This window comes from Rhinopithecus roxellana, chromosome 9, assembly GCF_007565055.1.
Source record: "Rhinopithecus roxellana isolate Shanxi Qingling chromosome 9, ASM756505v1, whole genome shotgun sequence".
NCBI lineage: Eukaryota > Metazoa > Chordata > Mammalia > Primates > Cercopithecidae > Rhinopithecus > Rhinopithecus roxellana.
Genome location: NC_044557.1, coordinates 94,550,788 through 94,694,966, shown reverse-complemented (window position 1 = coordinate 94,694,966; position 144,179 = coordinate 94,550,788).

The window sequence follows — 144,179 nt, the reverse complement described above, 5'->3', positions numbered from 1 at the left end:
AACTCCTGACCTCAAGTGATCCACCTGCCTTGGCCTCCCAAAGTGCTGGGATTACAGGCATGAGCCACTGCAACTGACCAGAATTTCCACTTTTAAAAAGCTGCATCAAATTGCTTGATATCTGGGGAAACCAGATACCCACAGCTGGTTTCCTTTCTTAATCATTTACTATATTATTGAACAAAGAGCTGTGAAGAACGGTGCTCTAATTTGTTATTCAATCCACCTGACTCCTAGATTAATGCAAAGTTAGTATATTTACCTGAAATGTGATAATTGTTCATATTTGACAACATGAACTTAGTACTTGCAAAACACTATCAGATTGAAGGGAAAGGAAGTTGTATTAGTCCATTCTCATGCTGCTGATAAAGACATACCTGAGACTGGGTTAATTTCTTTTCTTTTCTTTTCTTTTTTTTTTGAGGCGGAGTCTGGCTGTGTCGCCCAGGCTGGAATGCAGAGGCCAGATCTCGGCTCACTGCAATCTCTGCCTCCCGGGTTCAAGCGATTCTCCTGCCTCAGCCTCCCGGGCAGCTGCAACTACAGGCACCCGCCACCACGCCCGGCTAGTTTTTTGTGTTTTTAGTAGAGATGGGGTTTCACCGTGTTAGCCAGGGCAGTCTCGATCTCCTGACCTCGTGATCCGCCCGCCTCCGCCTCCCTAAGTGCTGGGATTACAGGTATGAGTCACCGAGGTTTAATGGACTCATGGTTCCATGTGGCTAGGGAGGCCTCAGGATCAAGGTGGAAGGCAAAAGGCATGTCTTACATGGCAGCAGGCAAGAGTGAAAATGAGAACCAAGTGAAAGGGGTTTGCCCTTATAAAACCATTGAAACGGGAAAAATTCCTTTATCCCCTTTGCAGGAGGTGCAACAGGGGTGCAGCTTGCTGTTTTAGTGCCCTGCAGCTCGAACCGCTAGGTGGAGCGCATGCCTCCAGGCAGGTCGTGGGGCTCCAACCCCACAGCAGCGCCTAGGGTTGAGTTTACAGCTCCTGGAGCCCTAGTGGGCATGTGTTACAGTGTACTCATTCAGTTTAGCTGTCCACAGGCAGCTTGTGTTAGTCACCTCAATTAGACCCTCTGCCTTATTGCAAGGATAGAGGACTTTCTGTATCCTAAGTTCTTGCCCTAATACTGGAAAAATCGGATCACGCGTGGGCTGGGAGGATGCGTGCAAGGCTTTATTGAGTGGAGGTAGCTCTCAGCAGATGTATGAGGTGCCAGAAAGGGAATGGAGTGGGAAGGTGGTCTTCTCCTGCTGTCGGGCCGCTCAGCCGCAGGGCTCTCCTCTAACCACCCTCGCCAGAATTCCATGTCATCCATGTGGTTCCACCGTCACTGCCGACAACTGTCAGTGTGTTCTTCTGCCAGTGTGTTTCTCTCAACGTCCAGCTACTTGTGTGTGTCCCCACTAGGGTCTCAGGGTTTTTATAGGCACAGGATGTGGGGACGTGGTGGTCCAAAGTGGTCTTGGAAATTACAACAGTTGGGTGTGTAAACAGTAATGCCTGTCCTCACATAGGTCTGTGGGCATAGGCCCTAGGGTAGAGCCCTCACCAGGGACCCCGCCCTTCTCTACCCAGCACTTCCCTGCCCCCCTCCCATATCACCATCAGATCTTGTGAGACTTAATCACTACCACAAGAACAGAATAGGGGAAACCATCCCCATGATTCAATTATCTCCCACCAGGTTCCTCCCACAACTCTGGGAATTATGGGAGCTACAATTCAAGATGAGATTTGGGTGGGGACACAGCCAACCATATCACAGGCTAAAGCTAATTTTGGCAAACACAGGTGCACAGCATAGGAAAGGGAAGGATGGTTCTGAGTCCCCTTAAGGGTATGGAGTGAGGAATGGAGGCTCTGGAGATGAAGGAATGGCAGGGACTACAGCCAATGGAATAACGCCATCTTTAGAATCTCGACTTTGGGATCGATTTGCAGGTCATCTAAGAAAGCAGCAGTACTGAGTGTTAGTCGTGTACAGGGTTTGGGAGTCACATAGCCTGCGTATACATCCAAGCTCCATCACTTACTAGCTGGGTGATCTTTGGACATAGATATGTGATGAGTTTCTACCTCGTATCTGCAGCCCAGATCTCTCTTTTACCCCAGCCATGTTTATCCTGCCTGTATATCTCACAGATAGATGGAATTGAGCATGACCAAAATGGAAGGGACCATTTTCATCTCTCCCCCAAATCTACAGTTCTGGTCACTGCAGATCAGATGTGTGTAAGAGAGGCTTGATGTTCCTTTCCTCCAGTCACCCAAGTTTAGCCCTCATTCTGGCTATTGCGTGTTGGGCTCTAATACCAATAGGAAGCCATTTTCCTCAATGAATCCCTAAATTTAAAAACCTCCAGTTGTGTGAAGATGAGGATGAAGAAGAGAAGAGTAACAGATGGAGCAAGGAGAAATGAAGAAAGACAACAGAGAAAGCAAAAGCCCAGTGAGGGAGAAGATGTGAAGAGAGCGGGTGCAGCCTGGTAACTTCTTTGTGTGCATTTTAATTCCAGATCCTGAAAACAGACTCCGGGTGCCCCAAGACATATTTTGTAGCTATTTCTGGCAGCATATTTACAAATTAGAAAATTATAAATGCAAACCTCAGCCCTAGAGGGCCAGCACAAATGAGGTAACCATTCATAATCTCCCAATGCTGATTTCTCCATTAGCCTGTGAGAAAGCAGAGGCTTGAGGCTCATCAGGGAATGTGAGCTGCAGCAAGAAAGCTATGGAAAGCCAAAAGAGGAGGGTAGGAAAAGGCAAATTCCTCTTGAGATCAGGAGGGACTACAATTCTTTGCAAATAAGCAGAGCATCTAGAGGAAATAGAAACTCCCACTGTTCTAAGACCACAAAGTTGGAAGAGCAATGATTAGCCTGGAAATAAATTATTTTAAAAGTTGTAGAAGTAGATACAGAGTTACTTTTTAAAAATAGAAACATGCAAAAAGCCAAAATAATATTCAATCATGATGACGAAATTAGATTTTGAAGTATATAATCAAGCAATAAAATCTGTCCCTATCTATCCTTTCCAATATGGAAGTTTGAGATCATACTATAAATATTACTAAGCTGTTTCCCTTTTTTCATAAAACTGTATATAGTAGATACTTTTCCATTTTGGTACTTTGTTATTAGCCCCACTTAAGTTTTTTTTAACTTTTATTTTAAGTTCAGGGGTACATGTGCTGGTTTGTTATATAGGTAAGCTTGTGTCATGGGAGTTTGTTGTATGGATTATTTCATCACCCAAGTATTAAGCCTAATACCCATTAGTTATTTTTGCCAATCCCTTCTCTCGTCCTACCCTCCACCCGCCAACAGGCCCCAATGTATATTGTTCCCCTCTCCATGTCCACGTGTTCTCAACATTTAGCTCCCATTTATAAGTGAGAACATGTGGTATCTGATTTTCTGTTCCCGTGTTAGTTTTCTAGATAATGGCCTGTAGCTCCATTTATGTCCCTGCAAAAGACATGACCTCATTCTTTTTTTATGGCTTCATAGTATTCCCTGGTGTATATGTATCACATTTTCTTTAATGGTTATTGAGCATCTTATTCTGTTATGTTTAATTTACATTCTTTCTTCTCTCATCAGAAGTCCTTTTGGTCATTTCTAATTTTTTTATTGTTATTACTAAACTTACCAGAATAAAATTATTATGCATATATAGCTTAAGACAATCTTCCTATTGCTTCTGTAATATAAAGTAAACTTCTATAGAACACAATTGTTTAAATGGAATTTCAGGGACATAGGTTATGCATATTTTAATATAAATTACAAAATTATCTTATAAAATAACAACAGCAATTTAAACTTTTGTATGTAACAGTGCAATTTTCATACACTCTTGTTTTACTTCAGATGCTTTAAATGTCTTAAATTCTAGTCAGTCTAATGTGGAAAAACCTATTTCTTTTTTTTTTTTTTTTTTTTTTTTTTTTTTTTTTTGAGATGGAGTCTCGCTCTGTCGCCCAGGCTGGAGTGCAGTGGCCGGATCTCAGCTCACTGCAAGCTCTGCCTCCCGGGTTTACGCCATTCTCCTGCCTCAGCCTCCCGAGTAGCTGGGACTACAGGCACCCGCCACCTCGCCCGGCTAGTTTTTTGCATTTTTTAGTAGAGACGGGGTTTCACCGTGTTAGCCAGGATGGTCTCGATCTCCTGACCTCGTGATCCGCCCGTCTCGGCCTCCCAAAGTGCTGGGATTACAGGCGTGAGCCACCGCGCCCGGCCGGAAAAACCTATTACTTCATTTCAGTTTTCATTTTAGAAAATATTAGATGAATATGTTTTTGTTTGAAACCATTCAATTTTTGTGAATTTCCTTTGACACTTTTTTCCTACTGCTTTCTAAAAACTAAATTTTTCATAGATTTGTGTGATATATATATATATTTAAAATTATGAACTTTGGCTCTCAAATCTCTCTCAAATGTGTTAGAACAATTATTATGACATACCAAGCAGAAGTTTTTAATGTTTAAAGTAGCTGTATCTCTTCATCTTTGCTCAATGGCTTTAGCAGTTTGTATATAGAAAAGCCTTGCCCAGTTCTATGATTATTATAGAAATACTATATTTTGTTTGTCTTATAATACTGTTTTTTTAATTTTTTTATTGTAGTAAAATGCATATAACATAAAATTTGCCATTTTAGCCATTCTAAAGTGCAAAATTCAATGGCATTTTAATACAGTCACAATGTGTGAAACTATTACCACTGTCTAGTTTCAGAACATTTTCATTAGTTTAAAAGGAAACCCTGGAGGGTGGTGGGTTTGAAAAACATTACATTTTTTAAAAAAGGAAACCCTATAACCATTAAGCAGTGACTCCCTCTTTCCACCTCCCCTGACAACCACTAATCTGATTTCTATAGTCTTTCCAGCTATGCATATTTCATGTAAACAAAATCAGAAACATGTGGACTTTTGCATCTGACTTCTTTCATTTGGCATAATGCTTTCAACACTAATCCATGTTGTAGCATGTACTGATATGTGTTCAGCCATTTGTGTTGCTATAAAGGAGTAACAAGGCTGGGTAATTTATAAAGAAAAGAAACTTAATTGGCTCACAGTTCAGTAGACCGTACAGAAAATGTGGTGCTGGTGTCTGCTGGACTGCTGGTGAGGCCTCAGGGAGCTTTTTCTTCATGGTGGAAGGCAAAACGAGAGCAGGCATGTCACATGGCAATAGCAGAAGCAAGACATGGGGGAGCTTCCACTCTCTTGTAAACAACCAGATCTCCCATGAACCCAGAAGAGAACTCACTCATTACCATGAGGATGACACCAAGCCAGGGATCCACCCCATGACCCAAACACTTCCCACCAGGCCTCACCTCCAACACTGAGGATTATATTTCAACATGAGATTTGGGGAGAGACAAATATCCAAACAATACCACTGTACTCTGTTCTTTTATGGCTGAATAGTAGTTCCTTTTCTGCATGAGTCACGTTTTATTTACCCATGCATCAACTGATGGTCATTTGGGTTGTTTCTATAATTTGGCTACCACGAATAGTGCACAAAGAAACTTCATTAGGAAAGTTATCCCTCTTATTTACTAGGGGAAATATCAACATTTAAAGGACTTTTCTGGACACTCCACTCCAGTGCAAGATGGTGCACAAATGCCAGTATCAGATGCAGGAAAATAAACAAACAAAGTTTAATGTAACACTCAAGACATCCAGCCTTTGAAGCAATCCATGAAGGCTTAGCTCTCTCCAACTCAAGTCTGAAGAAACCAGGTGCCATATTCTACGAGGCTACTGCAAAAGAGCACGTTTCCTAGATCCGGAACTTTAGTGATGAAAAGACTTTCACAAGACCACAAGAATTACCTGACTCCAGTCTCAGTAAAACATGCCTTCATTTCTCAGCTGAATCAAAAGGCTCCATTTCCCCAGTGGCTGAAGCTACTGGGGAAAGAAAACAGAATCAGTTGCTCCCTTTCATGAGCTGTGGACAAGAAAGGCTCTGAAATGCAAAGCTTAAACTTGTTTTACAGTCTAGGAACAAGGTGTTAGTACAGCTCTGCATTATTCCCAAGAGCTGTTTCCAAAGCAAGGTAATTGATTGCAGCATCCCACAAAGTAAGTAGGCAACCCCTCTTTGACCTGCTGGCATGGAAAAAGCCTGAGACACATACATGGGGGCTGTAATAAGAAAGATAATGCAGCCCTGGTATCCCAAACGTTGAGGAGCTCTCAGCAAAGGGTGAGAGGTGGCTAAAAGGGCCCTGGAGATGAGCCAGTCGCATGTTCCGCAAGAGAGATTCATGGCGAGCTGCCTCTTCATCTGCAGTTCATTCGTGTTTGGTGGGTCCCAGGGAAGGAGTTGGCAGTAGAGGCTGGAACAGCTTGAAAAACAAAGTCTGCTCATGTTTTAGGATCATTATCATTGGCTTGAATTCCCCATTTGGTATTTGGAACCAGTGGGGAAACATTCACTAACTTACCTGCAGACCCAGGAGGCATACAGAGAGTACAGGTTTCTGTTACAACAAACTTCAACGTTTTAACATGCTAGCCCATTTCAGTCAACAGCATCAGGGCTCACAGTGGCCAGAGGTTGTACTCACTTCTGTCCTATGTGCCAAAACATCCCTAAAGACAGATAATAAACCAAAGAAATCCAATAAACCCTTGCCTTTTCTCAGGGATCATAACCCATGTGGCCTCTCCCAAAATTAGACTTTAAGAATTTTAATATCTGAGTCTCCCTGATATCTGAAGAGTTAAGAAATGGAAAAACACGTTTGCCGGGCAAGATGGCCGAATAGGAATAGCTCCAGTCTCCAACTCCCAGCGCGAGCGACACAGAAGACCGGTAATTTCTGCATTTTCAACTGAGGTACTGGGGTCATCTCACTAGGGAGTGCCAGACAATCGGTGCTGGTCAGCTGCTGCAGCCCGACCAGTGAGAGCTGAAGCAGGGCGAGGCATCGCCTCACCTGGGAAGCGCAAGGGGGAAGGGAATCCCTTTTCCTAGCCAGGGGAACTGACACACACAACACCTGGAAAATCGGGTGACTCCCACCCCAATACTGCGCTTTAAGCAAACGGGCACACCAGGAGAATATATCCCACACCTGGCCGGGAGGGTCCCACGTCCACGGAGCCTCCCTCATTGCTAACACAGCAGTCAGCGATCTAACCGCAAGGCAGCAGCGAGGCTGGGGGAGGGGCGCCCACCATTGCTGAGGCTTAAGTAGGTAAACAAAGGCGCTGGGAAGCTTGAACTGGGTGGAGCTCACAGCAGCTCAAGGAAACCTGCCTGTCTCTGTAGACTCCACCTCTGGGGACAGGGCACAGTTAACAACAACAACAACAAAAGCAGCAGGAACCTCTGCAGACGCAAACGACTCTGACAGCTTTGAAGAGAGCAGTGGATCTCCCAACACGGAGGTTGAGATCTGAGAACGGACAGACTGCCTGCTCACGTGGGTCCCTAACCCCTGAGTAGCCTAACTGGGAGACATCCCCCACTAGGGGCAGTCTGACACCCCACACCTCACAGGGTGGAGTACACCCCTGAGAGGAAGCTTCCAAAGTAAGAATCAGACAGGAACACTCGCTGTTCAGCAATATTCTATCTTCTGCAGCCTCTGCTGCTGATACCCAGGCAAACAGGGTCTGGAGTGGACCTCAAGCAATCTCCAACAGACCTACAGCTGAGGGTCCTGACTGTCAGAAGGAAAACTATCAAACAGGAAGGACACCTATACCAAAACCCCATCAGTACGTCACCATCATCAAAGACCAGAGGCAGATAAAACCACAAAGATGGGGAAAAAGCAGGGCAGAAAAGCTGGAAATTCAAAAACTAAGAGTGCATCTCCTCCTGCAAAGGAGCACAGCCCATCGCCAGCAACGGATCGAAGCTGGTCAGAGAATGACTTTGACAAGATGAGAGAAGAAGGCTTCAGTCCATCAAACTTCTCAGAGCTAAAGGAGGAATTATGTATCCAGCGCAAAGAAACTAAAAATCTTGAAAAAGAGTGGAAGAATTGACAGCTAGAATAATTAATGCAGAGAAGGTCATAAACGAAATGACAAAGATGAAAACCATGACGCGAGAAATACGTGACAAATGCACAAGCTTCAGTAACCGACTCGATCAACTGGAAGAAAGAGTATCAGCGATTGAGGATCAAATGAATGAAATGAAGTGAGAAGAGAAACCAAAAGAAAAAAGAAGAAAAAGAAACAAACAAAGCCTGCAAGAAGTATGGGATTATGTAAAAAGACCAAATCTACGTCTGATTGGGGCGCCTGAAAGTGAGGGGGAAAATGGAACCAAGTTGGAAAACACTCTTCAGGATATCATCCAGGAGAACTTCCCCAACCTAGTAGGGCAGGCCAACATTCAAATTCAGGAAATACAGAGAACGCCACAAAGATACTCCTCCAGAAGAGCAACTCCAAGACATAATTGCCAGATTCACCAAAGTTGAAATGAAGGAAAGAATCTTAAGGGCAGCCAGAGAGAAAGGTCGGGTTACCCACAAAGGGAAGCCCATCAGACTAACAGCAGATATCTCAGCAGAAACTCTACAAGCCAGAAGAGAGTGGGGGCCAATATTCAACGTTCTTAAAGAAAAGAATTTTAAACCCAGAATTTCATATCCAGCCAAACTAAGTTTCATAAGTGAAGGAGAAATAAAATCCTTTACAGATAAGCAAATGCTTAGAGATTTTGTCATTACCAGGCCTGCCTTACAAGAGACCCTGAAGGAAGCCCTAAACATGGAAAGGAACAACCGGTACCAGCCATTGCAAAAACATGCCAAAATGTAAAGACCATCGAGGCTAGGAAGAAACTGCATCAACTAACGAGCAAAATAACCAGTTAATATCATAATGGCAGGATCAAGTCCACACATAACAACATTAACCTTAAATGTAAATGGACTAAATGCTCCAATTAAAAGACACAGACTGGCAAACTGGATCAAGAGTCAAGACCCATCAGTCTGCTGTATTCAGGAGACCCATCTCACATGCAGAGACATACATAGGCTCAAAATAAAGGGATGGAGGAAGATCTATCAAGCAAATGGAGAACAAAAACAAGCAGGGGTTGCAATCCTAGTCTCTGATAAAACAGACTTTAAACCATCAAAGATCAAAAGAGACAAAGAAGGCCATTACAAAATGGTAAAGGGATCCATTCAACAGGAAGAGCTAACTATCCTAAATATATATGCACCCAATACAGGAGCACCCAGATTCATAAAGCAAGTCCTTAGAGACTTACAAAGAGACTTAGACTCCCATACAATAATAATGGGAGACTTCAACACTCTACTGTCAACATTAGACAGATCAACGAGACAGAAAGTTTACAAGGATATCCAGGAATTGAACTCATCTCTGCACCAAGCGGACCTAATAGACATCTATAGAACTCTCCACCCCAAATCAACAGAATATACATTCTTCTCAGCACCACATCGCACTTATTCCAAAATTGACCACATAATTGGAAGTAAAGCACTCCTCAGCAAATGTAAAAGAACAGAAATTATAACAAACTGTCTCTCAGACCACAGTGCAATCAAACTAGAACTCAGGACTAAGAAATTCAATCAAAACCGCTCAACTACATGGAAACTGAACAACCTGCTCCTGAATGACTACTGGGTACATAACGAAATGAAGGCAGAAATAAAGATGTTCTTTGAAACCAATGAGAACAAAGATACAACAGAATCTCTGGGACACATTTAAAGCAGTGTGTACAGGGAAATTTATAGCACTAAAAGCCCACAAGAGAAAGCAGGAAAGATCTAAAATTGACACTCTAACATCACAATTAAAAGAACTAGAGAGGCAAGAGCAAACACATTCAAAAGCTAGCAGAAGGCAAGAAATAACTAAGATCAGAGCAGAACTGAAGGAGATAGAGACACAAAAAATCCTCCAAAAAATCAATGAATCCAGGAGTTGGTTTTTTGAAAAGATCAAGAAAACTGACAGACCACTAGCAAGACTAATAAAGAAGAAAAGAGAGAGGAATCAAATAGATGCAATAAAAAATGATAAAGGGGATATCACCACCAACCCCAGAGAAATACAATCTACCATCAGAGAATACTATAAACACCTCTACGCAAATAAACTAGAAAATCTAGAAGAAATGGATAATTTCCTGGACACTTACACTCTTCCAAAACTAAACCAGGAAGAAGTTGAATCCCTGAATAGACCAATAGCAGGCTCTGAAATTGAGGCAACAATTAATAGCCTACCCACCAAAAAAAGTCCAGGACCAGATGGATTCACAGCTGAATTCTACCAGAGGTACAAGGAGGAGCTGGTACTTTCCTTCTGAAACTATTCCAATCAATAGAAAAAGAGGGAATCCTCCCTAACTCATTTTATGAGGCCAACATCATCCTGATACCAAAGCCTGGCAGAGACACAACAAAAAAAGAGAATTTTAGACCAATATCCCTGATGAACATCGATGCAAAAATCCTTAATAAAATACTGGCAAACCGGATTCAGCAGCACATCAAAAAGCTTATCCACCATGATCAAGTGGGCTTCATCCCTGGGATGCAAGGCTGGTTCAACATTCGCAAATCAATAAACGTAATCCAGCATATAAACAGAACCAAAGACAAGAACCACATGATTATCTCAATAGATGCAGAAAAGGCTTTTGACAAAATTCAACAGCCCTTCATGCTAAAAACGCTCAATAAATTCGGTATTGATGGAACGTACCTCAAAATAATAAGAGCTATTTATGACAAACCCACAGCTAATATCATACTGAATGGGCAAAAACTGGAAAAATTCCCTTTGAAAACTGGCACAAGACAGGGATGCCCTCTCTCACCACTCCTATTCAACAGCGTGTTGGAAGTTCTGGCTAGGGCAATCAGGCAAGAGAAAGAAATCAAGGGTATTCAGTTAGGAAAAGAAGAAGTCAAATTGTCCCTGTTTGCAGATGACATGATTGTATATTTAGAAAACCCCATTGTCTCAGCCCAAAATCTCCTTAAGCTGATAAGCAACTTCAGCAAAGTCTCAGGATACAAAATTAATGTGCAAAAATCACAAGCATTCTTATACACCAGTAACAGACAAACAGAGAGCCAAATCATGAATGAACTTCCATTCACAATTGCTTCAAAGAGAATAAAATACCTAGGAATCCAACTTACAAGGGATGTCAAGGACCTCTTCAAGGAGAACTACAAACCACTGCTCAGTGAAATAAAAGAGGACACAAACAAATGGAAGAACATACCATGCTCATGGATAGGAAGAACCAATATCGTGAAAATGGCCATACTGCCCAAGGTTATTTCTAGATTCAATGCCATCCCCATCAAACTACCAATGAGTTTCTTCACAGAATTGGAAAAAACTGCTTTAAAGTTCATATGGAACCAAAAAAGAGCCCGCATTGCCAAGACAATCCTAAGTCAAAAGGACAAAGCTGGAGGCGTCACGCTACCTGACTTCAAACTATACTACAAGGCTACAGTAACCAAAACAGCATGGTACTGGTACCAAAACAGAGATATAGACCAATGGAACAGAACAGAGCCCTCAGAAATAATACCACACATCTACAGCCATCTGATCTTTGACAAACCTGAGAGAAACAAGAAATGGGGAAAGGATTTGCTATTTAATAAATGGTGCTGGGAAAATTGGCTAGTCATAAGTAGAAAGCTGAAACTGGATCCTTTCCTTACTCCTTATACGAAGATTAATTCAAGATCGATTAGAGACTTAAATGTTAGACGTAATACCATAAAAACCCTAGAAGCAAACCTAGGTAGTACCATTCAGGACATAGGCATGGGGAAGGACTTCATCTCTAAAACACCAAAAGCAACGGCAGCAAAAGCCAGAATTGACAAATGGGATCTAATTAAAGTAAAGAGCTTCTGCACAGCAAAAGAAACTACCATCAGAGTGAACAGGCAACCTATAGAATGGGAGAAAATTTTTGCAATCTACTCATCTGACAAAGGGCTAATATCCAGAATCTACAAAGAACTCAAACAAATTTACAAGAAAAAAACAAACAACCCCATCAAAAAGTGGGCAAAGGATATGAACAGACATTTCTCAAAAGAAGACATTCATACAGCCAACAGACACATGAAAAAATGCTCATCATCACTCGCCATCAGAGAAATGCAAATCAAAACCACAATGAGATACCATCTCACACCAGTTAGAAAGGCAATCATTAAAAAGTCAGGAAACAACAGGTGTTGGAGAGGATGTGGAGAAATAGGAACACTTTTACACTGTTGGTGGGATTGTAAACTAGTTCAACCATTATGGAAAACAGTATGGCGATTCCTCAAGGATCTAGAACTAGATGTACCATATGACCCAGCCATCCCACTACTGGGTATATACCCAAAGGATTATAAATTAGTCTACTACAAAGACACATGCACACGTATGTTTATTGCGGCACTATTCACAATAACAAAGACTTGGAATCAACCCAAATGTCCATCAGTGACAGACTGGATTAAGAAAATGTGGCACATATACACCATGGAATACTATGCAGCCATAAAAAAGGATGAGTTTGCGTCCTTTGTAGGGACATAGATGCAGCTGGAAACCATCATTCTTAGCAAACTATCACAAGAACAGAAAACCAAACACCGCATGTTCTCACTCATAGGTGGGAACTGAACAATGAGATCACTTGGACTCGGGAAGGGGAACATCACACACCGGGGCCTATCATGGGGAGGGGGGAGCGGGGAGGGATTGCATTGGGAGTTATACCTGATATAAATGATGAATTGATGGGTGCTGACGAGTTGATGGGTGCAGCACACCAACATGGCACAAGTATACATATGTAACAAACCTACATGTTATGCACATGTACCCTAGAACTTAAAGTATAATTAAAAAAAAAAAAAATAAAGAAATGGAAAAAGAAAGTCCAAAGGGATATTCTCTGCCCACATGGATGGAATGTGAGCCACATAGTTCTTGATTTTTAAGATCTTGATCTAGAAATTTTGCTCCTTTTAAAGTCAAGTACTTGTAAAAATATTTATTGGTGATTACCTGCAGACACCCTCAGTTCTATATGTGTCCCCATCTACTAATAAAATAAGAAAAGATAATAAATACAAATATGAGGGATTACCATATTCTGGAGAGGTGATAAACAAATCATGTGCTATTTACTGAGTTTTTCAGAGAGCAGTGTTTTAATTAATCCATTCAAAAATTATTTGTAAAGCACTTCATAAGAATTAATGATTACCAAAATTTGTTTCAGGCAATGAGGATTAAGCAGAGAATAAAACAGACAAAACCCTTGCTTTCTATTGATGAGGGAGCCAATATTTTGGAGTGAAGAATTTGGAGAATAGTTATTTTAAATAACTCTGACTGAAAGGAAGAAAAGTAAAATAGATACATCCTTAAAGGAAAAAGAATAAAATCTTACATCCTACAGAATGTCTTTCAATTTGAAAAAAAATGCCCCAAAGTATCTCAAGGTTTCATGCCATCTTTCAACAATTAGTAGCAAAAATAGTTGAGACACAAGCTATTTCGAGATACTGGTTTGTCTTTAGAGAAGACTAAAAGGAACTTTTTGGAGAAAGCAAGACTGAAGGTAGATCCTGATAAATCCCAGTGTTCCTTGGATCATAAGGATTAGCCAAAGTGGGGATGAACATGGAAATTGTCACCATCTGATTTTTCTCCTTGTGGGAATATGATGGATATGAGGTAAATTTTGTGAAGCTTATGTCGTGATTGCTAATCCATTAATGATGTAACTGTGTTATAAGATTAAGATCAGGGTAGCTTTGACCAAGCAGGAGAAAGCTCAAGAACAACAGGAATCTGTCTCATCAACCCAGGTTCTTCAACATTTAAAGAAATTAGTATTGAGCCATCCATTGACTGGGTACTCATTACTCTGCAAAAACTATTATCAGCCCCTGACTTAGCCTTAGCTGACCCTAGTAAGTCCCTCACTCTGCATACAAGAGTGAGCTTTGAAGGACTAGAGGTGAGCAAAGAGGAGGCATGCAGTTTTCAACAGCAGGAGAGTGTCAGAGCACTAGACAGAATACTCTACTCACAATTCAAAATCTTTGCCTCCAGATGGACAATCATAGATAGGTTTCAGGAATGTCTATACAGTGGCTTTCAGATTGTAGACTGGCAACATCCCCTGCATGCACTAGTGCCAAACAAAATACGAAGTGACAGTGGCAGGTGGACACAATTACTGTTTAAATGTATAGTCCAGCAGCTGACTGTGAAATGTAATTAAGAAAGAAAATTTTCTGCTAGATCCATTCTTAGATCCTGAAGCCATTCATAGTGATCTAGGATTTTCAAGGTATGGGTCAACTACCCATAAAAATATGGAAGAAAATGGGTCTGCTTCCCCAAGCTGTGCTGGGGACAACTGTTCAGCATGTAGTATTACACAAATCATCTCTACTTCAATCAGAAACAGATAAAGGGAAAGGGAAAAAAAATAAGGGCTGAACCTGAGCTTACAGATTGAAGACAGTAACCTAGGATAGAAGGCATGGAGTCTAAATTGCGATACCTGTGACCCCTGCACACAGGAGAAAATTATGTGGGAATCATGCCATTCAACAAGTCCCTTGTCCTTAGAAATAAACTTTGGAATGTTGAGAAAGTAGTAGTACCTGCTGATGCCCATGCCTGTTATCCCCAAGTGTATCACAGCTAGACAAAAGAGGTGTTCAGAATGTCCTGGATAAGGCATCCAGAATGTCCTGGATTGTAGGAAAGAAAATTTTCAAAGCATAGCTCATGGTATTGGTCCACTGAAGGTACCCTTTGAATTGAATGTTCTACTTATGGGGATTGCTCTGTAGGTGGAAAACCATAAAAATTAGTAAATTTACGCACTTTTCCATTCAAATTTGAATGGGCTAAAATGTCCCATTTAAAAAATAGGACCTCGGCCGAGTGCGGTGGTGCATGCCTATAATCGCAGCACTTTGGGAGGCTGAGGTGGACAGATCACCTGAGGTTAGGAGTTCAAGACCAACCTGGCCAACATAGTGAAACCTTGTCTCTACAAAAATACAAAAATTAGCTGGGCATGATGGAGGGTGACTGTAATCCCAGCTACTTGGGAGGCTGAGGCAGGAGAATCACTTGAACCAGGGAGGCAGAGGTCACAGTGAGCTGAGATTGAGTCACTGAACTCCAGCCTAGGGAACAGAGTGAGACTCACATCACTACTGGCTAATTTCTTTGTAGCTCAGACCACAGACGCACAACACTACTGGCTAATTTCTTTGTATTTTTAGTAGAGACTAGGTTTCACTATGAGCCTAGGGTGGTCTTGAACTTCTGAGTTCAAACGACCCACCTGCCTCAGCCTCCCAAAGTGTTGAGCTTACAGGTGTGAGCCACCCACTGTGCCCAGCCACATTATTTTCATTTATGTATAAATTTTTACAACAGTTATATCATGTATTAGAACACAAATAAAATAGAATAATTCTAGAAAGCAAAAAATTTACAGACTATATTCTCAGACTACCATACAATAAACCAAAAATTATTAACTAAAGAATGACAGCTTAAAATAAATATGCTTTTTCAAAGCAGACTATATTTTTGGAATAATTTTAGACTTGCAGGAAAAAACTGAAAAGATAGTATGGAAAGTTCCATATATTCTACATCCGGTTTCCCCTACTAATGACATCTTACATCAGTGTGGTATATTTGTGAAATTTGGTGAACTAATATTAATGAATTATTCAATGAAGCCCATTCCATATTCAGATTGCCTCAATTTTTACCCTGTGTCCTGTTTCTCTCCCAGGATCCTATCCTGAATACCATATTACATTCAGTTGTCATGTCTCCTTGGGTGCCTCTTGGTTGTGACAGTTTCTCAGACTTTTCTTGTTTTTGATGACCATGACAGTATTGAGGAGAACTGGTCAGGTACTTTATAAAACTCCCCTCTTTAGAAACTTGTCTAATGTTTGTCTCATGTTAGAGTAGGGCTATAGGTTTGGGGATGGAAGATCACAGAGGTAAGGTGCCATTTTCATCATATTCTATCAAGAGTACATATTATCAGCATGATTTAGCTGTGCTGATATTATCCTCAATTACCTTGCCAAGGTAGTGTTTACAAAGCTTTTCCACTGCAAAGACACCATTTCTTTTCTTTACTGTACTCTCAAAGGAAGTCACTATATGCAGCCTATACTTAGGGAGTAGGGAGTTCTGCTTTCCCTCCTTGAGGGAGACTTGTCTCTTCTCCCCATTAATTAATTTATTCAGCAATTTATTTATGACTCATGGTTATTTTATTGTTTGAGTTATGACTCAACCCATCTTTGTTTGTATGTTGCCCAAATTGCTCTCCCCTTCGCCACTGGGAGATCCTTGAAGTGGATCCTGTTCCACTTTAGCATACCTCATTAGTGTGGGCTACGTCTTTAATCACTTCCTTAGTTTCTGGCATGGGAGGATCTTCCAGACTTATCCTATGCATTTTCTGTCCTAGTCCTAGGATCAGCCATTTATTCAAGGAGTGCTGGTTCCTTTTACTAAAGACTAGCATTCCAAACCAAGATCTAGCTGCTTAGCCGTACTGGTTGCCACTGAGGTGCCATGGCTTCTAGGCCTCTCTGCCGACAGTGCAAGGAAATTAATGTGGTATAGTCTCAACTCTGATCCATTAACACTTAGGACATTCTAGCCTTCTCCCTCCTGTAAACTCACAGTCTATCAGGGACTGGCTCATGCCTCCTGCCATCCATTTACTTAATTGTTCAATTCTAGTGTACAGTTATAGAAGTATCAGATGGTTAACCCGTGCATATCATGGGAAAAGCTTTTTCAACTATAGTGCAGTGCTTCTGCGCAATTTCTTTTGCTCTTAGTCTTGTGGATTTCAATAATTTCCAAAAATACTTAGGTCAGTCCTTCCCCACTCTTACTTTCCTCACTGAAGTTGTTTTATAATGTGTAATACAGTTAGATTCTTTTTTTCATAGTCTGCATATGACTTGGGAAGCAGTAAACTCCTAAACGATTGTTTTTAAAGATCACTCTTTATGCTCGATGGGTTTTGACAAATGCACAGCACCATGTAGTTTCCATTACATTATTATACAGAATGGTTTCCGCAGCCCCCAAAAAGAAAAAAGAAATCTGCTATGCTTCTTGTATTCAATGTTTCTCTCCTACCCAGAACTTCTGGCAACCACTAAACATTTTACTGTCTAAGTTTTGCCTTTTCCAAAATGTTGGTGAATTGGAATCATACAGTATGTAGCCTTTTCAAACTGAATTTTTGCTTTAGAAATATGCATTTAAGTTTACTTTTTGTTTCTTCATGGTTTAATGGCTCATTTCTTTTTATCACTGAATAATCATCTATTGTGTGGATTACCATAGTTTGTTTATCCACTCATCTATTGAAGAACATTTTGTTTGCTTCCAGTTTTTACAACTATGAATAAAACTACTATAAACATTTACTTGCACATTTTTATGTGGACATAAATTTGCATAGCAGTTGGGTAAATACCTAAGATGCATTTGCTGGATTTTTTGGTAAGACTATGTTTAGCTTTGTAAGAAATTGCCAGACTGTTTTCCAAAGTAACCATCCCATTTTATACATTACCACGAGCAATGGATGAGAGTTCCTGTTGTTCCATATCCTTGCCAGCATTTGGTACTGTCATTGTTTTATGGATTTTAGCCATTTAACAGATATGTAATAGTATCTTATTTTTGTTTTAAATGCAAATCCCTAATCAAATGATGAAAATCTTTTCACATGCTTCTTGTTTGTCTGCATATATTTTTAGTGAATTGTTCAGATCTTTTTAAAATTTGTTTGCATGTTTTTTCCTGTTGATTTTGAAGTGTTTTTTGTATATTTTGGACACAAGAGCTTTATCAGATATTCGTTTTCCAAATTCTTTCTCCCAATCTGTGATTTCTCTTTTTATTCTCTTAACAGGGTCTTTTGCAGGGCAGAAGTTTGTAATTTTACTTAAGTTCAATGTCATTTTTTCTTGTATAGATAATACTTTTAGTGCTGTACCTAAAATTTCATTGCCAAATCCAAGAATATCTAGATTTTCTCCTATTTTCTTATAGAAAACCCATTTTGAGTTAATTTTTGTGGAAGGTGTTAGGAAGGTCTGTGATTAGATTTGTTTTTCTGCATTTGGATGTCTACTCGTTCAAGCAGCATTTCTTGCAAAGCCTACTTTTTACTCCCATTGAATTGCCTTTGCTCCCTTGTCAATGATCAGTTGTCTATATTTACGTGAGTCTATTTCTGGGCTCTCTATTCTGTTACAATGATCTATGTTTCTATTCTTTCACCAATACCATGCTCTCTTGATTAGTTTAGCTTTATAGTAAGTCTTCTGGTTTAGTAATGTGAGTCCTGCAACTTTGTTGTCCTTCTCTAATATTGTCTTGCCCATTCTAGGTATTTTACCCTTCTATATAAACTTTAGAATCCATTTTCAGATCTTCACAAGAAGAACTATAAGACATCATTGAAAGAAATCACTGATGATACAAAAAGATGACAAAATATTTCATGCTCATGGATTGGAAGAATCAATATCCTTAACACGGCCACACTACCCAAAGCAATCTACAGATTTAATGCTATTTCTATCAAACTATTAATGTCATTTTTCACGGAACTAGAAAAAACTATTCTAAAGTTCATATAGAACCAAAAAAGAGCCTGAAGAGACGAAGCAATTTTAAGCAAAAAAAGAAAACCAGAGGCATCACATTACCTAACTTTGCACTACACTGTGAGTCTACAGTAACCACAACAGCATGGTACTGATACAAAAAGAGATATATAGACCAATGGAACAGGGAACCCAGAAATAAAACCACACATCTACAGCTATCTGATCTTCAACAAGGTTGACAAAAATAAGCAATGGAGAAAGGACTCCCTATTCAATAAATGCTGCTGGTATAGCTGGCTAGCCACATATAGAAAAATGAAACTGGACCCCTACATTTCACCATATACAAAACTCAACTAAGGGTGAATTAAATATTTAAATATAAGATCTCAAACTCTAAGAATCCTAGAAGAAAACCTAGGCAATGCTATTCTGGACATTGGCCTTGGGAAAGAATTTGTGACTAAGTCCTAAAAAGCAATTGCAACAAGAACAAAAATTGATGAACGGAACCTAATTAAACTAAAGAGCTTCTGTACAACAAAAGAAGCTATTAACAAAGTAAACAAACAGTTTACAGAATGGGAGAAAATATTCACAAATGATTCATCTGAAAAAGGTCTAATATCCAGAATCTATAAGAAATTAAACAACTAGCAAAAAAACAAACAACCCCATTAAAAAATGGGCAAAAGACACTGAACAGACACTTCTCAAAAGAAGACATACAAGTGGGTAACTAATATGTGAAAAAAAAAAATGCTCATCATCACTAATCATTGGAGAAATGTATGCAAATCAAAAACACAATGTGGCATCTCATACCAGTTAGAATAACTATTATTAAAAAGTCAAAAAACAACAGGTGCTGGCAAGGCTGTGGAGAAGGGAACACTTATACAATGTTGATGAGAAAATAAAGTAGTTCAGCCACAGTGGAAAGTAGTTTGGAAATTTCTCAAAGAACTGAGAACCACCATTCAACCCAGAAACCCAATACTGGATATATTTCCAAAAGTAAATAAATAGTTGTACCAAAAAGACACATGCACTCAAATGTTCATCGCAGCACTACTGACAATAGCAAAGACACGGAATCAACCTAGGTGCTAATCAATGATAGATTGGATAAAGAAAATGTGGTATATATACAACATGGAATGCTATGCATCCCCCAAAAAGAACACATTCATATCTTTTGCAGCAACATGAATGCAGCTGAAAGCCATTATCCTAAGAGAATTAACTCAGGAACAAAAAATCAATGTTCTCACTTACAAGTATTGGGTACTCATGGACGTGAAGATGGCAACAGTAGATACTGAGGACTACTAGAGAAGGGAGGCAGAGAGGGAGGGAGACAGGCAAAGGCTGAAAAACTACTGGGTACTATGCTCAGTACCTGGGTGATAGGATCAATTGTACCCAAAACCTCAGCAACATGCTGTACACCCAGGTAACAAACCTGTACATGTACCTGCTGAATCTGTAATTAAAATTATAGAAAGAAAGAATCCCACTTTCAATACTGCAAAATAGACTGCTGAGATTTTGATTGAGATTGCGTTGAATCTATAAATCAGTTAGGAAGAATTAACATCTTAGTGATATTGAGTCTTGAAAACCATGCACACGGAATATCTCTTCATTTATTTAGTCCTCCTCTGAGCTTTTTATCAGATTTTAGTTTTCCAAGTATAAATTCTTTACATATTTTGTTAGATTTATACCTGAGTATTTCAATTTTTGGTGCTATTGTAAATTGTACTTTTTTTCAATGTCAAGTTTCAATTGTTCATTGCTGGTTTACATTAGAATATCAATTAATTTATGTGTATTACCTTGTATCATGCTACACTGAAATAATTGCTTATTACTTCTAGTCGTTTTTAAATTTATTTTTAAGTTTTTTAAAAAATAAACTATCATCTCATCTTCAAATAGAAACAGTTTTATTGACCGGGCACAGTGGCTCACACCTCTAAGCCCAGCACTTTGGGAGCTCGAGGTGGGTGGTTCACAAGGTCAGGAGTTAGAGACCAGCCTGGCCAATATGGTGAAACCCCATCTCTAATAAAAAATAGATAAATAAATACAAAAATTAGCTGGGCATGTTGGCAGGCGCCTATAGTCCCAGCTACTCAGAAGGCTGAAGCAGGAGAATTGCTTGAACCCAGGAGGCAGAGGTGGCAGTGAGCCAAGATCATGTCACTGCACTCCAGTATGGGCAACAGAGCAAGAGTTTGTCTCAAGAAAACAAAAAACCAAACACACAAAACAGTTTTATTTCTTCTTTCCAATCTCTATACCTTTAATTTTCTTTTTCTGTTTTATTACATTACATATGACTGTGGTACAATATTGAATAGGAGAGGAGAGAGGGGGTATCTTGCTTTATCATTAATCTTGGGAGAAAACATCTAGTTTCTTATCCTTATATATTATATTACATGTAGATTTTATGGAGATATGCTTTATCAAGTTGAGGGAGCTAATTCTATTCCAGATTTTCTGAGTAAGAGGTGTTGAATTTTGTCAAATGCGTTTTCTACATTAGTTGATAAATCATATGCTATCTCTTTTTATCCTGTTTATGTGGTGATTTTGTAAACTAACTTTTGAACGTTCAACTACTCTTGCATGCCTGGAATAAATACCACTTCGTCATGGTGTAAAATTTTTTATATATTGTTGAATTTAATGTGTTAATTTTTGAGGATTTTTGCACTTACACTATGGGAGATATAGGTTTGTGGTTTTTATTTCTTGTAACATCATTATCTGCTTTGGGTATCATTACAATGATGGCCTCCTATAATTATTTAGTAAATGTTCCCTCTCTATTTTTTGAAAGAGATTATAGATAAGCTTGTTAGAAAATTGCTAGTTTTTCTTATTTTAACGTTTGGTGGAATTTATCAATCAAATCAATGGTATTGTGTTTCAGTTTGAATGTTATTAATTATTGATTTAATTTTTAATTGGTATAGACCCACTCAGTTTATCTATTTTTTATTGTAAGAGCTTAAGTAGCTGTTTTTTTTTTTTTTTTTTTTTCCCCAGGGAATTTGCCTCTTTAATTTATGTTATCAAATCTGTGGGCATGAATTGTTCATAGTATTCTTTTATTAGCCTTTTAATATCCAGGGATCTGTGGTAATGCTACATCTTTCATTTCTGATATTAGTAATTTGCTTCTTCTTTTTCATTAATTAGCTTGGCTGGAGTTTCATCAATTTTATTAATCTATTCAAGGAACCAGCTTTTAGTTTCATTGATTTTCTCTAGTAATTTCATTAAAATGGATTTTTTTAAGAAATAAAACACACATATACACAAACAAAAACTTTCAAATGAGCCATCAGTTAAGGAAATAAACTTTTCAACTACAGACTCCTTAGAACAGCAGTGCATAACGAACCCTATGAGATGAGGCATAAGTGGCATTCACTCATTTGAACCTAAAATTATTTATGAGAATAGAAGCCAGGTTGGAAATAAAGAAGTCTTTTGAGGAAAGCGAAAAATGAATGAGAAAACCAATGTAAGAAAATTGAAGGTAAAGCTGATGTATAAGTTAGGAATTAAAAGACCAGTAGGGTCTTGAGAGATTACTGCGTTTAAACCTATAATTTTTACTGGAAGGCAAAGTGAAGTTCAGAAAAGGTCTTTGACCAATAATAACAATAAAATCAGTGTCAAAACCAGTTTGAATTCATATGTGAAATGTTCTGGGTCCTTAACTACATTTCTACTAGGAAAGGAGAAGAAATAAGTTTGACCCAAGAAGGAAAGTAATCTGCATATGTGAACCTTTGGTAGAGTTAGCCATTGGGAGTTGAAGGAGAGAAAGGGCAGAGGTGAAGAGTTGCTTGTAAGCCTAATACATAGCACCTAGAGACACGTAGTGAACTAAAATTTGCTACAAGTTGATGTCAATTTCCAAAAGGAGTCAGGAAGTTATTTTTAATAACAGTTGTACAAGTCCATGTTATCGGCATGATCTTACTAGAAAACGTAGAGGGAGTAGGACAGGATCCAACTTCTCTGAAGTATAAAAATGACTCCAGAATAAACTCACGTGATACATTCAGGGACCTGGCAGGAAATACATATAACTGAAGTTGGCTTATGTTAGTAATAGCGTCTAATGAGACATTAATAAACTGATGAGTTACATCCATTTGTAAGAATTCAGTTAATAATAACTGGGTGGTGAAAAGCTATAATCTGACATGCACTTCAATTCATGTCAGGTTCATTGGAAACCAAGCTTTCAGCAGTAGTGAGAGTGAAGTCCCAGACTTCACCCATCAATGGATGGGGGGGCTAGTGATGTACTGCTGTCTTGGCGAGAACTGCCTGGAAATTAGTTGGAACCAAATATGTAGAAAGGAAAAAATTATTGATTCCAATTGAAAGGGACTGGAGATGACGGGACTGACAGCTGATGCCTAGTTCCCCAATGCCAAGGCCAAATCAAATCTGGAAGATTGGAAGTTAATGTGAATCAGCCCAAGGTGGAATTGCAAGAGACCAGCTGTGATGTTGCTAGACATTGCCAGAGAAGCCAGAGCTGGTCCCAATCAAAAAGACAAAAACAGTGAGGGACATACTAAGATCATTAAATAAAAAATAGCATTGGTTGTTAGAGCCAAAAGACTTTTTAAGCTCATAGTCATAGGTTCAGGCAGGAAGTCAAAGACAGCAGACAATTTTAAGAAAAGAAGAGTTTTCAGAGAACTCAGACTGGCAAACACCTTAATTTTAGTGTTGTGATACCCTGAGCAGAGAACTCAGCCATTCTTTGCCAGACTTCTCACCTAACTGGTGAGTTAATGAATCAGTGTTGTATTAAGCCACTATGTTGCTGGTAATTTGCTATGCACCAGTTGAAAACTAGCACAAAGAGCATGCCCTTTAGTTCTGCCTCTGCCCTAGCTCTAGTAGGCTCTCAGAAAATTGCTCTGATTGGTGTATGCCTAAATCTGAACCAATCACTGCAGCCAGAGTAAAGGAGAATTTCCTGATTGGCCCAGACAGGTCATGAGCCCACCCCTTAATCAATGGAATTGGAGTAGGAAGAGCAATTTATAAATAGCAGTTCTCATGGAGCATTGTCAAAAATGTAGATGATGCAGAGGATGTGCAGGTGGGTGGATGCTGTTTACAGAAGATGGAAGGAATGTATGTTACAGCAAGAAACACTTTCAGCATCACAAGAAAAACAAAATTAAATTTTTTTTCTGGCTGAAAAGTGAAGAAAGGATTAGATATGGACAAGACTGTAGACAGGGGATTAATGCGAAGACACTTGCAGTAATCTCTTAGAGAGAAGACTGTTGCCTAAACACGAGTAGTAGCAATAGGAAGCAACACACCATCTAGCCCAGAGGCTGGCACAAACTAGGCATTAAATAGTTTTTTGAATAAATGAATGAATGAATGAGGGAGGATTGACAGAAATGTGAACAATTTCTAGAGGTATTTAAAAGATTTAACCAAAATTAGATCAAGGCACTAAGAAAAATCATTCTTTTGAAATGGTTCTTTAGCTATGCAAACTGTGTCTACAGGACCGTAGAACTAAAGGCTTCTTTAACAGAGCAGGCATTAAAATGCTCGATACTTTTATGCATCACTAGGACATGATTACATAACACCCTGGATGCCTTCAATCTGCCTTCGCAGACCTCTTGCTGTTATTTATGAATCACTGCAAGCTGACATAACTTTGCATTTCCTCCTTTGCCATATGTCTCCAGTCCCTTGTCATCATTGTTCATCACCAAGGTAACCCCCTTGCTTCCTTTCCATTAATTTGCATGACTAAGATGCCCTCCCAATCAAATGAAGCCCCTTGTCCTCTGATGCCCGCTGTGGCTGCCTTTGCTGAAAGCCCTTGCCTGGGCTGTGACCTTGTTTCATTCTGATGTTTTCCAATTCGTTAACTCTGAAAATGTCCTAAGATAGGTGAAGTTATTTCCCTCCATTAACTTTCAGCAATACAGCCTTGTGTTCAGATGTAGACCCTATTAAGTAGCCAGAAGTGGAGGTGAGAAGCCAGACCGTGGAATCAGGGCACCAATAACTCTAGATAAATCACTTGGCTTGTGCTGCTGAAGGTGATTAATCTCTGGCTTGGGTTTGTCTTTTTATTTTTACCTATCCTGTAGTTGCAGCATCTCATGAGGTCTGACCCACAGGACTATAAGTCTTGAGGGTGGGAATTATATGCAACAAACAGTTGAGGGCCTTCCATGCGTTTGGCTCCATGTCAACGGCTGGGCATATAATGGTTTGGAAAATAGGCGTGGTCCCATCTTTCATGGAACATAGAGCTGAGTGGGGAGATGAGCATTAGTCATATAATCAAAGGTAATAATCAGCTGTAGGAATACACTAAAAGTATAACAGTAAAGAAAACCTTACTGGAAAGAAATGACATTGACCTAGTATGTGAAGGATAAGTAGAAGTTAAGGAGCTAAAAATGACAGAGTAAATAATCCCTCTTCTATCTTCTAGAGCTATTATAAATAAATGTTCTCTCCTTTATATATAAGAGCCCTCAAATCATATAGTTTATTATATCCATGTTTGTTTGCTTGTTTCTTCTTAACAAAACAAAAAGATCATGCTATTTTTAGCCCCTGTTCTTACTACCTAAGTCTTTTTCCTCTCAGTAGCTCCTTGTTTGTTGGTTGATGTCCTGATTGAATTTGCTCAGTGTCACTTCAGGGATGATATTAATGCAGAAAAAAATTAACATTTCTTGGCCACTAATATGTGAGGCACTATATGAGGCACTTTACAGATGTTCATATTAAGCTTTAAGGGAGTGAGCAATTATCACTAGCTTTATTTTATAAATGATTAAACTGAGGCTACAGAATGCATTGAAGACCACACAGCTGTAGGTGGTACAGTGAGTCTTTTTGATTCCTACAGCATTGTAACTCTTTCTGCATTACACTATATCCATGGATTTGGCCACCACCTATCTGAGTAGCCTGAGACAGCATTAGCTTTTTCAGCAGCCATGTCATATATCTGGCTCCTTTTAATTTTGTGGACAAAGGAAACATTAGATCTTCCTAGACATGTGTGCATGTCTGTGTTTCTATATAGACCAATGCTTCATCACTTTTTTGCTGCAATTGACTTCGATTCCAATTCTGTGAGATTTTTTGTTTATCCCTATTAGAGTTCATCTTGCTGAGCTTCAAAAATCTTTCCAGTCTGATAAGTGACTTTAGGTATTGATTCCTTTACCCAGCATGTAGTTCTTCTTTTTAGCTCCAGGCAATGTAGACTGTATGCTTTCTATGGTCTCCTTTAAGCCTTTTCAGTTAAAAGTGATCAATAAGATTATATCTCATGTTTGGAATCTGAGATCCTGTGTTTTCTGTACCAAAACTTCTAACCTCCTTTCTTGTCTCTTCATTCTTACAGATTCAAATCTATGGCCCCATTGAACTACCCAAAGTTGCCTCAAATGCTCAGTGCCTGTTTTCCTGGATTGCAATAATTCATATTCTTAAGATATCTGCAACTACAAAGAGTGATCTGTAGAGTCAATGTAATCCCTACCAAAATTTCAATGGCATTTCTCACAGAAATAGTGTAAATGATCTTAAAATCCATGTGGAACTACCAAATAACCTCTATAGCCAAAACAATTTTGAATAAGAAGAACTAAGCTGGAAGCATCACACGTCCTTATTTTAAACCATATTGCAAAGCTACAGTAATCAAAACAGTGTGATGTCGGCATAACAGCAGACACATAAACTGATGAAACACCATATACAGCCCAGAAATAAACCCAAACATATATAGTCAAGTAGTTGTTAAAAGGGGCATCAAAAATGCACAATAATGAAAGGATAGTCTCTTCAACAAATGGTATTGAGAAAACTGAGTATCTACATGAAAAAAAAACCGGACCATTATCTTACACCATACACAAAAATCAACTTGATGTAAATTAAATGCTCAAATGTAAGATCTGAAATCATGATCTTACACGTTTCCTAGATGTAAACGTTGTGGAAGAAAACCCCTTGAAATTCGTCTTGGCAATGGATTTTTGAATATGCCCCAAAAGCAGAGGCTATAAAAGCAGAAATAAACAAACACTATCGCATCAAGCTGAAAAGCTTCTTAACAGCAAGGGAACAATTGACAAAGTAAAGAGACAACCCACAGATTGGAAGAAAATATTTGCAACTCATATATCAAAGAGGAAGCTAATATCTAAAATATATAAGGAACTCCTACAACTTTGATATTGATTAACAGGTCAAGAAGACCTAAATAGACATTTCTCAAAAGAAGGCACACATATGACCTCCAGGTATATGAAAAAGTGCTCAACATCACCAATAAGCATGAAAATGCAAATCAAAGTGCAATGAGGTATCACCTCACACCCATCAGGATGGCTATTACCAAAAATACAAAAAATCAAATGTTGATGAGAGTGTGGAAAAAAAGGAACCCTTGGATACCATTAGTGGGAATGAAAATTGATGCGGCCATTATGAAAAACAATATAACGATTCCTTAGAAAATTAAAAATAGAACTAGCCTATGATTTTAGCAATCTCATTTCTAGGTACATATGCCAAGGAAATGAAATATTTATGTCAAAGAGATATTTGCACTCCCATGTTCATTGCAGCATTATTCACAATACCCAAGGTATGGGACCAACCTAAGTGTATGTTGACAGATGACTGGATAAGGAAATTGTGGCACACACACAAACAACAGCATATTATTCAGCCATAACAAAGAAGGAAATTCTGCCATATGTGACAACATGGATGAAACTGAAGGACAGTATGCTAAGTGAAATAAGCTGCACACAGAAAGATAAGCACTGTATGATCTCGCTTATGGATGTAATCTAAAAATATCAAACTCATAGAAGCAGAGAGTGAAAGAGATCAAATGAAAAAAAAACTAAAAGGCAGAAATGAAGTCCACAGGCAAACAGCCCGGGCGGCGCCCTGACAGCCCGGGCAGCACCCTGAGCCTAGTTAAAGATCGACCCCGGACCTAACCGATTAGGTTATCTATAGACTCCAGACATTGTAAGGACAAACGTTGTGAAAGTCTCTGTCCTGCTCTAATTACCGGTGTCTGCCACATATCTTAGTCCTGGGCCCAGTACAAACACAATCCTCTATTTTGTCCCAACTTCCTGAGCCCAACACAAACACATCCCCCCCCTCACACATCTCAGAAACACCACCTAGAGAGCCCCTGATAAGGTCACAACTGTTTGTAGTTTTACTAAATGCGTGGGAACAAATAGAAAACTGTTAATTGTATTAACCATTTACCAGTTGTAATGCTGCAACCAAAAGAATTCCTTTGTACCTCTATAACCTTACATATCCTGTATGCATCGGGCTATAAAAAGCGGGCACATGCATCATTCGGGGCCCTCTTGTATGTTGTAGAATGGAGGGACCAAGTTCGAACTTGCATTAAAGATCCTTGCCGCTTGGCTTTGACTCTGGACTCTGGTGGTCTTCTTCGGGGAACAAACGGTCTGGGCATAACAAGAGTAGAATGATGGTTGCCAGAGGCTGGCATGGAGGAACAGAAAGAAGAGATGTTGGTCAAAGTTACAAGATAAACATGTTCTGAGGCTCTAACTACAACACGGTGACTATAGTTAATTATACTATATCATATACCTGAAATCTGCTGAGAGAGTAGATGTTAAGTATTCTCACTGCCCCCTAGCTCAACCAATGGAACTATGTGAGGTGATGGGTGTGTTAATTAGCTTGATTGTGGTAATTATTTTTACCACTGGCACATAAAACATGTCTAAGAAATACTAATTTTTACCTACTTTCCATGTTCCTTCCTTCCTTTGCAGTATGGTTATCACATAGTACAATGTGATCAAATCATCACATTGTACATCTTGAATATATACAATTTTTATGTGTCAAATATATCTCAAACACCTGGAAATAAATAGAGTTAATAAAAAAGAACAAAACAAAAGAATAGTATATTCCCAAAGCCCCTGCCATCAGTCTGAATTAAATGTCCTTGCTGTTTCTTAAGCCCAGAATGTATTCCTATCATGTTACTTTTATACTGTATAGTAATCTGATTTTTTCCTTGCAAGACTAAAAGGGGTATTATCTTTCCTGTCCATGAGACCCAATGAAACACATGACACATTTTATTTGTTTTTTGGGTTTTTTTGTTTGCTTGTTTTGGTTGCTGTTGTTGTTGTTGTTGTTGTTGTTGTTTTTGAGATGGCGTCTTGCTCTGTAGCCCAGGCAGGAGTGCAGTGGCGTGATCTCAGCTCACTGCAACCTCCACCTCCCGGGTTCAAGCGATTCTCTTGCCTCAGCCTCCCAAGTAGCTGGGATGACTTACAGGCACCTGTCACCATGCCTGGCTAGCTTTTATATTTTTAGTAGAGACGGGGTTTTGCCATGTTGGCCAGACTGGTTTCAAACTCCTGACCTCAGATGATCCAGCCGCCTCAGCCCCACAAAGTGCTGGGATTACAGGCGTGAGTCACTGCGCCCAGCCCACATGACACATTTTAAAAGCTCAATGTGTATGAGTTGCATATAAGATGCCTTTAACTGAATCAGGTAGGGTGCATTGGGCTCTTTTGTGCCTTCTGCATAATAATAAAGCAAGAAACAAGAAATGATATCCTAAAGACTGTCCTTTTTTTTTTTTTTTTTTTTTTTGATATTGATTAACAGGTCAAGAAGTGCAATGCTGTTCTTTGTATTTGCCATGTGCCAATTTCTGGAGAAGTCTGCCCTTCATGCTTTCCAAACATTCTCCTCAATCCATATTTAGTGCCCCAGGGAATAGTGACACTAGCTGCTTAAGGCTGCCACTCTACCAGCACAGAGAGCACCACAAAAATCAACTGTGTCTTTCCCAGTCTTGAAGAAGCACTAATGTGGCTTCCTACAACTGCAAATCACTGACCCTCGAAACTGACTGACCATTGAGTAACACCAGGAGAACAGAAAATAATGAGTCTTGAAAATGATGTCACCCATTCCTAGACCTTCCAAACACCATGGCCATGATCAGATTTAGATTCAACCCAGATCATTTGAGTGCCTAAAGTGCCCTTTTTCTCAATGTTATACTTTGTTATGGTCTAGCATTATTATGCCCATTTCAGAAATAAAATAAGTTTCAGAAAGAAAGCCACTGCCAGGCCAACAACAATGTGTCTAGGGAATAGGTACAGATTCCTCAGGGTCACTTTGCTCTCACCTGTAGATAGCAGGAGACACAATGAGAGCCTTCTTTTGCCTTGTCCACTGGAGCGATGACTTGGATAATGATTTTCCCTCTCACTGGGATGTGACATCTAATCTATACCTGTACTTAGAGATCCATCTATAGTAATTTGTTGACCTTATCTGCCAGTCACTTTGCATACTTTATTTTAGTTTATCTTTATTAATACCTACAAGGTCTATATCATTAGCCCCATTTTCTAGTTGAGGAAACTGAGATGTAAAAAAATTAAATAACTTGTTCTAAAAATATAGTTAATAAAGAGCAGGGTTGGGATTCAAATCTGGACAGTGCATTCCAGCTTTTAATCACTAAGCTATACTGCTTTACTCTCTGAGCTACTGCTTATCCACAAAGCCTTCTTTAAGCCAGTAGTCAACAGAACTCTCCCCTTCGGAATAGGATCTTTTATGAAGAGGGAAAGCTCTGGAGTTATAATGCTGAGGTTCAGTTCCCTGATCTGTCAGTTGCTGTGTGTTCTCTAGCAAGTTATTTAACTTTTTTCTATTTTCCATATGTATACAATTTTAATGTTAACAATACCTACTGAAAGAGATGATTGTAAGTGCTAAATTAGTGAATACAAGTAAAGCATTTAGAAGACTATTCAGTGCCTGTTAAGTACTTACAGGAGTTAATAACATTTCTATCTCCGTTAATGGCACAGTGTACTCCCTGCTGTGTGGTGTATCTTCCCTGTAATACAATAAGGTCTCTGAGAAGCACCTTATTCTACTAATTGTTACATCCCCATATACACAAAGGCACAGAGTAGGAGTTTAATAGATGTTCGTTGAATGATTGATGAAAGACCAGAAGAATTCACTTCTGCACCTCATTCAGACCTGCATTCCCCTACATCACACTTCTAGGTCACTTTCCCTAAGTTTAGCAATTTGATAAATTAATTTAGGCTAAGAATTAACTGATAGCAATGAATTATTAAACCATCCTAAGGTGCTTTCCGCCTCAGTCCTCAGAGTATCTTAATTTTGGAAGACAATTCCATATTCCATTCTTACAACTAACATTTACTGAGTACTTACTATATGCTAGGTATTGATAGAAACACTAAAGGGTTATACAAAGGTAAATAAGCTATGACATATATGTTCAAAGAAATAATGTTTTTGCAAGAGAAGATCATCACTAATAACCATACTACAAAGGAAGGAACAAACATGGAAAGTCAGTGAAAATGAGTATTTCTTAGACATGTTTTATGTGCCAGGCATTTTACATGTTAACGCCTCAGTTAATACTTAGAATAGTTATAATTAGGTAGTGTAATTATCATTGTTTTACAAATAGGAAAACAGAGGCTCCAGGAAGTTAAATAAATTGCCAAGAGAAACACAGCTGGGAAGTGATAGGGCTAGGGTTTGAATCCATGACCATGCTAAAGCTGGTAAGTATCATGGCATAAATGAAGTAGTTCAAAACACCATAGGGAAACTGGATATAGAAATCCACTCAAGTCTTTAAACTCTGCTTGGCCTTATTTTCTTATCCACAAAGTGTAGTTTATAGAAATGATTTTAGAGACTTCACATCTAATTTGAGACCTTAAAGATGATCTAAAGCAAAGTTCTTCAAATACATTAGACAGTTTTTAAGGTTCTAAATGCCCTCCCCAAAACCTTTCCCAAAGCCTTCCAAGGAATGTTCAGGTGCTAATAAAGTTAGAAATCTGTTTCTAGGAATTAATCATCGTTCACACTTCACTTTATAGCATCATGCAATATCTCCTTTTCCACCTCACTTCACAATAGCCCCTCTCCCACTCTACTTATGGAAGTCATAATCCTCAGCTATCCAGAATCTCATCATGGAGAATTGCTCCAGATATGAATATCTTCAGAGCATAAAATAAAACAATAGTTTTAGATAGCATTTTCTAGAAGACTCTTTAATGAACCATTATAGCACCAAAATTTCACATTCATCATGGAGTTCTATTTTTTCCTGTAAAGATCAAAGCATGGCTTTGGAAATGGTGTGCTTTGGCCCTTTTTGACAGATTCTGAAGGCAAGAAGAATTTCGGTGGTAGGCATGATGATGATTTTCCTTGTATGATCTGGATTTTATCCCCAAATTGTTGTTACAAAAATTCATGGTTTGTGGGTAGAGTCCTAAGAAAGCATGTCAAAGGGCATAGGTAGCATATTGAAGAAATATCAAACCCTGTAAATGTCATTTATTTACTTCTTTAAATATAAGCAATTATTTTTAACTCCTAAGGACTTTTCATCACCTAAAAGAAAAAAAAAAAAAAACAACACACTACTTAAAAACAGAATAGATTAGTGATGTTGATTATTTCAAATATAACTGAGATGTGTTCTGGAACTAAAAAATTTCAGGTTATATTGGATGAAACCACCAAGTAACAATTGTATGTGACTTAAAAAAAAGTGTGTGTATTATGCAGTTAGGTAGTTAAAACGTATTCAATCAAATCATAATATGAAAAATAATTCCGATTATAATCAATTTCCTTTCATTATATCTTACAAAATGTTTGTTATTTTCTGTCTCCTATTCAAAAAAGTAAAATTTAATGCAACTGGACCAATTAGTTTTTAGCAGTATGATCATATGTCCAGAAAATTTAATCGAGCCACTTTTGAATTTGTATTTATTATTCTGATTTAATTATTCCTAGAGACCCAAATACTACAGCTCAGCAAAGGACTACACATATGTTTCCTGAAGAAATATCATAACTTTCATTGTATGACTTGCTCACAACTTCAACTACATTAAATTGCACTATTACAACATAGTTATATGCAATATATGGATTCATTCTTATGCTTATTGTTAATCTGGATGAATTGATTATGTTAGCTCTCAATTGTGTTGATAATGATAATTTTTAATTATCTTTGAAGATGCATCCTGTTATTCAGTTTGAATGGTTTTTATTGTATAAATGTATATAAACATCTTTATTTAAATTTTAAAATTAAGACACATTTCTCAAGAAAAATATCTGATTTGATTGATTTATTCTGTAAGGTGGCTGGTCTGTTATTAAATTATGTGATAAATATTTTGAATATAATCTAATTCTGCAGCTCCAATGTTTTAACAAATAGATGTTTTCCAGAGTATGTGGAATAATATTTTTTAAACCTCTAAATTAAAAAATAATAGGTCATCTAATAAACATTGATTAAGAACTTTTTATATACTTGCCAGAAATTTTAAAAATGAGTGTCTCTAATGCCTAGGTAACAAATCCTTTGGCAAATCAGGTTTTTTCTAATTCAGCACTTCCAACAAAATTGGAGGAAGACCTAAGAGAATTGTCAACTGATATATTGCTAAAAAACACACATTATAGATCAATATTAGTCTTTTATGGCATATAACTCAAAATAATTTCAAAGAATTGAATGACATTGTCATAAAGCTCTTTTTGTTCTTCTCTCAATACAAGATTTCTCAGAATTATAAACTGTGAAAAAATTAAAATAAATTAAATAAAAGCAATTCTAATCTGCTTCATTCTGACAATATGTAACATTCACCTACAGATACATTGCTCCCTGCCATTTTTTTTTTTTTAATGTTTTCTCATTTATTTGACAATTATTTTTGCAGGCTATTTCTGGTGTTTACAATGTTTAAAATAAATGGAAATAAATGGTATAATCAAATTTTTTTTTAATCTTCTTTTTTTTTTTATTATACTTTAAGTTCTAGGGTACATGTGCATAACGTGCAGGTTTGTTACATATGTATACTTATGCCATGTTGGTGTGCTGCACCCATCAACTCGTCAGCACCCATCAATTCATCATTTATATCATGTATAACTCCCCAATGCAATCCCTCCCTCCTCCCCATGATAGGCCCCAGTGCGTGATGTTCCCCTTCCCGAGTCCAAGTGATCTCATTGTTCAGTTCCCACCTATGAGTGAGAACATGCGGTGTTTGGTTTTCTGTTCTTGTGATAGTTTGCTAAGAATGATGGTTTCCAGCTGCATCCATGTCCCTACAAAGGATGCAAACTCATCCTTTTTTTTTTTTTTTTTTTTTTTTTTTTATGGCTGCACAGTATTCCATGGTGTATATGTGCCACATTTTCTTAATCCAGTCTGTCACAGATGGACATTTGGGTTGATTCCAAGTCTTTGCTATTGTGAATAGTGCCGCAATAAACATACGTGTACATGTGTCTTTGTAGTAGAATAATTTATAATCCTTTGGGTATATACCCAGTAGTGGGATTGCTGGGTCATATGGTACATCTAGTTCTAGATCCTTGAGGAATTGCCATACTGTTTTCCATAATGGTTGAACTAGTTTACAATCCCACCAACAGTGTACTTTCATTTGCCTAAACACCTGCTTCCTAGAGTGTTTGAGCCAGAAACTAAAGAAGTAAAGGGCACACTCACCTCTAGACAGCTTCAGTATCCCTGACCAATCGCCCTCACTGACCTAGACACAGGCTTCTGCCATGAGCCCACTGCTGTGCTTTGGACTCCGTTCCCTGGGAGAGACTCACAGATCCCTCCCAACCATCCCAGCCCCTACAGAGAGGTACATGTTTGACTTTTGAAGGGTAAAGTGACCATATGTCATCACTTTGGTCTGAGTTTAGGTCTGTTGCTCAGTGCAATTATTAATAATATCTCCTTTTACTCTCAAGGTTTTGATGATAAATGAAAGAGCCAACCTACTAATGAGAAGACTCACAGATCTCAGACATCTAGGATAGAAATACTGGCCAAGATGGACATATACTGAGCAATGTGATGATCCAAGTCTCCCTTGCCATTTGAGAACCTTTAGAGTATAATGCTTTCTCTTTGTCTCTCTCCTTCAATCTCACTCTTGCTCAACATGTATTAAACACCTACCATATGCAAGGCTCTGCTCAGGTCTAATGAAATAGAGATGATAAAGTCAGAGTTACCTTCAAGGAGCCCAGCTTAAGGGCATGTTTCCAAGCCTCTCTGGCTGCTCCCTCTTGCCTCCCTACCTCCCAAACATACCTTTTCTAGGCACATGCTACACAAAAGTTCCATGCTCTTATATTTTCCTTTGACTTTGTCTTTCCCATTCCCCACCTCACTGATTTTACTCTGTTAATATCTCAGCCTTACATAGAATCCCACAGATCTGGCCTAGTTATCTATTCATTTGAAACTAGCAGGCAGCTTCAACTCCCCAAGGTTGTTTCATCTTTGATAGAATGGAAATAATCACATGATGGTTAATATTGAGTATCGACTTGATTGAATTGAAGGATGCAAAGTACTGATCCTGGGTGTGTCTGTGAGGGTTAATGGCCAAAGGTGATTAACATTTGAGTCAGTGGACTGGGAAAGGCAGACCCGTCCTTAATCTGGGTGGGCACAATCTAATCAGCTGCCAGTGAGACCAGAAAAAAAAAAGCAGGCAGAAGAGCATGAAAAGACTGAACTGGCTTAGTCTCCCAGCCTACATCTTTCTCCCATGCTGAATGCTTCCTGCCCTTGAACATTGGATTCCTAAGCTTTTCAGCTTTGGGACTCAGAATGGCTTCCTTACTCCTCAGCATGCAGATGGCCTACTGTGGGACCTCACCTTGTGATCATGTGAGTCAATACTCCTTAATAAACTCCCCTTTATATATGTATCTATCCTATTAGTTCTGTCCCTCTAGAGAACCCTAACAAAAATCATAATATGTCACAAAAATAATCTAAAAATGTAAAGAAACAAATTGGAAGAACATATAGTAAAATGTTAATGGTTATCTTTGACAATGGGATTATAAATAATTTATTGTTGTTGTTCCTGTTGCTGCTGCTGCTGTTGTTATTACTAATATCACCATTGTTTCTTCCTTTATATTCTTTTCATTTTTTCTAAAGTCTCTAGGAAAGAACTATATACAGTCAGGGTCCCAGCAGAAAACAGATAGAACACTGGAATAGGATAATGGAAGATGATTTAATGCAGGTACCAATTAAAAGTGAGGGCAAGAGTAAAGGAACTAAGGAGAGACAATGATACATCCATGACAACCCTTTGGCCTGTGATCCAACAAGTGGAAAGTGGCAGGTCTGCCTAACAAAAATTTTCCATTTTTTAATTTTTGGATGGAACAGAACATGTTGAAGTCATTCCAAGAAAATTTAACATGTACACTTCATTCCTTTCTCCCTTACATCCTTCCTCCCTTTTCTCCTTTTTTTCCCTCTACAGGCATGGTTGTATTATGGAAAGTGTATGAGCATCAGTGTTAGACAGATTTCAGTTCAATTCTCATCTCTTTTATGAGAACTAAACATGTTACCACTCTGTAAGGCCCATCTTTCTCCCCTATAAATTGGATACACCAACACATATTCCATAGAACTAGTATGAAAATCAGATGAGAGACTGTGCTGTTAAAGCAAATAAAATAGATGTAATGAGTACAAACATGCATTCTAGAGGTAGCATTCTTGAGTTCAAAGCCTGGCTCTGCCCCTTTACTTATTAACGTGTCTATACCTCAATTTCATCATCTTTAAAAAGGCTGTAATCTTATTTCATAGGGCTATAGTGATAATCAAATGAATTAATATATGCAAAGGATTTAGAATTGGGCCTAGTTTATTTTTAACAAGCACTATATAAGTGTTTTAATAGTCATAATACATGCTAGTTGTCACAGTATTATCATTCTTGGACACTTACAATATGCCAGAAAGTAGTGAATCATGTAAATGGTGAGGTAACTGCCACCCTCTTCTCCATTTCCATCCTTTGTGTTCACACTGATGCACACTTTCCCCTGTTTGTTCCCAGCCAAGGACTGAGCACAGTAGGGGTACTAACTCTGGGTGATTTCTACCTGATAAGGGACTCTTCTAACAGGCAACCTCTGCTCAAAGACTGCCCATTGACCTGGCCAAGGCTTTTTCAGAACTGCACTGCTGTCTGAGGCTCATCTGGTTTAGGTTTCAGAGAATGTGTCAGTTTGTATACTCTGAGAAGCCAATGGAAAGAGCAGATTAGATGTGCAGAAGATTTATTAGGGAAACGGTTCTGAAGAATACAAGGGAAAGATGTAAAAGTAGGTGAGACTCTTTAGATTGTGATGGGGGTCTGATACTTACGAAAGGAGAGAGGGAAGGAAGAAGGATTAGGTAGAAGTAGCCTCAGACTGCAGTGGACATCTAGTTTTAAAAATATATATATATAGTACTTTTCATTTTTTAGTCCCAGAATAGAGCAGAGTAAAAGTCCAAGGACCCAGATATATGCCCTCAGGCCAGTCCAGCTGTCACCCAGTGTTACTACGGTGTCATCTGCTAGCTTTGCTGGGGAAGGACGGAATGCTTCCAAGCTCCCTCCTGTGGTTGCCAGCAGGTCTTCATCTTTTGCCACCTGAATCCTTCTACTGGGCTATTTCAAAAGCTGGAAACAAGTTTCCCTCAGGGCAGACAATCAGAAACAGTGAGAGAGAATACACACCCAGAACAAAAAACACAGTTTTTTTGTAATCTAATCTAAGTGAAAAATCATCACTTCTGTTGGATTCTTTTCATTAGAGTCAGTAAGTCCAGTTCACACTTAATGAGAGGAGATTATCCAAGGAGGTGCATACCATGAGGAGGAGATTATTGGAGACCATCCTAAAAGGCTTCCTTCCCCTAAACTAAGTGCCCCTCCAGTGATTTTCAGAGCCTCTTGTATCTCTTCAGTTAGAGACCTCAGCATGCCATATTCTCATTGCTTATTTACTTCTCTTAATATCCCTTCTAGCTATAAACTTTAGAAGAGCAGGCACCTTATATCTTTAAATCACATTTGTATTCTCAATGTCTAGCACAGAACCAGCGATCTAAATATTTGTTAAATAAATTAATTTGGAAGAAATTAATCTCAAACATATTGCACACTTATCTATCTTCTTAAATAGAAAAGAACCCCATTTCACTTGACTTTTCTTGACAGTTACACATTATCATTAAAAACACCAATTGTACCAGATTGTACGACTTTTATCAAATCATATTACAAATAATAAATGTGTTGATTGTAATGGTTCCTATTTTAATTAATACCTAAATGATAAATACATTTATAAATAAATTATTAGTTAATAAATAAATTAAAAATCTATGCTTTGAGATGCAACAAACTCTTGGATACAGAAAATGCTTTCCAAGAGTTTGTCCAATCTTGACGCATGGATTTTTGCACTACAGGAATAAACAAACTTATCTATCATTGGCAAAAATGTGTTGATTGTAATGGTTCCTATTTTAATTAATAAAGATGTGCTTGGGCCTAGTTATAATGACATAAAAATTTATGGTCTGAAACCACAATTACTTAAATACTTATGCAATTGTGGCTTAAAACGAAGAAGAAATAGGAGGAGAACAGGGGAGTTAGTGTTGCCTTGAATCAAGAAATACCAGCTTCTGTTGAGAAATCTCAATCCTATTAAAGATGGCATGAGTTTTAAAATATGGTTACTGGGAACTGCTGTGTTACACCTCTAAAAGTCTGTCTTCAGTGCAAACCAAAATCACAATGAGATACATCTCACATCAGTCGAATGGCAATTATTAATAAGTTAGAAAACGTGTTGGCAAGGTTGTGTAGAAAAAGGGAACATTTATAGACTGCTGGTCAAAATATAAATTATTTCAGCCACTGTGAAAGCAGTTTGGAGATTTCACAAAGAACTTAAAACAGGACTTCTATTTGACCCAGCAATCCCATTACTGGGTATATACAGAAAGAATAGAAATCATTTTACCAAAAACACATATGTGCTCATATGTTCATCACAGTGCTTTTCACAATAGAAAAGACCGTCAATCAACCTTGATGCATGCCAACGGTGTACTGGATAAAGAAAACACAGTATATATACACCGTGGAATACTATGCAGCTGTGAAAAAGAACAAAATCATGTCCTTTGCAACAATATGGATGCAGCTGGGGCCATTATCCTAAGAAAATAAATGCAAAAACAGAAAAACACATGCTGCATGTTCTCTCTTATAAGTGGAAGGTAAATGTTGAGCACACATTTAGTTTCAAAGAGGTGAACAATGGACGCCAGGACCTATGTTACAGTGAAGGGTGGGAGGAGGATAAAGGTCAGAAAAATATCTATTAGTTACTGTTCTCACTACTGGAGTGACCAAACCATTTGTACACCAAACCACAGCAACACACAATTTACCCATGTAACAAACTATCCCATGTACTCCCTGAACCTAAAATAAAAGTTGAAAAGGAAAAAAATAAATGACTAAAATAAAAGTCTGTCTTTAATACTTTTAATTCTCGAAAGTCATTTACTGGGCTGCTTTTATCCTCAGACTGTTTCTCTTAAATTGCTCGGGCTGTTTGTTCCACTTGATACTGAATCCCTCTGACACTGTCTTCCCTTTGGAATAAATGCTCCATTTGAAATTCTCCATTTCCATAGCCCTTTCCCCTCATGCACCACAATGCTACAGGGACACAGCTATATGCTTACTTAAGTCTTGTACACCTCTCTTTCTCCTCCTCTTTCTTCTTATTTTTCAGCAATTAAATAAATCAGACATTAATTCATCTTACCATGAGGGCCCTAACTAGTGTGTGGCTTTGAGTTACAGAGAAAAGCAGTGGCCAGGCAGGGTGCAGTGTCTCACGCCTGTAATCCCAGCACTTTGGGAGGCCGAGGTGGGCAGATCACAAGGTTAGGAGTTTGAGACCAGCCTGGCCAACATGGTGAAACTCCATCTCTACCAAAAGTGCAAAAATTAACTGTGGTGGTGGGCACTTGTAATCCCAGCTACTCGGGAGGCTGAGGCAGGAGAATCATTTGAACCTGGATTGCAGAGGTTGCAGTGAGCTGAGATCGTGCTACTGCACTCCAATCTGGGCAACAGAGCAAGACTCCATCTAAAAACAAAAAGAAATTAAAAAAAAAGACAAGCAAAGCAGTGGCCTGTTGGAGGGCAGGTACCTCTGGTCGTCTCACTCGTCACTGAATCTCTGTGAGGTCAGTGACTGTTAGTGCTCAGGACTCTGAGCAGTCAGTTGTGCTGGGCAAGGAGCAGGGGTGTGGACACTAATTAACAAGGTTCCCTTAACTGAGAGTTCTGAAGATTTTGCATAATTGTATGCACAGCTTCTCTGATAATATACACTGCGGGGTGGTTGACTTTTCTTTTTTTTTTTTTCTTTTTTTTGCAATGACCCAAGAAGGCTGTCACCCACTTTGTTCCACCTCCCAAATATGGGTAGGACTAACATCAATCTTGCCCCTGCATCATGTTTTCATCAATATTTCTCCATACTAAAACTGAAATCTAGGCCGGGCGCGGTGGCTCAAGCCTGTAATCCCAGCACTTTGGGAGGCCGAGACGGGCGGATCACGAGGTCAGGAGATCGAGACCATCCCGGCTAACGCGGTGAAACCCCGTCTCTACTAAAAAAATACAAAAAACTAGCCGGGCGAGGTGGCAGGCGCCTGTAGTCCCAGTTACTCGGGAGGCTGAGGCAGGAGAATGGCGTGGGCCCAGGAGGCGGAGCTTGCAGTGAGCTGAGATCCGGCCACTGCACTCCAGCCTGGGCGACAGAGTGAGACTCCGTCTCAAAAAAAAAAAAAAAAAAACAAAACTGAAATCTATTAATTGTGTGACCTGCGAAAGTAAGTAAATTCTTTTGTTGTCTTGGTTATTTCATGAAAAATTCTATGAAATAACATATGTGAAGTACCCAGCAAACATTGTGTTTTCTGTCCTCCCTTTCTTTTCTCCTTTCTATCTCTTTTATTCCACTGTCTTTTATTCTCTCTATAGTTGATACGGAGGATTGATCTACCGATCTATGATTCTCTATAGTTGATCCAGAGCATTGCCACACAGCCAGTAAACAGTGGAACCAAGATTCAAATTCTGATATTCTGTATACATCATTTCAAAAAAGATTTTCTTTGTTAGTAAAGATGATAATATAATAACATGGAAATCAAAAAGAAAAAATATGCAAGTTATTCTTGATAAATTAAATATTGTCATTGTCTCTAATTAAATCATTTATCCTTATGCTAAATATTTCTATAGTGATTTCCATCTAAGCATGTACATTACATCCTTACGTCTTCACAACCATCTAATGTTAATGTGCATTTTACATATGAGATACTCGTGGCTTACAGAGAGTTCAGATGTCTATTCTAAGGGTATACAGCTAGAAAGGGGCATGTTGTAATGACAGACTGGTAAAGATTACTAACCTTTCTAAGAAGTCATGGAGAAAGGCGAGATAGATGGCAATTTATGTGATATGGGAAGATAGGAAGGTGGAAAGGAAGGCAGGAAGGCGGGAAGGCAGGAAGGAAGGCAAAAAGGAAGGAAGACAGAAAAGAAGGCAGGGAGGGACATTATCGAGGTGACTATTTTCCTATAAGGAAATAATTTTACCATGTTTTAATCTGACATCTGGTACATATTGGTTATCAAAAATTGGGTAATGATGCAGAAAGCTTCCAAAGAAACTCAGTCCTCGAAGGCCAGTTCCATGGCATATGCCATGCACCTTTAGTCAAGTTATTTAGCCTTTTCAACTTTGGTTTCAACATCTACAAAATAAGATAGTAGTAATAGCTAACTCTTAGAGACAATGGGAAGATTAAATAAGATAAATACGTAAAGCACCTAACAATACATTCTAGCTTCTGTGGTGGCTGTCGTTGTCATCATTGTTTTTATTCTTCATGGTCTGAGGTCTTAGAACCTTTAAATTAAGAGTTAGAGTAACTGAGATAGCTGAGACAAGTATGTGATTGTTCCTCTACATATGTCATTTGAATTAGTTCTCCCAATGATATAGTACATTTGAAATAATAATCCCTTCATGCAGAAGAAAAATGTTGGAGCATATACATGTTAAGTAACTCATCAAAATATACCACTCAAAAAGGGGCAAAGATGAAATTTGAATTCAGTTTTCTCTGGCTACAAAGTCTATTCCTTTTTCTATATGATCACATTCATATTTTTTAAGGTTAATTGAGAATCTCTTTATTAGTACAATTTTAGATGTTAAGAAATTTCTCTCTCAGTTTAAACACCTCATGAGATTTGGGTATGGAGGTACAGTGGAATTTATTTAAGTTGCTTTGTGACTTTGCTTTTAAAACTTAGTAATTTAGCTTGATTTTATTGGAAAGAGTATTTGAAAAACTTTGCCCCAGTTTTAGTTTCAGTGAGACTATATAAAGCTCTTGCAAAAATTATCACCCTGTAACTTGGCTTCTTAGAAGAGTGTCTTCTAGCATTTCTCATCATGCCCACCTCTTTGCACTCTTTTTTTCTGTCTCTCACTCTAGGTCAGGCACTTCCAGGCGTCTGTTTCCTCTTGGGGACTCAGGACTAGTTTCTGCCTGACTCTGATGTAGAAAATGCCTAGAAGAAGAGTAACTTCCAGCAGGTGAGCCTGCCTTCTGATTATTGATTGCGTGGAAAACCCATATTTCAACCTCCCATCCACTAGCCCCCAGGATCAGCTATTCTATTTTCTAAAGTAAACCAAGGTGGTGGCCAGTTAGCTCAGTTGGTTAGAGTGTTGCTGAAGAAGTAAACCAAGCCTGTAGCCTTATAGTATATATGGTTACAGAACATGTCTCTGATCATGACTGTAGAGCCTGAGAATTAAATCCAATGCCCCTCCTTATCTCAGGTTCCTCAGGGCTCCACGATGGTCTACTTTGGCCTCAGCTAAACTGACAGGGACCACCATACCCCAAAAATTTGAAGTGTCCTCCTTACGGAGACTTGTTTTACCTGAACTTCTGGTTATCTGATATATTTGAGTAAGATCTTGCACTAATTGTCTCAGCTCTGTGAGCCCCAGTTATGTCCTCTGTATACTGAGGCTAAGCACAACCTAGATCACAGTCTTACTGTGAGGATGGAGTACAATGGTATTTATTTCTGGGATGTGGCAACTTCTAGGTCACTGATCCTTTCTCCAACACAGTCTTATCTTAGATTTGAATATCCACTAAAATAATGCTCCCCTTGCCCTCGCTTCTCACTTTCTTGACTGTCCCTCCTCGAATGATCTTGTCTTTCATCGCCGTTCAACCATTCATGTCACCAGTCGTATCCCAAATTTGTACCCTTTCCATAAGTCAATTTCCAGATCATTTTTCTAGCCACACAACTCCAGTAATTCTTTGACACGATTATGTTCTATAACCTTTGATGCTACCATTTTCTCACTCTCTCTCACCTCTGTCACCCCATCCTCACTTCTTTTCTTTCAGCTTAGACTCCATGGTCCATTGTTAAAATCATCATCAGTATCACCTCGACTGCTTTGCTTCTCCGCTCCTTTGTCAAATTCACTTGCAAAACACCACCTTGGTTAAGTGACTCTCCATTCATTTAGTTCCTCAACCTGGCAAACTGAGAATGACTGGAGGAAAGTACATAAATATGCAGATACAAAAATCACTTAGAAATTCTAAAGTCATTCTCCTCAAGTGGGCTCTCAGTCTTAATGTTACAGGGAAGGGGTCCCGAACCAGACCCCAAGAGAGGGTTCTTGAATCTCATACTAGAAAGAATTCAGGGCAAGTCTGCAATGTAAAGTAAATGCAAGCTTATTAAGAAAGTAAAGTGGTGAAAGGACAGCTACTCCATAGACAGAGTAGGATGTTCCAGAAAGTAGGAGAAGGAACGCGTCCACCCTGGGTACAGTGTTTGCATATATGGGGAGATATACTCTGCTACAAGGGTTTGTGATAAAGGATTAATTTTTAATTACTATATTTTGGGAGAATTGATATTATTATCGTTAAAGCAAAATTAGGAATGCCTTTGTTATCCAGATATCGAGATATCTGGACACTCCCAAGTCTGGGTCTGTGTAGTAAATATCATTAATTTGTTCCCCTAACTGTAAACATCCAGAGACTAGGAATGCCCAATTTTCTGAGAATGCAGCCCAACAAGCCTCAGCCTCATTTTCCAGCCCTCACTCAAAATGGAGTCGCTCTGGTTCGAATGCCTCTGACACTAATGGCAATCTTATTACTTCTCCCTGTAGATGCTTCACTTTCTCATTAATCTTCATGACTATTTCATGCCTTCTCTATCCTCAGATTGGAAAGCTCTCCTCTCTCATAGTCACCTTCATCAGATGGCCTTGCTTTTTATTTCCCTGAGAAAATAAAAACAAACAAAAGATAATTTCTCCTTGTTCCCCTCACCTCACCTACAACTTGGCTGCAGCTGTACCTATATACTCTCCTTTCCCTTCAGTTATTATGAATGTACTGGGGTCTCATCAAGACATTCAAATTCTCTTATTACAAGAAACAGCTCCTCAAAAGGCAGAGGATACCTTTAAGATACTGCCCAGTGGTAAGGACCTAGGTCAATAAAGACCAATCCATTATAAGAAATAATACAGAGAAATATCCTATAACCTTCTTGCTCAATTCTCTCTAATGTTAAAACAGCTATAGTTCACTATCGTAATAGGGAAACTAACATTTATGCAGTCCACAAATATTATTCAGATTTTACCAATTTTATATGCACTCATGCTTGTGTGTGCACATGCGCATGTGTGTGGGTAGTGTATTGAGTTGAACGCAGTTTTATCACAGGTGTAAATTTCTATGACCACCGCCACAGTAAAGACACAGGACAGCTTCACCACAAGAATTCTTCATGCTACTCCTTATAGACATAGTCATCTCTCTCCCTTCCCTAATCCCTATTATGTTCTTCATTTCTATAATGTAGTAATTTCAAGAGTGCTACATAAATGGAATCATATAGTATGTAACTATTTGGAATTGGCTTTTTGTACTCGAAATAAATCCTTTGAGACCCATCCAAATTGTTGCATGAGCAATGTGTTCCTTTTTACATTGCAGATTAGTATTCCACGATATGAATGATTCAGTTTGTTTAACCATTCACCCATTGGATGACATTTTAATTGTTTGCAGTTCAGAGTTATTACAAACACAACTGCTATAAACATTCATGTATAGGCTTTTGTGTGAGCATAAATTTTCATTTTTGTGAGACAAATGTAAGGATACTATTGCCAAGACTTATGGTAAACCCATGTTCAGCTTTACAAATAAACTTCTGTTTTTGACTCAAATTTGTTTACACCAATATTAAGGGAATACCTATTTAATGTCAGGAACTAAGCTAATACCTAAGAAAAAGTAGAACATAACAGATACTGTTCTTGTTCTTACAAACTAGAGGAGAAGATTGGAAAAAACCAAATAAATGTAATAACATTTTTTATGAAGGATTATCTGTGTGTGGGTGGGAGAGGACTTATGAAATCTAAGGGTCAGGGAAAGATTTCAAGAGGCACTTAAGCCTGTGCATAGACTATCATCTTGCTTCTTCTCTAGAATTGCTTTGAAATATCCCTTCTGAGAGGTTCTATGTAGATTTCATTACCCAACTCAACTCTGGTTTCTAATGTGACCACTGTGTCTAACTCTGGTTTAATTCATATGAAAAATGAGGATGGAAATAGAACATCTTCTCAAGGTTTCCATAAGAATTAAATAAAGAGTAGATTTGAAAATCTTTATCAAGTACCTGGTTTATAGAAATGTAATTCTTATTACTATTATATAGCTTCTCATTAACACACCTCCCGTAAAGAATTATTTCTGCCAAAGATAGCCTTGTGGGATGATGTTTAGATTTCATTAAGAGATCTTCCACGTTTTTTCTCTGGTGATAGCAGAAGTGGGTTTTCTGTGTTATCTTCCAAAGCAAAGGCTAATAACAGTGAAAAAGAACCCAGGGCACAAGGCCCAGCAACACACCACCATGTATAGGTGTCCATAGTTTCCAACATCAGAAGACAAGCACTTAGTTTATTGAAAGAGAATATATTATACCTCCCTACTTTTTCTTTCCCAGACACAATCCAAAATTTTATATTTCTTCTTAAAATGTTATCTATCTACCATAGCAAGTTTAGTTGTTGCATCATTAAGGTTTCCCTTAAAGATGATCCTACATTGCTCTACAATAAACTGCAGAAATGACTGACTTCTCCATTAAATAATAAGCTCCTGAGAAGCATAGGTCTGCGCTCATGTGCACTCTCTCTCTCTCTCTCTCTCTCTCTAATATCTCTCCATTGAATCTGCTGTGCCAATTGATTTTCTTTATCAATTAATCTCCCATATCGATTAGTGTACAGGGCCTGCCATTAAATAGATGACCGAGCAATGTTTGCTGAGTTGATGTGACAGCACAGGGACACCTATATGCTTCCAATGTGATCTTCCTAAACACAAATTTTAAAACCTGGAGTGATTTTGTCCACAGAACTCAGAAGAGAGCAGAATATATGCTAAAGATAAACCTGAGTTCCAAATCATACGTAACCAGTTATTTGTTTGAGCTAACCATCTTGAAAAAGTCACTTTACATCTCTGAGCTTTAGGTTCCCAACTTTAATTTTTTTTAAAAATAAAGGTAACAATATTAATATTAGCTCATGGTTATTCCTCTCCTACTCTATGCCAAGATTTATATGCATTACTTTGTTTAATTTCCTTAACAACTCTGTGAGGTAACTATTTTTAAAACTGTCATTTCCCAGTTGAGGGTAATGAGGTTTAGAGATGATAAATGGGTTTTCCAGTGTTATACTCTCTATGATGGGAAGAGGAGTGGTTGAGCCCATCCGTTTTCAATCCAGAGCACATACTCATCTCATAGGATTATGGTGAGGACTAAGCGGGACATGTCATGTAAAATCCATGACCTGAAAAATGCTTTAAAATTTTGTTTTTATTCAGTGCACAGATCTAAACTAACATCAATTACACGATATTCAAATTTTCCACTTATTTCTCTGTTTTGTTAAGCAGTATATTCGTATGTTTATTTGTATGAACTGGAATATGATGGATGCTCTATTAAGGTAAGTTATTTTTCTCCCCCATTTAACTCTGGTTCTCTTAATACAACATGTGCTGCAGCAAGAATCTGATTGTGCATAGAGGAGCCAAGCACATGGGAAGCAGTCCTTTGTTACTTGACGTATTAGTCTGTTATTAGTTATTCAGGGAAAGGGCTAACTGGCTTCAAGAGAAATCTTTCAGGTGGTTCTTCCCTCAGATTCTCACATAATACAACTTAGTAAAAGATCTATTGAAAAAACTCATTATAGTCAAAAAGCACTGTTATTTAGGCACTATCATAGTTGCTGATGGAAACAGAAATTGGTACAACTTTTTGGGAGAAAACTGGCACAAACAGGAAGGGTTGGCTAAGGTGGAGTTGTAAACTGCCTGGCTGAGTGTTGGAGATATACTCCAACAAACATATACAGACGATCTGCAAAGAATGGGAGACTTATTAATTGCAGGCATTGAAATAAATATCAATTCAATAATTAGCTGACCAGTAAGCTAATTAAGCAGACACATCAATGACCATACATGACAAAGAACAGATTTTGCAGAATTAGTAAGAAAAGTTACTAAAGAGAAAACAACAACAAACTGTGATAATAACAAACCATGGGGAGGTGGAGGAATCTGAATTCCAGAGTTGTCTCATTATATTGTCGATAGAAACTGTCCCTGAGGAAGCTCAGATAGTAAACTTACTAGAAAAATACTTTAAATAGTTATTTAAAGTGTGTCCAAGAACTATAGTAAAGTCATGTCCAAAAAACTAAAAAGGTTTGTGAGAACAATGATTCCCAGAGACTTTCAATGGAGAAACAGAAAACTTTAAAAAATAATTGTAGAGTTGAAAATTACAATAACTGAAATTAAAAAATTCACTAGAGGGACTCATAAAAGCAGATATGAGAAGGCAGAAGAAATAACAAACTTGAAAATAGGTCGGTTGAGATTATGTAGTGTGAGGAAATAAACAAAAAATAAAGAAAATTGAACAAAATCTCAGAGACCTGGGGGGACACCATCAAGTGCATCAACATATGAATAATGGAGGTTCTAGCAGGAGAGGAGAGATGGAAAAGGGCAGAGAGAATATTTGAAGAAATAAGGTCAGAAACTTCCAAAATTTGATTTCTAAAAGTATTAACCTACACATCCAAGAAACTTATGGGACTCCAAGTAGAATGAAATCAAAGAGGACCACACCTAGACACATCATAATCACTAAAAGACAAGGACAAAGAAGGCATCTTGAAAGCAGAAAAAGAGAAGTAAGTCATCATGTACAAGACATCCTCAATTAGATGAACAGATAATTTCACATCCGAAAACACAAATGCCAGTGGAAAAGAAATATTACTCAAAATCCAGAAAGAGACATCAGCCAAGAATTCTACATTCAGCAAAACTATCCTTCAAAAATGAAGGAGAGGGTTGCCTCAGTGGCTCACGCCTATAATCTCAGCACTTTGGGATGCCAAGGCGGGAAAATTGCTTGAGTTCAGGAGTTTGAGATGAGCCTGGGCATATACATAGTGAGACCCCATCTCTATGAAAAATAAAAATAAAAAATTAGCCTGACATGGTGGCAGTTACTCTGTAACCATAGTGTCAGTTACTCTGAAAAATTGAGGTGGGAGGATCGCTTGAGACCAGTTGTTCAAGCCTTCAGTAAGCTATGATCACACCAGTGTACTCTAGCCTGGGCTACAGAAAAAACTCTGTCTCAGGAAAAAAAAAAAAAAAAAAAAAAAAAAAGAGGAAGAAATTTAACGCAGCCCCACAAAAGCAAAAACTGATGAAATTAATTGCTAACATGCCTCTCCTACAAAAATACTGAAGCAATTCATTCAGGCTGAAAAGAAAAGACAAGACAATAGAGAAATTAGAACTCTCGTATCTTATAAGTGGGTAGGTAAAATGGTGCTGCTACTTTTGAAAAAATGTTTGGCAGTGCTTCAGTAAGTTAAACATAGAATTATCGTGTAACCCAGGAATTCCACTCTTGTGTGAATAACCGAAATAATTAAAAATAAGTGTTTTTAAATATATGTATATACAAATGTTTATAGTAATACTATTCTAAATAGTCAAAGGTATAAAGAACCCAAATGTCCACTGACTGATAATTTTAAAGGATAAAACAAACCAAAACATATATATATACACATTACATATTTTACATATAAATGGTTACAGAAACTATTTTGCTTCACTGAAATATTTATTAATATATATTTTATATATATTTGAAGATTATGTTAGCAATGTGACTTACTTTCCAAATAGTAGAATTTTACCACTGATTACATTTATATATCATATATCTATACAATGGAATATTATTCAGCCATAGAAAGAAATGAAATACTGATTCATGCTGTACCATGAATTAACCTTGGAAATATTATGCTATATGAAAGATCCCAGATACATATTGTATGATACCATTTATATGTCCAGATTAGGCAAATCCATAGAAACAAAAAGTAGATTAGTGGTTTCCCTGGCGTGGGTGCAAGGGGAAATAAGGAGTGACTGCTAATGGGTACATTTTTACTTTATTTTATTTTAATTTTTACCCCATAAATACATACACCTACCAGGTATCCCCTGCTTGTTTTGATATAGGCATGCAATGTAAAATAAGCACATCATGGAGAAGTATGTGGTTTCTTTTGAGGGTAATGAAAATCACCATATAAGTGGTGATGATTGCACAACTATTAAGATACTGAATTGTACACTCGAAAAGAGTGAATTTTATGATATATAATTATATCTCAGATTTTAAAAATGATAGTTTTCATCACAAAGGGAAAGAGGCAGTTAGTTTAATAAATCATGTTCCCATTCTATAATGGAATACTATATAGCCCCTTAGGGGCTAGAGAGAACTTGAATATAAGACCATAAGAGAAAAGTTCATTCTAAGCAGAAGAAACAGTTTAAACAAAGGCACAAGAGCTAGGAAGCCCAAGGTAGGCTCGGAGAATGTTCTGAATGCCATACTAAAAAGTTACAAAATAGTCTGAGTGCTTGGTTCAGAGAAGCGTTGTGTTACTCCATTCTTACACTGCTGTAAAGAAATACCTGGGATTGGGTAATTCACAAGGAAAAGAGTTTTAATTGGCTTATGGTTCTGCAGGTTGTACAGGAAGCACGGCCCTGGCATTTGCTCAGCTCCTGAGGAGGCCTCAGGGAGCTTCTACTCGTGGTGGAAGGTGAAGCAGGAGCAGGCATGTCACAGGGCAAAAGCAGGAGCAAGAGAGAAGGAGGCGGTGGGGGTGCCACACTTTACCACAACCAGATCTCAAGACCACACATTCACTACCCTGAGGATAACACCAAGCCATGAAGGATCCATCCCCATGACCTAAACTCCTCCTACGAGGCCCCATCTCCCACACTGGTGATTGCAATTCAACATGAAATTTGGTGGGAACACATATTCAAATCATACCAAGTGGTATACTCAGGGCTAATTAAGCAATCTGGCATAAGTGAAATGTGAAGCTTAAACTCTTCATTCTCCTTCCACCAGATCACTGTGTTTAACCATGCTTTGTTGAAAATTCATTTTTTTCCAACTAACTTTTCAGTCACTGTGGTTAACTTATAAACTCCTAAGTGCAGTTGAAAACTCTAGTCTCACATTGGATTCAGGTCTTCACCCCTTCCTATTCTCAGTCATATTTTGCCTAGTGGACTTGAAGTAGCGGGCAAGGCATACAGGTTCTATTCTTTCCATCCTTCTGTCACCTCTTCCAATTTGGTACAGACAGAAACAGCAGGAGAGATGAAAGGAGTGTTGGTTTGGGAATATTTTCTCCTCTTGTTTCCTCTTCTATATCTGTCTCTGGTGTTGGGGAAATAAGAGAATAATGGAAAATATAGTAGAGGTTGAATTACCACACTGTCTGATGTTGTTTATACCCTAGTGTCATTCCAGCCTCTGGTGGTCAATAATTTGATGATCTCCATCTAGATTGTGCGCCTGACTTGCTTGGGATGGTACTTATGAATTGTCCTAGCCAGTAAATCACACCTAATGGCCTCTTTAGGGAAGGGGGCACTCTTTCCCTTAGCAGCCACCTGGGCTATTACCAGGGTCCTGCCACTTCCTCATCCTCCCTGTTCCTTTGTGTGGACCCAAAGGAATCACCAAGTTCCTCTTCTAATGGCATCTATAGCCATGTAAATGAGATCAGGTGATATGTAAACCAGATCAGGGGATATGTAAGCCCACTTCTTCAAAAGCACCCTATTTCATGGTCCTTTCTCACTCTGCTGGTGCCCAGAGGCTCTGCAACCATCACTTCCACCTTCAGAAATCTCTAGTCTCTGAGTTAACATATGTGCCCATACTCCAGGCTCCCCACAGAACAGTGCTAACTGCAGTTGAGAGCAATGGGATGGGGATGCAACTCTTTGCAGATTAACCAACAGCCATACAGAAAGCAAGGTGCCCATCTTTCCTTCTTGCAGAAAGCTCTGAGGAATCCTTTTGGAGGATCCTTTCTCTCTACTTTAGAGTGGGAGTAAAGCACCTCTGCTGATGAGAGGAAAAGAAACAACACTACGCCTCCCTACCTCAAAGCCAGTATCTCAGGACACTGAGTCACTCCAGACCCCATAAGTGGGCTGGGAAGGAGCAGGGGATAATGTTGAGATTGTGGCTGGCATTAGCAGTGCTGCTAATATCATATCTTAGCAAACCTGCAGGAGATACTTTATTCCTCCTAACTTAGAATCTTAGTCATAAATCCCAGGGTAACATAATATCCCATTACACTAGGATCTAGATTTTAAGAAGATAATTTTGGTGACTTTAAAATGAAATATTTAAAATGAAATATTTTTAAAATACAGCTACAGCAGTGAAGCATGTAGTGCAGGTAAGATGTTCTTGAACGACTACAGCAAGAACAGTAGAGATGGATGTGCTGAGTTACACACATCTCTCTGGATCTTCCACTACAGAGCAAGTGATCTGATTCAGATGGCTTCAAAAACTCTAAAACATGCTCTTAAATTATGGGGCTGACTGAGTAGGTTCATTTGCTGTCTTCATATGGAATGCCTAAACAGCATATTTTCTGTAGTTTTCAAAATATTGGGGAAATCAGTATTCATTATTTTAAGATGATAGTTCTATCTTTAATTTTTGAGGAGGTTTTATTCTTTTTCATAATGGCTGTACCATTTTACATTCCCACCAACAGTGTACAGTGGTTCTCTTTTCTCCATACCCTCATCAACACGCTATCTCTTGTAATTTTGATAATAGCCAACCCAAAACGTGTGAAGTGATACCTAATTGTGGCTTGGATTTGCATTTCTATGAATATTAGTGATGTTAAGCACATTTTAATATACCTCTTGGTCGTTGTACATCTTCTTTGAAGAAATGTCTTTTCAGGTCTTTCACCCAGTTGTTAAATAAGGTTATTTGTTTTCTCATTGTTCAGTTGCTCAATTGTTTGAATTCCTTACATATTTTGGATATAAACTATTTATCAAATGCATGGTTTACAGATATTTTCTCCCATTCTATAAGTTGCCTCTTCACTCTACTTTTTCTTTACTATGTAGAAACCTTTTAGTTTGATGATAACCTATTTGTCTATCATTGCTGTTTTGCCTGTGCTTTAGGGATCATATCCAAATAGTAATAATTGCCCATACCGATGTCTTGAAGAATTTCCCTATGTTTTCTTCTAGTAGTTCTATAGTTTTAGGTCTTACATTAAAATCTTTAATACGTTTTGGGGCTGTGTGTGTGTGTGTGTGTGTGTGTGTGTGTGTGTGTGGATATCCAGTTTTCCCATCAACATTTATTGAAAAATCTATCCTATAGCTTTCCTCATTGTGTGTTCTTGGCATCTTTGTCAAAGACCGATTGACTACAAATGTATAAATGTATTTCTAGACTCTCTTTTTGTTCCATTTGGTCTACATAGCTGCAGTTTTCTCTGCAGTTTCTTCTATCAATGCACTCTTTATTGTCATCCAAAACAGTGTTATTTCTCACATGGTAAAATTTTCACCTTCATCCATTCTCTTAACTGGTTTATTTTATACATTGCATACATTTTCTTTATATTTTGATATACTTTATTTATTTTTTCTATGCTTCCAGATTTTTTATCTTAAAATATATTAGGAAGAATAGGAAATGAATATATTTTTCAGATCTGCCATCTTGAACCAGCAGCAGTTTTTGATGTTTTGATTGGTTGATTGATTGGGTTTTTTGTTTGTTTGTTTGTTTGTTTGGGGCTCTTAAAAATTCTTTCTCTTCTTTATTTCTAATTGATTAATAATAAAATAGGGCTCTAAAAATCGAAACTAATGACAAAATCCATCACATTTCTCCATGCACTAAAAATGTTCCTCTACCTATGTGTCCTTTGTATCTATCCCTCAGTGGTTCTTATCCTGGATAATCTTAAAAATATTTGGAGAGAGAAAAAACACCTAGAAATGCAATGTAGTAGTACTGTGATTGAGATTATACCCAGGGTTAGGGACTCACAATAGCAGATAGAGATAAGAGTCAGCTTTCAGAAGGAAAGGGCTGGAGCACAGTCTGAATAGAGCCCAGAGCTGAGACTAACAAACATGGGGGCAGAGGGTCTCAGCAGAGAGGGGCATAAAACAGTGTTGTATGGCTGTTGATTCACCCATCGTTATGTCCTGTTGTTTCTCCTTCCATCATGCCTTTTCAGTCCTTTTGTTCTCCATTCACAGTACCAATGTGGGGTAGGCTGATAGACCTCATCTACTAAAAAAGAACATTCAGACATGCTGACTTGGGCCAGTGGTCCTAGCTACTTGGGAGGCTTAGACAGGAGGACCACATGAGCCCAAGAGTTCAAGACTACAGTGAGCTGTAATGGGACCACTGTACTCCAGCCTGGGTGACAGAGCAAGACTGTCTCAAATAAATAAATATAATTTTTAAAAAGAGAAGATGTGTGGTAAAGATAACACTTGAATAAAATCTTGAAAGATACATTGAGGTCATACCAGCAATATTAATACTAGCACTCATTTCTAGTGCTGATTGTGGGCCAAAAATAGTTCTAAAATCTCCGCATGGCCTAACTCATTTATTCCTCACAAACCCTATGAGGTAGATAATACCATTATATCCAACTCACAGATGGAGAAATGGAGGAACAGAAAGGCTAACTCATGCCCCATAATTACTAAGCAGTAGATCTGGGATACAAACCCTGCACAATAGCTCCAGCATCCACATGTTTACACATCATACAGGCTGTGGTATGATCAGAGAGGAATAACTAACCAGAATGGATGACAGAGAAGAATGGTTGAAATCAAGAAAAGGTGTAATAGGAGATATGTAAACAGTGTAGGACCAGGTCATTCATACTCTTGACTATATGTACTTGTATGTATGCTTCTATGCATAATGACATCAGGTCATTAACATATTTGCTTAAGTGCTAGTTGCCTTATTGAATTGCAGGTTTAGGGCAGGCAAAGATTATGTCTCATTCACATCATTATTTCCCATCACATTTGTCACACTGCATTTTATGTAACATTGTATGTCACATTGCATTGTATGTAACAAACAAAAAACAAGTACATGTTCCATCAACTAACCACAGTGAATGTACTCAACTAAGGTACAATATGTATACCTTTATTCCCATATATAAGCATCTTGCCTGCTAACTTTTATCTGTTTTCTCAATCAAATTATAAACCTCTGCATCTCAGCATTCTGAAAAGCTGACCTAGTAAGTGCTCTATAATCAGTCCTCAATATATTGTTTTCAACTTTTTTTTTTTTTTTTTTTTTTAGATGGAGTCTTGCTCTGTCGCCCAGGCTGGAGTGCAGTGGCTGGATCTCAGCTCACTGCAAGCTCCGCCTCCAGGGTTCACGCCATTCTCCTGCCTCAGCCTTCCGAGTAGCTGGGACCATAGGCGCCTACCACCTCGCCCGGCTAATTTTTTTTGTATTTTTTTAGTAGAGCTGGGTTTTCACCGTGTTAGCCAGGATGGTCTCGATCTCCTGACCTCGTGATCCGCCCGTCTCGGCCTCCCAAAGTGCTGGGATTACAGGCTTGAGCCACCGCGCCCGGCCTCAACTATTGTAAATTAATCATAATGCAACAAAACTTCAAAACAAATGAGCAGAGAGAGGAAAACCAAATGATGGCTAAAGAATTCCCAAGTAGGGCTACGTGACCTTGCAAAAATCGCTTTGCTTCTCTGGGACTCAGTTTCTCATCTAATAAAATGAGATTGTTCTAACATGAATCTCAATCTTAAGATCCTATCATTAAAGATCACAAGTTTATTTTTTAAACTTTAAAATTTTAGAAAAAGAATAAGAGTCCAAGAAGGAAGCAGGACTAGCTTTATCAAAAATATAAACCATCATATTATTAGTATGCATATATCAAAAGACAAAACTGGTTTCCATGAGAAACCACCCTCTCTTGCCACTGCTTAGTAAAGACACAAGAGTACTGGAGTGCCAGAGGCAGCTATTACAGGTTATTAACTTCTTTCCAGTTAGGGGCATACATTTAATTTGCATTTCTGAATATGCATGAGCAGCTTTCAGCTGAAAAATAATTTTGCCAGTTGTGACAAGGCCTTCACCAAAACTATGACATGAGTGTTAAGTGATGAGGAAGTAGAGTTGTCTCTTTCAACAGGAAGGTTGAAGATCTGGCAAGCTTTCCTGTTGGCTCTGTGGGCGAGTGTCTCACTTTCTAACAACCACGTAAAACAAAATCAGTTCAGACTAGCTTCTGCTGGCATAGGACTCACGGGGACATGGCTAACAACTTCTGCTGCTTCATATGGCAGTGGAAAGAACACCGAATTGAAGGCTGAAGACCAGGGTTCAGATCACAGATTGGCCGTTAATCATCTGACTCATTGAGCAAGCCACTGAGCATTTGAGAGCCAGAATTTCACAGTATGAAATAAGGACAATGATGTCAACTCAGTGTTGTTTGAGAAAAAGATGATACCATAATTATGACAGCACTTTGAAAGCTCTGAGGGATTATCAAATCTAATGAATTTTTACCCATATACAAATATGAGATTGTATTATTACTCACCTCCAGAATATACTGGAATGAAAACAATGTTATTTATTACACATGAAAAAAAATGAGTTAGATTGGTATGCAAAGTAAAATGTGACCCACTATAAACACTTTGCAAGTGTTAAGGCAGCACACATTCCATACCAGCTGCAGGTAAGAATGCAGACCATTCCCAGTCTTTGAAATGCCAAAGCATGTCACAAAGCATGTCTGCAAAGCCAACCATGGTTTCTTGTTAATATCACTAAACATTAAGACTCTCAAAACCATCCTCAGCCACACATGGCATCCTATTCACTTGTAATGACATAAGAAAGGAATCAGAGTTTGTTATCAGTATAGCACCAGGCATTTTTTTTTTTTTTTTTTTTCTGCACAGGGAGCTATCTCTTCGACACCCTCACCTTATCCAGATGATGATACAAATGCCAAGAGACAAGATGCACATGAAGTAGGTATAGGGGCTTTGGTTTAAACATTTTATGTCTCATGGGAGCCAGTATTAGACAACAATTCCATAGACATGGCTTCCTGGGTCATCACAGAGATGTGCCCAGTTACAAGAAGCACTGCACTCAGGGAAGATCCAAGCCATGGAATGTTGATCAGATGTGTGCAGATTACCATTCATGGGGTTATGATGAGAAATATTGCTTAATAACATGGCTGACATTCTTATTCTTATTGAATACTGGGTAACTCAACAAGATAACTAGATGGAGATCAAATTCTCATGCAGTAAGGGAAAGTCTTTTGGTAACCTTTTATCCACAGTTATTTAGGACAGCAGTGCTTATTAGCAGCAATGTATTGTTCAAGTCCACATCACTTCATCCTTGAATGACTGTCAAGCCTTGGCATGTGTCTTACTCTTTCACTCATACCCCATTCTCCAAAAGCCGGCAGAGTGATTAGACCAAAACAAAGTCAATTATGTCATTCCTCTGGTTAAAACTCTTCAAAGGTAGCTAAACTTTTTGTACACAGAAGCACTTTCAGAATGGCAGAATAAGGACATCTGAAAATACATTCCTTCATACAGGCAATAATAGCACTAACAAAAAAAGGTCAAAATCAACGTTTGCAGAAGCCTAGAAATTGACCAAAGCCTTGCAACAATTCGACGAATGTTTATTCATGAAAAACTGCTGAATCCTGTTAAGAATAGAGAGCTTTATAAATTTTAACTTGCCCTATTTTCATCACTTTCTTCCAAGTTCCACAGTAACCTTGAAAACTAAGAGACTCACACCATTGGAGCTGTGAAAACCAACAGATTAGGAGCCACTAGAGGAGGCAAAATTGGCTTGAAGCTTGAGATAAAGCCCTGTTCCCAGAAAATTGTCACTATTTGAAGTATCTGGGAAAGATCTGGAAAAGCCTCATTCACAGGGCTTATCTTTATTTGAACTGACTCAGAGCTCACCCAGTAGAAAAGAACATACTCTCATGGTATTTGTTGAAAATAATCAGAGGCAATCGTTTAACATTACAGCTTCCTGAAGCAGCATAACCAGTTGGAGCAAGCATGAGAATGGACAAAATCCTTAAAATAAAAATCTGGAAACTGAAAACTTCATAGGGCCTTTGAAAAGCTCCAATATATTTCTGGCACCTTCCATATGCAGATTCCTAATCTTGTTAAGGGTAGTTAGACAGGCATGAGCAGCGCAGGCGCAGGCTCTTCTGCTCCACCAACTAGGACTGTGAGGTGATGGTTTGACAATGATCACACTGCCTCTCTAAAAATGATAATTCAGCAGCAGGAGCCAGGGCACCATGGAGAGACAAGCTCCTGACGATTCACAGCTGTTCACATTAAAGTGTTAATTGAATGAAGATGCCAGGGAGAAACAACTTCCTGGACATGCACTTCAAGAGACAAAATGGCAAAGTATGACCTTTCAAGGGCACTCTCCCAGAAATGGGAAGAAAGTCTTAGATGGACACGCATACTACTTTCTAAACACACCATGTGCTCTCCTCCCAAGGGTAAGGAGGGCACTGCACCTACAGGCAACCCACCCTAAGGGAAGGATCATGGGAAAGATGTCAGCCTATAAAGTCCTAACATCACGGTTAAACATGACACTTAACCTTCAGGTGCCCACTTGGATCTCTTCCAAGTGAATTTTCCTTTCTTTCCTTTTGTAAAGCCTTTTTAAATGACTTTCACTCCTGCTCTGAAACTCACTTTGGTCTCTTCTGTCTTATGCCCCTCAGTTAAATTCTTTCTTCTGAGGAGGCAATAAATGAGGTTAATGCAGACCTGTATGGATTTGCCACCAGTAACTCAGATACCTGCCACTGGTAACAATCTGTCACCTCTAGTTGACCTTAAAGGCTATTTGCAAGCAGGTAGTGTTGTCAACTGCCAGGGCTTATAAGCCACCTGCCAATAAAAACACAGAACCTTTTAGTTAAGAGGCTATTTATTGATTTAAGGCATTTAAGGTAATCTCTTTCAAATCATTAGCTGACCATGAAGCTAATCAAATAGATTTCCATGACTGCACACAACAAAGAATATGGACTTTGTGGAATTAGTACAGGAAATTTACTAAACAAGCAGCAACAGCAAAAATAACTACTATAAATAGAACCAATAATAATAAACTGTGAGGAAATTTTATTACCAAAGTTACTATGCTTTATTATGTCAATCTAGTTTTCAACCAAAATTAAGTTCATGAAAAGAAAGAACAAAATATGGCTCATACCCAGGATAAACAGACAGGCAATAGCAACTGTTCTGAGGAAGCCCTGATGTTGACCTTACTAGACAAAGACTTTAAATCATTTATTTTAAATATGTTTAAATAACTAAACAAAAACATATCTAAAGAAATAAAGGAAAGCATAAGAAGAATAATGGCTCACCAAATAGAGACAACCAAAGGGAAAATATATAAAAAATGACCAAGTAGAAATTCTGAAGTTGAAAAGCAGACTGACTGAAATAAAAAATGTACTAGGAAGACTCAAGACAATATTTGAGCTCTCAGAAGAAATAACCAGTTAACTTGAAGATAAATTACTTGAGATTGTCCTGCGTGAGGAAAAGAAAAAAATGTAATGAAGAAATGTGAACAGAGATTAATGGATCTGTAGGACATCATCGAGCATATTAACATCTCTATAATGGGAGTCCCAAAAGGATAATAGACAATGGAGAAGAAAAATTTGAAGAAAAAATGACTGAAAACTTTTCAAGTTGAAAGAAAAATACTACACACCCAAGGATCTCAACAAATCACAAATAGGATAAATTCAAAAGGATACACATTTTGACACATCATAGTCAAACTGTTAAAAGATAAAACAAATAGAAATTCTTGCAAGTGTCAAAAGAAAAACATCTCATCACATGCAAGGATCTTCAATAAGATTAAAAGTGGATTTCTTATCAGAAAACATGGTGGCAAAAAGTCAGCAGGATGATATAATCACTGTGCTGGAAGAAAAAGAATGTCCACTAAGAATTCTATTTTCCCAAAATTGTGTTTCAAAAAATAAAGTAAAATTAAGACATTCCTAAATAAACAAAACCATACAGAACACCACCCTGGAAGCCCTGCTTTATAAGAAATATTATACCCAGGCCACATCTTGAATGCATTGATTCTTAGAAATTTCTTCCACTAAATACCATAAATCATCACTGTCAAGTTTCAAGTTCCACAGATTTCTAAAGAAGGGGCAAAATGAAGCCAAGTTCTTTTCTAAAGCATAACAAAAGTGACCTTTACTGCAGTTCCCAATAAGTTCCTCATCTTCATCTGAGAGGTCATCAGCCTGGCTATCTCCATCCATATCACTATCAGCATTTTGGTCACAATTACTCAACAAGTTTCTAGAAAGTTCTAAATTTTCCTTCATCTTCCTATCTTCTTCTGGGCCCTCCACATTCTTCCAACCTCTGCCTGTCACCCAGTCCCAAAGCTGCTTCCACATTTTCAGATGCCTTTATTGCAATGTCCCATTCCTCAGTGCCAATCTGTATTAGTCCATTCTCGCACTGCTATAAAGAAATAGCTGAGACTAGGTAAACTTTAAAAAAAAAAAAAAAAAGTTTAATTGGCTCACAATTCCCCCATCCTTCTAAAGAAATCACGAGGCTGGCATTCTGCTCAGCTTCTGGGAGGCCTCAGGAAACTTAAAATCATGAAGGAATGTTAAGGGGGAGCACACACATCATATGACTGGAGTAGGAGCAAGAGAGAGGGTGGAGGTGCTACACACTTTTAAACAACCAGATCTCACAAGAACTCACTATCAGAAGAGCAGCACTAAGGAGGTGGTACCAAAGCACTCATGAGAAATACACCACCATGATCCAGTCATCTCCTCCAAGCCCCACTTCCAAAAGTGGGGATTACAATTCAACATGAGAGTTGGGCAGGGACACAGATCCAAACCATATCAGTCATGTACAAAAATTAACTCATGATGGAATAAAGATTTAAACATAAGACTGCAAACTATAAAATCCTCGAAGAAAATCTAGGAAATGCCCTTCTCAACACTGGCTTGGCAAATAATTTATGGCTGAGTCCCCAAAAACAATTGCAATAAAAACAAGAGCTGCCAAGTGAGACCTAACTAACGTCCTCCTGCACAGTGAAATAACTTATCAACAGAATAAAAAGACAACCACAGAATGGGAGAAAATATTCACCAACTATGCATCTGACAAAATCTAATATCCAGAAAATGCAAGGAATTTAAATCATCTGACAAAATCTAATGTCCAGAAAATAAAAGAAATTTAAATCATCTGAAAAAATCTAATATATAGAAAATACAAGGAATTTAAATCAACATTATGTGTGTATATATATAATGTATATATAAATATATAATAGATATGTTATGTATATCTAACAATGTATATATGTAATTATATATTTTATATATATATATATTCACCTAACAATGAAGCTCCAAAATACATGAAGAAAAATATCTCTAAAGGTACATTTTAAATCAACAAGGAATTTAAATCAAGCAAAGAAAAAAATAAACTCACTTAAAAAAATGAGCAAAGGGCATGAACAGACACTTTTCAAAAGAAGACATACAAGTAGCCCAAAAAATATGAAAAAAGTGTTCATCTTCTCTAATCATTAGGTAAATGAAAATCAAAACCAAAATAAGATATCATCTTACACTAGTCAGAATGTCAATTATTTAAAAGTTAAAAAAATAACAGATGCTGGTGAGGTTGTAGTAAAGGGAAATGCTTTATACACCGTTGGCAGGAATATAAACTAGTACAGCCATTGTGGAAAGCAGTTTGGCAGTTTTTCAAAGAACTTAAAACAGAGCTACCATTCAAGCCAGCAATACCATTACTGGGTATATTGCCAAAAATAAATAAATAAATAAATGGTTCTATTGAAAAGACATGCACACTCATATGTTTATCACAGTGCTGTTCACAGTAGCAAAGACATGGAATCAACCTGGGTGCCCATCAGTGGTGTTTTGGATAAAGAAAATGTAGCACATATACATCATCCAATACTATGCACCCATAAAAAAGAATGGAATCATATCCTTTGCAGCAAGATGGATGCACCTGGAAGTCATTATCCTAAGCAAATTAGTGCAAGAACAGAAAACCAAACACTACATCTTCTTACTTATAAGTGGGGGCTAGACACTCAGTACACATGGATGTAAAGGTGAAAAAGTAGATGCTTGCTATTACAAAAGTGGGGAGGGAGAGAGGGAACATAAGCTAAAAAACTACCTATTGGATATTATGCTCACTACTAGGTGACAGGAACATCTGTACCCCAAACTTCAGCATCACACAAGATATTCATGTAAAAAACTTGCACATGTACCCCTTGAACCTAAAGTAAAATTTTAAAAATAAACAAACTTATTTTTATTTTTGATGCTTCTGTGTGATTTAAAAGTTAATTGCACAATGTAATAACCACACAAATGTATAGATTAGCTTAAAATGTATAGTGATATAATTTGTATGATGCCAACATCACAAAGGAGAGGAAAATAAAAGCTATTTTGGAACAAAGTTTTATATATGTTGAAATTAAGTTGTCATTCATATAAACTAGATTGTTTTCAGTTAAGGTGTTAATTTTAATTCCCAGGGCAACTACTAAGCAAATAGCTCAATAAATACGGTAATAGAAATAACAAGTGAATTAAAATGGTGCGTTAAAACAAGTCGATTTAACACAAATTAAGAAAGTGATGAAGAAATAGAAAAAGCAAAACGGAAATAAGACAAAGAGAAAACAAATAGCAAAGTAACAGAAATAAATGTTACCTGATCAGCAATTACATGATATTTAAATGAATTAAACAGTCATATCAAAAAACAGAGATTGACAGAATGAAAACAAACACACATGATTCCACATGCTGTTTACAAAAGACACACTTTAGATTCAAAAACACAAACAGATTGAAGACAAAAAGATGGAGAAAATATGAAACAGTAACCAAAAGAGATCTCAAGTGATTAAAATAATATCAGTCAAAATGTACTTTAAGGCAGAAATTGTTACTAGAGACACAAAAGGACACTTTATAATAATATGTCAACCTATCACAAAGATATAACATTACATTATATATATAATGTGTATATATAAAATATATAATAGATATGTATATCTAATAATGTATATATGTAAATATACTATATATATATATATATTCACCTAACAATGTAACTCCAAAATACATGAAGAAAAAAATCTCCAAGGGTCCATTTTTACTTTCAGAATAAATTCTTTTTTTTTTTACCACCTCATTTTTTGATCATCAATTTATTTTTTTTATTTTTTATTTTTTATTATTATTATACTTTAAGTTCTAGGGTACATGTGCATAACGTGTAGGTTTGTTACATATGTATACTTGTGCCATGTTGGTGTGCTGCACCCATCAACTCGTCAGCACCCATCAACTCGTCCTTTACATCAGGTATAACTCCCAAAGCAATCCCTTCCCCCTCCCCCCTCTCCATAATGGGCCCCGGTGTGTGATGTTCCCCTTCCTGAGTCCAAGTGATCTTATTGTTCAGTTCCCACCTATAAGTGAGAACATGCGGTGCTTGGTTTTCTGTTCTTGTGATAGTTTGCTAAGAATGATGGTTTCCAGCTGCATCCATGTCCCTACAAAGGACGCAAACTCATCCTTTTTTATGACTGCATAGTATTCCATGGTGTATATGTGCCACATTTTCTTAATCTAGTCTGTCACTGATGGACATTTGGGTTGATTCCAAGTCTTTGCTATTGTGAATAGTGCCGCAATGAACATACGTGTGCATGTGTCTTTATAGTAGCATGATTTATAATCCTTTGGGTATATACCCAGTAATGGGATGGCTGGGTCATATGGTACATCTAGTTCTAGATCCTTGAGGAATCGCCATACTGTTTTCCATAACGGTTGAACTAGTTTACAATCCCACCAACAGTGTAAAAGTGTTCCTATTTCTCCACATCCTCTCCAGCACCTGTTGTTTCCTGACTTCTTAATGATCGCCATTCTAACTGGTGTGAGATGGTATCTCATTGTGGTTTTGATTTGCATTTCTCTGATGGCCAGTGATTATGAGTATTTTTTCATGTGTCTGTTGGCTGTATGAATGTCTTCTTTTGAGAAATGTCTGTTCATATCCCTTGCCCACTTTTTGATGGGGTTGTTTGTTTTTTTCTTGTAAATTTGTTTGAGTTCTTTGTAGGTTCTGGATATCAGCCCTTTGTCAGATGAGTAGATTGCAAAAATTTTCTCCCATTCTGTAGGTTGCCCATTCACTCTGATGGTAGTTTCTTTTGCTGTGCAGAAGCTCTTCAGTTTAATTAGATCCCATTTGTCAATTTCGGCTTTTGTTGCCATTGCTTTTGGTGTTTTAGAGATGAAGTTCTTGCCCATGCCTATGTCCTGAATGGTATTACCTAGGTTTTCTTCTAGGGTTTTTATGGTATTAGGTCTCACATTTAAGTCTCTAATCCATCTTGAATTAATTTTCGTATAAGGAGTAGAGAAATGATCCAGTTGCAGCTTTCTACTTATGGCTAGCCAATTTTTTCCAGCACCATTTATTAAATAGGGAATCCTTTCCTCATTTCTTGTTTTTTTCAGGTTTGTCAAAAACCTGTAGATGTATGGCTGTAGCTGTGTGGTATTATTTCTGAGGACTCTGTCCTGTTCCATTGGTCTATATCTCTGTTTTGGTACCAGTACCATGCTGTTTTTGTTACTATAGCCTTGTAGTACAGTTTGAAGTCAGGTAGCGTGATGCCTCCAGCTTTGTTCTTTTGACTTAGGATTGTCTTGGCAATGAGGGCTCTTTTTTGGTTCCATATGAACTTTAAAGCAGTTTTTTCCAATTCTGTGAAGAAACTCATTGGTAGCTTGATGGTGATGGCATTAAATCTATAAATTACCTTGGGAAATATGGACATTTTCACGATATCGATTCTTCCTATCCATGATGATGGTATGTTCTTCTATTTGTTTGCGTCCTTTTTTATTTCACTGAGCAATGGTTTGTAGTTCTCCTTGAAATAATAAATTCTTAAAATCCACCTTGTGAGCCTAGATTAATATAGAGTTCATGGCAGGTCCTTCCATGTTTCCATTGATAGTCTTCCTTCCTGCCATTTCCCTTACCATCCTATATTCCATGTGTACACACTACTTTAGACTTCTTCAAAGTTCCCATTTCCCTTCTAGCCTTTTCACATGCTATTATTCTGCTTGGAATGCCATAAATCAATTTAATGTCATCTCTTAAAATAAGCATCCTCTGCTACATCCAGGAACACCAAAATATGCAAAATATGTTCTCCTGTATATGCCCATTTCTTTGATTTTACTTTTATTGTAAGTCTGACTTGTAAGACTTAAATTGAGTCAGACCTGCAAGTCAACCTATTAACCTCTAAATCACTGGAAAGCAAACACTATGTTCTAACAGCCTTTGTTAACCCAGGAGCTAGTACAGTATTTCGCACAGGCTATGTTCACAAAAATAAATATTTGCTGGATACATGAATAACAGAGTGCTAGCCATGTATGTCTTAGTCTGTGCAGGTTTCTGTAACAATACCATACTAGGTGGTATAAACAATATAAATTTATTTTCATATGCTTTTGGAAGCCGGAAGTCTAAGATCAGGGTGCCAGCATGGTCAGGTCCTGGTATGGGCTCTCTGACTGGCTTTCAGACAGACACCTTTTTGCTGTGCATTCACGTGAATTTTCCTCAGTGCTTGTGTTGAAGAAGTGGAGAGAGAGAGAATGAATCCTTCTCTTCTAATAAGATCCCCAATCCTATCAGAATCAGACTCCACCTATATGACCTCATTTAGCCTTAATTACTTCCTAAAAGTTCTATCTCCAAATACAGTCATACTGGGGGTTAGGGCTTCAACATAGGAACTTGGGGGAGACATAATTTAGTCCATAGCAATACACAACAGTATTTCTGCTATATTCATGTATAGCAGCAATCACTATATTAGAATATTATCAGTTCAACCAGGCCCATTCCCTTCTCTTTTGTCTCATTTTGGAACCAGTGTCTTTGTCCTTGCTCTTCAAGCTGAGATCCCAAGGTAAGAAAAATATGTTGATTTATCATTGGGCAATCCATAAATCCACATCCATTTCCCCAATCCTATTGATTTGCATAAGGAGCCTCTTGTCCCAGCCTGACACTGGTAGAAATAGAAATGTACCAATTAAATGATTGTTCTGCTTATCAAAATCCTCACTGGAATATGTTGGGCAGGAAGCAATTTTCTCCTCTCTTATTTTCATGAATATACATAGGATTGAAACATTGAAACCAAACACACATTAATCAGATTCTATAAACAAATGATGGTCATTCTGATTTTTTTTTTTATTTTATAGCTTTAGGAAAAAAACATGAATAAAGATGGATGACAAAGTCATATTTTAAAAGGTTTAACAGTTTAAAAAGAACGTATATATGTACTTTTCTTTTTGAAGGAGATGTTTTAGTTGTTCATTACTTCACAGATAATACTTTGAAATGCTAATTTTCCCCAAGATAATTCAGCTGTTAAATCACCAGTGATTTTAATTCCGTCCACTAATTTCAGCGTCTGTGTTCCTTCCCTGTCACTAGCTGCCTCAAAAAATCCAAAACTTAATTTTTATTTTGCTCTGCACTTTGCACATTATTTTGGCATATACTAACTTAACCCATCTGTTCACAACAGTCCTGTGAGCTGGGCATAAAGAAATCGAGGGCGAAACTTTTTTTAAGAGACTAACACAGGGAGGGCCCCAATTGAAAGAGTTTAATGCTGAGCATTATTAGTCATTCTGGGATTCACAGCACCCAATGCACACCATTGCTCATATGGCCCTGATGACTGGTAGGCCTGCCCCCTTTCCTAGCCTGTCCTGTCTAATGTCTATTCCTTTCTTCATTGAAGCTTTGGTGTCTAGCTCCTTGGGAAACTGAGCCTAACCACTGAGTTGCTTAAAGTTCCCCTCTCCAGATTTCTTTTGTATCTAATGAATGTCTTTGATTGGATGTAAAAAGCACCAACCACAAAAAAATGAAAATATAGGCTTTTTCTTAGTTTTAAAAATTGATTAAAGTTTTATGTATATCTGAAGTACACGTGAGTGTTACATGCACAGAATGTGTCACAATAAAATCAGGATATTTGGGATATCCATCCCTTTGAGTATTTATCATTTCTATGTGTTGGTAGCACATCAAGTCCTCTCTTCTAGCTACTTTGAAATACACAAGATGTTGTTGCTAAGAATAGTCATTCTTTTCTGCTATCAAACATCAGAACTTATCTCTTCTAACTGTATGTTGTGTCCATTAATGAACTTCTCTTCATACCCCCTCCAACCCACCCAACCTTCACAGTCTCTGTTATCTATCACCCTATTCTCTATGTCTATGGCATCGCTTTTTAGTTCCCGTATATGAGTGAAAACATGTGGTATTTGTGTTTCTGTGCCTGGCTTATCTCACTTAACGTAATTCCCTCCAGTTCCATTCATGACGCTGCAAATGGCATGATTTTATTTTTTATGGCCAAATAATATTCCATTGTATGTACATATACCACGTTTTCTTTAGTCCTTCATTTATTGATGGACACTTGGGTTGATTCCATATCTTTACTATTATGAAGATACTTCAATAAACATGGAAGTGCACGTATCTCTTTGAATACTGATTTATTATCCATTGGCTAAATACCCAGTAGAGAGATTGCTAAATCATATGGTAGTTCCATTTTTGTTATATCTATGGTTAACAAAGGGCTCATATTCAGAATATATAAAAAGAACCTCTGCAAATTAATAAGAAAAAGACAAACAACTTCATAGAAAATGGCAAAAAAATGGATAGGCACTTCAAGAAAATATTCAAAAAGTCAAAGTACACGAAAACGCTCATTAATAATCAGAAAAAAAGCAAACTAAGACCACAATGAGATGCAATTTCACATTCAAAAGAATGACTAAAACTTAAAACTTCTGACAACATAATTATGGTGAAGATATAAAATCCACTGGAAACTATAGTCTTCTGTTGGGTTAATTAGCATTATTTTTCATGGTTAAACAATATAACCTCAATAATGCAGAAATGTCATTCCTAGATGTATAGCTAAATGAAATGAGTGCATATCTACACAATAAGATGTGTGGAAGCATTTAAGTGATATGCAATAGTAAAAAAAAAAAAAAAAAAAAAAAAAAAAAAAAAAAAAAAAAAAAAAAACTGGGGAAAAGAAGCTTCTGTCAATGATAGGTTAAATAAATTGTGATATATATACATTGGAATTTTATACTATAAAACATTTTTAAAATTACAGCTATATACAACAACGTAAGTGAATCTCAATTAATATAACATTAAACAAAAGATGTCAGACACTAAAATAACTGATGCTGTATAATTCCTTTTGCATAAAATTAAAAATCGGAGAAAACTAATCTGTGACGTATAGAGTCAGGATAGCTTTTACATTTTGATAGGATATGAAAAGACTTCTATAGTGACAGAATATTTTGTTTCCCCACTTTCGTGATACTTGTATCGGCTGCAATTATTTTGTGATGATTCATTAAGCTGAAATATGATTTGTGCATTTTCTTATATGCTGCATTTTGAAAACAAGATTTTAAGTATTTCGTATTGTTTGAGGCTAAAGGAATGTAAAGACACAATAAAAGTACCTGCTACATCAGAAAAATTACAGAAAAGAGCTGGAAAGAAACCTTAGATGCTCTGTAGCTTAATACCCTCATTTATCAAGCAGAAAATGGTGACTTAGGAAGAGTCGCAGGAATTGGGTTTTTCTTGACCATCATATCTGTCAGTATCTCAAATAGTAAAAATTGTATTACAGATTTATATGATCATTTGTTCCCTGAGAGCTCAAATGAGGTCGTAAATTTTGTTTAGGAAAATAAGTAGTTAAAGCATAATTGTAAGGACATGGGCTCCACCCTGCTGTCCTAGACTACTGGGCAGACATTCATTCCCCTTTTGGGAAGTCCTTTCACCCTGTTCCTGAGACTAAGCTGACAGTGGACATGTAGACATGCAGAAAACAAAATAACATACTGAAAGATTTAATTTATTTTAAAAATGCACTAAAAATAACAGTTATTACTAGATAAGTTATATAACAATACAGAACAGAGAAAAACACTGGCAAATGAAAATATGAGGTTAGAATAAATTTGCTACGAAAAGGAAAGAACTCAGGTTAGTTCACAAAATAAATGCTTATGTGCTATATTTAAGAGGTATGTCTAGAAGGAAGAGAAGCAGAAAAGTTTAAAAGAAAAGAATGGGCAACAAACTAGAAAAATGCAGACCAAAAAAAGTAGAGACCGGTTATAAATAATAAGAAAGTTCAATTCAGAACAAAATGCATTAAACTTGACAAAATAGGTACCTTATTAAAATAAATTTATTATACAATAAAAAATTCTTACACTATTTACTGAATATGTAAAAATATTTAATGAACCAAATTGTATGGAATTCAAATTCATAAAGCAAAACCTAATGTGAATATAAGAAACAAAAAAAGAAATATAATAATACTTACGTATTTTAGTTCACCTTTTCAGTACATATTAGGTAATATAGATAACGTGAGGATATAAAAGATTTAAGTTACAAAACTAACAATTTAAAGCTATTACTTCATGACTAACTTAATGCCCTCAAAAGAAAATAGAAAGTTTTCTTCGAAGGGTCTGTGAAAGATTTGCAAAAATTAATACACATTAAGATGCAAGAAAACCTTAATAAATTTCAAAAGGAATAAAGAATACAGAAAAGCCTTTGACGAGGCAAAACAGTTTTTAAATTTTTAAACTTTAATTAATAAAATCTTCCATTCTATTAAAAAAAGTTTTAAATAGTAGACTGCTTGAAATCATGTGTAAATCAAAAAGAAAATAAAAATAAATGACTGGAAAATTACAATAATAAAAACATATAACAGAACTTTTGGGATTTAGCTACAACAACGGCCAAAAGAAAATTAATACATAATTGCATTACTCAAAAAGAAAGAATGTAAATAAATAAAAGCGTCTATCTGAAAGTTAGATAAAGAACAACAAATTAACCCAAGGTAATAAGTAAAAAGAAAAAATGTAAATGCACAAATTAATAAAATAGAAAATTACAAACTAGTAGGACTACCAAATTTAAAAACCTGTTTCTTTGTGGGGTAAATAGCAGTAAACCAGATAAAACATAACCAAATCCAATTAAGAAAATAACAACAATGACTTTTTAATATACACTGTGAGTAACAAAGACTTATAAAATACTGTTTTGCTCAACTCTATTAATAAAGATTTAGCTAAATGGAAAGGTAAATGATTTTCTAGAACAATCCATACCACCAAACTTTACTTCAGAAGGTATAGAAGATATGCACAGTCTAGTCACCATCCGAGAAACAGGTATTTGTTGAAACAATCACTCTCCCGAGAGGACATTAAGACCAAATTGTTCCCAGATGGTTTAAACAATGCAAGAACAGATAACTAAAATATATTTAAAGTATTTCAGAAGATAAAAAGAGAAGTACAGATTATAAAATATTTTTATAAAGAAAATGAATCTAAGAAAGGTGATAAATGTATGGGGGTACTTCCTTAACAAGAGAGAGAGAAAAAATTAAAAACATGAGTAGAAGGATGGTTACCAGAGGCTGGGAAGGGTACTGGAGGGATGATGGGGAGGGGAGGATGCTTAATGGGTACAAAAACGAATCATTAGAAGGAATGAATAAGACTTACTTTTTGATAGCACAACAGGGTGACTATAGTCAATAACTTAATTGTACATTTTTAAATAACTTAAAGAGTGTAATTGGATTGTTTGTAACTCAAAGAATAAACGCCTGAGGAGATGCACACCCTATATTGCATACCTGTATCAAAACATCTCATGTACCCCATAAATATATACGTCTACTACATACCCACAAAAATTAAAAAGAAAACAAAATAAAATAGATGCATACCTCGAAAATATTGCGTGTTCAGTTCCAGACCACTGCAAGAAAGCAAGTTGTCACAATAAAGCAAGTGATAGGAATTTTTTGGTTTCCCACCACATATAAAAAGTTATATTTACACTATACTATAGTCTATTATTTGTGCAATAGCATTACATCTTTAAAACGTACATACTTTAGGCCGGACGTGGTAGTTCACACTGTAATCCCAGCACTTTGGGAGGCCGAGGTGGGCATATCACTTGAACCCAGGAGTTCAAGACCAGCCTGGGAAACATGGTGAAACCTCATCTCTACCAAAAATACAAAAAAAAAAAAAATTAGTGAGGCGTGGTAGTACACCCCTGTAGTCCCAGCTACTAGGGAGGCTAAGGTGGGAGAATTGCTTGAACCCAGGAGTTCAAGCCTGCAGTAAGCCAAGATTACATCTCTATACTCTAGCCTGAGGTAGAGCAAGACCTTGACTCAAAAAAAAAAAAAAAAAGTTGTAGTTATTAACCTGCTGGAGGGTGTTGTCTCAATGTTGATGGCTGCTGACTGATCAGGGTGTTGGTTGCTAACAAGTGCAGTAGCTATGGAAATTTCTTAAAATAAGACAACAATGAAGTTTGCTACACGGATTGACTCTTTTTTCCACAAAAGATTTCTCTTTAGTATGTGATGCTATTTGATAGCATTTACCTACACTAGAACTTCTTTCAAAATTGGAATAGATCTTCTTATACCCTATTGCTGCTTTATCATCTAAGTCTTGGGAATGTCCTAAGTCCTCTACTGTCATTATAACAATGTTCACAGCATCTTCAGCAAGAGAAAATTCCATTTCAAGGAACCACTTTCTTTCTTTCTTTCTTTCTTCATAAGAAGCGGCTTCTCATTGGTTGAAGTTTTATCATGAGATTACAGCAACCCAGTCACATCTTCAGACACCACTTCTAACTGTAACTCTCTTGCTATTTCTACCACATCTACAGTTCCTTCTTCCACTGAAGTCTTGAGCCTTTCAAAGTCATCCATGTTTGGAACCGACTTCTTCCAAACTCCTGTTAATGTTGATATTTTGACCTTCTCCCGTGAATCACAAATGTCCTTAATGGCATCTAGAATGATGAATCATTTTAGGTTTTCAATTTACTTTGCCCAGATCATCAGAGGAATCACTTCTATGGCTAGAGTTATGTGAAATGTATTATTTTAATAATAAGACCTAAAGTCAAAATGACTCCTTGATCCATGGGCTGTAGAATAGATGTTGTGTTAGCAGCATGGGCATAAAAACAACATTAATCTCCTTGTGCATCTCCATCAGAGCTCTTGGGTGACTAGGTGCGTTGTCAATGAGAAGAAATATTCTGAAAGGAATCTTTTTTCTGAGCAGTAGGTCTCAAAAGTTGTGTCAAAGTATTCTTTAGTCCATGTTGTAAACAGATGTGTGTTATTTAGGTTTTATTGTGTTATTTATAGAGCACAGGCAAAATAGTTTTTGCATGATTCTTAAGGGCCCTAAGATTCTCAGAATGGCAAATGAACATTGGCTTCAACTTAAAGTCACCAGCTGCATTAGCCCCTAAAATGAGAGTCAGCCTGACCTTTGAAACTTTGAAGCCTGGCATTGACTTCTTCTCTCTAGCTGTGAAAGTCCCAGATGATATTTTTTTCCAATATAAGGCTGTTTAGGCTGTTTTATCTGCACAGAAAACCTGTTGTATAGTGTGGTCACCTTCATCAATGATCTTAGCTAGATCTTTTGGAAAACTTTCTGCAGCTTCTTCATCAGCCCTCACTGCCTCACTTTGCACTTTTACATTATGGAGATGGCTTCTTTTATTAAACCTAATGAACCAACTTCTCCTATCTTCACACTTTTCTTCTGTAGCTTCCTCATCTCTCTCAGCCCTTATAGAATGGAAGAGAGTCAGGGTCTTGCTCTGGACTAGGCTTTGGCTTAAGGGAATACTGTGACTAATTTCATTTTTCCAATCTGGACCCCTAAAACTTTCTCAACATGAGCAACAAGGTTGTTCCACTTTCTTATCATTTGTATGTTCACTGGAGTAGTACTTTTACTTTTTGTCAAGAACTTTTCCTTTGCATTGACAGCTTGGCTAACTGGCATAAGAGACCTTAGCTTTAGGCTTATCTTGACTTTCAACGTGTCTTTCTCAGTAAGTTTAGCATTTCTAGCTTTTGATTTAAAGTGAAGAGATACGTGACTCATTTTTTCATTTGAACACTCAGAGACAATTGTAGGGCTATTAATTGGCCTAATTTCATGACTGTTGTGTCTCAGGAAATAGGGAGGTCCAAGGAGAGGGAGGGATACAGGAGGACAGAAGAGAGCAGTCAGAACATACACAACATTTATAATTAAGTTCACCATCTTATATGGGCACAGCTCACCGCAGCCAAAACAATTACAAGAGTAACATCAAAGATCACTGTTTACAGATTACCATAATGACATAATAATATTGTCATATTAAAATATTCTAAGAATTTCAAAAATGTGACACAGAGAGACATGAAGTTGTCACTTGCTGTTGGAAAAATGGTGCCGAAAGACTTGCTCCAGGCAGAGTTGCCATGAACTTTCAATTTGTTAAAAGCATAACATCTGCGGTGCACGATAAAACAAAGCACAATAAAATGAGGTATTCCTGTAATCATAAATTTCAGCAGATCTCTCTAAGAAAGACATAAAACCTAGAGGCCATTAATAAATGAATGCATTTGATCACGTACGAGTTAAAAACCTCTGCACATAAAAATGTTCATAAAGTCATAAACATAAGACAAACAGGAAATAAAATACTTCCAAGATAACATAATCTGCTACCTATAGATGTAAAGAGTGTATCTAAATAAATAAGAATTCATTAGAAAAATAGGCAGAGGACAAGGACAGAAATTTCACAGAAAAATACATTTTGCTTTTAAACACATGAAAACACGCTTACTATTTGTCATAAATTTTTTTTTTCTTTTGAGACAGAATCTCGCTCGGTTGCCCAGGCTGGAGTGCAGTGGCGCAATCTCGGCTCACCACAACTTCTGCCTCCCAGGTTCAAGTGATTCTCCTGCCTCAGCCTCCTGACTAGCTGGGATTCAGGCGTGCACTATCACGCCCAGGTAATTTTCTTGTATTTTTAGTAGAGATGGGATTTCACCATGTTGGTCAGGCTGGTCTCAAACTCCTAACCTCGTGATCTGCCCACCACAGCCTCCCAAAGTGCTAGGGATTACAGGTGTGAGCCACTGTGCCTGGCCTATTTGTCATAATTTTTAACATGCATTTTAAAACTGTAATGGGCTTTCCATTTATATTTATCTTACTGACAGAGATTATAAAGTTGGTATGGGGGGAGTTATTAGTAAGAAAGTAAATCAGTATAATCTCTTTGAAAGGTAATATGGAAATGTCTACTAAAATTAATAGTTCTTAAGTCAACCAATCCAGCAATTCCATTTCAAGAGATTCACCCTACAGACACATGCACGAGGAAATAAGTAGAAAAGTGTTTATTTCAGTGTTGCTGGTATTAGTTAAGTCTATAAGCAACCTAAATGTTCCTCAGTGAAGCAATTTACTGATTTAATTTACTGAATCAGAGAAACCGTATTCTGTTTGTACTGACAGGAAATGTTCTCAAAGTGACATTGCTAAGAAAAAAAAAGATGCAAAACTGTGCATAGCATGCATGTATAAGATGTATCAAATGCATGTGTGCATCTGTCACATTTCAGAAAGATGCCAGACTCTGGTAACAGAGGTTGTCCCCAGAGGGATCTGGGGAACAAAAAGTCTGTGTTGGCAGAAGATTTAACTTTCACTGTGGACCCTTTTTAATTTTCTCATATACATGTGTTAAGATTTTTATTAAAATCCTTAAAAAATAAACAGAGTGATAAAACAAAATGCAAGTCAGTTTCACCGTGGCCTCTAGACAAATAATAACAATGACAACAGTAATAATGAAAGCTTAATAGCAAGTGTTATGCTATTTGTCAGGGCCTCTGCTAAGCACTTTATATGCATGGTCTCCTTTAGTCTTCATCAGAACCCGAGGAAATGAATACTGATACTGTTCGCATTTTACATATGAGAAATATGAAGAATAGAATCTGGATTATAAAAGAAGAATGCCTGCCTCCAATGAACGAGCTGGGGGTACCTCAGCCTGCTGAAAACATAAGGAGCAGCCATCATCTCCCTGTGCAGAGAACAAGATGTTATCCTAGCAAGTTGATTCTGTTCAAGGGAACAAAGTTTCGCAGAATGCCTGTCTCAAAGGCGGAAACCTGGGGTAGAACGTTTACTAACCTTAAAGTCAAAACTCCTGTCTCACTTGCTGTTGTCAAATATTAACTGTTGTCTAAAAGCCTTGGACATATGTAAAATGGGGGTAATGTTTTCTGTTTTACACATGAAGTATTCATCCCATATATAAGAAAGCTTAAAAACAAATGAACTATACAGAACTCTCATACAGGGCCATACTTGGTCAGCCAAGGGCTCCAGGATAGAGATCATGAGTCACTCATTCCATAGTGACCAGGATATTTGGAAGCAATGCAAAAACTTGACAACCACCAAGATAGAGAGGAGTTCCTCTTAAATGATAATAGCCCTTCTTTCCAATTCAAACACAATGATTCCCTATGTAGAAGGTAAACCCTAAGTCTTGGTAGCTCTCATGAATTGCAAAGGAAAACATGGTATTACCACACACCCAAGTCCAGCACTGAAAAATATTCCATTGCTTTTCCACATCAATACTGATTGAGACCAGTGTATATGCCAAACGAGGTTTAGTAGTAAAACTATGACTTAAATTCCTCCACTAGACTGTAAGTTCCTGGAGAACATGCATGGACTTCTGTACCACTAAATTTATAGTATAGCACAACAAGCATTTGTTCAAGACTCAGTGGGAGGGTGGATGGATGGATGGATGACCACAGAATTTTACAAAAATAGGTAATTGCTTAACTTGTAACACAAAATGTAATCCTTTTTATAGAAGGCCATACGATAGAAGACAAAAGGTATAGAATTTGGAGCTCAGAAGATTGGGGTAAAAATTCAGGTTCTTCTTCTTACTAGTACTATTACTCTCAACAATTTACATATTATCCATGAACTACCATCTCTAAAACGAAAAATATTAACACACCGTAGTTGTATCTTATGAAGTAGTTTCTGAAGTATGTGCATAAGACAAAACCAAAACTATCCTTGAAAACACCTTAAGTCATTAACAGAATATTATATACATAGCTTTGCGATACTACATAATTTCTCCATACAAAGCCAGTTTTTCCTTCAGTAATGAACAGATTGCTATTGCTTTGACTGAGTGCCAAAAATAGTTCATAATTTGGATCTATTTACTATTAAAAATGCTTTTTTTGCTTATTTCTTCTGCTGAGTATATGTAAATGAATTACAATAAGGTATAAAGCATAACTCCTGTATATGTGATTTATGTTTTAATATAACAGCTTCATTGAGATATAAGTAATACATGATAAAATTCACCTTTTAAATTGTAAATTCCGTGACTTTTAGTATCTTCACTAAATTGTGCAACAATCATCACTAAATAATTTTAGAACATTTTCAAATTTCTTTTTTAATGCTGAATGCTGTTCCATTGCATGGATAGACCACAGTTTAGTTAGGCATTCATCAACTGATAGACATTTGGATTATATTCACTTTTTGGCTATTATGAATAATACTTCTATGACTATTCATGCAAAAGTGTCTGTGTGGACATACATTTTCAATCTTTTAGAGGAACTACTGAACTATTTTCCAAAGTTGCTTCACCATTTTACATTTTCACCAACTATGTATGAGAGTTACAATTTCCCTACATCCTTGCCAATACATGTTATTGTCTGACTTTTTTATTCTAGCCCTCCAAGTGGATGCAAAATGGAAAGTAGTGTACATATGCTCTCTGATATCTATGTGTTTTCTCACAGGATTATTACTGAGTATATGAAAGCATGTTTTAACCAGAGTAGAGCTACAAAAATATTTGTATTATCATTGTTGTTATAATTATGAATAAGTAATATGCTATGCAAGGTTATTCATCTTAAAAATAAAGAAATATAAGGAAAAAAAAAAGAAACCATCTCTGATTAAGGAAAAGAAAGGAATTTGTTGGAAGAATGTTTGCGGGCCCATAGACTCAAAAGGAAGGATGGAAAATGTGACTCAGAAGACAGGCAGAGCCCATGACAGCCTGAGAAATTAGCCCAGGCCAAAAGATCATGAAGCAAGACAGTGGTGGGAGAACTGCAGCCACTGCCCAATCCAGATGAATCTGGTACCCTAGCCCTTATCACTCTGCCACATATCTTGCCACTCCTGTAGGAATAAACTTTAAGTTTCTCCTACCTCTTATGTCACTTACCCCAGACCAAAAGTTCTGGAAGGCAACATTCAATTGGTCAGTCTTTGTTTGTCCACTGGGAGCAGGAAGAGGAATTATCTCCCTTCCTTTAGCTTTCTTAGACAAATCACAGCCAAAATTTCCGCTACAGATAACATATGTAGAAGCACATAGTATGGTGCCAGGCACACCACAATAATGTGTAAATATATTTCTGTTCCTCCTCCTTTCCTATAATGAATGTATCTCTTGAGAAAAGGGAAGGGCCGTGCTCACTAACTACTGATGATCCTAGTTCTGGTCCATACTATTCAAAAGCCTTGATGGGATCCAAAAGGCTCCTTTATGTACCCGGAGAGCTTAGTTAATTCCAGGGCAGGATCAGCTCCTGTTTGATTTAAATTAGTGTTTCTTAATCCTGCCACATACTAGAATCACCCACGGAGCTTCTTAAAATATTAATGTCTGGATCCTACAGTGAAAAAATCTAATTTAATTGGTCTAGTGTGAAATCCATTATTAACAGAGTTTTGGAACCTCCTCCAGATGCCTCCAGTGCATGGTCAGGTTTGGGAACCACAGGTCTGGAGAAAATGGTTAAATTTAATCTTTCTGTGTTTGCTTTTTTTTTTTTTTTTTTTTTTTTTGGAAGCTCCTGCCTCACAATTAATATAAATGGGCATTGCAGATGCACCTGCAGTACAAGAGAACTTGTCAAAAACCTCTGGAGAGGAGTTAACCATGCAACAATGAGGGAAACACATTCAGATAGAAAAATTATCTCAAAAATTCGTACAGCACTAAACAGACTCCCAACTTAGAAGAAGAGAAATAGGTTTTTAAACTTCCTAATGAACATTGCACTTAGCTAGCTGTCAAATATACAAACAGACTAATTTTTCATTCTAATTATTTTGGGATGTTTTTCCTGGGTAACATGATATGTGGCTAGAATTCCTAATTCTGTGTATTCATTAATTGATGCTTACTTAGGCTGATAAAGATCCTCCAAGCCTCAGTCCACAACAGCGGCTGAACTCCTTACTAATGAAACATGCCAGGGCAATTTTGCCTCACAAACTTAGCCCTGAGGTCTCCAACCATATATATATATATATATATATATATAATTGGATATATAATTGAATATATAGCTATATATTTATCTAATCATGATATATACATATATGTATATGTATATCCAATCATGAAATATGGAGATATATATCTGATCATATACATGGATATATATGTGTATATATGATATATATATCATACACATATATATGAATGTGTGCATATATGTATATGTGTATGTATGTATATTTAATTGATAAATAAAAATCATATATATTTGAAGTATAAAACACGATTTAATATACACATACATTGTGTAATGATTATTACAATCAAACTAATTAACACATCCGTCACCACTCATTAGATCCCCAGAACTTGCTGATCTTGTAACTGAAAGTCTGTAACCTCATCAGTATCTTGCCATTTCTCCTCCACCCTGAGACCCTAGCAACCATCATTCTAATCTGTTTCTATAAATTCAACTTTATTAGATTCCACATGTAAATGACAAATATAGTATTTGTCTTCCTGTGCCTGGCTTATTTCACTCAGCACAATGTTTTCCAGGTTCATCCATGTTGTTACAAATGACAGAATTCCTTTCATTTCTGTGGCTGATTAATATTTCATTGTGTGTGTGAGAGGGTGTGTGTATATATGTGTGTGTACACACTTTGGTTGTTTCCATATCGTGGCTATTGTGGATAATGCTGTAATGAACATGGGGATGTAGCTATCTCTTCAAGGTACTGATTTCATTTCCTTTGGATATATACCCAGAAGTAGGATTCCTGGATCATGAGGTAGTTCCACTTTTTTAAAGGAATCATATTTTTTTTTTTTGGTAGGGGCTATATTAATTTACATCCCCAACAATAGTATTCAAGCTTGGGTTCTCCACACCCAGGCCAACACTTGTATCTCTTGTCTTTTTGATAATAGCCATCCTAATAGGTGTGAGGTAATATCTTACCATGGTTTTGATTTGCATTTATCTGATGATTGTGATGTTGAGCACTTTTTCATATACTCATTGGCTATTTGTATGTCTTCTTTAGAGAAATGTCTATTCAAGTCCTTTGTACATTATTTGGTTTATTGGTATTGAGTTGTGCAGATTCTTTGTAAATTTTGGACATTCACCTTTTATCAACACATGGCTTGCAAATATTTTCTCTTATTTCATAGGTTGCCTTTTCATTTTGTTGAAGTTTTTTCTTGGCTGTGAAGAAGAAGTGCTTGGTCTGATGTAGTCCCACTTGCTCATTTTTGCTTTTGTTGCCTGTACTTTTAGGATCATATTTAAAAAATTTATTGCTAAGACCAATGTCAAAGAGCTTTTTCTCTCTGGTTTTCTTCTAGGAGTGTTACGGTTTCAGATTTAAGTCTTTAATTAGTTTAGTGTTCATTTTTTGTGTATAGTGTAAGACAAAGGTTTTATTTCTTTATTTATTTTTCACATGTGGACATCCAGTTTTCCCAACATCATTTATTGAAGAGATTGTGGTTTTCCCATTGTGTATTTTTGGAAACTTTGTCAAGGATCAGTTAACCATAAATGGGTGAATTTATTTCTGGGCTCTTTATTCTGTTTCATTGGTCTATGTGTCTCCTTTAATGCCAATACCATACTGTTTTGATTACTGTAGCTTTGTAATATGTTTTCAAATTAGGACCCTCCAGACTTGTTCGTTTTTCTTGAGATTGCTTAGGATATTTGAGTATTCTTGTGTTTTCCTATAAATATTGGGATTTTTAAAAATTTATAAGAAATGCCATTGGAATTCTGATAGTGATTGCAAGTTACAAAATCAACATACAAAAATAATTTGTGTTTCTATACATTAACAGTGAACAACACAAAAAGTAAATTAAGAAAACAATTCCATTTACAATAACATCAAAAAATAAAATGCTTAGAAATAAATTTTAGAAAGTGGATGAAAACAATAAGACATCGAAAGAAGAAATCAAAGAAGACACATATACAAGGAAAGACATCCTGTGTTCATGGATTGGAAGAATTAATATCATTAAAATGTACATACTACCCAAAGCAATCTACAGATTCAATGCAATTTCATCAACACTCCAATGACACTTTTCACATAAACAGAAAGAACCTTCCTGAGCTATCCAATTTTGAATAAATTCATATTCCTACCACCTTTAAGGAAAAAGTGAAAGGAGCTGGCTAAGCTAGAAGGAGAAGAAATGGTTATAAAAAGGGTTTCATCCTGTACATTTCAGGTATCTGGCAGCTGAAGCAGATGCAATGTTAGTCAAGGAAAACCAAAGATCCAATGTCAGACAAGCAAGGAGTGTATCAGTCTAGAGGGTAGAGGCATAATTAAAATTGAAAGACAAAAGTAATACTCTGTAGTGAAATAGAAATTGTGTGGTGAGCACCTGTTGTTTTGCACCTGTCGTTTGAGGCTGCATAGCTCTATAGCTTTGCTTTTGTTTTTACTTTTTTGGCTTTGTTTATTTGTTTTGTAGCTGTGTCCTAATTTTCTTTTGAGAAATTATCTCCCCATTGCATACCATTTTAGTGGAACAATCTTATCAAGATGCCTGCCTTCCTTTGGCCAAAGAGTGGACAGATGACCCCAAAATAAGCCAATCTGATATTCTTGCCTGGGAATCTGAATATTAAGCACAGAGAAGAGGACAGAATGTGGCTGGAAATGATTCATATTGCCTATCACTTTCTGCTCCAATCATCAGGGTGGACCTGGATCCTTTCTTAGAAGACTGGCTGTTCGGCTTTCCTTGTGATTCTGTTAGATACCCTCCATTCTTCCAACAAATTCGCATTTTGCTTAAAATAGCCAGTTGGTTTTACTACTTGAAGCAAACAAAGGAGACCCCAAAGAATTATAGTAGTGGGATATGATAGAATATGCTACAGTAATAGACAATCTCTCAAGATCACTGGCTTAAGCCAGCAATATTATTTTTCTATACAAAGTCTATGGTGGATCCAGTTGACTCTTCAGGGAAGTTGTTCTTCAGCTGGTTACCTAACCCCTCACCCCCTGTTACTTTGATCTTATGACAAAAAGGCAGCTATTCCTTGATTTCTGTAGCTTTCCTACTAATCTTTCAACAATAGTTACTGCTCGACTAACTGGTTCTCCCCACATTTTCTCATTCAATTTCAAATTAAAAACTGATTAACCTAGCAAATCTCCATTGCCCTTTTTTAGATTCCAACTGATAAGTCATCCAGACTGATTGTCCTTGAGTAAAATACTCAGCCCTGCTCCAATCAGTGGCTGCCCCTCAACCAAACATGAGCCTGGGATCACCTCCCCTAGTGGAGCCCACAAGCAGGACACCATATGTGAGCTATTCCTGCTAGACTTATAAGAATTTAAAAAGCATCAGTTGGAAACCACAGGGAGAGCTTTGGGCAGAAATATAAATTAAATTCGTATCAGCAGAGTGACCCTGAAACATCATGTTACTTTTGGGACCCCCTGATTCTTCCTCCGTAAAATGGGTTAGCCAGCAGTGTTTTCACAATTTGGGAAAATTTATAAGGATTGAGCATAGAATTTTAAGAGTGTTCAGATGGTGTGTATTATGACATTTTGTAGTGAGGCCGAGTTATATAACAATGTAAAATAAAATCTTGAAGGCAAATAGATAAAAATCCCAGTTTCACTAAATTATGAGTTCTTAGGCTTACTGTCAGACCATTCAATCATGGTTTGTAAAATGATATTAACTATTCCTGTTAGATAACTTTGTTTTATCAACTAAATAAGGTAATGTAGGCAAATTGCCTGTGATACCATAGCACCTGTAATGAACTGTAGCTTAACAAATAAGATTGGATGATTTATCCTTGGTCACAGAGTAGCAAAACTAATTCAAACTTAAAATATCCGGTCCTACAGTAAGAACATAATAGGCATTAAAAAGGGTCAATTAAGTTTAATCTATTTTCAACGTTACTGCCTTGATTATATCTGTGTTTTAAGTTTATTCTGGCTCAAGTAACACCTTTTAATTCCCCACAGGTGGGTAGCGCTTCAGGTTTTACAAAATCCTCTCTCGTAACATATATCACTGCATGTCTGTGAAAGGAGCTAAAAGAAAGGGTTCAACCACAGTTGCCTCGTCCATAAAAAGGGATAATAACACTAACCTTCACAAAATTGCTCTGAGCATCAAAGGATACCATGCCTCTATAGTGCTTATCACAGTGTCTGGTAAAGTGTAGGCATTCAATAGGTAATGGCTTCATCTCTTCCCTTCTGCCAGCTTTATCCTAAATATTATAATTAATTCATTCATGCATGCATGCATTCATTCATTTATTCAGCAAACAATTATTGATGTTCCAGGCTCTGTGCTAGGCGCTGAAAATATCAAGATGAATACAATATAATATTTTCAGCTCACCTTTTTTTGTGTCCACTGCATTTATTTATTAATGCTTCTGAGATTTTCCCTGGTACTTTAAAGTAGTCTTTTCCCCATACTACACCATCTCCCCAGTTTGAAAAGATTCCTTTTTGCTTCACTCCGTGTCTCCTTTGGCACACTCTGCCTGCCCTGTCGACGCTGACACCCATTAGCACAGCCACTGGAGAGAGGTGTAAGTTCCTGCTCAACAGACTGGACACTAACCCCCATCTAGCAAATAGAGTCTTATCGATTCTCCCAAGTCTAAAGAAAATTATTGCTCAAGACTGAAAAAGAGAGCTGCTTCATTTACTTGACAAATAGCTTGACTGCCTGCCTCCCAGGGCTAGAGGACTGGAGAATTTGCGGTAATTACTTATAAAGGCGGACTTAAACAAAATTTATTATTCTGCCTTAATAAGCTTGCAAATCAGAATCCTCCAGTCTTCCTCCTCCAATTTCTATAATGGGAAGTACATCCCTTTTAAAAAGTACAACAAGTTACTGTCCTCAAAGCATATTTACACATTAATATACAATTATGCAACTCTCACAACAATCTTTTGGATAATACAGAATTGGTGATTTTATCTCTATTTTCAGGTGAACAAACTGAGTTACAGGTACATTCAGTGGCTCTCAAGCTTCCCATCAGCAGAGCTCCTTAGAGCCTAAGATAATATGCTTTGCAAAATTTTTGTCAGAGTTCAAAACACAAAATGTATCTACAGTATAACCCAAACTATGAAAACAAGTGTGAATGTTCATAGAATAAAATGACAAATATAAAAAGAAACAAACATGGGAACATAGTTTGTCTCTGCAAGATAAAACTATAATAGCTTTTTTCATATTTTTTAAATTTTTCTATAATGCATATGTACATATTACTTTAATAAAGAAAAAAGTTAACTCATATTCTTTTCCAAAGAGTTATCACCTTGCAATCAAATGAAATAATAATTTACATATTTCTTTTATTCATTCAAGGCAAAGAGAGGAATTAAGGCAATTAAAAACAACAAGAAGTAATGGAGATGTTTCCAATCTACTAAGAAAAACAGACTTTCTGAGAACATGTCAGTAAATTTTCACAAAAGAACATAAACAACCCTCAGACCAAGACATAGACAAGGCCAATCCATGATTATGTACGGAACAAGATTTAGGCAATGCCACTCTGCAAACACAAAAATGACTGAGCATCCTCTCTTCTGAATAATGTCCCATTACTCTGAGTGGTTACTGCATCTTAGCATGACCCTTCCCATGTGCTTTAATTTTCCTGCTTCCTAGATGCAATGGACCTGAATTGTGTTCCCTGAAAATTCATATGTGAAGCTCCAATCTCCAATGAGATGTTATCTGGAGATGGGACTTTTGGGAGGTAATTTGGTTTAAAGAAGATCGTGAAGGTGGGGTCCTTATGATATGATTAGCTCCCTTATACAAAGACACCAGAGAGCTTGCTCACTCTCTGATTTTCTGCCATGTGAGGACACAGGAAGAAGGTAGCCATGCACAAGCCAGGAAGAGAGACCTCACCAGAATCTAGCCATACTCACACCCTGATCTCAGACTTCTTGCCTCCAGAACGGCAATAAAATAATTTCTATTGTTTAAGCCACCCAGTATATGGTATTTTGTTATGGCAGTTTGAGCTAATACACCAAATAAAAATTATTAATATATTCACTCACCAAATTGAGAACATTACACTTATGTTAAATGTCAAAGTTCTCCAAAGTGAGTCACTGTGATATCAAATTGCACTTGGTGAAATTATGGCATTTAGAAAGACATGTACATGGATAAAACTTGTAATGCAAAAACATGAAAAAGCACAGGGTGGCCTGGAGGGAACTTAGATTTAGGGCTCATGATAAATGCAAAAATGCTAACTTATGTCTCTGGAATCTGGACATAGACTAGCTTTGACCAACTGCTGGCCCAGGAACCCAAAAGTCCAGGCAGATCGACTTTCTCCTTAAAAAGTCACTCAACATAGGCAGGACGTGGTGGCTCACACCTGTAATCCTAGCCCTTTGGGAGGTCGAGGCGGGTAGACCACAAGGTCAAGAGATCGAGGCCACTATGGTGAAACCCCGTCTCTACTAAAAATACTAAAAATTAGCCAGGCATGGTGGTGGGCACCTGTAGTCCCAGCTACTTGGGAGGCTGAGGCAGAAGAATCACTTGAACCTGGGAGGCAGAGGTTGCAGTGAGCCAACATTGCACCACTGCACTCCAGCCTGGTGACAGAGTGAGACTCCATCTCAAATATATATATATATATATCACTCAACATATACCCACACACCCTATAAGAATCCTCTCTCAATTTTTCTTTGCTGTGATTCTCCCAGAGTTCCCCTAGAGTGCCAAAACAAAAAAAAAAATCTAACTTTTTTTAAGCTTCAAGTGTGTTCCTATTGACCATTCATTGGTCAGAGCACATCACTATCCTAGAGGTCCTACTAAGACTCCAACAAGAAGCCTACCACCACAAAACAGGACCTTGAAAACAGTGTGCTTATATTAGACCCCTTGACACTCCACCCACTCAAGGCAATTTTGCCTACTACAGCAAAGTAAGTCTCATAATGAAGCTAAGTTTCATTACTGCTTGAAATCTGGAGTGTTATTTATATTTGGTTTCTTAGACTTTTGATTTCCCATCAAATTATATTGTTCTTTTGCAAAATTTAGCTTTTAACACCATCATCTATTGTCTTTCTGTTTGTCCAATATCTTGAGCACTTTTCATCTTTAAGAGAAAGTCTATGGAGGGAAGGTAGACATAGATCCTATAAATCTGTCCTCAAGATGGCCCCAAAAGCTGATGAGTTCCAACGTTCTCATCAAACTGACAACCTTGAATAAACTTTGCTTTGGATCACCTTATCAAAGCCCTATAAAGACCTTCCTCATAATTGTCTTTGTTTTTCTGTTTGATTAGAGCTGCTGTGTCCAAGTCAGTGTGTCTGGACTTTTGGGTTCCTGGGCCAGCAGCTGATCAAAGCTGGTCTATGTCCAGATTCCAGAGACATAAGTTAGCATTTTTGCATTTATCATGAGCCCTAAATCTAAGCTCCCTCCAGGCCAAACCCTGTGTTTTTTCATGTTTTTGCATTACAAGTATTACCCATGCACATGTCTTTCTAAATGTCATAATTTCACCAAGAGCAATTTGATATCACAGTGACTCACTTTGGAGAACTTTGACATTTAACAACATTGATCACTTGTGAAAAGTCTTAAATAAAAAGAAAATAAAATCTTGGATATCCTAGGGTTTGTATTCTTTAAACGTTATAGGGAAGTTCCCACAAATTTTGGATTTTAAGATTGCCTTCCTGAAAGACTTTCCAAAACCCAGGATGGAGAAAAAAAAGTTGATTAAGAATTTAAACTTGCATTTGAAGCCTCATTGGCTACTATTGTTTGAATGTTTGTTGTCTCAAAAACACAAATCAAACTTCAGTTGTCATTGGAAAGGTATTAAGAGGTGGGACTTTAACAGGTAATTAGGCTCCACCTTTATGGGGCAGGTTTAATGCATTTAGAAAGGGGCTTTCAGAGGTGGGTTTTCTCCCTTTGCTCTTCCATTTTTCTGTCATTTGAGAAATAATGTTCCTCCTCCCTGGAGAATGCTTAACTCAAGGCACCATCTGGGAAGCAGAGACAAGGCCCTTGACAGACACCAACCTGCTGAAGCCTTGATTTCAGACTTCCCAGCCTCTAAAACTGTGAGAAACAAATTTCTGCTCTTTGTAAATTACCCAGTCTCAGGTATTCTGTTATGGGAGCACAAAATAGGCCAAGATACCGACTTCTACCTTGGTTGGAAAGGTTTGAGTGGCAGGACCTTGAAAATCAATAACAGCTTAGTAAATCCTCAAGAAGCATTGACATCCTGCCCCCACTTAGACAAAGACATTTGTCAATATTTTAAACAAAAGAGTCACTAGAAATTTCATTGTCCCATCCTAGCCAATAAAGAAATAAGAACTAATAGTCTCTGAGGAATTTTGATGTGGCCTTACAGAAGATGAAATGCCTAATTTCTAATGATAGGAAATACATGATCTTTTTCTAATTGACACTGGGACTATTCTGTTCATTCTACATTCTACAACTATATATCTCTTTTTAGAGTCATAAGATTGGTCAGGTGGTGATGATCAGTAATGATTAATGATATTGTGCATATTTTTATATATCTGTTGTCCACTTTCATGTCTTCTTGGGGAAATGTAGATTCAAGTCCTTTCCTCATTTCATAAATCACATTATTTGGGATGTTTTTGTTATTAGATTGTGTCAGCTCCTTATATACTTTAGATATTAACCCTTATCAGATACGTGGTTTTCAAATATTTTCTCTCATTCTGTAGGTGTCTTTTGGAACCTGTTATTGTTTTCTTTGCTGTGCAGATGATTCTGAGTTTGATTTAGTCCCACCTGTCTATTTGCGCTTGTGTTGCCTATTCTTTTGATGCCACATGTAAGAAATCATTGTTAAGACCAATGTTATGAAACATTTCTCCTATGTTTCTCTTCAAAGAGTTTTATAGTTTCAGGTCTTACATTTAGGCCTTTAATCAATTTGTGTTGATTCCTGTGTATGATGTAATAGAAGGCTCAATTTTATTTTTTGTGTATGACATAATATGGGGCTCCAATTTCATTTTTATTTCCAGTTTCCCCAGTGACATATATTGCATAGACTATCCTTTCCCCATTGTGTAGTCTTGGCACCCTTGTCAAAGATTACTTGACAGTACATACTTGGCTTTATTTCAGGGATCTCTATTCTGTTATATTAGTCTATATGTCTGTCTTTGCCAGTACCATATTATTTTGATTATTGTAGCTTTGTAATATATTTTGAAATCAGAAAGCTAAAGGCCTCCAGTTTTGTTCTTTTTTTTCAAGATTGTTTTGACTATATGGGCTTCTTTGTGATTCAATATAAATTTCAAGATTGCTTTTACTATTTCTGTAAAAAAAGTGCTATTGGAATTTTGATAGGAATTGCCTTGAATCTGTAGATCAGTTTGGGTAGTATGGACATTTTAACAATGTTAAGTCTTTGAAACTATGAATAAGGGTTATCCTTCTGTTTACTTGTGTCAACTTTCACTTCTTTCAGCAATGTTTTATAATGTTTAGTGTACAAGACCTTCACCTCCTTGGTTAAGTTTATGCCTATTTTATTTTTTAAATAGTGTTGTAAATGAAAATTTTTTTAATTCTCTTTTCAGACTGTTTAACGTTAGTGTAAAGAAATGCAACTAATTTTTGCATGTTGATTTTGTATTCTGCAGCTTTGCTGAATTAGTATATTAGCTTTGTTGTGACATCTTTAGAATTTTCTACATATAAGATTATGTCATCTGAATAAAAGAGATAATTTTGCTTCTTTTATTATTTGTTTTTGTTGTTGTTGTTTTTGTTGTTGTTAAATTATTCTGGATAATACTTCCAGAACTAACTGGAATAGAAGTGGTGAGAGTGGGTATTCTTGTCTTGTTCCTGATCATAGAGAAAAAGCTTTGTTTTTTCTCTCCTTGAATATGATGTTAGCTATAAGCTTTTTATATTTGGAATTTATTGCATCTTTATTTTTGAAAACAATGTAAAATAATGTATTTCATAATATGCATGCAAGATAATGATATGCTTTGGGAAAAAAAGAGAAAAATTTTGTCTTAAAGTGAATGGGTCCAAATTATGCTAGAAGGAGGTTAATGTGACAATTGACAAGAGAGGGCCAAGGTGATAATGGCAGAAGTGGTAAAAGGAGGCTGGATGCAGTGGCTCATGCCTGAAATCTCAGCACTTTGTAAGGCTGAGGCAGGAGGATAACTTGAGGCCAGGAATTTAAAATTAGCCTGGACAACATAATGAGATAGGTGTTTAAGGCCAAAAAAGTGAGCTATGACCACACCACTGCGCCCCAACCTGGGCAACAGAACAAGATTCTGTCTCTATTTTTCAAAAAACCAGTGGTAAAAAAAAAAAAAAAAAAGGTCAGATTCTGGATATCTTGAAGGTAAATGTAATGTGACCTGCCTAGAACAGTGCCTAACACAAAGTAGACTTTAAAAACAATACATTTATTGAAGGAAAGATACATCAAAAAAAAAAAACGTAAAATGTTGTTAACTCTGGGAAAGAAAACTCAAAATCTTGAATCAGACATGGTACAGAGACTTACTTTTAACTCGATATATGTTTACACATGTTCCCAAAAACAATTTAAAATGTGATTAGACCAATAAGAAAAGTTATTTCAATTCCTATATGCATTGAACTTGATGTGGGAAGTCAGTCCTATAGCTGGAGAAATGAGTATATCTCTTATACCCCCAAAAAAGTGAAAGAAATTATCCTAATTAAAGAATGAAGAAAATTCTATATTGGTTTTTCTTCATCAAAGAAGAGATCACCCTATTCCTTGTCCATGAGATAGTTCTCTGACGAAGTTTCCATGAGGAGGAACTCTTGTAACAAGAGACACCTCTCTATTGTGGTAGTAGAGAATCCGGCCAAATACCCTACATGGTAATCCTTCAGGCAAGCAAGTGGAAATGACAAACCACTGCAACCTGTGATTTGGACTACTTTTAATTTCATATGCTTCATGAATTCTCCTTTTCTACTTAGAATTTGAGAACCTCTTTTGAAGACTGCCGCCCAATTCAGCTAAGAAAAAGATAGCTTGTCTATATTTGAGCATTCAAGGAGAGCACTGTCTCCGCCATGGAGACCAGTGTAATAAAATAAGGAAGTCTACCCCAAAGGGAAGCTGAGACTTTGTGAATGGGGGCAAGAAAGACTGACCAACCATCTCTTCTTTCTGGAGAGCCTCTTTCCAGAATAAATCTAAGGGCATATAACTGTGATTTTTCAGTAGCAGACATATGTCCTCTAGGTAAGGACTCTATGCAGATCTTCTTGTGACTCTACCGAAGGTAAGTCTCCTTAGGGTTCTCTAGTGATACTTTGCCTCTTCCCTCCCCTCCAGACTGCGAGTATTCATTTTCCTTCTTATGTCTACACAAAAAGTGAAAGTTACCATCCCAGCAACCTGTCACCTAAGCAAGAAAAATGTACTAATTTTAACTAAGAAGACAAAGAAAGAAAAAGAAAAACCAACAACGATCAAAACTTCAGTACAAGAAGAATATTGTTACATCATCAGTGACGACTGCCTGCTTGAAAGCTCTCACAAAACTGTCACTGATTCACTGACTACAGCTTCTTTTGGCTGCTGCTGTAGTTGACCTTAGGCCAGCATATATACCCACCAATTGCAGCTCAAAAAGGAAACCCATAGGTTGGTGCCTCTGGTAAAGTAAACTAGTAATCTAGTAATCAGTGAGCTCACTGTCTCCAAGAGTTTGTTAGGATCAGATTTATAGTTCCTATGGCACTAGAAGGCTGTCCCTCCAAATAGCCTCTGCTCATTTATTCACTGGTCAGTCTACTTATGTGATAAAATTGCAGATGAAATCACTACTAAGCAAGGAGGAGGCAGTGAGGTCCACTATGTTGGCCAAACTTCAAACATCAGGAAAAGGCTTGGATCAGGTACTGCCATTTTGAAACACTGATTAATTTTGTTAGCAGCTGAGGGATGTCAGGAGCCAAGATTATCCAAAATGCTGCTGCATTAGCAACACACAAAACCTGTATCTTACCACAAGAAAAATGTGTTTCTTGCTCATGGTACAGTCCAATGAGTTAGGGGTAGGGAATTCAGAGAAAGTTCTCCTTTACACAGTAGTTTAGGAACCCAGACTACGTCACCCACCGGGGAATTGAGTCCCCTGCAAAATGCCGAAAGAACGTAAAGAATTGCTTGAGTTTTATGGGCCAGACCTGAAAGTAGCATATACCTGTATACATGTGATTGCATGTGCTTCCCCCGTCTTCCACATGATCACATGACAAAGGGAAAGTAAGAGAGTCTAGGAAGCCAAATACACTTGCAGAGCAACCAGCTCTCCCAGTCTCTGGTAACTAACCCAGGAGGACTCACTCGCTCCCATAGGAGGGCATTAATCTATTCATGAAGGATCCACCCCCATGACCAAAACACCTCCTACTAGGCCCCACGTCCCAACTCTGCCACATTGGGAAACAAATTTCAACTTGGGTTTTGGCAGGGACAAGCCATATCCAGCTCTCACGAGGGATCCCTCTATGAAACTGGTCTGGATAATGATAATGATAACGATAATATATGCAGGACACTCTAAAGAATGAGGTGCACTTTGGGAGGGCGAGGCAGGCGGATCACGGGGTCAGGAGATCGAGACCATTCTGGCTAATAAGGTGAAACCCCTTCTCTACTAAAAATTAAAAAAAAAAAAAAAAAAAAAAAAAAAAAAACTTAGCTGGGCATGGTGGCGGTCGCCTGTAGTCCCAGCTACTCGGGAGTCTGAGGCAGGAGAATGGCGTGAACCTGGGAGGTAGGGCTTGCAGTGAGCCAAGATTGTGCCACTGCACTCCAGCCTGGGTGACAGAGCGAAACTCTATCTCAACAACAACAACAACAACAACAACAACAACAACAAAGAATGAGGTGATGTATCCAAAATCAACTAGTATGAGGACTCCTGCTGCAGCAGACCCTACCCAGCTGCCTTAAAGAATGAGAAGTCAACAACTCAGTCTCCTGTAACCCAATAGCAGCATATCTGTTAGAAATGTGCCTTGGGTCATATAGATGTATTTAAAAGAGGAAGGTCAGAAGCCCAAAACCTCCCCTTTCTATCCTTTTTACAAAGTTGTTCCACAGTGGATAATTGTAATTTCTGGAGAGAAGACAGCATTCCAGACAAAATTGGAAAAATTTCTTTTAAAACTTCATTAAATTTCAATTAATCGTATGTTAAGAAAACAATACACAGGAAATATGCAGCTACTTAATAACTCATGAATATATATCACCGACATTAAATTGCCCTTTAAACAAATACTTGGACACACATAGTTATCGATAATTATATAGCTTATCTGACACAAGGGAAAATTAAAGGAAGCAGTTTGGGCTTGAGATTCATTTAACTTTCAGTCGGCTTGTTTCTTTAAAAGACAAGCCCAACAAAGTGGCTGCCTAAATGACCATATTTGGAGAGTTTCCCATTGATCCTGCTTGGCAAAAGATAGTTCCCACCTTGACCTTCTGCAGTTTCTGAAATTCTACTTGTCACTTCTTTGAATTCAAAGATGCTCTTGAATGTTATTAGGACTCAGTAACTGTCATAAATTCAAATTAACACTTTTATGGAGTTCAGTTTTCAGAAACCTGAGTATTGAGAAAATGAGACACATGGTAATCCGAGGAAGAGCTACATTGCTAATAGAAGTCTCTGTGACCCCTTCTTGATCCATTTTGGTTCAAGAACAAAAACACTGAAGAGCTTTAGAAGACAGACTGGGTGGAGGGGTTAGGTGGAGAGAGGTCTGAAGGGAGATCTTAGTAGCATACAATGTTGAGGCAAAAGTCATTGTGGTTTTTGCTATAATGACAAAACCACAATTGCTCTTGCACCAACTTAATGGAAGCCCTTGTTTCTTCTTGAAGAAAGTCATTTTTGATTTTTGATTTTTTTTGTCCAGGAGAGGTTATTTCTCTATTGTACTTCTTCTCTCTTTGACCTTCTTTTGGGAAATCTCTTCTTTCTCTTACTCTGTTCTTCACTTCAGCCTTTCTTTTTCTTTTTCCCCTCTTTGTGTTCACCTACTAAGGAGTAGGTATGGGGCATAGGGTCTGGGGTCTCCTCATATATGAGAGAAGGGAATGAGAGTAGGTGAGGTCAAGGACTATCATGAGTTTGCACCCCAGCACCCATTCCACCTTCTCCTCTCTGAATCCAACATGGTTAGAGTGAGGCTAATCATATTCCTCTGCCCAGTCCTGCTAAATCAGAATATTTCCATCCCACCGGCCAAAAGAATGTTCTCAAAAATGAACCCCATGACAATGAAGCTGAATCCCAAGACTTCTCTGGGATTGTTAAACTGTAGGGCATTAGTGATGGCCTGTCTGAAGCTACTGCAAGGAAAGAGATGCTTGATAAAAGTTATCCATGAAGGAAAACATAACAGAGATCTTTGGATGCTAAAACTAAAGTCATGATTTGGTACCCTGGATCCAGTCATGCCTGAAGCCAGAAAGAACTACCTCTGTAATTTATGTGTTTCTGAAAATACTCATTTTAAAAAACATAAAATATTTAAGCATTCTGACATTTGGAGCCAGGAACCTCAAGTGATAAAACTATCAGTGTCCCTTCTACTAAAGATGGTCTGTAATCCAGATCAGGGAAATGAATATTGGTTCATCTGGCCCAGACCACAAGGGATGAAAGCCATGCACAAATTTCAGGTAAAAAAAAACCCCAGCTCCCATGAAGAAGGATTCTTGCATAAAACTGGTATGGATCTTAACTATTGCAGTGGTTGGATAAACATGCACTTGTGATAAAATTGCATAGAACCAAATGAACACACATATACACAAAAGTACATAAAACTAGTGAAATCTGAATAAGGTCAGCGGGTTATAAGAATGTCAGTTTCCTGGTTGTGATATCATACAATAGTTAAGCAAGATGTTACCTTATGGGGGAAGCAAAATGAAGGGTACACAGGATCTCTCTATATTATTTCTTACAAGGAGTTGTAAGAAACATGATGTGTGAATCTACAAGTATTTGAAAATGTTTTTAAAAGTTAAGAAAATACTCATAAAATGGAGTTGACATTCTCCTAGATCTGCTTCATGTGTATGTTATCCCAGAACATCACAGGAGTGACAATGACGAACATGATAAGAGGTACAGAGTGGGAGAAGTTTAGATGTTAACCACATGCATCATGATTAATAATTTAGAAAAATACATTAAATCTGTACCATTTATAATAGTCCTGTATTGGTTTTTAACGATTCATAAGAAATTGCTACAAACTTGGTGATTAAAACAGCACCTATTTTTTACATGACAGCCTGTGGTTCAGGAGTTCCTTGTGAGACCCCCACCTTAATCCCTGCCTCTGGTGGAGCTTGTGGTGTTCAAAGAGGCCAACACTACTCCACATAATTCCATCACATGACATATCACAACATATTTTGATAATTGTTTACGTGTTGGTTTTCCCACCAATAAACGGTGATTCTTCAGAGCAGGGGCTATGTCCTATACCTTTCTGTATCCCAGGGTTTAATGTGGAGCATGGCTCACAGGTGGTGCTCAATAAATGCTATCAAACACCACCACTGATTAAGCTTTCTGCAGATCTCAATTAGGAGGAGTGACTAGAGGAAGCTTGCACATGTTGCAATACATTGCTCCTCCCAGTTCTCTTACCCTGTTTTCAGGAAAACTTTATTCCTATCTCCCAGGGAGGCTAAGTAATTAGGAGCTGCCTTCAGCCACTGCCTGGAGCCTAGGGCCATCCCACTAAATTTAGCTCACTTTCCTTCACCGTCTTATTCTTTTCCTTCCCTCTCAGCAGAAGCCAGCCAACAGGACTGGCAAAACCCAGTAACATGTACGTTTTCAGAACTGACTGAAATAGAGGGCAGTGAAAGCCCAATATCCCTTTGGGAAAGGAATTTCCTCACTTTTCAAAGCTCACATCATTTCCACCACCTATAAATGCCCCAGTTTCCAGTTCCCTCAGTTGAAATCTTTAGATATCAATTGTAATGCACCTTATAACCTGGTTACATCTTTTTCTCCTTCTTTCACCAAAGTCAAAATTAAAGAACCTCCCTAGTACCTGAGATTTCACCTCTAGATGTTAATAATTCAGTACATAATTATTGAGTATTGCATGCAAAGTGGAGTGTCACAGGCTGTAGGAGAGATCAGAATAAATAACATTTATGGAAGCAGAGAATGTCATATTTGGAAGGGGCTTTGGGAAGCATCAAAATCCTGTTTCAGAGAAGAAAACTGAGAACCCCAAAGACCAGAATTTTGTACCGATGCTGGTTTCTGCAGTGAAGGAGCTTATAGTCCTTCTGGGGTGACAAAGCACATATACAGAGAAAATTAGGCAGCAACATAATAAAGGTTCTGGGTCTCTACAAGCTAGTGAATAATTCAAAGAGCAAACATGGACTTCAGATGAGTGTTCAGTAGCAGCAGCAGCAGCAACTTCACTAACAGCTATTGCATGCCACTGAATGCCAGATACTGTAAGTGCTTAACAGGTATTCTTTTATTTAATCTTCTCCCTAAACGTAAAAAAAAAGGTTATGGTTAACTCATCTCAAAGATAAGAAGTTGAGGTTCTGAAGGTTACATTTTAAGACTCTGGAGTTAAAACTTGTTTGCCTTTTTTTTTTTTTACACTGGGAGCATTTCTTAGCCTAAGTTTCTATTTACTGATCTGTTCAGTGGGGAGATAGGAGCCATTAAGTTGCTATTAGAGTAACCTGTGTTAGTGAGTGAGCAGTGCTTAATAGCAAGCCTGGCCCACTGGTGGTGCTCCCTTGAAGTCAGCTATTAGCATTCTTGGCATTGTTATGTTGTTGTCATCACTATTTTTTTTTTTTTGTATTTTTTTTTCTCTTTTTATTATTATACTTTAAGTTCTAGGGTACATGTGCATAACGTGCAGGTTTGTTACATATGTATACTTATGCCATGTTTTTTGTCAACGACTGGAATGGGCTTTGAGCTGCACCATTAGGAAAATAGCGAAATGCAACTTGGAAGAATGTAAGACAATTCATTTTTTAAAAGTATTGATATGATTAATAATATTAATGTTATGATAACAGCAAACACTTCTATGCATTCACTATGTGTCCGGCAATGTATCTTTAGGAGACAGTGATTAGAGTTGGGTGTCTGGAATAAAAAGTTTACTATGAAGGAGATCTAAGCAAGAAGGTGGAAACTCATTATAGAATGCATTGATTCCCAGCAAGGAACCCTGAACTGAAAGTTGCAAAGTGTGTGGTTTAGAGGCAGTGCCCCTCCACACCTGAAGGGGAGAGACAGCTTGGCCCCTGGGGCTATCCCAGCAAGGTAATGGGAATGTCTTTAAACAGGAGGAAGTGAGGTCCAAAGTACATCAGAATCGTCTTAGGAGAGTGTCAGAGAGAGCCAGAGTGGCATGTGCAAAACAGGCCCCAGAGAAGTGGGCCATGGGAAAAGTGTCAGAGTCCGGGAATGCTTTAGGCAGGGCTGAATGTCAGTAGAGAAGGCAGATGGGGAAGTTACGAGTTGACATGAGAGGTGTCAAGATGCACTCTGCATGTTTTCTGAGATGGGCAATTGTCCAATGCCTGCAGTATGCATTATGTGGATCATCTAGTCTATTTAAAAGATCAAAGTAGGATAAAAGAGGAAGAACAAGGGTTATGATGCCAACATTTATTCATTCATTTATTATTTTATTCACTTATTCTCTTGACATTTAATGAGCACCTACTAGGTGGTTGGCCCAGGTGGTTGGAAAATTAATGAGAAACAAGAACAACATGGTAATGAACAAGATGCCTGGCACTGTATCAGGCCTGTTAGACAAGCTAATTATTCCTAATCCTATAAACAGTCCTACTGTGTAGGCTTTATTGTTACCATTTGTTGAGAGAAATTACTCTCAACAATGGGGCGATGACTAGGGCTCAGAGTAGTGCAGTAACTTCTCCAAGAGTAGTAAGAAATAGTTCATCCTGGATTTAACTCAGCCAGTTGATTCAAACATCAGAAGAAAAATTAAAGAAAGAGAAGAAGAAAGAATCTCCCCAGTTTACATTCTCAGAATCTCCCAGCAGCTCATTTCTAAAGTGGCTGTGGTTAAATTTAGCAGCTGACAATTTCTTCCCAGTCTGGTGTGCATGGCTGACTGCAAGATTTTAGGATGCTGCTCTTTGATTAGGAGAATCAAAACAGGCTGCTGAGCTACCCTAGCCCAGCACGATGGGGGCTGGACTGGGGAGTGAGTCAGCCAGGAAGCCATCGTGAATGTCAAGCACAAACATCCCAGAATAGCTGCCCACTGGGCATGAGACTTCAGTGGCTGCCCCATGACTGCCAGCCTGTGAATTAGAGATGGCAGTGAGCTTGACAAGAGGGTCTGAGCCAAAAATAATCCCTGTTGGCTCCAGAAGGCTCCTGGAAAAATGAGAGCTTCAGGTAGGAGCAAATTGGAAGTCCTGGAACCAATGAATTCAGTATGGATTGAAAGGAGCTCCACCCTGTGTGCTACCCATGACCAAGGCACAGGGCATGTTTGACCTGAGACTGTCTCGGGAATTGCAAGGGGCTTTTTTAGAAAGTTTAATCTGCCAACATAAGGTCCTAGGCAAAAAAGAACATGAGACTGATTGGATTCGGGAACTAAAATGCTCATTAATCATGAGAAACAAAGTAGACCTACATTTGAAAAAAGAGAGAGAAAGAGATAGGCTTTCTGACACTGAATACTTAAAGAGGGTTTACAAAGAGAGATAGGCTTTCTGACACTGAATACTTAAAGAGGGTTTACAAAGTGTTAGGCAAAGGATTTGGTACTGGAGATACAAAGATAAACAATGCATCATTAAATACTGAGTTTCCACATAGTTCAATCTCTTTAACTATATACTAAGGGGTTCTACTTTTGGGAGGATGCATAGTGTATTCGTTTGGATTCCTTGGGTCAAAAGAAAAGAAACACAACTCCAACTGCATTAGGGGAAACAAAAGAGGATGTTTTACGCTCATGTAAAGAAAGTCCAGAGTTAGGATGTCTTCAGGTATGGCCTGATCTAGGGGATCTAGGATTCTAGCACTCACTGAGGTGGAAACTATCTTGAAAACATATAAACAGGCAAAAATTGAACAAATTGAAATAAAAATGTTATTGGCCTTCACTTACTATGCCTTGCACAGGTGGGAGTTCTGGATGGCAGACCAGAGAGCAGCCACTCACCAAGAGAATCATAATATCACAAAATAAATCATAAGTATATCTTGGAAACCACAGGTCTCAAAACCATAGATATTGCCAAGGTATTTAATGGAGCAGACTTTACTAATACCATGTATGGGATTTTAGCCTTAACTCCACTTTTTATACACCTGTGTGACTTTGGGCAAATAACAACTTAACTGAGTCCCCGTCCCTTCATCTGTAAAATGTGAATAGCGTTAGCTCTTAGCCCAGAGAGTTGTTGTGAATATTAAATAAAATGATACTTTTTGAGCACCAGATTATAAGGAAATTTCTTGTAAATGTTAGCTAGTTATTATTATTGTTATATTTCAGGGTTCTAGGTTCAAATTTTTGTGTGACTCAATGCTATGACATAGACAGATAAATCTACTTTTCTCTGCAAAATTTTCAATAGCCACATGCTGGGCTTGGCCACTCTTTCTCTGGGTTGGAAGATTTTTCTTTCTCTTTTATGCTTGTCTCACAGCTATTGATATTCAGTTTTACATCCCATACTCCTAAAGCATTATATACCTGTTTCCACTCTAGTACTCATTACTTTGAATTGCAGTTAATTATCTTTCCATTAAGATTCTGAACAACTCAAGGGCAAGGGCCCAGTCTCATTCATCTTCATATTTTCATGTTTCACAGAATGTCTAGTATGTCATTGATATTTAATATTTGGAAAGCTAATTAAAAAGAAGGAATATTAATTAATCCATCTCTTGTTTAATACAGTAACTAAGTAACACAAGGAAGCAGAAGCAACACCTAGTGAATTTCCATAGTGTGCCAGGCATTGTGGTCTGCAAGTTATGACTGTTATGTTGTTTATTCTCTTTTGCAGCAAGGAATGCATTTGGGTACATGTATATGCCAACTTAGAATGGCTTACACAAACAAGTTATTGTTCTTTCATTTTATAGGTGAGAAATTTCTGGCTTTATTTCCACAAGGAATAGTGTGCTATCTTTCTGGTCTACTAGCCTTAGCTTTGTCCCCATGCTTGTAAGATGGCTACTAGCTCCAGACAACACTTCCATATTCAAAGCAAAAAAGAAAATGCACCATTCCTTTCAGCACCTTTTTTCCCCTAGGAAATAAAAAACTATCCCTAGGGACTCACAGTAGAACACTACCTATTTCCCATCTGCCACCCCTACTGCATAGGAGGCTGAGGAAGCACTAGTATTTAGTTGGACACATTGCTGCTCTGAACAAATAGGCAAATTTCTCATCTGGAAAAAAAAAAAAAAAAAACAGAATGGATATTAGGAAGAGTCTTAAGAGTGTCTGCCACACTTCATGAAAACCTAAGGAGTAAATCAATGTATGCACTTCAAGTAGCCGGTTCATGGAAAGCTGCCATTCAGGACTAGGCCCACTGACTCAGAATTCATACTCTTTGTTGTAAGCCACATTCCAAATGGATATTTCTGAAAAGAAGACATACAGGTCAACATGTATATGAAAAAAAAAAGTCTTAACTAACTGTAAGGGAAATGCAAATTAAAATCTCACTCTACCTAAAATGGCTTTTATCAAAAAGACAAAAAATAATGGATGCTGGTAAGGATGCCAAGAAAGAGGAACCCTCAAACACTGTTGTTGGGAATGTAAATTAGTACATCCACCGTGGAAAACAGTATAGAAATTCCTTTAAAAAATAGTACTACAGTATAATCCAGCAATCCCACTGCTGAATATATGTCCAAAAGAAAGGAAATCAATATATTAAAATGATATACCTGTATTCCCATATTTATTACAGCACTATTCACAATAGCTAAGCTATGGAATCAACCTAAATGCCATTAATAGATAAATTAAAAAGGAGGTGTGGTATAAACACACAATGGAATATTATTCAGCCATTAAAAAATAATAAAATATTGTCATTTGCAGCAACATGGATGGAATTGGAGGTCATTATGTTAAGTGAAATAAGCCAGGTGTGGAAAGGTAAATAATGCATGTTCTCACTTACATGCGGGAGCTAAAAAAGTGGATCTCATCAATATAGAGAGTTGATTGGTGGATATCAGAGGCTGGGAAGGGAAGTAGGCAAGGGAGAGGGATGAAGAGAAGTTAATTAATGGTTACAAAAATAGTTATATAGAAAGAATAAAATCTAGTTTTGATAGTACAGTGGGTGATCACAGTTAACAAGATTCTATTATATAGTTAAAGTAGTTAGAAGAGAAAAATTGCAATATTCCCAACATAAAGAAAAGATAAATGTTTGAGGTAATGATATCCCAACTCCCTTTATAAAGGGCCTAATCATTATATATAATCATTATATATTACATCCATGTATCAAAATATCACATGTACCTCCAGAATAGGTATAACTATTATGTATCAATAAAAAAAGGAAAAGAAACATACATGTAAATGTCTGTTTATATGTGTTTAAAACAAGCAGTATTTCAGCTTACAATTTTCTTATTTTGTAGGAAGAGGTTGTTTACCAAAGGAGGCAAACCCTTGACGTTCCTGCAATAGGCATCGAACGTGGACAAAATTAGCTGCTGCCCGTTTCCTGCATGCGTTGTAAACCAGTCTCATCGAATGTTTAACTAAATGTCAATCCAGTCTACCTCACTGCAAAATATGTTCAGCCTAAATTTTGAGAGTTGAAATGAATCACAACAAGGCTGTAGGAATTGTGCAGAGCAAATAAACCCTCCAGTTTGACAAAAATAAAAGCTTAATCCTGCTCGTTTGAAGAAAACTTTGGATGAGTCTATTCAGCTGGAACCTCCTAACAGCTTAGAGCACTAAAATGCCTTTGTGGTCTTTCTAATCCATTTCTAGTTTTTGAATAAAATTAATAACATAAATACCTTGGAGTTATAAGCTGCTTTCCTTCCTACGGTTATGAGATTCTGTCTCATATATATTCCCCATCTGTCTTCCCCAAAGCCTAGTGTAATTTATGAAGACAAGAATAATTGTATCTGTTTTGCAGATGGAGGAATTAAGACACAGAGATGTGCAGTTACTTGGGAGAGGGCATCTATAGAGATTAATGTTGCTTTCTCACTGTAAATTCTTATTAGGCTTTGTCCCAAACAATGAAAAAACTCTTGATTTGTTTACTCCAGAGCCCCTGTTTCTTAGAAACATACTTGGTGTTGTTTCTGCAAGAATTAACAGGAGAAGTGGTGGTGTGGTCTGGCAGCACCTGGCCAAGACCCCTATGTCAAAGTTTGCCCAGGAAATTTCCTTCCCTCCAGTCCAACTCTCTCCCACCCGAGACAAATTTTGTGGACTCCTCAAGATTTTACTCTCTGAGAGTTTCATACTCTTTAAGGAATGTAGAGAAGGGTAGAAACACCCCCTACCAGCCCTTTCCTGAGAAGGCAGAGTGTTGAGAGACGGTCCTACTCATTCAACAGGAGCAGGAACACTGGGGGAAAAGGAGAAGCGTTCTGCCCACCCTGTCTACTTGTCACCTGGTGAAGATAAATCTACTTCCTATAGCATAGTGGAAAGAGATATGCTTTTGGAAAGGGCAAGATTGAGTTCAGATCCTAGTACTGATTCTTGCTAGCTGTGGGTCCCCTACCTAAGCTGCTTATCACTTTTCTTGGTGTCAGTTGTCACATCTGTGAAAGGGTGGGTCACAAGATGACACTTACAGACAGGTCTTGTAAAGATTGCCTGAGATCATAGATAAAAAGCCCAATAGGCACTTATTGCTTTTACCAGTGTTCCATGAAAAAAGGGAGATGTAGCTGCTATCATCTGCTGAACTTGTCCTTAGAGGCTGAAAGAGGGTCAGGCTCCAGACTGAGGATCTCCAGGTTGGATGAGTGGAAGTTGATACTGATGAAAATAAATCATCCTACGGGAGGATGGAAAATCAGCCTTGATGGAAATAAGTGATGAGCACACCGTGAACATAGACCTGGCAGAAGGAGGTGGTCAGGCTCAACAGAAACGACTGGAAATTAAGCCTGTTCATAGCACCCCTCTCTTCTTCCCTCCACTTTCCTCCTTTAATCCCTCCTATACTGATACTACCCTCCTCCTGTTTTCCTAAACCTTGCCCCACCCTTCTTTCACTTAAAACAACTCCATCAAGAATATCTGCCAGATGGAGCAGAACTGGCTCCTGGGCAAATACAAATGACTGAAAAGCATTAAAAGCAATTTCAATATTCCTAGGAACCTGGGAAATGGGAATTTAAACAGTAAGATACCTCAAGAGTGCTTAAAAAGGGGAGGGAGGTGGCCAAAATGTTTTCTAAACAAATAGACATTTGTGTGTTTACAATTTTAATGTCGAATATAGGTAGCTCTCTGAGTGTGTCTCAAGACATACATAATTCAAATCGCAGGTTTTCTTTTCTTTAAATACTGAAATCATGTAGTATACCAACGAACATGCAGATATTTCTTTCCCTAAAAATAGCATACCAAAAACACAAGCAAGAATCCAATTCCTCGTGTGGGAGGCAAAAGGGTGAAGGGTAAAGGGGTGAAGGGGCTCACTCGAGGTCTTTCCCAGTTAACAAGCAGTGAAACTGGATTGAATTGCAAAGGACCTGGCTCCTCTCTCTGATTCCTTACTGAGTGCTGATGTATGGAAACATATTGCGAAGTACTAGATTGTCTTCCTCCTTCCTTACTCCCTCGACACAGAGTCAAATGACTCCAAATAAAAATGACATTTAGATCAAAATACTAGAGATGTATTAAGACATCTAAAATTGTACAGAGAACAAAATATATCAAGTAATGTATTTTCTGGCTCCCCCTCAGGACTGTCATCAAAACAGTGAAGAAGCCATTTCCCACCTCCCACATTAATTCCACCATCATCAGAACAGTTTTATATGTGCCTTTGCCAAATTGGAATTTGTGGAATTATGGGCAGAAATGAGTGTGCTGTCAGCTGCTGGGGTTTCAGAGTAAGAGGTGTGTGTCATTTTGGCAAGACAGGCTGGGGATCCCTGGGCTTCCACCTAACTGGAAAATGGCCAAAGGCTAAAATTTTTCCTTTGCCTTCTACACCCAGTTAGCATCATAGGAAAGTCTTTCCAATTCTCCCAGCCAAAACAAACAAACAAAATAACGACTCTTCCCTACTCCAGACATATACAGTGCCTACTGCTGGTATCTCCCAAAGGCCTTTTAACAGCAGGAGTGGTTTAAAATAATGAAAAGGAAACATGCATCAAAATCAGAAGAACTAGGTGTTCATGACCCATTCATGACCCATTGCTCATTCATATGAACTTGGCAGCCTTATTATCTCTGATAGGCATAGCATAGAAGTCACTAGCTGTGAATGTTTACACTTGCTGGTTAATTCTGGGTGATGCAATGAGACAAACACAGCCCCTTCACATTTTAATCAAAAGTCATTTGATGACAATTTGAGAAAAGAACATGATTTCTGGCTGTTATCTGAAAGCTTTTTGCCTCTTGGTAAATGATAAAACTGAGTCAAGTACAATCAAAGAAGAACCAAGGAATTGAGTCCCACAATAGAAGTGTCCATGACTACAGCAGGGGTGGATGCAGCAGAGGCCATGGAAATGAGGAGGACCTGAGTCTGGTGCCAGCTCCAGTTTAGACATTCAAGGAGGAAGCTGCAAATTGCAGAGGTGACTGTGGCTTCCACCTGGGAATGGACAGTCGAGAGCAGCTGCTCAATAACTTCAGCAATCCCACCATGAGGTGATTCTACCTTGCAGAAAGACTCAGGATTGATGCCCGGTGTGGGGCAGTATAGCAAGGTGTCAAAGGACCTTGCTTTTTTCAAGGTCTCTCATGGCCAAAGGTTCTTTCAGGCCATGAAGGAAATGGCCAGTGTCTCAGCCCCAGTGATGCCAAATCTGTCAAGGCTTTTATAAAACAGTCTAGATCCTTTGATGATCACTGAGATATTGAAGAGGAAGAATTTACAAGAACATTTTGCATGATATTGAAGTCCTACACAATACTGTTAGAAAACAAAGCCACCAAAAAAGCAACTATTTGGGTTATTTTTGTTCTTAAAACCATCACAAGTTTCCCAAGTGATAGAAAACTGTGATAGAAAGATTAGAGTGATCTTGACTGAGCCTAAAATAAAGAATCCCAACCCTCTAAACAAGAATATTAAGTTGAACGAGTCAGAAGACACTAGGACATGAATCTATAAACATGGTTCTCTTTGAATAACAATCCAACTTGATAAGTTTTAAAATAAATTATGTAAGACTTCAGGAAACTTTCTCCAAACACTGATAAACCCCTTTCACTAAAAATCAGCTCTGCAACAATATAGGCAATGTATGCTTTCCCCCTCCTTAAACTCTAAAATCAATATATTAAGCTACTAGCTTACTATGAAAATTACACGTACTTTGGAGATAATACATTTTCTTTCCATAAGGTAGCCACATGCAAAAAGTCAAATAACACATTCTGGGGAACAAGCAATCACATCAAGAAATTTTTTATGCAGTGGAATGTTTGATTGCATTGAATAAAACCCTCATGTATTCCTATTCATAAGATTCTCACATCCTTATACAAGAAGAAATAATTCTGGGACCAAGTCTCCCTCTCCTCTGATCAGGGTTTGACTGGGAAATTCCTATAGCTCCTTCCTTAGTTCTTCCTTTGCTATGCTTTGGGTAGCTGAACAACTATGTTTCTGAGACACATTATCTCTTTAATGTTATATTAATGCTTTAAATTAGGTTAGAGTGGAGATCTTTTGGCCTAATAGACATTCTGTCCATGTAAAAGAGTGCTGTACTATTTTCTCTCATTAATTACTTATTGATTTCCCAGTTAAACTCTCATAGGCAATCTTAGGTTTCTTTTTCCAGATCATGGGGACTCAAAGCTACTTTAGGATTGACTGTAGGATCATGGAAGACTGAAACAAGAGGCAAGAGCATGGTGCTGCTGGCCATGTTCCTATTTTTCACACTAAGGTGTAAAAGACTCCCAGGAAAATTGGAACAATTGAATAGAAAGTAAAGTCAAGGAGAAGGGGAAAAAGAGAGAGAGAGAGAGAGAGAGAGAGATGAAAAGTAGAGAGAGAGAGAAAGAGAAAGAAAGTGAAAAGGAGGGGAGGGGAGGGGAGGGGAGGTATAATCACCTATAAGGTACTTACTCCCACTTATTCCCATTTTCTTTATGAGAAAACTGAGGCTTAGAGAACTTAAATAATGTTTCCATAGGTTACGAAGTTAAGAGGCAAAGCTGGGGTTCAGACCTAAGGAGTCTTATTCCAAACATTCTCTCTTACCACAGTAGAAGTTATATAATCCCCCTGTGAGCTCCAACTAGCATGAGAGGACACCATCCTCTTTCCCCCAGTGATGCTATGCTTTTACTGATAACATTACTCTCTGACTAAACCCTGACTTTCCTTTATTTTTATCTTGGTTGTACACAAACATTTTCCCCAAATAAGTTATTAAGCAATTTCTTCAAGAAATAAAAACAATAAAAATTGATCAAATTCTTCCCTGACCAGTTAAAGGGATTTCATGTGTAACCATCCATGTACCCATTATTCCTTCAGAAGTCAGTTTTCAGCAACCCTTTCAAGGTATCTTTATGCTCCACAAATCATCAAACAAGGTTTGCTAAAGTCGATAATACTTTCTCAGTTCCTATATTGGAAAAGACAAATCCGGCTCCTAAACATACAGGACACACCCCTGTTCTTATCGTAAATAAAAGCTATCTCAAGCTTATCTGATCTTATATTCCTTCTGGTTAATGGTAAAAAATGAAGCATATCATTTAAATAATTCACCAAAATATAAAAGAGGTTACATGCAGTCTAGGGATACTCACGGACACTTGGATTAATTAGACACTTGTCCTAATTAATTAGGACTGTAGATGACTACGTGCTCGCAAACGAGACGTTCCCGATAAGTCCTGCTCTTGTAAACGAAGCAGAGCGTTCCTTCCCTGCAAACAGGGAGGACAAAGGAGCCAGCTGCAAACAGCAGACCCTGGGGGCTGGTTTATGTATAAAGATCTTGAAAATCCAGAAAGTCAGGGAAAGGTCAGAAAAACAACAATGTGTCTTGTGACTTGGTAACATTCCACAAACGAACGATATAAAATAAAGCAAAGCATGCTGTTCGGGGCAGCCACCATGTTTGTCTCGTCCTGTGTTGTCTTGTGTGTCATTCCTTTGTTTAGGAAACACGCGGACCCCAACAAGGACAATTAGAGGAGAATTGCCATGATGCCAGGCAAACCTTGAATCCCAGCTCCACTACTAACTGGCTTTGTGGCCTAAGGATAAGAACTAACCTCTTTGAATTTCACTTTCTTTATCTGTACAAAGTAGCAATGGCTACTTGTGTTTGTCTCTTATTAAAAATAACTGAGAAGTTCTCAATTTGCCTGAGGAAGCTAAGGAAAATGGGCTAAGGAGAAGCAGTGTTCAATAGGAAGCCAAAAATAACTGTAGAACCAGGAGCCTCTTTGAGTCCAGAATGGTACGATTACTCAGAATCCGTGGAAGCTCCATTCATTCCTGGGGCCTGAGTATCTGTGGTTCTTCCAAAAACAAGAATTCATGGCTCTTCACTCCTGAGGCACAATAACTTGTTCAACTACATTTGGTCTCTACTTGCCTAGATATCACATCTGCCCTTTCACACAAGCAGGTTATTCTCTGAATTTTCAAGCACAAACTCTTGAGAACCTGATCAGCTTACCTAGCTACCATGATCTCCACTGTAGTCAGGGAAAAGAGAAAAATGGTTCAGAAGACAGTCACTCTTGCTCAAGGAACAAATAAGCATCAATTTCTTTAGGAGGAAGTGTGAATGCTGCAGGAATCACGATCTGTCTTCTGACTATACCAGTGGATAGGCTGTTATAATGGAGCACATAAAATGCATGGATCATAGTGGAGCACATAAAATGCGTGGATCATAGTAGGTGATCTATAAAAGGTAATTCGTACTGTTTTGAGGAGACTCAAAAATGAATTCCAGCTCACAAAAAAATGAATAATAATGTAATTGATAGCTAACATGTAATTGAGTCCGCCTTGTATGCCACAGTTCTTTACTCAGGTCTCATTTCATTTTCACAATAACTTGAAAATATTACTATCCTTATTTTATAGAAAAGGAAATTCAGGTTTAGATGATTTACGTAACCTACTTAAGGACACACAGCTAATAATTTGGAACTCAGAGCATTTGATTAAAGGGCCCACATCTATGAATCTGCCTGGAAGGAATGAGAGACACTGTCCTGGGTGGGAACGTAGGCTCCATCCCTTTGGCCTTGTCTGAGTCACTTAAACTCTCTGGTCCTTTATATACCCAGAAATAGTCCCCTTCAATGATAGAAGACATTTGATTTACAATGAAAGAATCTGACTTCCAGTCCAAGCAGGCCTCACTACTTCCTGATTGCATGGCTTACCCAAACGTCAAGGCTCCAAGCCCTAGTTTCTTGAGCTGCAGGTTGGCAGGAATATTACACTCTATCAGCCTCACTGTTTGGTAGGAGAGTCAGAATCAAAATAAAATACTACATGGGGAACATTGCCTAGGAAACATTTAAGCTTCATATGAAAATGAGTTATCAAAAATCCATTAGAACTAACATTTTATCTCATGAAATCCTGCAGCAGTTTCTGTTTAATGATGTTTCTCAGTGAACTTTAAATTATTCATTCTCTCTCATATAAGCCTATTGACTGCCTACAGTGGCCAAGGTTTGTGAGAGGAATAGGAACATAAAGATGATCAAGGCAAGGTTTCTATTCTCAAAATTTTCACAGTATATAGGGAGAAGTGGACAGTAAATAGGCACATTCTGAGGCAATTTGGAAAATGATACATTTGGGGTTGAAACAAACAGGGCAGGTAAGTCTGTGTGGTTAGAGAAAGATTCATGGAAAAGGTACATATACGCCATGGTATACTATGTGGCCATATAAAGGAACAAGATCATGTCCTTTGCAGAGACATGGATGCAACTGGAAGCCATTATTCTCATCTAACTAACACAGGAACAGAAAACCAAACAATGCACCTTCTCACTCATAAGTGGGAGCTGAACAATGAAAACACATGGACACGAGAAGGGAAACAACACACACTGGGATCTGTTGGGGGTCAAGGGAGGGAGAGCATCAGGATAAGTCGCTAATGCATGTGGAACTTCATACCCAAGGTGATGGGTTGATAGGTACAGCAAACCACGATGACACACATTTCCCTATGTAACAAACTTGCACATCTTGCACATGTATCCTGGAACTTAAATTAAATTAATATTTTTTAAGTGACATCTCAGTGGGATGGATAACACGCGAAAAAGATGGAAGGAGACAATTTTGGTGTGAGACATTCTCCCAGATATCCTTCAGTGTCCAATCTCCTTTTCTTCCTTTTAGTGGAAGAACCCCCTGGTTTTAGCTGGAAATGTGGCTGCCCAGCAGAATCCATATATCCCACCTCTTTGCAACTAGGTGTGGCCATGTGATAATGAGATGTGAGCCCAAGTGATTAGCCCAATGTCCTACTTATCCACTTAACAAACCAACTGACCTGGAATGTGGGTACAGAGGAGCCAGAATCAATGTGCAGCAAGGACAACAGCTTGCAAATGGCAAAGCAGGAAGATGGAACAACTCCAGGATCTGACATCCTTGGGAAGGACAGCTGCCCCTCTAGCTCAGGACCACTTATGTCTGTTTCATAAGTGAAAAATAAACTACTACCTCGTATTAGTCTGTTCTCACATTGCTAATAAAGACATACCTGAGACTGGATAATTTATAAAGGGAAGGGGTTTAATTAGCTCACAGTTCCACACGGCTGGGGAGGCTCACAATCATGGTGGAAGATGAATGAGGAGCAAAGTCACATCTTACATGGCAGCAGGCAAGAGAGCACGTGTAGGTGAACTGTTCTTTATAAAACCATCATTATCTCAAGAGCCTTATTCACTATCAGAACAGCACAGGAAAGACGTGTGCCCATGATCCAATTACCTCCCACCATGTCCTTCCCGTCAACACATGGGAATTATGGGAGCTACAATTCAAGATGAGATTTGGGTGCAGGACACAGCCAAACCATATCATGCATTATTTAAATACATTTATTTTTTAATTACTTTTTACGTTGCATAAGAGGTCACTCAACTAATGCATCCCAGTAGGGGGAAAATAAATAGGAAGGCCTGGAATCAGGAAGACATAAGCCAAGTCTGTTTAGATAATCATAAAAGAAATTTAGTTTGGTAGCCACATTGGGATTCACAAGCATATGTCCCCATGAGGGTATGAGATGAAGCACCATGCCTGGTCTAGGGTTAAGTGTTAAGGACAGTTGTCTGTCAAACCCGGGACCTTCAGCTTAGTTCCTTGAGAACCTTGGAACACAAGAGTGCTCTAAGAACTTCTAAAACGAATTCTCTTAATAATAAAACACTAGAGAAAGTGTAGCATCATGAAATGGGGAAAAGAAAGGAAGAAAGAAGAAGGGAAAGAAGATGGGAAGGAGGGAGAGAAGGTGTCAGAAAGAGACTACTAAATCTTGGGTATATGAACTCAGGTAAGCTTCCCTGCACTTTAATTTTTCTTTGTTCAAAATTTTAAGTTCAGGGGTACATGTGCAGGATGTGCAGGTTTGTTACATAGGTAAGTGTGTGCCATAGTGGTTTGCTGCAAAGCTCATCCCATCACCTAGGTAGTAAGCCCAGCATTTATTAGTTATTCTTCCTAATGTTCTCCCTCCTCCCCCAAGAGCCTTAATTTTTCAACATTTCAACTTTTATGTTGCTAAACATGCTTCTTTTAAGTAACATGTTTTGCAGAGTTATTTTAAAACAGAATGAGATTATGTAAATAAAGTGTGTGGCAAATGTTAGAAACCCAATACATTTTAATATCAATAACCCATGTCCTCTGTTTTTGGACATTTGTCCTATTGTCCCACTGAGCTTCCCTGTCTTAAGTCCAGCCTCACAGCTGCTCTCAGTCTCACTTTGTATCAGACACACTCTCTCTCTTAGGGTTTGCATCATTCTGAGTTTATTGACGACTCTGCATAACCACCTCAACCACTGTGACTGCTCAGTCAACCTTGGCATCATTTGTTCTTTTACTCTTTTCTCAGGCCTGTAATCATTCTGTTTTCTATCCCCAGGTGAATTCTAGGTGGACTCCTTCAGGTTGGTTCTGTAACATGCACATAATAGGATGTGAGAGCCCAGAGGTTATCTCTCAAGAGCACTGTAAGATGAACATGCCTCACAGCCATCTAAACACCCCTGGCTCTGACTCTCAGTAGGAGACTTCTCTGGATGGGGAAGTGTGAGTACTTGGCCCTATCCTGCTGCAGTCTGAGTGGGAGTGGCAAAATTCTGGGTAACAAAGAGTACTCTTAATATACATGGTTGACTTGAATTCTGGGGTTTCAGAATTCAAGAATAGGAATAGGAATTTCAGAATAGGTAAAACCTGTTAGCAAGGGGTGCCTATGTCCTGTTTCAAATGGCAATTAACGCCCTGGAGCAGCAGATCAGGTCTCTGGAACACAGTCATTGCAGACACCAAATTAAGAGAGACAAAACCAACCAATATACTGGGCCAGGGTGGCGATGCCCCAAAATGGCAAGAGGTGGTGATATCAGCCCTAAGGTAAGAGAGGACCCAAAGGTCAATATCCCCCACTGGAAACTTGGTGAATGAAGACTGTCTCTGTAGAAGCCCTGCCAGGGTTCCTAGATGCACCAAGACTTGGTGCTGGAGAATTTTATTAAAGTTCCTGTATGGAAAGAAGAGTAAAGCTAAAAGACTCAGCTATTTTGAGAACCTGGAGAGTTTTAGTAATTTTTGAGAGCCCAGGCAGTATGAAGCTAACTGAGAAAAATACAATCCCAGTGAGAATAAAACTCTGGACAGAAAAAAGATACGACCTAGAACTTCTGGCTCTCAGTCCATGCCCCTCTAACTTTACAGCTGGATAAATCAGAGAATTCTCATTCCTCTTTCTCAGGAGGTGTTCAGGGTTTTTTTTAAGGTAGGAGGATAGAGGCCCCTGTCACAAAACCAGGTATTTGCCTCAAATCTAAATGCACATTTCCAGAGCATGAGACGGCTCTGTGAGGCAATGGGGAGTGGAAGAAAGTGTACACACCTGAGCATTAGGTAGTCCCAGTTTGTTCTGAATCCTGACTGTAGTACTCACTAGCTGTGGGCCCATTCCTGTGGCAGTGACCAGTTATAGCAGAATCATTATGGGGATTTGTGGAAGTAATTTGGAAAGCAAGAAGAGCAGACTGATAATAAGCAGAAATAACTCTCATAGTGGGGTTTGTTTCTATCATGAGTATCAGCTGAGGCTGTTTCTTCACATTCTTCCATCCCATTACGCAGATGAAAATCCAAAGAATACTTTCTGTATCTACCAACGGTTCATCAACAGTTACTTCTTTGTTCATTCATCTATTTATTTTCTTGCTTCTTTATACTTTTTTTTCTTAAATCATGAACAGGTCTTGATTAGAATATAGAATATCAAGACTATGAGCAGAACTATGAATTGTGAAATGAAGTAGGATGCGGGGGAATTCGTGAGGAGAAATATAGTCGGAGGGTGAGGCAGGGGCCATGATGCGGAGCACTTTGTTGCCATGCTTCAGAAAAGTTCAGGGAAGGAAAGCCACAGAAAGATTTTTAGGGGATAGTGATGCCGATTTGCATTTCCAATATAGCACTTCAAGGATTTCTTTCAGGAGAAAAAGGCTGGAGGCAGAGATATTACTCCAGGGCTGGGATATGGCCAGGAAGAGCCAGCCCTGGTACAGCTGTAAACGTAATTGGTCTCTGGCATTATTTCATCTCCCTGGGGACCTCTTCCCCCATGATAATACCAACCTCACTGCCATGTGCATGTTCTCTGTGGAGAGCATGCCATATGCGTCAGCCAATAAACCCTCAACATATCATCTTTCCCAAGGGGTCAACCATAAAAGTTCCCATAGTTATGTCCATAATAGTTTGAGAATAAGAAACTTCCAGAACCAAAAGGTAAGTCTTGAATGGTGAAGTTTCAGACTCTATGACAAGCAGAGGGAGAGATAAAACAAGGGGTATGTTATGAACTGAATTGTGTGAAATTATCTTCAAATATACCAAACAGCCTCTAGTCCTGCACATACCCACATTCTTTCATGTTCTGTGTCTTTGCCCACTCTCTTTCCTCTGCCTCAAATGCACTTTTCACCTTTAGTGTGGCTGGTTAAATTTTATCCAAGCTCCAAAACACGATTTGACATCATATCTTCCAGAAAGCCTTCCCTCAACTTATCTTCACTCCCACATCCTGCATATAACTCTCTCACACTACAGCAATCATCTGTGTAAGGGTCAGTCTCCCTCAATAGTGTGAGTGCTCTATGAAGGCAGAGGCTGTGTTTTGCCATTTGTTTGATCACATTATCACGAAGAATGCCCAATACATAATGGAAATACAATAAATGTGTGGTGAATGGACCACAGTCTCTCAGCACAGAAGCAAGAGCAAGACAAGCCCCAGTTTCAGAGGGGTGAGTTTAGTGTGACTATTCAAGGTGATAATTCAGGCACATCAGCAAACATGAGACACTCAGTAACTGAACTGAAAGATGAGACTGAATGGGGATGGGTCTTGGTACCAACACAGAAGCTCCAGAAATCAGAAATGATACCTGTCTCAATCCACTTTCTGTTGCTGTGAAGGAATACCTGAGTCTGGGTAGTTTTGTTTTGTTTTTGTTTTTGCTTTTGTTTTTAAAAAAGGCTTATTTGGCTCACAGTTCTGCAGGCTGCACAAGAAGCATGGCACTGGCATCTGTTTGGCTTCTGATGAGAGCTTTTGTGTTGTGTCAAAGCATGGCAGAGGTCGAAAGGGAAGTAGGTAGTGAAAAGAGGGGCCAACCCAGCCATCCCACTACTGGGTATATACCCAAAGGATTATAAATCATGCTGCTCTAAAGACACATGCACACGTATGTTTATTGCGGCACTATTCACAATAGCAAAGACTTGGAATCAACCCAAATGTCCATCTGTGACAGACTGGATTAAGAAAATGTGGCACATATACACCATGGAACATTATGCAGCCATAAAAAAGGATGAGTTTGCGTCCTTTGTAGGGACATGGATGCAGCTGGAAACCATCATTCTTAGCAAACTATCACAAGAAGAGAAAACCAAACACCGCATGTTCTCACTCATAGGTGGGAACTGAACAATGACATCACTTGGACTCGGGAAGGGGAACATCACACACCGGGGCCTATCATGGGGAGGGGGGAGGGGGGGAAGGATTGCATTGGGAGTTATACCTGATATAAATGACAAATTGATGGGTGCTGACAAGTTGATGGGTGCAGCACACCAACATGGCACAAGTATACATATGTAACAAACCTGCACGTTATGCACATGTACCCTAGAACTTAAAGTATAATAAAAAAATAAATAAATAAAATAAAATAAAAAAGAAAAGAGGGGCCAAACAGGAAGGGCATCCTGGCTTTATAACAACCCCCTCTTGGGGGAACTAACCAATTTTCCCGAGAACCAATCCAGTCTCATGAGAGTGAGAACTCACTACCACAAAAATGGCACCAAGCCATTCATGAGGGCTCTGCCCCTATGACCCAAATACTTCCCAACACAGGCATATTGAGGATCAAATGTCAATATAAGATTTGGTGGGGAGAAGCAAACCATATCCAAACCATAGCAATACCTAAGGTCAAAGCAAGATGCAAAGCCAGAGGCACATGATCCTAAGCCCCAGAATCTGGCCTTGAGCTTCCCCTCCTGTGAATCCCTTCGACTACAGATAGAAGCCAAATAGACTCAGCCACTTGAGAGAGAGAGGGAGGAGAACAAGGAAAGTAGATCACTCACCTACGGCTGTTTCCCTCCTTTTTTTGCATCATGGCTTTAATCATTAGTGTCTGGGGGCCTGAGGTAGATATTCAGAGGGAACTCAAGGAGTTATTATGGGCTGCCTGGTAAAGCGAATGAGATTTGGTAGATACAAGCAAACTATATCCAAACCATAGTCTGGTAAAGAGATAATGAAAATTTCCTAGATTCTGTCAATCAGAAGTGCTCTACTCTAGCTCATGGCAACAAAAGGCCACAGATTCTAAGGAAGGCCACATCCAGGCAGTGAGGAATGCCAGAGCCAGGACATCTCATTTGACTGATAAAACATGCATTTCAGATATTCCCTCACCCCAGCCACTCCTAACAAGGCTTCCACTTCCCCATCTGCTGGCTAAAAATGTTTTAATATCAATAATGCTAAAGTTTTCTTCACAAATGTAGGATTTTATGAAAGCCAAATAGGAGTGGGAAATAAAAGAGGTGTTGCTTTAAATTTTCTGTTGGCTGCTGTAAGATTTTCACCACACTCCTGACCAACATCTTCAATGTCTGAGCACAGAGGCACTGTGCTGATTTGGGGGCCTATGGTCTACTCTGCAAGTAGCTGCTGATTTATTCCTTTATTTCTTCCAGTACTTTTCCACTGCTTCATCATACTGGAGACCAGCCTGCAGCTCCTGTTACATAGAAGAATTTATCTACTTCAGATCACCATAAAGCATTCTGATTTCTTTGGAGAATTTAAAAGAACTTGTTATTTTCCAGGTTTTTTAATGGTTATCATGCTGATGACTTTGCTAATAAAAATGGTCGTAATGAATCAATTATTAAATAATGATTACTTGGTTGATTCACCAGGCAGTACCAATGTGGCATGAACTGTGCTAGAGAGTGAATGCTGACCTAGCCTGGTGGTGAGGTGGTGAGGTAAGGATAACAGTCAGAGGACATAAGAAATGATGGAACTTGATACAGATGTTGACACTAGTGGTGATGGTAGGACTAGTGGTAGAGATGGAGTCGATAATGACTGTGGTAATGGTAATAGTATCAATTGTGATAATGGAGGTGGAAATAGTTGTCAAAGAGACTGTGTGAGGAAGGTGGGTATGATGGTGGTGACAGTGAGACCCAAATGTTGATGATGGAGCTAGTTTGCTGGTGAAGGTGATGATGGCAAATGTAGAGGGGTGGTGAGCAGAGTAGTTGGGAGATAATAGATAATAGATAGATGACTAGATAGAAGACAAGTAGACAGATGATAGAGAAATAGATAATAGATAGATAATAAACAGATGGTTGATGGATACATAATATTTCTTAAATAATTTTGTTCACCAAAATGTTTTCAGATTTGTCCTCTCAGCCAAACTAAAGCCAGAAACAAAGAGAAGCTAATCTTTCCTCAAAAATAAACATTCTCTGCATTAGATCAGAAAAAAAAAAAAGAAATAACCAAGTCCTGGATACACCATTAGCTAGAAAAACTAACAAACTAGCGATTGTCAACACCATTTGTAGTAATAGAATTCCAGCCTGAGCCTCCTCCTCAAAGATCTTCTAGAAAGAGCATTGGAGAGGGACAGGAATAAGAGGACTCTCTCTGATGTCAGGAGAGGGTCTGGGGATAGAAGGACCTTGTATTGGGTCCCAAGGCTATCCCGAAATTTAGAAATTAGCTAGAAGAACTCACAAGACTTAGCATACAGTTATTCTCATAACTAAGATTTATTGTAGTAAAAGAATACAAAGCCAAATTGGCAAAAGGAAAATGTGCATGGGTAAAGTTCAGAGGAAATCAGCAGCAAGAGTCCAAGCGTCTTATCCCAGTGGAGTCACACAGAACATGCTTGATTTCTCCAGGAACAGGTTGTGATAACACATATTAAATGCTGTCTACGAAGGAAGACTGAGACTCAGCACCCAAGGTTTTTATTGAGAGACAGTCATGTAGGCACTCTGCATAGCATGTACCAAAATTACAGACTCCCTGAAAGGAAGCAGGTGTTGAGCTAAACTACACTGTTGGTACAAACCAAAGACCCATTCTTATCATTATGGAAAGTTTTATATCAATGTAGGGAAGGCAACTGTTTACTATCCAAGTTCCAAGATGTCAACCAAGGGCCACCTTTGCAAGCAGGTCTTTCTAAGGACAGTAGGCTCATCTTCTCTGCACAGGCGTCCATGCAGGAGAGATGCTGAGAGCCCTGACTGAGAACAAATATTCCCCAGACATAGAAGACTTATGTAGAAAACTTCACAATGCTTTTTCAAGCAAAACTGCAGTTGCAGCAGCACTGTCCTTCACCTCCTTAAGTTAGTGGATAATTATATAGCCTTGGGGATCTGCTTCCCCTGATTAAGAAAAGTCCAGCTGCATCACAAGCAGATGTGCTGCAAAATCTTTGTTTATCAGGGTGGCTACAAAGTGATGAGGCCTCCAGCAAAAACCAATGTAATTACCTGAAAATTGCATCTCATAAAAGAAATGTCTGCAAATCAAATCTGGTTGTGTCATTGATTTATGTTTGAATTCCAGCACTTTCTGTGATAAAATAGGACTGGTATAAACTTTTTACAGCAAAATCTAATCTCATTATTTATTACTTAGTCAACTTAAGTAAGCCGTTCTGAGTCTCAGAATATTGTTTGGTTTATTTGAGGAGTGAATCCAAAGACCACAGAGTTGAGGTAATCACAGTCTTTGGGTCTTGCCCCACTCTTGTTAGTTCATACAGGGACCCTGTCTGCATCATTTTATAATTGTTACCTCTGCTTTTATCTCCTCTCTCATCCCCACACTGTCTACCAACAGCTGCACACATAAATGTGCTTGGTATATGTCTATAATAAATCTCTATCTAAATTTCTTCATCTGTAAAATGGACATCTGCCTTACTGGCCTCATTGTGTTTTTGTTAAAGGTCAAAAAAAAAAAAAAAAAAAACCCTAAAACAATCATCAAAAGCATCATGTAAATATCAGGCATGTTATTATATTAATTGTGACTGCCTTTCAGCCAAAAATAACTCCTAACATTTTCATTTTCGGTTTCATTATCATCCCTCCTGGTCAGACATAAATACCGGACCGAAGTGTTGGGTTGGTTCTTTTCTTCTGTTGTCCAAATTGTGTTGTCCAAAACAGACAGGTGTAAGTCCTAACCTCCGGTACCTGTGAATGTAACCTTATTTGGAAACAGGGTCTTCGCAGATGTAATCCAGTTAAGATAAGACCATACTGGATTAGGGTGTGCCCTACATCCAATGGCTGGTGTTCTTACAGGAGAAAGAAATTTGGAAACAGAGACTCAGAAAAGACACACAGAAACAATGCCATATGGTAACAGGCAGAGACTGGAGTGACGCATCTGCAAGCTGAGGAGTGGCAAGGATTTCCAGCAACATCCCAAGCTAAGAAAAGATAAGGAAGGAAACTTAGAGCCTTGGGAAAGAACAAAGCTCTCTCAACATCTTGATTTTAAACTTCCAGCTTCCAGAACTGTGAAAGAATAAAGTTCTGTTGTGTTAAGCCATCCAGTTTGTGGTCATTTATGACAGTTGCCCGAGGAAACTAATTATTCTTCCTAGCCCCACTACCATATCACTTCGTAGTTTTGGCCAAATCACTTCATCAGGCCCAGGTACGCATACTGTGGTCTAGAGATGAGATAGAACATGGATTAGCCTTAAGTCCATGGGTTTTGGAAATAGTACAGTAGGACTGGAGCCATGCCCTAGGAACAGCCAAAAGAAGAATGTGCTCTGCAGTGCACAGAAAATGTGGTTGCAATGCCATTCTCTCAGAGTCACGGATGAGAAAATAAAGACTGAAGGGATGAAATTCCTCAGCTCTGGTTACACAGTAAGTTAGTGGCAGAGCCAGAAGAGAGCTGGCCTCCTAAGTGTGGACCTTCTCCATTGAATGCAGGATGCTCTTTTCTGTCTTCTGGCCCACAACATCAGGAAGATACAAAGAATGAAGGGAGAAAAACAACCTGTTAAGTGAACTAGAGCAAAGGAGCTTGCTGAAGGGTCATGAGGTGTGGGGCCTTTGGAACAGTGATAAGTCATCTGCGCAAGTCAGTGTCAGCAATAAAAGGTGGGAGGCTTTTTCAGTAGTCTCATTGGTTGGTTCACTATGATTTAAGACCAGACCCTGCTCTCCCATTAATTTTAACACCAACTCAGTTTGAAGGGATTTACGACCAAGCAGTACAAAGAGTGATTTGAGTTACAGCTTGAGTTACAGCCTGGCTGTGCTCAGGAGACAAGGGCAGAATGTTTCACTTTCCAGACTGCTGACTTTCTTTTTAACTCTCCTTCCCTGAAAACATAAATAAAGGTGAGACATTGAAAAATGATCTTGGGTTTTTTGGTGTTTGAATCCTATTTAGAATTAAAAGAATAAAAGCTGAGCAATTTGAGAAAATAAATAAAATAACCTGAGCCAACCTGCATGATGTCAAGGAGAGAGCTCTGGCCCAGGGGACCAGAAGTTGTGCTCTCTGCCGGCAACTCATTAAAGTATTCTGAAAGCCATTTCCCCAACCCAGGGCGCTGCTTCCTCATCAACACAAGAGCAGTACAGTGTAGTGGTCTCTCACCCAGGCTCTGGGGCCACAATGTCTTTGATTCCAAGTCCTGACTGCAATGTTTATCAACTCCGTGAGGTTAAGCAAATCACTCAACCTCTCCATGCCTCAGTTTTTTAATCTGCATCATGAGACCAATAATAAAACCTACTCCATGAGGTTTATTAAAGAACAAAAGTTAGCATTTTTGAAGTGCTGAGAACAGTTCCTAGCATAGTGCAAGTACTGTATGTGCTCGTTTCATGAAATTAAGGTGTTGAGCAAGAGGCACTCCAATGATTATTTTCTGCTTCCACACTCAAAGTTGGCTTCAGAGAAAATACAAGGGGAGAAGGGAGGCGACAGGACATAGAGACTGCTGAGGTCAAGCATCTTGAATGGGCTAGACAACTTGAGAGAAAGAGCACTAAATTTGAGTTGGAAGGCCTGTAACCTCACTCCTGCTTTACCAAGAACATACTGGTGTGGTCCTAAGCACATTTCCATGTCTGATAAAATTGGAAAGATTTAATGAGCTATGTTCAAGCTTGTTTCCAACACTGGAGTTATATGATTTGAAAACTGGGAACAGAAAACCAAACTATATAAGCACCAAAGTACACCAACCAATTTTCCAAGACCTTGCCTAACGCAAGGTTTTGGCAAAAGCTGGATTGGAGACAAATGCAAACCTATGGCAGAAGAAGGAATTCCTACTCCTTTTTCATAATCCAAATTTCGGGTCCCATGTGCTCATTTGTGCCTTCAGGAGAGGAAGATGGAGATAGCAAGGTCTGCAGAGCCTATATGAACTTACTTAGCCAAATGTTAGGTAAAGATGACTGAATAATGTTCCCCAGTGGATTGTGGACAGATGGACAGTGACTTCACTCATTAGTGAAATGCATCTCAATGACTGGCACACACTGACCACACAAATAAGCCAGACCCCCTACCATTGGAAGAAACAAATAGAGGGTTGGTAAGAGGGTGACACAATGACCCCAGGTTTCTTCCAACATTCTTTACTTAAGGGAGAGGAAGTTTGGACCTCACTTCCTGGCTCTCCTGTATAGGAACAGCTTGGTTCCTTGTGATAAAATAATGAATATTCATATCACTACATGTAGTTTAAGGCAAGTTAACTCTATTGTAGGCTTTATCTGATTACAGCAGTAATCTGTTTATTGATGAGCCTGTGGGCACTAGAGCAATATCTTTAGACTTAATCAGATTTGAATTCTAATCCTAATTTACTCACAAGGAAAGCTACTCAAACTCTTTGTGCCTCTGTTTACTCATCGATTAAAAAAAATGGAGATAATAATACTCTCTGCTTCATATGCATTTTGTGAGAGTTAAATTAAATAGTAATAGTCTTTATTATAAAAACCACTTAATACAGTGCCTGAAACATATAAGTGACAATAAGTTATAGTCATCATTATTTTTAAAGTCAATCTCTCAGAGACTTTAAAAATTCATCTGATTCACCTCCCTTTTTCATACCTAAGAATGATTGATGATTCTCTGTTTCATTATTTTACCTCTCTAGGGATCTCTAATTATAAATCTAGTACTTTATTTTCTATAGGTTTAAACCAGTATTTCTCTTCTCTAAGAAGAGATGCCTAATGCTTTAATTTAAGGCCTTTAAGAAAATTCTTAAATCCAGCAAGGGCAAGCAAATTCTCAGGGTTCTGCATGTAAATCTTCATGTCTTTGAAGTCAGTGACTGTGGCCCCTCTGGGCCAGCCCTTGATTAGAGACAAAGATCCAAATGTCTCTGGAAAAATGGGCCAACCTCTTGTGATAAAAGCTGTAGATTGTGTAGCAAGAGATGGAAATTGTTCTAGAATTATAAATCTCTAGAGTGAAATACTCCAGCTGATACCAAAGAGGAAGTGAAAAAGAAAAATATTTGAATGCAGTGCAAAGATTCTCCTATTACTCTGTGCGATATGAGTAGAAACTTGGAAATAATTCAAATGTCTAACAATAATGTATCAATGTGGCTACATGTTCATTAACAGTCAAGTCAACTGCAACACAGCTAACTCTCTAAATTCTCCAAAGTGTTTCCATTGCTGCCAGCCCAACTCATGCATTTATTCATTTAGCCGTTCCATCACCCAGGTATTTTTTTAATGCTTACTACATGGCACGTACTACACTTGACGTTGGGAATGTGATGGTAAATAAGACATGGTCCCTACCCTAAAGATCTTAGTTTCTAATGAAGTAGCTAGAAAATTAATTAAATATGGAATTATAAGAAAGAATGGCAAGGCTTTAATCCAGTAAATCATGACAAATGAGTGGTTATGAGATTTTTAACCTTGGCAATTTAGCTTCAGGTTTTGTCATTACGCTGCTGGTCACTTAGCCTGTGGTCAAGCAGCAAGGGAGGGAGCTGGAGTTCAACTCTGTGCAATGTGAAGCTTCCGGGATCTTCATGCTTGATAACTTTGTTCAGTGTGCACATGCTTTGTTTTAGATGCTCATGGAACAGCATTTGGAGATCTGTAGTCAGCACTTAGAGCCACACATCTGGTAGTCAGGGGACAGATATAGCTGGAGACATGGACTTAGGAGTCAACAATAAGAAGAAGTTCACTCAGTCAAAGAAGAAGAGAACCCAAAGCAGAATTCTAGCACATCAATCTTCAACTAATAAGGAGATGGAATGCGGGTGGGAGGAGAGAAACCAGAAGAAGGAAAAGGTCCCTCCTCCTCTTTACAATTACCACGTAAAAAGAAATTTTGGACAGAGGTGAAGGTATCTGACATAATTGTTATTAATAGCAAGAAAATTTCTGGAAATTTAATTATATTTCTCCACTTTTCCACTATCCTCTGGTAAAAATATAAAAATATAAGATCAGTTGCAAATAACTATGAAGGGTCTAAAATTTTTTCTATTTACAAGGGAACAAGTTAGCCTGGCACAGCTTCACTGATGCTGACAAAAGACATGAATCTCTTGGGTCAAAGATCAAGGACTTTATTATTCACTGTAATAGCAACACCAAAACTAGAAGAATTTCCTTGGGTCAAATTCCTTAAGTCCCAATTCCCACTGCATGGCAAAAATAGAGTCCAAGTGACACCTGTACCTGTGGTGAGTTGGGGGAGGAGTCCTGAACTAAAGGACCTGAGTCTTTGTTAATCGGTACTAAGCATGCCTAACTTTTGCTCTGGAAAAAGATAATCGTTATTTCCCAAAGCTGTAATCAAACCTTCTTTTGGCTTCCAAAGGAGACACCATCTCCATCTTCTAAAGTTGTTTGCTATGGAGACATTCTATGGAAAATAATACAGACTTCTGCTTTCTGGTCTGAAATGGAATGGACTAATAAGCTGTTATTTAGTCCACGCAATGGAAAATAAGTGAAAAATGAAATTGAAAATCAACAACTATTCTTAGATCCACCAGAAAATTGAGATCACATGGCAAACTATGGCACCCAAAATTTGAGAGACAGACAGATACAGAGAACCACAAAGTACGAGAGCTGAGAGCCAGGAGCAGAAGCCCTCTGCCAGAGCAGGATCCTGGTAGGAAAACATAAACTGTAAGTGATTAATTGCTGGAGGCTCAAAGTCGGCAGGCTTGAGAATTAAAACATTAAGTGGGGCCAGTATAAGGATGACCCCCACAGTTTCCTGAGTTTTAACTCCCAGAGAAACATGCCCTATCCTTCTTGCATAGGGAGGGGAAAAAGTAACCCTTTTGAAAAATATCTAGAACATTCTGGTCTCCAAAAACAAAAAACAACAAAAAAACCTCCTTAAGAGAAACTATTTTAGCAGGGTCTGAGAACCTTGGATTTTACCAGAGCCTAACTGATATGAGAGAAGGAAAATAGGCAATTCTAGCTTCCTCCAGGCTTCCTATGTCACATAGAAGGAGGGGGACAGAGAAGCATTTGTGAAGGTCATAGCCTGGAGGCAAAGCTCCAAGATCTGATAATAGGACTATACATTGCTTTCTCTCCCCTTTAAGCTACCTCCCATCAACAGGGCTCCTGTGTAACAGGGAATCCTAACTGAAAGAACTGCAAGTCTCAGACCTTATTTAAGAAGCCTTTAGGGAAAACCAAATATAATAGGGGAGATAAAATGAGGCCTGCAGAGATTTTAGTGCCTGACACTTGTAGCTATAGCAAATGGTGAACACAGCCTAATTCCTAGCCAGATAAGTATAACTTTACACTAAAGGCCTATTTACCTCAGTGCCTTTTACCTAGTATGTCATGTCCAAATTTTGACCAAACATTCAAGGCATACTGAAAGGCAAAGTAAACAGTTTGAAGAGACAGAGAAAGAATCAGAAATAGGATCAAATATAGCAGAGAGGCTGGAATTATTAGACCAGAAATTTAAAATAACTATAATTAATACACTAAGAGATGTAACAGAAAAAAGTGGACACCATGCAATAACAAATGAGTAATGTAAGCAGAGAGATGGAAACTCTAAGAAAAAAATAACAACCAAATTCCACAAATCAGAAACTCAAAAACATAAATGAAGAATACTTTTAATGGATTTATCAATAAATAGGACACAAGCAATAAAAGAATCAGTGGGCTTGAAGAAATGTCAAAATAAACTTCCCAATTTGAAAAGCAAGGGGAAAAGAATTTTTTTTTTAAACAGATCAGAACCTTCAAGAACTGTGGGACAATTAAAAAAGATGTAACTAATATATGTATAATGGGAATATCAAGAGTAGAAAAAACACAGAAAGAAATAGAATAAATATTTGAATTCTTCAAATATAAGAATTTCCCAAAGTTAATGACAGATATCAAGCCACAGATTCAAGAAACTCAGAGAAAACTAAGAAAGATAAATATCCCTCCCAAAAAAACTACTTAGACATATGATATTCAGACTGCTAAGAATCAAATACAAAGAGAAAATTCTGAAAGAAACAGGTGGCTAAACACCTTACTTGAGTACAATGATAAAAATTACATTGGAATTCCCATCAGAAGCCATTTAAGTACAAAGAGAATATAGTGAAATACTAAAGTTGTGAAAGAAAAAAACCTACCAACATAGAAATTCTGTATCCAGAAAATTATCCTTCGAAAGTAAAATAGAAATAAAGACTTTCTCAGACAACAGTTGAATGTGTTGCCAGTAAACACAACTTGCTAGAAATGTCGAAATTTCCTTCAGGAAGAAGGAAAATTATGTAGGTCAGAAATTCATATCTACACAAAGAAAGGGAGAGTATTAGAGAAGGAATAAGTGAAGGTAAAATAAAAACTTTTAATTTTCATACTCTTAGTAGATCTAACAGATAAAGTTTGTTCGAAATAATAACAGCAACAATGTTTTCAGAGATTGTACTTTATGAATAAGTAAAATGAATGACAGCAATGTTATAAGGAACAGGGAGGAGATATTGAGAACATCCTGTTATGAGGCACTTGTACCCATGAAGCAGTAGAGTGTTATTTGAAAGTAGACTTGGATTTGTTGTAAATGTTGTTATTGCAAACTCTAGGGCAAGCACTGAAAAAAAAAAAGCTTGAAAGAAGCATAATTGATATTGCAAGAAAGAAGAGAAAATTGAATCATATACAATGCCCAAGTAAAACAAAAGAAGGCAGCAAAATAGTGAAAGAGAGAAAGAGAGAGAGAGAGAGAGAGAGAGAGAGAGAGAGAGAGAGAGAGAGAGAGAGAGAGAAAGAAAGAAAGAAAGAAAGAAAGAAAGAAAGAAAGAAAGAAAGAAAGAAAGAAAGAAAGAAAGAACCATAGCACATAGAAAGCAGTAACAAATCCAAGTAGATATTATTCCAACTGTATCAGTAGTCACTTTACATGTTCTAAATATGCCATTAAAATACAGACTGTCAGAGAGGATTGAAAAATAAGACCCAGCTATGTGTTGTCTAGAAGAAACCCAATTTAAATACAAATACATAGATGGAGTAAGATATATTATGCTAAACTAATAAAAAGAAAACTAAAGTAGCTATATTAATTTCAGACAAACTTGACATCAGAGCAAGGAAAATTACCATAGATGAAAAGAAGCATTACATGATAAAGGAGTCAGTTCTTCAAGAAGACATAACAATCCTTAACGTGTATGTGTCTAACTACAGATCATCAAAACACATGAGGCAAAACTGATAGAACTTCAAGGAGAAATAGATAAATCCACTATTATAGCTGGAGACTTTAACAGCCTTCTACCATTAATGGACAGACACAGCAGCCAAAAAAAATAAGAAAGGACATAGTTTAACCGAACAGCACCATCAATCAACAGGATCTTATTGACATTTACAAAATGCTTGATGAAACAACAGCAGAATACACATTCTTCTCAAGCTCACACAGAACATTCACCAAGTTAGGCTACAATCAGAGCCATAAAGTACAGACTAACAATTTAAAAGAATAGAAATCATACAATTTCTGCTCTCGGACAAAAATATAATTAACAGAACTCAGTAACAGAAAGATAGCTAAAAACTCCCCAAACACTTGAAGATAAAACACACTTCTTTATGACATAAGATCAAAAATAAGTCTTCAGATAAATTTTAAAGTATTTTGACCTAATACAAATGAAAATACAATTTTTTATTATACTTTAAGTTCTATGGTACATGTGCACAACGTACAGATTTGTTACATATGTATACATGTGCCATGTTGGTGGGCTGCACCTACTAACTCATCATTTACATTAGGTATATCTGCTAATGCTATCCCTCCCAACTACCCCCACCCCACGACAGGCCCTGGTGTGTGATGTTACCCTTCCTGCGTCCTAGTGATCTCATTGTTCAGTTCCCACCTATGAGTGAGAACATGTGATGTTTGGTTTTTTGTCCTTGGCGGTAGTTTGCTGAAAATTATGGTTTCCAGCTTCATCTATGTCCCTACAAAGGACATGAACTCATCCTTTTTTATGACTGCATAGTATTCCATGGTGTATATGTGCCACACTTTCTTAATCTAGTCTATCATTGATGGACATTTGGGTTGGTTCCAAGTTTTTGCTATTGTGAATAGTGCCACAATAACATACGTGTGCATGTGTCTTTATAGAACCATGATTTATAATCCTTTGGGTATATACCCAGTAATGGGATGGCTGGGTCAAATGGTATTTCAAGTTCTAGATCCCTGAGGAATGCCACACTGTCTTCCACAATGGTTGAACAAGTTTACAGTCCCACCAACAGTGTAAAAGTGTTCCTATTTCTCCACATCCTCTCTAGCACCTGTTGTTTCCTGACTTTTTAATGATTGCCATTCTAACTGGTGTGAGATGGTATCTCATTGTGGTTTTGATTTACATTTCTCTGATGGCAAGTGATGAAGAGCATTTTTTTCATGTGTCTGTTGGCTGCATAAATGTCTTCTCTTGAGAAGTGTCTGTTCATATCCTTCACCCACTTTTTGATGGGGTTGTTGTTTTTTTTTTTTTTCTTGTAAGTTTGTTTTCTCTGTAGATTCTGGATATTAGCCCTTTGTCAGATAAATAGATTGCAAAAATTTTCTCCCATTCTGTAGGCTGCCCGTTCACTCTGACGGTAGTTTCTTTGGCTGTGCAGAAGCTCTTTAGCTTAATTATATCCAATTTGTCAATTTTGCCTTTTGTTGCCATTGCTTTTGGTGTTTAGACATGAAGCCCTTGCCCATGCCTATGTCCTGAATGGTATTGCTTAGGTCTTCTTCTAGGGTTTTTATGGTTTTAGGTTAAACATTTAAGTCTTTAATCCATCTTGAATTAATTTTTGTATAAGGTGTAAGGAAGGGATCCAGTTTCAGCTTTCTACATATGGCTAACCAGTTTTCCCAGCACTATTTATTAAATAGGGAATCCTTTCCCCATTTCTTGTTTTTCTCAGGCTTGTCAAAGATCAGATGGTTGCAGATGTGTGGTATTATTTCTGAGGGCTCTGTTCTGTTCCATTGATCTATATCTCTGTTTTGGTACCAGTACCATGCTGTTTTGGTTACTGTAGCCTTGTAGTGTAGTTTGAAGTCAGGTAGCGTGATGCCTCCAGCTTTGTTCTTTTGGCTTAGGATTGTCTTGGCAATGCAAGCTCTTTTTTGGTTCCATATGAACTTTAAAGTAGTTTTTTTCCAATTCTGTGAAGAAAATCATTGGTAGCTTGATGGGGATGGCATTGAATCTATAAATTACCTTGGGCAGCATGGCCATTTTCATGATATTGATTCTTCCTATCCATGAGCATGGAATGTTCTTCCATTTGTTTGTGTCCTCTCTTATTTCATTGAGCAGTGGTTTGTAGTTCTCCTTGAAGAGGTCCTTCATATCCTTTGTAACTTGGATTCCTAGGTATTTTATTCTATTTGAAGCAATTGTGAATGCGAGTTCACTTATTATTTGGCTGTTTGTCTGTTATTGGTGTATAAGAAAGCTTGTGATGTTTGCACACTGATTTTGTATCCTGAGACTTTGCTGAAGTTGCTTATCAGCTTAAGGAGATTTGGGGCTGAGACGATGGGGTTTTCTAAATATACAATCATGTCATCTGCAAACAGGGACAATTTGACTTCCTCTTTTCCTAATTGAATACCCTTTCTTTCTTTCTCCTGCCTGACTGCCCTGGCCAGAACTTCCAACACTATGTTGAATAGGAGTGGTGAGAGAGGGCATCCCTGTCTTTGCCAGATTTCAAAGGGAATGCTTCCAGTTTTTGCCCATTCAGTATGATATTGGCTGTGGGTTTGTCATAAATAGCTCTTATTATTTTAAGATATGCTCCATCAATACCTAGTTTATTGAGAGTTTTTAGCATGAAGGGCTGCTGAATTTTGTCAAAAGCCTTTTCTTCATCTATTGAGATAATCATGTGGTTTTTGTCTTTGGTTCTGTTTGTATGCTGGATTATGTTTATTGATTTGCATATGTTGAACTAGCCTTGCATCCCAGGGATGAAGCCCACTTGATCATGGTGGATAAGCTATTTGATGTGCTGCTGGATTCAGTTTGCCAATATTTTATTGAGGATTTTTGCAACAATGTTCATCAGGGATATTGGTCTAAAATTCTCTTTTTTTGTTGCGTCTCGGCCAGGCTTTGGTATCAGGATGATGCTGGCCTCATAAAATGAGTTAGGGAGGATTCCCTCTTTTTCTATTGATTGGAATATTTTCAGAAGGAATGGTACCAGCCCCTCTTTGTACCTCTGGTAGAATTCGGCTGTGAATCCACCTGGTCCTAGACTTTTTTTGGTTGGTAGGCTATTAATTATTGCCTCAATTTCAGAGCCTGTTATTGCTCTATTCAAGGATTCAGCTTCTTCCTGGTTTAGTCTTCCAAGGGTGTATGTGTCCAGGCATTTATCCATTTCTGCTAGGTTTTCTAGTTTACTTGTGTAGAGGTGTTTATAGTATTCTCTGATGGTAGTTTGTATTTCTGTGGGATTGGTGGTGATATCCCCTTTATCATTTTTTTATTGCGTCTATTTGATTCTTCTCTATTTTCTTCTTTATTAGTCTTGCTAGCGGTCTATCAATTTTGTTAATCTTTTCAAAAAGGCAGCTCCTGGATTCATTGATTTTTTGAAGGGTTTTTTTGTATCTCTATCTCCTTCAGTTCTGCTCTGATCTTAGTTATTTTTTGCCTTCTGCTAGCTTTTGAATGTGTTTGTTCTTGCTTCTCTAGTTCTTTTAATTGTGATGTTAGGGTGTCAATTTTAGATCTTTCCTGCTTTCTCCTGTGGAAAACACAATTTCTCATAATATGTGGGATGCAGTGAGAACAGTACACAGAGGGACATATATAGCATTGAATGCATATATTAAAAAAGAAGAGAGACCTAAAATCAATAACCTAAGCATCCATCTAAGAAATTTTATTAAAAAAGAGCAAATTAAATCCAAAGTAAAAAGAAGGGGCCGCGCTTGGTGGCTCATGCCTGTAATCCTAGCAGTTTGGAAAATTGCAGAAGGAAGATTGCCTGAGGCCCCAGAGTTCAAGACCAACCTGGGTGAGACTTTGTCTCTACAAAAAAATTGAAAATAGAAAGGGATAAAGTAAATATTAAAAATTATAGCTGAGGCCGGGCGCTGTGGCTCAAGCCTGTAATCCCAGCACTTTGGGAGGCTGGGGCAGGCGGATCATGAGGTCAGGAGATCGAGACTATCCTGGCTAACACGATGAAACCCCGTCTCTACTAAAAATACAAGAAAATTAGCCGGGCATGGTGGCGGGCGCCTGTAGTCCCAGCTACTCGGGAGGCTGAGGCAGGAGAATGGCGTGAACCCGGGGGGGCGGAGCTTGCAGTGAGCCAAGATTGGGCGACTGCACTCCAGCCTGGGGCACAGAGCAAGACTCCGTCTCAAAAAAAAAAAAAAAAAAAAAATTATACCTGAAATCAATAAAACTGAAAACAGAAAACCAAATAGAGAAAATTATAAAAATCAAGAGCTGATTCTCTGAAAAAATCAATTAAATTGATAAACCACTAGCCAAGCAAGCTAAGAAAATAAAAGAAATAAGATACAAATTATTAATATCAGAAATGAAAGAGGGCTCTCTCTATGACATTGCAGAAATTAAATAAATAATAAGGAAATTATTTTTTAAAACCTCCATACCCAAATTTGATAACTTACATAAAATGGACCTATTCTTTGAAAGACAAAATCTACCAAAACTCAAAGAGAAATAGAGAATCTGAATAGGTCTATATCTACTAAAGAAATTGAGTCAATAATTAATATTCTTTCAAAAGAGAAAGCACCAGGCCTAAATGGGTTCACTGCCGAGTTTTATCAAACCTACAAGGAAGAAATTGTGCCAATTTCTGCAATCTCTTCCAGAAGACAGAATCAGAAAGAATACTTCCTAACTCATTCTGTGAGCATTACTCTAATACCAAATCCAAAGACATTACAAGGAAAGAAAACTACAGACTCATGAGCATAGATGCAAAAGTCCTCAACAATAAGTTGACAAAATTCAACTCTCTATATATACATAGTTTAAATATATATAAATATATATACATATTTAAAAATTATACACTATGGTTAAGTAAAATTTATTCCAGATATACAAGACTGGTTTAAATATCAAAAAATAAATTAACGTAATCCATCACATCAATAGATTAAAGAATAAAAGTCACAGGATCCTATGAACAGATGCAGGAAAAGCATTTGACAAAATCCAACACCCATCCATAATAAAAACTGTTAGCAAATCAGGAATAAAGGGGAATTTCCTCAACTTGATAAAGAATATGTACAAAAAACCTACATCTAACATTATACCTAAGGGTGAGAAACTAGATGCTTTCCACTAAGATCTGTAAGAAGGTAAAGATGTTCCTTCCCATCACTGGTATGCAATATCATATTGGAAGTAATAGCTAGCAGAGTAAAATAAGAAAATGAGATTTTAAGTATACAGATTAGGAAAAAAGACATAAAATTGTCTTTGTATATTTACAACATGATTGCTTATTTAGAAAATCTCAAAGAATCAATAACAATAAAAAATTTCTGGAAGTAATAAGCAACTATACAGTGGTTCCAATATATAAGGTTAATATATCAAAGTCAATTTTTTCCTATATTCTAGCAAAGAACAGAAGTTTAAAATTAAAAACCAATATCATTTATGTTAGCATTAAAAAATGAAATACTTAGGTATATATCTAATAAAATACATACAAGAACATTATCAGGAAAACTACAAACCTCTGACAAAAGAAACCAATGATCTAAATAAATGGAGAATTATTCCATGTTCATAGATAGGAAGACTCAATACTGTTAAGATGTCTGTTTCTCCCAGGTAGATTTATAAATTTAATGCAATCTCAATCCCAGCAAATTATTTTGTGAATATCGACAAACTGATTCTCAGGTTTATATCGAAATATAAACGACCCCAAATAGCCAGCATCATATTGAAGGAGATAAACTAAGTCAGAGGATAGACACTGCTCAACTTCAAAACTTACTGTAAAGCTAGAGCAAGCAAAACAGTGTGCTATTGGCAAAGAACAGAAAAGTAGATCAGTGGAGCGGAATAGAGATCTCAAAAATAGACCCACAGAAATATAATCAACTGACCTTGCCAAAGAAACAAAGGTGATTCAATGGAGAAAGGCAAGTCTTTTCACAAAATGCGGCTGAAACAACTGCACATGTACATGTAAAACAATATAATAAATCTAGACACTGACCTTACATCTTGCACAAAAATTAATTCCAAATGAATCATAATTCTAAATGTAAAATATGATACCATAAAACTCCTCGAAGATAACATAGGTGAAACATATGTGACCTTGGATTTGGCAATGGCTTTTTAGATAAAGCTCCCAAAGGCATGATTTCTGAAAGAAATAATTGATAAGTGGGGCTTCATTGAAATTAAAGAATTTTGCTTGTGAGGCAGACATTGTGGATGCAAAGACAAATCATACACTGGCAAAATATGTTTGCAACACACATATCTGATAAAGGACTGATATCCAAAATAAACAACTCCCAAATGTCAACAATAAGAAAACAATCCAGTTGAAACATGGGAAAAGATCTGAACAGACACCTCACCAAAAGAAATACTGATGGCAAATAAGCACATGAAAAGATGCTCACTATCATGTGCCATTAGGGAATTACAAATTAAAACAACAATAAGATACCATTACACACCCATTAGAATGGCCCAATTTGAAATTATAACAGACATTATTGCAAACGTTATTGCATATTGCCTATATTCGGACTATTTGGTCTCTACTGACAGAAACCCATTTCAGATAGGTAAAGTGCAATTAAAATATACTGGTTGAAATAGCTGGAAAGAATACCTAGGTAGCTTGTAAACTACAAGAGTGACTCTCAGAAACAAGAGCCTTATTTTGCAAGACCTTCTTTTTCTTCCTTCATTGTCTTATTTCTATTTGCCCCAGCATACCCTTTTACTACTGAAGTATCTGATAAGTGCTCTCAAATAATGGCAACTTTCTTCCTAAGAGTCTGAACAAATAAAGAATCAAAACAAACGAACAAACAACAAATGTCCTAAGGTTGACCCAAATGCCATTTTTGTTATTGAGAAAGGCTAGGTGAGAGGATGTTGTTTAACATGGAAGGCAAATGGGACTGTGAATTTCAGAATTAGGTAGATTTACTTACCCAGACAGCACTGGGTGGGCTATTTTGTCTCCTGCATGACATGCAGCTGGTTTCCAAGAGGACAAATAGCAGAAAAGGAGGAAGCAGTTTGCCTTTCTGCCCTGCCCCTAGAGGAGCAAAGCTCTATGTAGGGTTTCGTTTACCTAGGTTGTCTTCCCATACCTACCAGGTCAGATGTAGTTCAGCTTCCCTGAGACTGAGTGTGTGAGGGTGAAAGGCCAAGAGTGTTTATGGGAAATTCCTTCCTCAGGGCAACCATAGGGGTAGAGACAAGAAGCTTCTCCTCTATCACATCTATAGTCCCACTTTCTCTATGTGGTGAAAGTATGGTACCAGCAGCTTTAGACTTCTTTCCTCATACTCCTCCAGGACAATGAAAACATCTTTATCTCAATGTCCTTATAACGATCCCACAAAATAGATCTGATTGACCTTGCATGGGCCACCTGCCAATCCCAACTACAATTACTACATCCAAGAGACTGGGACCTAGTGGTTGGCTATGCCTGGATCGGCACCCATCCTTGAATATGGATGAGCAGGGACTATTTCCAGAAGAAAAGAGATATGAAAATTTGCTGAAGAATCTGTAATGCTCACCATTTTGAGTAGTGAATTCGGAAATACACAAATATTGTTACATCTGACCTCTAAAACCACCCTGCGATAGGTTAAAAAGAGAAGGCAATAGCACCAGTAATTTAGATTGAATGGCCTGGCATATTGTAGGTGCTCAATAAATGTTTCATGGATGCATACACAAATGGGAGCAAACATCCAACCCTGTGAGATTGACACTACTATCCCCACTTTACAAAGGAAAATAGGATCAAAGAGGTTTAAAAACTGTTCAAATTTACAAAGATAGAAAATGGAGGACCCCAGGATTCAAACCCAGGCCTCAGAGCAAGGCACACTGTCTGAGGGATTACTACCAGTCAGTACCCTACTCATACTCTCCATGTTATCCCTAAGTTGCCTTTTCTCCCTCACTCCATATACTGAAGTTACTAAGCAGAAAACTTCTACTCTGAATCCTAACTGGCCCCTTCCAAGTGATTTCTCAAATCTTAAGATTCCGATCTAATAGGAATTGAGTAGGACTCAGAAATCTGCACTTTGGTCTCAGCTATGATGTGGGAACTCATAAAGAGGTCTGCAAAGCCACCATCTGGTCACCACAACTTTCAGTGGCCTCATCTTTAATTATGCTGCCTTTCAAATCTTGCCTAAGTTCATCTCATTGATAAAGTCTACCCAGAACTACCCAAGAAAAACAGCTGGGGTGGTGCATTGACCAAGATAATCCAATCCCCTCCCACACGCAGACACAAATACCTCTGTATCCACTTTCAGGGGACATTTGGGTGGTCTGCACTCATTCACGGATGATCACTGATTAGGAATCTTCAAAATTAGGTAGAAATTGCCAAACAAAAGACAACATTCCAAGTATAGAGACAAGGCATGGAGACAGCCATTGCCTTCATTGCATATGAATGCTTCAATTCCAGCTATAACATTTCTGCAAACTGGTAGTTTAGATGTTTCTTACAAACCTTCAGGTGTGACCAATGTGCTTTCCTGATTGTGTAGACCATTTATATTGACCCTAAAGCCATCTACCTCTTGTTTCTACCGACTGGTCCTGGTTTAATCCTAAACCACAAATATATTAAATCTAAGCATTATTCCAAATGGTGACCCTGCAAATATTTGAAGGCACTGGTCACATTCTCTGGAGGCTTCTCTTTTCCAGACTATTATCAACTTCAAGCATGGCTTATTTGACATGGTTGGAGTCCCTTAATGAGCTCAGCCTCCTTGTATTTACCCAATAAATATTTATCAGATATATTTGATTGCAGGAAACTAAATACTTTCCAGAGAAAGAATTAGACATTATGGTTTCCAGTACTTGCTCTGCGCCTTAGCTCTAGATGACCTTGGAGAAATTTATCTCATTAACACCATCAGAGGATCTTGTTAGAATCTCTAAATTCCATTCTATGGCACCATGCACATCTCTTCCATCTAGAGCTCTTTCTTCTTTTCCCCTTGTCACTAAATCATTCTGTTTTCTTCCCGGTCTTTCTGATCCCTCTGGCTGTCTATTCCCTCTTGCATGTTGTTTATGTTTCACAGGTTCATTATGGTTTTGGGTTTTTTGTCTCCTTATATCTCTCTCAGTCTCCCTTTCTGTCTCCCTGTGTCTTTCTCACCTTGGAGAACAGTGAATAAACAAAGGTTTGAGGGAGGGAAAGAATCAAAATCAGGACAGATCATCTCTGGGTGAAATTCCCAGCAGCCAATGGTAAGTTTTCTGCCAACCAAATTCAGCCCTGTTCATTTGCTGTATCCATCCAGATTCCCAGACCATAGCCTTTTCCTCCAAACTAGCAGGCGACATAAGACCTGCGAGGCCGGGGGTACTGGAAAAGTTACCGTGCCAAAAACTAATGGCCTATGAAATGAAAATGCTCAGCCTACCTCTCCACATGGTCACCTCACAGTGGGAACCTACAGCTGGCCCAGGCCAATGCTGGGGGAAACCAGGAGGAGACTTGTCCCAGATCTGAGTCAACAGAGAAGACCAGGAAAGTCTGCCAAATGCAAATAGCTCAGGCCAATATTCTTTCCTCACTTGTGTCATCCAACCCTCCATATATGCCCACAGTTTGAGATTCAAAGGTCCCCAAAGAGTCAATGGATGTGAGTTTGATTCACAGCTTTGCCAATAATTGACTATGACCTTGGGTAGGTCACTTCCCCTCTCTGGGTCATCATGGTTTCATCTATAAAGGGAGAAGCACAAACTCATCATCTATTTCTAGAGTTGCTTAGTTGCTTTAATTGTTAGGTTGTTGTAAAGGGAGTTGGCCAATTTTGTTTTCATGTAATTTTGATATCTGTTGCCTATCCATCAACATCTGTAGTGCTTTTCCATAGGATTAAAAAGCCAAGCAAAAATGAAAAACAATCAGGGAAAGTAAAGTTACGAGAAAAAATATGTATTCCCCCATTCTTACAAGGAAATCTAGTAGTTACAAAGGAGATGGAGACTTTACACTCCCTCTTTGAGCTATGCAGATATCTGATCTGCAGGGGCTGTCCCCAAAACCCTATGTTTTCTCAATATACTAAATGCTCAGTATACTAAATGTACCACTCATGGTACTCATCCTTTCTACCTCAAACTACTGGCCCATGTGCAATTCCCTCCTCAGGGAAGGAGCACTACCAGTCTTTGCTCAGAGGAGAATAACTGAACCAAGAAGGAAATCTGATCCAAAATGTCTCATCAATAGCCTGGTCAGTGATCCCTGAAGTAGCCTGGAGCAAAAACCTGAAGGAGGGGAAGAGTAATCGGCAAAGTCAGTTACACAAGTCTCCTCTGCAATTTGCTATGGAGGTGACTGAAAATACTGGCCAGTAAGTAAGAGAATGGGTCAGAGAGACAGAAAGAAATAGAGGTGCCTAGAAATTATGGAATTAATGAGAAAGACAGATGATAGTCATCCCTGTATCCAGGGTGCTCCTGGCAGCATCTCAGGTTAGCAACATTCCAATATGCAGTAATCCGTACCATACCCTCTCCTTCTTAAGGCATCCTAAAGGGAGCAGACCACCCATGAGAGACTGTGAAAATAGCCTTCTGGTAGAATTTGACTTGATGCTAATTATTCAAGGCCTTGTAGCATCCCGCCTATGTGACTTAAATGTACTACTAAGATTCCAGGATAGGTGAGACAAAAAAACACTGACTTCTCATCTATTTAAGCTAGTTTGAGCTGAGGTTCTGTTGTATGTAAATAATACTGTTTGACTCCAAGCACCTCTGTTTTCCAGATTTGTAATCTGAACAAAAGAAGTCAGCTACTTAACCGTATCAGGGAAACGATAGTAGTTGAGAGAGCTCTTGTGAAGAATGAGTATTGAGAATGAGAATCTCAGGACCTGGCATGGAGTTTGCAGTCCACAGCACATACACCTGCCATTATACATCCCAAATTTTTATTATTGATACAGAAGGTAGGCAAGGAAGTGCTCGGAAGGGAGAAGGATGTGGTCCCTGGTGAGGACTCCACCCCGGTCTGTGCACAGATAAGGACAGGCATTTCTGCCTTGGCACCCAAATGTTGCATTTCCCAAGACCACCCTGGCCTGCCACGTCCACATCCTGCACCCGTAAAAACCCCAACACCCTAGCAGGCAGACACACAAAAAGCTGGACATTGAGAGAAACACATCAGCCAAGAAACACACAAGCGGCTGGACATCGAGAGGACGTGGAGAGCACACTGGTAGATGCCGGTGTGCTGGCAGGCCATCAACTGGGGGAACGATGTAGAGTTTGACCTGGAAAGTCAGAGGAGAGCCCAGGAGGCTGAGTGGTCCAACTCCAGGGAAAAGCCATCTCCCTTCTGGCTTCCCCATCTGCCGAGAGCTACTTGCACTCAATAAAACCTCGCACTCATTCTCCAAGTCAATGTGTGATCCGATTCTTCCAGTACACCAAGACGAGAACCTCGGGATGCAGAAAGCCCTCTGTCCTTGCAATAAGGCAGGGGTCTGATTGAGCTAACACAAGCAGCCTACAGATGACTTAACTAAAATAGCACCCTGTAATACACACCCACTGGGGCTTCAGCTGTAAACATTCATGCCTAGACACTGTGGAGCCCCACAGCCTGCCTGTCTGCATCCTCCCCTAGAGGTTTGAGCAGTGGGGCACTGAAGAAGTGAGCCACACCCCCATCGGACACCCTGAGAGGGGGACAAGGGAACCTTTCCAATTTCACTATTGCATATAATATTGATATAAATTGGGGGACAAAGAGTTGTTTTCCATTCTTTTATATTATTGAACATTTAGTTTTTTTTTTTTTCCATTTTTGCATCAAGCTAAAAACTACAGAATCAAGTCATATGAAAAACAATCATGGTCTCCTCAGTCAAGACAAGGATTACCACTTCTATTTAAATATGAATGTAAATACGTTGCAAAAGGTAGGATATTTTAATGGGTTATGTAGTGGTTATGTTGTGTAAGTGCTCAGTTGCCTTTCTCTTGGTGGTGATATCTGTATTTTCCTAAAAAGAACCATCCCCTTCCCAAACCTCAGTTTCTGTCGTTGGTACTGATGGTGGGGATATGACTTAGGTCCGGCCAGTCAGAACATTAGATGCACCTGCCTCAGCCATCAGTCTAGAAATAATGATGTGACCTACACAGAGCCAATCAGTGAGACAATCAGTGCTGGGGTTGATGAGAGAGAGGCTACATCTCTCTCATTTACATATACATATTCCATGGTGTATATGCAAATGATATACATATTCACCATGGAATACTACATGGTCATAAAAAGAGAATGAGATTGTGTCCTTTGCAGAAACAGGGATGCAGCTGAAGACCATAATCCTAAGCAAATTAACACAGGAAGAAAAAAACAAATAGTGAATAGTCTCACGTGGGAGCTAAACATTGACTACACATGGACACAAAGATAGGAACCACAGACTCTGGAGACTGCTTGAGCAGGGAGGGTGGGAGGGGAGCATGGGTTGGAAGGCTATCTATTAAATACTGTGCTCACTACCTTGGTGATGAAATCATTCATACAGCAAGTCTCAACAGCACACAATTTGCCCATGTCACAAACTTTCACATGTACCTTCTGAACCAAAAATGAAAAAAAAAAAAAAAAAGTTTCTCCATTTATAAAATATAAACAAGTGAACCTACTTCTTCCAGATTATAATAAGAAGCAAATGATATAACGTATGTGAACATACATAGTGAACCCTAATGCCACTGTATAAATGAAAGTGATTGAAATGGTGATAATTTCTCTAGTCCAGATTTTTCCAAGGCACTAAAGGTGGCTCTTGACATCCCCTAATTAGTCCCTATGTGCCCTTGAGGCAGCGAAGGACACAATACAGGATGTGGGATGTGGCTCTAGACCAGGCAGCCTAGTCTCAGAGACAGTCTCTACTTCTGCTGTGCCAGTTCAGCAAATCAGCTCCAGGACTTGGCCCAGATGCCAAGATTCTCGCTTCTCAGCCCTCACTGGAGCTTCATGCACACTCCGACTCTGGTCCTGTGACTGCTGCAGCTGCTCCCCAAAGAACATCTTAAAATACAGTCTAGGCTAAGCAGGGGGGCAGCTTTGCATCTGCTTTCTGCCTCCACTGAGGGGCAAGGACAGTTAAACTTGAAAAGACCTTGGATTCTCCGATCTTGCCCAAACCTCAGCTTGTCCTTTCTCAGCAGTTATTCAGTTACTGAAGCCGGAAATCTGACATTCCTCTCTCTTTCCTTACCTATCTACCTCTTGCCCATCAGCAAGTTCTGTTGGCATTACCTACAATTGCCTCTTCATACAATTGCTTATTTCAGACTCCATTGCTGTCCCCTACCACCAGCCAAGTCATCATCTTGCTTGGGTTGTTGTAATGCCTCTTAACTCGCCTCTCTGTTTGTAGTTTGTAATCTGTTCTCCAAAAGAAGCTAGAGAGTAGTCTTAGAATAAAATCAACTTAGAGTTACCTTCTGCATAGAACATGGCAATAACATTCTATTGTAATTAGACTGAAGTCCACAACATTTGGTCTGGTGGCCCCTGCCTCCCTCTCTAGTAACCCTCTGTTTCCCTACTCTCCAACCACATTGGTCTCAAATAGGCCAAGCTTGTAACAACCTCATGCCTTTATACTTTATACTTTTCATTGCTCCAGCTTTTACAGGATGGGCACTCAGTGAGTGTTCATCTGATGGATGGATGGATGGGTGGATGGATGGATGGGTGGATGGATGGATAGATGGATGGATGAACAGACAGAAAATAAAGTGGCTCCTATAACCTCTAAGGTTTTATTTTCAGAAATACCACTTTTTGTGGACTGGGAGTTTTTAAGAACTTGGATCAATAAAGTCAAGGGAAGTCAGAGGGTTGAGAAATCCAATTTTTTAAATTAATTAATTTATTATTTTTTATAATTATTTTATTTGTTTTATGTTCCAGGGTACATGTGCAGAATGTGCAGGTTTGTTACATAGGGAAACGTGTGCCATGGTGGTTTGCTGCACCTATCAACCCATCACCTAAGTATTAAGCCCAGCATGCATTAGCTCTTTTCCCTAATGCTCTCCCCCCTCACCCTCCTCCAACAGGCCCCAGCAAGTGTTGTTCCCCTCCCTGTGTCCATGTGTTCTCATTGTTCAGCTTCCACTTATAAGTGAGAACATACAGTGTTTGGTTTTCTGTTCGAGAAATCCAATTTTTAATAATGCTGAGAATGAGAGTCTAGATGTCAGGCAGCCCCTCAACTTGGCCTGGTAGTTAGGGGGAAAATACTGAGATCTTCTGAAGGAAAAGTCAGAGACTATTCTGTAAGAGAAAGAATGTTAAAGTTTAGGTAAGTCAAGATGGACGCAGGGACACAGATGCTCTCCCCAAACAGCACTTCTATTCCCCCTTAATAAATGATTAGGCTGTAACCTTGACAATGATAGAGCTGCAGCGCTTCTAAGAAGCTATGACTTACTTCCCAATAAAACAGGTAGAAAACGCTGATCTCATTCTCATTCTCAGTTGCAGAAAGCAGCTCAAAATGAAGGATTATCTTGAGTTTGAGCTTCTACACTTTGTTATGTCTTTCTCTTTTCTTAAGTCTAACTTATTTTAAGTTGGAGCATTTAATTGCCTTGTAGCAAAACCTTGGCTAAGGTCATGGAGCACAGAGAGTAGTCCAGGATCACTAACACTGTCTCAGTAATTACTGGATTCTGATAAATTTAGCAAATATTTCACAAGCTCTCCTCACCCCTACCAGCCTCTCACTATCTCTCCCCAGGTCCCAGAGAAGCTAGAAGATGATGCTAGATCTTCAAGATTGGATATTAAAGGAGTCCTTCAAATGGCAAAGCACCAGAGTTCTAAACGACCAAGTTAACTTCCTTTTTCTCCTTTGGAGATGGATGTTCACCTTTAACTCCCTAGAGTGGAATGAAGGACTAAGTCCAAAGGCAGATAAGGTGGGCTTCGAATTCTAACTCCACCCCTGTCTAGCTGAGTGGGCTTGAAAGAGTTAATTTCCTTCCCAGGGATCACTTGTGAGAGAGTGATAATTGTAGGACACAAAGGAAGAAATAGGAGAAACCACTGATAAAGGCACTCAACATAGTCCCTGGCACATAGCATGTACTTTATTACTATGCATTCCTTCACCTCCCTTGCAGCTCCCTACTATCAAGTCCTCCTTTCAAAACCCAAGCATAAGCCCACCAGATACATGGTCAGGTAAAACAGAACAGCTCTTCCATTCCTAAGACAGCCTTAGTATCATTGTGTTGGGACTTTCTGTCATTTCTTATCTAAGGCTATTAATTAGTAACATGAGAACCATATAGCTCAGAAACCAGACTTTTTGGATTCTAGGTTCATTTTGGCACTTATTTGCTATATAACCTGTGACAAGTTACATTACCTGTCTGTGCCTCAGTCACCTCATCAGTAATAAGGATATAACCATTGACATACAATTGTTGTGAGGAACCCAATGAGTTATATGCAAGAGAGTTAGAATGGTGCCCAGAATGTAGTAAGACCCATACATGAGTGAGGTAAGATATGGGACACCTTTGCTCCATGAAGTTCTGCTTTACTGAAATGCTCCCCACATCCATGTTTTCTGTCTTTTGCTGGGAAGATAACTACCCTTCCATAGCTCAGGGATATCAGCACACACTTGGGGTGAGGTAAGTTCTCCCCAGGGGTGGGGTTTAATGATGCAAAAGACAGTTGGTCTAGAATTGAAAGTCAACCCTTCAAAAGATAGAAGAAGGAATGCCTTGGGCTTTCTTGAACGTGGATTTCAAGGCTTCCAGAAGTCTCAGCTGTGCTCATGGATTATGTGCTTAGCTCAGGCTTGTCCAGCTCCCAGCCCACAGGCAGCATGCAGCCCAGGACAGCTTTGAATGCAGCCCAACACAAATTCTTAAACTTTCTTAAAACATTGTGAGGTGTGTGTGTGTGTGTGTGTGTGTGTGTGTTGTTTGTTGTTTTTTTTTTTTTTGCTCATCAGCTATTGTTAGTGTTAGTGTATTTTATGTGTGGCCCAAGGCAACTCTTCTTCTTCCAAAGTGGTCCAGGGAAGTCAAAAGATTGGACACCCCCGGCTTAGCTGGCAACCGCCGCAACAAATAGATGTGGGGCAAGAAGGGGCTGGGTCCTCCAAATCTCAGATAGCATGCCACATTTTGTAATTCAGGTTATCTAGCTTTGTGCTGATCTATGCTCATATCCCTTTCATTACTTTTAAGTTAGCCATAGTAAGTGGATTTTGTCTTCTATGCAAAATTTACTCTGCAGTAAAAGCTGCTTTATTAGCAGAAGACTGAGAAGCCAGAGGCAGCATCTGGATTCACCAGAAAATGTGGCCACGATTGATGAGCTTCATCTACCACATATTAAAGACTGGAGAGTGGAGACACGTGGGCCCGCAGGCCTTGTACTCCTTTGATCTGTCCATTCCTGTTTCAGTCCTGACTTCACTCAGGTGCCTCATCAGAAGCAAAGAAGTAGCTAGACATAAGTAACCCACAGGACCCAACAAAACAATAGGGACCGGTCTCTCCATTAAATAATGGTCTTATATTACCATGCTTTTCAAATTAATCTTCTCAAAATATTTATGATGTGTAAATTCTCAAAATATTTACGACGTGTAAAGTCACTAGATATGTTGAGTCATTGATGGTTTTTCTCCACCTCCGCTTCCACATGTACCTTGTGTCCTGTGACCTGCACCATTCAGACAAAAATAGATCAAGAGGTCAGGCACGGTGTCTCATGCCTGTAATCCCAGTACATTGGGAGGCTGATGCTGGTGGATCACCTGAGTTCAGAGTTCAACACCAGCATGGCCAACATGATGAAACCCTGTCTCTACTAAAAGTACAAAAGTTAGCTGGATATGGAAACATGCTTGCATAATCCTGTTTGGTACCCATACCTGTAATCCCATACCTGTAATCCAAACTCATACCTGTAATCCCAGCTACTTGTGAGGCTGAGACAGGAGAATAGCTTGAATCCAGGAGGTGAAAGTTGCAGTGAGCCAAGATTACACCACTGCACTCCTGCCTGGGCAACAGAGTGAGACTCTTTCTCAAAAAAAAAAAAAAAAAAAAAAAAAAAAAAAAAAAAAAAAGTACATGGGGAAATTATTTCAGGAAGAACCTGGGATATCAAATTCTTAGCTTCTAAGATTTAAGGAGCCACACTGTAAGACTGAAACAAAAAGATAGAGAGCTCATTAAGAGCACGCACTTTGCATGCTCTGCCTGACTTCCAGTGTGGCCTCCACCCCTCACCTGACGCATAGGCAGGTTACTTAACCTCTCTGTACCTCAATCTTCTCATATGTCGGATGTGTAATAATAAGAGTACTTCCCTCAAAAAGATCATACAAAACATGCAAAACACTTAGAATAGTACACAGTAAGTACACCATGAATGTTGTCTGCTGTGAGGCTGGGAAAGAACACTGGATAAAACAGGGGACACTGACCCTCAGGTCATGGACTGGCACCAGTCCATGGCCTGTTAGGAACCTGGCCGCATAGCAGGAGGTGAGCAGAAGACAAGCTAGTATTATGGCCTGAGCTCCACCACCTATCAGATCAACGGCAACAGTAGATTTTCATAGCAGTGCAAATCATATTGTGAACTGCACATGCCAGAGATCTAGGTAGCATGCTCCTTATGAGAATATAACTAATGCCTGATGATCTGAGCTGGACTAGTTTCATCCCAAAACCATCCCCCAAACTGTCTGTGGAAAAACTGTCTTTCACAAAACCCATCTCTGATTCCAAAAAGTTTGGGGACCACTGAGATAAAAGGGTTTTGTGTTTTTTTTTTCCCTGTCATGACTTGGTTAAAAAAAAAAAAAAAAAAAGACTAAAAAAGAATAAAAGTATGCAAAAGGTTGTAACAGAGTTTGATATTGGTGGAATCTTTAAGGACAGCTCCATCACCCTGTCTCCCTCTTACCTCTTAAGTGAGCACCACCATCCCACATCTGGAGTTAGCACCAAGAACATATAAGGGCATCTACAACACACACAGAAATAGGAAACAGGGGAAAGGTCTCAGGGAGACTTTTGCTCCCTTCCAGGTACTGTGTTCACTCCCCAAATGAGCACCCCAGAAACTAAGTGCACCCCCAAAGTGACCTCCTCACTGAGCCAGAGTGGGGAAGGAGTAGGCTGGGAAAGGTCCTGAGAGACCCCTCACTTGTTTCCTGTAGCCCCTGAGAAGTACACGGAGCATCCTGTCCTCATCTTGCCCGGGACCCCACAAAGGGCACAGTGAGGAGGGAGGATAGAGTCCTCTGACCTGAACATGCCTCACACTCAAGGCGAAGAAAATACAGTTGACCATAATCAGGCTGTTGACAACTCCACAAAGTTGTTCTGTGTGTGAGTTGTGGGTTTCCGGGAGGTTGGGGGTTTGAATGAGGGTTGGGGGAGTTTGGAGAATTCAGAGCTTTAGAGTGTTTGAGAGTGACTGGGGGAAGGTTGGAGTTTGAGGGGCTGTTCTGTTTGCTTTCATTTGGTGTAGTTCAATGCCTAGTTTGGAAAGCATTGAGTTCAGGCATAAGAGATATCCAGGTGGTAACACTTGTTGCTGGTGGAACTGTGCTTCTCTATATTTTTCTTCTTGCTGCTCAACAGCTGCTTTGTTCAGGCTTGCCCACCCCTTTGCACACAGCCTTCCTTCTTCTTGGGCTAGTTTCTCAAAGGCAGAAACCTTGTTCATTTCCAGGATCCAGATACTATGTGTCATTTGGTCACTCAGAAGGCAGCCGGGCAGAAAGAAATCCCACCTGCAAATGGACTGTTACAGGGCCTCACTTTGTGACCAGTCACCTCCCACTGCTCCACTTGGGAGTTAGGACATAGCAGCTACGGAAAAGTAAGCATGGTGCTAACTGCGGTGTTCTCACCCCCAGCTGCATGCTCCTGAGCAGGTCAGGCCACTGTGCTGGCCCCAGTTCCTTTATCTGTACCATGTGAATATTAGCGAACATTAGATCACATTAGAGCAAAGCTTCTCGAGAGCTCTAATAGTGCGTGATGTACTGATTCATCCATTCAACTTACTGCTCTGCCTTCCTCTTGCTTCTTCCTTTTCTCTTCCCCCTCTGACTCCTGCTCTTCCATGCAGCTGGGACTGGCAGTGATTCATGGCCCATCCCAGACAAAGCATTCTGCCAAACTGGATTTAGGAGAGGAGCTCCTGCTGGCTGCCCACGTCCCCTGCTGTCCATGGTGCCAAGCAGCAGCAGCAGCAGCAGCAGCAGCAGCAGCAGCAGCAGCAGCATTTGCAGAAGGACACTTTTAGAATGAGCCCTGGGCAGAGAAATAGGATTGCATAATTGCTGCATTTTAATGAAGAAGAGAAGGGGAAGGAAACAAGGGAGATGTTGGCACTGATGCATAGTTTTAATGAATTGTTGAAGTAAGAATTAGCCAGGCTAATTTTTCATTTGTCACAGAAATATATGCAGGAGCCCTGATACTCAAAAAAGGTGCATTACTTTGAATGAGTCAAATGGCTGGTTAAGTTAGAAGACTGGTCAATTCGGTTAACAGGTAGGGGTGTGTGTGTGTGTGTGTGTGGCAGAGAGAGAGAGAATCTAACTTATTTTTCTACAAATAGTTGATTTTTTTCCTCATTGACCAAATAAACAGAGAATATACACAACCTTTAAAAGTCTGTTCAAATGTTATTGACACCTTTGTTCAGCAAGCTACCAGTGATGTCTACCCTCTGAAAACTCCCATAATATTGTCTAAGTACCTTTCTCCTCACTTATTATTTCACTCTTGGAATAGGGGCATTTATAATATGATTTATCTCCCTTATTGCCCTACAAGCTCCTGGAGATGAGGGTTCATGCCCAGTTCACATCTGACCCCTCCACAGAGACATGGCATAAT